At 47.9% G+C, this 128,205-nt stretch overlaps 8 protein-coding genes and 2 long non-coding RNA genes across 17 annotated transcripts; 6 read left to right on the top strand and 4 right to left on the bottom strand.

Moving 5' to 3' along the window:
• The first annotated feature begins 4,429 nt into the window (after positions 1-4,429).
• GIMAP7 (GTPase, IMAP family member 7) lies at positions 4,430-9,959 on the top strand. Its single transcript, XM_047763629.1, is given in 3 exon segments — positions 4,430-4,574; positions 8,284-9,170; positions 9,173-9,959. Coding segments are annotated over 2 exon segments (879 nt in total). The 5' UTR covers positions 4,430-4,574; positions 8,284-8,317; the 3' UTR covers positions 9,199-9,959.
• An 8,388-nt stretch (positions 9,960-18,347) lies between these two features.
• Positions 18,348-27,305, top strand: GIMAP4 (GTPase, IMAP family member 4). Of its 2 annotated transcripts, XM_047763548.1 has the most exons (4): positions 18,348-18,528; positions 18,609-18,714; positions 22,514-22,567; positions 25,165-27,305. In XM_047763548.1, exons 2-4 carry the CDS (start codon positions 18,621-18,623, stop codon positions 26,085-26,087), a joined length of 1,071 nt encoding a protein of 356 aa, XP_047619504.1. In that variant the 5' UTR covers positions 18,348-18,528; positions 18,609-18,620; the 3' UTR covers positions 26,088-27,305. The 2 variants fall into 2 exon arrangements, with proteins under 2 accessions (XP_047619504.1, XP_047619505.1); XM_047763549.1 differs by lacking the exons at positions 18,348-18,528; positions 18,609-18,714 and adding an exon at positions 19,735-19,838.
• A 9,365-nt stretch (positions 27,306-36,670) lies between these two features.
• GIMAP6 (GTPase, IMAP family member 6) lies at positions 36,671-42,607 on the bottom strand. Of its 2 annotated transcripts, none has more exons than XM_047763522.1 (3): positions 42,253-42,607; positions 40,778-40,862; positions 36,671-38,170 (listed from the first exon to the last, which is right to left on the bottom strand). In XM_047763522.1, the coding sequence occupies exons 1-3, from the start codon at positions 42,418-42,420 to the stop codon at positions 37,485-37,487; spliced, it is 939 nt and encodes a 312-aa protein (XP_047619478.1). In that variant the 5' UTR covers positions 42,421-42,607; the 3' UTR covers positions 36,671-37,484. The 2 variants fall into 2 exon arrangements, with proteins under 2 accessions (XP_047619478.1, XP_047619479.1); XM_047763523.1 differs by lacking the exon at positions 42,253-42,607 and adding an exon at positions 41,521-41,694.
• LOC125117564 (uncharacterized) lies at positions 42,589-43,112 on the top strand. 2 transcript variants are annotated; one of them, XR_007132653.1, is made up of 2 exons: positions 42,589-42,655; positions 42,884-43,112. It is a non-coding gene; the product is annotated as an uncharacterized LOC125117564 (long non-coding RNA). The 2 variants fall into 2 exon arrangements; XR_007132652.1 differs by having other exon boundaries at positions 42,875-43,112.
• Positions 43,113-43,244: 132 nt separating this feature from the next.
• LOC125117445 (uncharacterized) lies at positions 43,245-71,057 on the bottom strand. Its single transcript, XR_007132629.1, has 3 exons — positions 70,610-71,057; positions 51,711-51,848; positions 43,245-43,888 (listed from the first exon to the last, which is right to left on the bottom strand). It is a non-coding gene; the product is annotated as an uncharacterized LOC125117445 (long non-coding RNA).
• Positions 55,348-60,072, top strand: GIMAP2 (GTPase, IMAP family member 2). The gene is made up of 3 exons (XM_047763335.1): positions 55,348-55,503; positions 55,882-55,933; positions 58,775-60,072. The coding sequence occupies exons 2-3, from the start codon at positions 55,882-55,884 to the stop codon at positions 59,767-59,769; spliced, it is 1,047 nt and encodes a 348-aa protein (XP_047619291.1). The 5' UTR covers positions 55,348-55,503; the 3' UTR covers positions 59,770-60,072.
• Positions 69,075-74,290, top strand: GIMAP1 (GTPase, IMAP family member 1). Its single transcript, XM_047763336.1, has 3 exons — positions 69,075-69,243; positions 71,901-71,949; positions 72,793-74,290. The coding sequence occupies exons 1-3, from the start codon at positions 69,238-69,240 to the stop codon at positions 73,626-73,628; spliced, it is 891 nt and encodes a 296-aa protein (XP_047619292.1). The 5' UTR covers positions 69,075-69,237; the 3' UTR covers positions 73,629-74,290.
• Positions 74,291-85,378: 11,088 nt separating this feature from the next.
• Positions 85,379-92,150, bottom strand: GIMAP5 (GTPase, IMAP family member 5). Of its 2 annotated transcripts, XR_007132661.1 has the most exons (6): positions 91,905-92,150; positions 91,405-91,500; positions 89,858-89,941; positions 87,881-87,929; positions 85,642-86,808; positions 85,379-85,532 (listed from the first exon to the last, which is right to left on the bottom strand). XR_007132661.1 is itself a non-coding variant. In XM_047763596.1 (5 exons), exons 3-5 carry the CDS (start codon positions 89,891-89,893, stop codon positions 85,928-85,930), a joined length of 966 nt encoding a protein of 321 aa, XP_047619552.1. In that variant the 5' UTR covers positions 89,894-89,941; positions 91,405-91,500; positions 91,905-92,150; the 3' UTR covers positions 85,379-85,927. The 2 variants fall into 2 exon arrangements, 1 of the variants encoding a protein (XP_047619552.1); XM_047763596.1 differs by having other exon boundaries at positions 85,379-86,808.
• Positions 92,151-106,873: 14,723 nt separating this feature from the next.
• Positions 106,874-113,165, bottom strand: TMEM176B (transmembrane protein 176B). 3 transcript variants are annotated; one of them, XM_047763456.1, is made up of 7 exons: positions 113,117-113,165; positions 110,909-111,105; positions 109,836-109,946; positions 109,484-109,540; positions 109,041-109,253; positions 107,809-107,928; positions 106,874-107,154 (listed from the first exon to the last, which is right to left on the bottom strand). In XM_047763456.1, the coding sequence occupies exons 1-7, from the start codon at positions 113,139-113,141 to the stop codon at positions 107,065-107,067; spliced, it is 813 nt and encodes a 270-aa protein (XP_047619412.1). In that variant the 5' UTR covers positions 113,142-113,165; the 3' UTR covers positions 106,874-107,064. The 3 variants fall into 3 exon arrangements, with proteins under 3 accessions (XP_047619412.1, XP_047619411.1, XP_047619413.1); XM_047763455.1 differs by lacking the exon at positions 113,117-113,165 and adding an exon at positions 112,733-112,841 and having other exon boundaries at positions 110,909-111,101; XM_047763457.1 differs by lacking the exon at positions 113,117-113,165 and adding an exon at positions 112,733-112,815.
• A 64-nt stretch (positions 113,166-113,229) lies between these two features.
• Positions 113,230-118,007, top strand: TMEM176A (transmembrane protein 176A). Of its 2 annotated transcripts, none has more exons than XM_047763459.1 (7): positions 113,230-113,341; positions 114,087-114,294; positions 114,764-114,874; positions 115,895-115,951; positions 116,120-116,332; positions 117,088-117,198; positions 117,707-118,007. In XM_047763459.1, the coding sequence occupies exons 2-7, from the start codon at positions 114,103-114,105 to the stop codon at positions 117,752-117,754; spliced, it is 732 nt and encodes a 243-aa protein (XP_047619415.1). In that variant the 5' UTR covers positions 113,230-113,341; positions 114,087-114,102; the 3' UTR covers positions 117,755-118,007. The 2 variants fall into 2 exon arrangements, with proteins under 2 accessions (XP_047619415.1, XP_047619414.1); XM_047763458.1 differs by lacking the exon at positions 117,707-118,007 and adding an exon at positions 117,386-117,556.
• Positions 118,008-128,205: the final 10,198 nt, after the last annotated feature.

The raw sequence follows: 128,205 nt of genomic DNA, 5'->3' as shown, positions 1-128,205 counted from the left end.
GGTTGCTTCCATACCTGGGCTATTGTGAATAACGCTGCTGTAAACACAGGAGTGCAGATATCGTTTGGAGATCCTGTTTTCACTTCCCTGGGGTAGGTACCTCCAAGTGGAAGTGCTGGATCACATCGTAGCTCTCGGTTTAATTTTTGGAGGAAACGCCATGCGGTGTTCCATAGTGACTGCACCAGTTTACATTCCACTAACAGCACCCAAATGGTCCCTTTTCTCCACGTCCTTGCCAACACTCGTTACCTCTTGTCTTTTTGATGATGACCGTTCTAACAGGTATAAGGCAATTTTTCATGGTGGTTTTGATTTATATTTTCTTGATGATTCATGTTGAGAAGTTTTTCACTTACCTGTTGGCCATTTGTATGTCTATTCAGGTCATCTGCCCATTTAAATTGGATTTTTTTGGTTTGTTTTTGTGTGTGTGTGTGGTTTTTTGGCTACAAAGTTGTATGGATTCCCTGTATACGTTGAAATGTTACCCCTTGTTAGATATATGATTTACAAATATTTTCTCTCATTCTATGAATTGCCTTTTCATTTTGCTGAATGTTCTTTTTGCTGTGCAGAAACTTTTTAGTTTTATGTAGTCTCATTTCTTCTTCTTTTTTTTTTTTTTTTTTTTTTTTAAGTAATTTTAGAGACACACCCTCGGCATATAGCGGTTCCCAGGCTAGGGGTTGAATTGGAGCTGTAGCCACCAGCCTACACCACAGCCACAGCCACTCCAGATCTCAGCCACATCTGCAGCTTACACCACAGCTCACAGCAATGCTGGATCTTTAACCCACTGAGCAAGGCCAGGGATTGAACCTGTGTCCTCATGGATGCTAGTCAGATTTGTTTCTGCTGAGCCACGATGCGAAGTCCTCTCACTTATTGACTTTTGCTTTTGTTTCTTGTGCTTTTGGTGTCAAAAAAAGGAAAAAGAAAAATTGTTGCCAAAACTGATGTCGAGGAGCCTACCCCCTGTGTTTTCTTCTACGAGTTTAATGGTTTTAAGTCATAAATTCCCGTCTTAGTCTGTTTTGAGTTGATTTTTGTGTATGGTGTGTGACAAGAGTCCAGTTTGATCGTTTTGCACGTGGCTATCCAATTTTCCCAACACCATTTATTGAAGAGACTCTTCTTTCCTCATTATGTATTCTTGACTTATTTATAGTAAATTAACTGACCACATATACATGGACTTATTTCTGGGGTCTGTGTTCTATTCTTTAAATATATTTACAATTGTTATTTGGAAGCCTTGTCTTCAAATCCAGCATCCGGGCACTCTGACAGGCAGTATATGTTACCTGTCGGGTTGGGGCGGGGCGGGGTCGTAGATTCCTGTTTCTTTGTATGTTTTGTAGCACTAAAAACTGGGCAATTTAGGTTATATAGTGTAGCCACTCTGGATTATGCTTTTCTGGGGCCTGATCTCCTATTGTTGCATATTTGTTTTGCAAATAGTCTAGCTCTCCTGCCGTGTGGCATGTCTGATGTTGCGCCTCAGAGTCTGCAACCTTGGGCAGGCACACCGTCACCTGCATGACGTCACCTGCATGACAATAGTTCTAGAAGTGTCCTCTTTGAATGTCTCTTTCTCTAATCTCTCCTTTAATCTGTGTGTCCCGGGGGTATTACACCCAGTTGTCAGGCTTACTAAGTGCCAGTTGATGGCCTTCTAGTTTTGACAAGGGGGGGGGGGGGAATGAGGTTTCCCAGTTGTTTATTAGCCCCTTTGAGAACGGCCATTGTTAGGGTTTTGAAAGATTGCAACCTCCATACTCCCCGATTCCCTGTTTAGAGTTTATTTTGTTCCATTCATGTTGAAGTCAGACGTGCTGACTATTGCGCCTAATCCGAAGAAGGCCCTGATGTGTTTGGAGACTCACGGGACAGCCTCCGATCCTCAGGCAAGGCCAGCTTGGGGAGGGATCTGAGCAGGATCCTAAGGACAGCTCGGGGCCACTTCCATTGGGAGTGAAAAATGCTGCCCGTATCTGTAAACAAAGGTGTTGCCGCCCTCATGCCCTCACATTACATCCTCCCTGAAGGTGAGCCCTGAGGACACTCAGAAAGAGAAAGCATAGATCCTGGGCCCAGAGAGCTGAGGTGTGAATCACAGGAAGGATCGCAGTGTGCCCAGACTCTTGCCTCTCCCCCTACATAGAAAAGCACTACATTCCTTAACATGAGATGTCTGGTTTTCTGATCATATAAGAAAGGGAATGCCTACATGGGTGTGACTGGGTCCCTTTACTGTACAGCAGAAATTGGCACAGCATTATCCATCCACTGCACTTTAATTAAAAAGAAAAAGTACAAGAGATATCCGGTTGTCTTTAATTAACAGTCATCAGTGGATGTTCCAACTACACAGAGTCTTTGTTGCAAAAACCCCTGTGTCCTGGCCCCGCTCCTCGCCTCTTTGGAGCCTCCTCTCAAAGTTAACCGAGACGCTGTGTCCCGCCCGGGCTTCCATCTTCAGGTTTGTCCGCTAAATAAACCAGAACTCTCAACTTTAAGGTTGTGCTTTTTTTTTTTTTTAGACGGCACCACAGTGAGCTTTCTTCTTGGCCCAGCCTTTCTCTTCTCCTTCTTTCGGAACACTTCAGCAAGTACAAGCACGGGAACACGGGCCCTGAGGTCTGGCCTTTCTAGCCTGTGCTGTGACCACAACGTCGAGCAATGAGTAAGAGAGGGCAGGGAGGAGGGGAGGCAGGAAGTGGCCCCAGCTGAGGCGGGATGCATGTTTTTCTCTACACAAGTGAACTGACAGTAAATCATCCCGTTGCCCATTTCTTGAGAATACAGGGGTTTATGGGAAACAAAACCAAGTTTGTACTATGCTATGCTGAGACGGACATTACAGATGTTCCGTTATCCACTGGTAAAGTTTTATTGATAGGATTCATCCTTACTCAGGAAGCACGGAAATCCTCTCTACGGGAAGACTCAAGTGTCAACTGAAAAATACGCACAACCTAAACACTGAGCGTTATATTTTACTTGGTGGAAAAAAAAACTGAGGACTTGAGCCTGTGCTTAGAAAGGCCCTGCTCTTGGTGTAATGCTCTGTTGACGTCAACTAGAAATTCTTAGTGCGTTCTGAACGAAGTGCCTGGCATTTTCATTTTGTGCCAGCCTTCACAAATGACACAGCTGGCCCCGATCTGTGCCTTTTTTGGAAGTCAGGAAATATTACCTAGGGCCCTTCCAGGTGACCCAAGTCATTGATACCCAACAATCTGACCAATGATAGGGGCCAATCGCATGGCCACTCACATCAAATCTCCACATCTAGCTGCTTACTTCCCTGGGTAGCCGCCCAATGGTCCACCACTTCCTACCACATCTGGTCCTCTTGGTACCTTCCCTTGTGCTTAAGCATGGACAAATCCAATTTCTCAGGGTAGTGAACCAAAATATACAATCAAAACCAAAATATTTTTACGAAGATGCAACAGACAGCTGGACCAGCTGGTCAACCTGCGGGCTTTGACAACCTGTTCCTCACCTCAAAAAAAAACTTTCAGGAGTTCCCGTCGTGGCGCAGTGGTTAACGAATCCGACTAGGAACCATGAGGTTGCGGGTTCGGTCCCTGCCCTTGCTCAGTGGGTTGACGATCCGGTTGCCGTGAGCCGTGGTGTAGGTTGCAGACGTGGCTCGGATCCCACGTTGCTGTGGCTCTGGCGTAGGCCGGTGGCTGCAGCTCCGATTCGACCCCTAGCCTGGGAACCTCCATATGCTGCGGGAGCGGCCCAAAGAAATAGCAAAAAGACAAAAAAAAAAAAAACCTTTCAGAGCAGGTTGGCATCATCCACTGGGTAAATCTAGGATAATCTAGCTCTACCTAGGCTGAAGATAGGAAGAGGTGGGAGAGTTGGGAGGGAAAGCTGAGTCCCTTTCCTGAGTGGATCTTTATTAATATGCATAATTTCCAGTTTGAAAGAAAAGGAAAAAAACTGCGTAAGCAGTGTGGTCCCTGAAAGATATTTTTCCAGGCCTCATCCCCCTCATTTTCTCTTGGTTCCCAGGGGTGTAGAGCCTCTTGGCTTTGTATGTGAGTGCTGTTATTTGAAAGAGTAAAGAAAGCCCCAGAGGACTCTAATAAAGACCCCTGTTATCCAATCAGTGGGCAGTCTCTCCAGGACACACCAATGTCTGACTTCCTCATTTCCTGAAGCAGTCTGCAGCCTCCCACTGCACCCAGGGGAGGTGGTCACACGCTGTGTCTGGCTCTCTGGGCAAGATTTAGGTCATTTAATCAGGGCTTTTTAGATCCATCGCTGTAATCCCAAACAACCAGCACAACTTTGGAAATTTTGGGGACGATGGCAGGCATGTGGAGAAAAAGGGTTCAACCTGACACAACGGAAGCACCCACCCAATGATGGGGCAGTATTTCCGTCTCTTAAAAGGCAACGCATTCCTGCACTGGCTCCACCCAATCAGCTTCCTGGTTCTGACTTTTCAGAGGGTGCACACAATTTCCTCTCACAGTTCGAGCAAAAGCACTGGCTCAAGCAGCTTCTTCGGCGAAAGCCTGACAACTCATCAACTCATTCAAAATAAGGTGAGCTTGGCTGAGGAGAGACCCCTAGGAGAGGGATAGAGCTGTGAGGGGTAGTAGGATACAGGGAGTCTGTGCAGGGGGTGGATTCTGGCCTGAGAAGGGACCAGGTGCTGCGTAAACAACACGGCAAGGAGGAGTGGCAGTGGAGGAGGGTAGGGCTCTGTGAGCATAATGTCCACACATCTCTTATTTAACATCGACAAACTTGTGCTGAGCAGGCATCTTCCATCCAGCGGCTGTTGTGATAGACAGTGAGTGCTGATTGATAACCCAGCCTTTTCCCTTCATAGGAAATGCGTGTCCCCAAGGCAGATCTTTAGAGCTTGAAGGCAATTCAGAGACCCTCAGACTTAATCCCTCTTCTTACTGAAAACGAATCAGAATCCCTGAGTGTGGTGACCTCCACAGGGGACCCAGGTCAATCCCTCATGGTGGAAGAAATCGAGAATTCAGTTTGAATTCTTTCTTTTCTTTTTTCTCTTTCTTTCTTTTTCTTTTTGCTTTTTAGAGTCGCACCCACATCACATGGACGTTCCAAGGCGAGGGGTCAAATCAAAGCTGCAGCCGCCAGCCTACACCACAGCCACAGCAATGCCAGATCCGAGCCGCACCTGTGACCTACACCACAGCTCACGGCAACACCGGATCCTTAACCTACTGAGTGAGGCCAGGGATCAAACCCTCATCCTCATGGATCCTCGTAGGATTCATTAACTGCTGAGCCACAAAGGGAATTCCCCAGTTTGAATTCTTTCTAACATCTAACACAGAGGATCTGTGTCCCTAATAGTCTATCATATGAGCCGAGGAGCAGGTGCTAAGGGGAGAGGATTAGCTATTCTAAAGAAACAATATGTGCGAAACCCTCCTCCTGCTGTCTCTAATTACAGGCTTGCTACAGTTCCTTTGGGAAAGAGTGGACTATCTCCCCAGATCTACCTCTAAGCTAATGTAAAGTGAAACTAGAGAATGATGGGCCTGAGAAGGAAGAAGAGGCTGTAGTGTGCAGTGGTTAAGAGTGAGTGTGTAGGAGTTCCTGTCGTGGCTCAGTGGTTAACGAATCCGACTAGGAACCATGAGGTTGCGGGTTCGATCCCTGGCCTTGCTCAGTGGGTTAAGGATCTGGCGTTGCTGTGAGCTGTGGTGTAGACTGCAGACGCGGCTTGGATCCCGTGTTGCTGTGGCTCTGGCATAGGCCAGTGGGTACGGGTCCGATGAGACCCCTAGCCTGGGAACCTCCATATGCCGCGGGAGCGGCCCTAGAAAAGACAAAAAGACCAAAAAAAAAAAATCAAGGAGTGAACGTGTAATCGGACTGACTGAACTGATCCCCCTCTGCTCGAGCCCTCTGAGCGCAGTGACCTTGGGCAGGTGCCTCAGAATTCTTGAGCCACATCGGTTTCCTCATTTAAAAAATTCAGATAATACAGTCAGCTTCCTTGCAGGTTAGTTCTGGGAGTAGGTGAGACACAACTAACCCTCGAACAGCATCAGCTTGAACTGCTCAGGTCGGTGTTAACACAGGGATTTTTTTCAACAGATGCATGTTCGGCCCTCCACACCCTGATTTCACACTGGCAGATTCAACTAACCAGGATTCGTCCAAGGTGGGTTGAATCTGCCCATGCGAACCCCCTGATCTGGAGAGCCAACTGTAGGAGCCAATTTATATAAGGGACTTGAGCATCTCTGGACTTTGGAATATTCAGGGGAATCAATCAGTCCTTCCACAGATACCGAGGGGTGACTGTGACATAGGAAACATTTTTTAGGGTGCTTGGGGTACAGTGTACATTCAGTAGTGTTTACACTACACCCAGGTTAAATTTTTTTATTGGGGAAATTCTTTTAATTTATTCAGAGATAAAGGGAACACTATGAGGAAATTCCATGTACCTGTACCAAACTTCAACTGAATTATCAATGTATGGGTCTTGTTTCTTTTATATTGCTACCACTTGGCAGCCACCCCAGATTACTTTGAAGCTTGTGTCAGACCTTGTGTCACTTTATGAGTAAATACATATTCAAGGATTTATGAATATGTGTGTCTGAAAGATAAAAACCATCTGAAAGATATTACTGTTATCAGACTTCCAAAAGCAACTAGAGGAGTTCCCTGGTGGCTTAGCAGGTTAAGGATCTGGTTCACTGCCTGGCCCAGGAACTTCCACACGCTGGTAGTGGAGCCTAAAAAAGAAGAAACAAAGCAGCTAGAATTTTTTTAAAATACTAGTTACGTTCATATTTCCCTGATTGTCTCATGATTTTGAAGACAATGTTTGAAGCTGGATCCAAATAAGTATTAAAAATTGCCACTTCAACCTTCCTTGTTTCTTGCTGAGAAATTTCTTTAAGAAAGAGGAAGTCTTTTGTCCAAAAGAAGTGGACAGTGTCCATTTTGTTGATTACATCTCCAAAATGTCATTTAACGTGTTTTGTGTGAATTTATATTTAGGGAGAATCTTGGTCAGATTAAAGTTTGGCTGGTTTTTCGGTGGGAGCGCTTCACAGGTTCACTTGTAAACATCTGTCAGAAGACACATGTTGTTTAGTTGTCTCAGATATTAATGATCACCTAGAGTCAAATGATTTCATCAAGGGTCACAAATTATGATATTCCAATTCTATCATTCTTTCTTCATTTATTAGATGCAATAATCTTATAGAAAGAAATGTCCCCTCAACCATTTTTCATTTCCATGAGGCATAGGGATATAAGAAAAGCAAGACAAATGCTGGCTTCTTTCCCTTTATCTGTCACTGTTCAGAACGACGTAGTCCCAGCATACACCAAAGGGAACAACTGACTTCTTTTAAAAAGACAGTGTTGTCATGAACACATAGATTTTAACATATTTGATATGTTTCAATCCGTTAGCAGTATTCTTCTTAGTGATGCTCAGATTGTCTCATCTTTGTCCAGCTTGGGCCTCTTCAAGTTGGCTCTTAAATCCTTGGGATAAGATCCTAGCAATTTTTTTTTCTTTTTTTTTTTTTTGTCTTTTAGGGCCGCACCTGTGTCATATGGCAGTTCCCAGGCTAGGGGTCTAATCGGAGCTGTGGCTGCCAGCCTATGTCAGAGCCACAGCAACGCGGGATCTGAGTTGCATCTATGACCTACACCACAGCTCAGGGCAACACCAGATCCTTAACCCACTGAGTGAGGCCAGGGATCGAACCCGCGACCTCATGGATGCTAGTTGGATTTGTTAACCGCTGAACCAGGATGGGAACTCCTCTGATGCTAGTAATTTTTGTATAGCATCCTTGTTGTCTAGTATGACAAGATGGTTCAGGTTCAACTCGTACATTGCCTGACACAGACCTGGAATCCGTACTTTCTCCTAAAAGCCCTAATTTTTTGCTGGGAAATGGCATTTAACGACTACCATCTTGCACTAAGAATGCTCATTTCTATGGGGCTAGTCTTTGTTTTTATGTCTTTTCAAGGGACTTCAAAACTATACAAACACACGCACAACTAAGACTATGATTCCCAGCGCTCTTTCGTGGGGATAGGCTTTAACGACTTTGCTATTGCTTCCAAGCAATTGAACTGTTTAATTTTCCTGTCTCTACTGGGCTCAATAAGGATGACAGACGCTTCGAAGTTTTCAGAGAGGAGAAGAAAGAAAAGAAGAGATTTGGGAATGGTTCCTCCTTACCTGAATTAAGACCCCTTTCCCCTCTCCTTCCTTTTCTTAAGGTTTTGTGGGTACCTGAGCCCCCCTGAGAGAAGCATGGCTGACTCCAAGGACAGCGCGCTGCGGATCGTGCTGGTGGGGAAGACGGGGAGTGGGAAAAGCGCGACAGCCAACACCATCTTAGGGGAAAAACGATTCGAATCTAAGATTTCTCCCCATGCCGTCACCAAGACCTGTCAGCAAGCCTCCCGGAAGTGGAAGGGGAGAGAGCTTCTTGTCGTCGACACCCCTGGGCTCTTTGACACGGAGGAGAAGCTGGACAGCACCTGCAGGGAGATCAGCAGGTGCATCTTTTACTCCTGCCCCGGGCCTCATGCCATCGTCTTGGTCCTGCAGCTGAACCGCCACACGGATGAAGAGCAGAAAACCGTGAAGCTGATCAAGGCTGTGTTTGGGGAAACAGCCCTGAAGCACATGATGCTCTTGTTCACACGCAAAGACGACCTGGAGGACAGCAGCCTGAGCGACTTCGTCGGGGATGCGGATGCAAACCTTCAAAGCATCATCAGGGAGTGTGGAAACCGCTACTGCGCCTTCAGTAACTGCAGCAGAACAGACCAGGCTGAGAAGGAAGCCCAGGTGCAGGAGCTGGTGGAGCTGATCGAGCAGATGGTGCAGGACAACAACGGGGCTTACTACACCGACAGCATCTATAAGGACGTAGAGGAAAGGCTGAGAAAACACAAGGAAGCCTTGAAAATTCTCAATGAAGAGTTACAAATGGAATGTGAAAATATAGAAAAGAAATATGCCCATGAACCGCTGCCAGAAAAAGAGCAGGAAAAAGAAGTGGTGCGGAGGAGGCACAATGAACGCGTAAGAACTGTAACGGAAGAAGCTGAGAAGAGTATCCTTGAGGCTGTTTTCAGTAAGATTAAGAATCTGCTTTCAATGTGTGGAAAACATTTTGGGAATGATGTACATTGCACTGTTTCTTAATTCACTAGAACTTGTCCATATGGTAGTTTGAGTTTCCCAAAGATGGCGAAAACTCTATCTTCTTTCTGACTTAGTCTTACAACTGTTACTCCTGTCATTGAGTCATGGGTCTGCGTCCCTCACCTTGAAATTGGGTGGACTTTGTGTCCTCTTTGAGAAAGAGGGGCTGGTTGAAGGGATACCATTTGACGTCTAAGGTTAGGTAGGGAAAATGCCTCCTTGCTCTCTACGGATGCTGGCCCTGGACATTTGGCCACCATACGGTGAGGACGTCCAAACTGCCCATCAGGAGGCCCACCGGAAGAAGACTGGAAGTCACCGGCCCACAACTCTGGCTACTGTTGCATCTGCCAGCCAGAACCAACTTACCAGCCATGCCAGTCAGGCAGCATGGAAGTGAATGCTCCAGCTGCCAGGTGACAGAGTGGCCAAGAGCAAAGATGAGGCATCCTTACCAAGTCCTGCCCAAAGTGCAGATTACATGAGAAAAATAAATGATTGTTGCTGTTTTAAACCATTTGGATTTTTGTTATGCTGTGCTGGCTAAGCAGAAGTAACTATCTTCCCAGCTCATTTCCCACAACCCTCTGCTCCCTCCTGTCCTTCCACACAATGCCACGGAATTTGAGAGTTTATGAAATTGACATAAGAGGGCAATGATCTCTTATATAGCATTCAAAGACTCAATTTAGAAAAATAAATAAAATAAAATTCAAATAAATCCTGCATACATTAACGGTTAGCACCATGGGTGATGTGTGTTATTTCAACCCACATCTATGAGTACTTTGTTGGCAAAGCACCAGGCTCTTCTGGCACCATTAATTATTCTGTGGTTCATGGAGGTATGGAAGCTGACAAAGTCGCTTCTCGTGTGTGTGCTTTTTTTCCCCCTTCTCTCTGTCTCTTTTTAAGGTATGAGTCTACCTTAAACTGTCCCTGACTCTAACTTAGAAATCTCTTCTGTGCCAAATGTTTTTCATTTGCCTCTGCAGATGACACGGCCCACTTCTTCCCTCCTGCGTCCTGTCCAGGAGGCTGGTCTCCGTGGACTGCACTGTGGGGTCCTTGCTCTCTGACTTCTGTTTAGTTTCTGCCAGTGGGAAATCCCGGGAGATCTCTCGAGGTGTAGAAGCGTAAGATCAGGCTATTTGTTCTCTCCTGCTTCTTTCGCTGCAGGGTCATCTCTGACTTGCTGCAACCCTAAGCTAGAGGTCATAGCTTCTGCCCTGGTGGCCTCTCTACCCAACTCTCCTGCTTGGCTCCAGCTTTGGTTCACCGCTTGGGGCAAGGATGTAATTCCCTCACTGTCCCCAGTGCTCTCCCTTGTCTTTTCCAAACCCTGTGCCCATAGCTTGTAGGAAGCCCCTTCTCTTGATGCCCCTCCAAGTACCTAATTATAGCAGAGGCCATTTCTTTGCTGCTAGAATCCTGACTGATACTGATTTCCCCCAGGTATATCTTATCTTTCAGAGTAGAATATAAGATAGACCTTATGCTATCTACTTTTTTCTCTCTTAGAGCACTCCCTAAGTTTTATTGTCTCCCCCCCCCCCACCCCGATTCCCTCTAGTGTTTTCTGCCAGCAGAAAATCTCTCCCGACAGCTGAAATCTCTGGGACAAGTTTCGCCACACATACTGACCTTGGCGGTGAGCAGATGAAAGGTTCTGTCTTGCTAAAATACTTGTGAAACTTTGGCGTCAGAGGGATGACTTCATATCATGTATAACTCAAATCGTTGGAAGTTTTACACTTGCCCTTGGTTTTATCTATAAACATGACTGAGAGTCTTTCGTGCCTTGGTGAATTTGGGGGAGACAGGGATTAGAGATTAAGTCTGGAGAAAATAAGATCCCACACACTCGCTCGTTCTAAAATTCATCACAAATATTAGGAATAGAGTAAAGACAACATGGAAGAAATGCCAGGAAAATATTCATTATATACGTGAGATAACAGGGTTAACCCAAACTGCTCTTCGCCGTGAGGCAGTTCTTACATTTAGAGGTAGTTCCTTATGCGTGACTGCAATATTATCTCTAGAGAGCAAATTATTCATGCATCTTCCTGACATCTTTCATCGAAGGACCATTTAAAAGACGGAGACTTGCAGAAGCATCATGCTTTCAATTACCTTGTGTATGTCTCGGCACTTGTTAGGGCCTCCTGAAGATGCCACTGAAGTGAATTGATTTCTTTTCTCTTGAGATCATATTCTACTTTGAAAGGTCAGACATCCCCAGGGGGGAATCAGTAAATCAAATGGACATTATCTTCTCCCTTTGCAACTGACGGTACTAATGGCCTGAACCCAGATGGGAACTTGAACCTGCATTTTAAATGAGCACTCACCTGAGGTCTGGACTCACTGAGGTTCAGGTTCTTTATGCCTCTGCGCAGAAGGAATTCAGCGAGAGACACAGTGACAGGCAAGAAATAGATTTATTAGGATAGGACGCTTGTGAGAGATGCAAGCAGGCAGCCACGGACACTCTGCCCCAAGGATCCGGTGGGCTATGGTTTTATCATCTGGGGGGGAGTGGGGGTGGGAGAAGCCCACCTCTTCCTTTCTGGGAGTAGCAGCTCCTCCTTGGTATCCAGTAAGTTGTGCAAATCAGCAGAAGGGTGGCCCTCAAACTCCTGCCCTTGGTCTGAATCTGAACACAGCCCTCACCCCATTCCCCACCCAAGGACCTGAGGCAATTCTCGCACTTCCACTAGTCAAGCAAGCCTGCCTTGTGCTGATGGCTTTCTTTCTTTTTTTTTTTTTTTTTGTCTTTTTGCTGCTTCTTTGGGCTGTTCCCGCGGCATATGGAGGTTCCCAGGCTAGGGGTCGAATCCGAGCTGTAGCCCCTGGCCTACGCCAGAGCCACAGCAACGCAGGATCCGAGCCGCGTCTGGAACCTACACCACAGCTCACGGCAACGCCGGATCGTCAACCCACTGAGCAAGGGCAGGGACCGAACCCGCAACCTCATGGTTCCTAGTCGGATTCGTTAACCACTGCGCCACGACGGGAACTCCCTGATGGCTTTCTTGAGCAGTTGTTAACTTACAGGGATCTCCCAATGTCCCCTACGTTTCCCTCTTTAAGGTCCTTTATCGGACTTCTACAACTCTCTGTGCCCGCTCCATCCCTATCACCTTGACAAACAAATGCTTGCCCACTGAGTTATCTTCACATTCCTTAGATCCCAGTGTTCTCTGAAGGTGCGCCTGAGTCCTGAGATCTCTGGCAATTCCAGCATTTACTGTGTGCATGATTCCCAGTGTTGAAATACCTGAGAGCCGTGACCCATAATTGGGCAATCGAAGTAGCATTTATAGGAGAAGACTTGTGTAAGAACTCGGGGCTTGAGGTCCACTGTGAAGGGTAGGTCAGGTTTGACCTTGCCAGTGATTGGAATGATAATCCCACTTCTTCTCAGAAACAGGAACATTAGGGCCTGCAGCTGAAACTGTCAGGGTGAACTCGCTTCGGCTGGTGTCCAGTTGAGCATCAGACGTCACAGGAGGATGGGCTGTAAAGGTCCCGCATTAACCTGAAATTTTGGACGGAAGATTATGGGAGCTGCCTGGGGTGAACGTGGCATGACAGTAGCAAAAACACTGATTTCAACAGAGTCTTCAGTGTTGCCAACACCCAAAGCTCTGTCCTAGAAGATCTGTGCAGCACTTGCAAAGGAAGGAGCTGGAAAGCAGTTATGGGAGGTTTCCTTCTTCGGCTAATTCAACAGCTATTTGAAGAGGTCGCGAGAGTAACTGAGCTAGTGCCCTGTGGGGCTCCTGGGCACACACACTTTCTGTGTCCTCCATTTCTTGTTTTTAGGGAATAAGCCTCAGCTTCCAGGACCTTCCCTGAGTTCCAAAGGGCACTTGCTAATCAGGGAAGGGCGGGGATGCAGAGAGCAGGGAGGAGCCGTCCAGAGACCACACTGCAGCCTTGGGGCAGGTCCTGGTTCCTTCTGATGAGACTGTTACTGTGTCGTCCGTATTAAGTCGCCAGAGGACACAACTGACCACCCTGCATGATCCGAACCCCTGCCTACGAGATTTAGTAAATCAGTGGTTCAGATCGTGGGGCTCTTGGTAGAAAAGGTTGCTGTTGACTTGAGCAATCATCGTCTTAACCTGTGTTTTCTCTTGCATGTGACAGTATTGCTGCTGTGGCATCTGCCTCCAGTGCAGCCACATGCCGCCAAAAGAGCCACCTCCATGCCGGCGAAAGCCCTCACTGACCACTAGGGGGCACTGCGGCAGCGGGGAGCGCCGGAGAGCGGGCGAGTGAGTGATGGGGGGGGGAGAGTTGGGCCCCAGAGCTGGACCCACGCCACTGAGGGCTCCCCACCCCCTCCCCTGCCCTTGGGATGTGCGTTCTGCCTGGGCCCCCCACTCCCAGAAGCCACCCCAAGGATACAGCCTTGAACAGGAAAGTGATGTTGAGACTATCTGAATGGTACATGCGATGGAACCCACTTAAAGCCTCGAGATGCACTTAAATGTTTTGAAGTCCAGTTGATTTGCAGTGTTGTGCCAGTTTCTGCTGTTCAGCGTGGCGACCCAGTCACGTGTGTATATACACCACGTCCTCGTGTGTTCTTCCATCATGTTCGCTCACAAGCGACTGGATAGAGTTCCCTGTGCTGTTCAGCAGGCCCTCGTTGCTTCTCCATTCTTCTTCTTCTGCTTCTTTCATCTTTATTTATGTATTTATTTATTACTTATTTACTTAGTTACTTTGTCTTTTTAGGGCCACAGCCATGGCATGTGGAAGTTCCCAGGCTAGGGGTCCAATAGGAGCTGCAGCTGCCAGCCTACCCCACAGCCACCAGCCTACGCCGCAGCCACAGCAAGGCCAGATCCGAGCCACATCTGCGACCTACACCACAGCTCCTGGCAATGCTGGATCCTTAACCCACCGAGTGAGGCCAGGGATCGGACCCACATCTTCATGGATCCTAGTTGGATTTGTTACCGCTGGCCACGACAGAACTCCCTTCCCTTACTTTTGAGAGCTATGTTCCCTGAGTGTAGAATTTTAGGTTGGCTGTTATCTCCTTTCAGCATTTTGCAAATCCGTTTCAACTGTTTTTTGGCTTCCTTTGTTATTACTAAGGAATCAGCATAGTTCCAACCATCTCTGGGTCAAAGGTCATCTGTCTGTTCTTTCTGATTACTTTTTAAGACATTCTCTTTGTTTTGATGCCCACAGTTTTACTATTATGGGTTAGGCTGTGAATTCTTTCTTTTTCCGTTCTTTTGGCGGAGGGGGGGCGGGGAGAACATGCCTGCAGCATATGGAAGCTCCCAGGCTAGGGGTCGAATCACACAGAGCTACAGCTGCTGGCCTACACCACAGCCACAGCAACACAGGATCCAAGCCACATCTGCAACCCATACCACAAAAAAAAAGATTGAGTGTTCTCTGGTGGTGCTGTGGGTTAAGGATCAGGCATTGTCACTGCTGTAGCATAGGTTTGATTCCTGGCCTCAGGACTTCCACATGCCACAGGCATGGCCAAAAATAAAAATAATTTTTAAAAATAATCGACTCGTCAAGTTTCTACAAGCAGTTTTGGACTTTATTTATTTATTTACTTATTTATTTATTTTGGTTTTTTTAGGGCCGCTCCCACAGCATATGGAGGTTCCCAGGCTAGGGGTCTAATCGCAGCTGTAGCCGCTGGCCTACACCACAGCCACAGCAACCCAGGATCTGAGCCGAGTCTGCGACCTACACCACAGCTCATGGCAACGTGGGATCCTTAACCCACTGAGCGAGGCCAGGGATCGAACCCGCAACCTCACGGTTCCTAGTCAGATTTTTTAACCACTGCGCCACGATGGGAACTGCAGTTTGGGATCTTAAACCTCCATTGTCAGGATTCTAAAAGGCATAGAAACAGGATTCTAAAAGGCAGAACAACATCCATCCACTGATGACCCTAGTTGTTTTACTCTGTTCAAGACAGAGCAGTGGCGACTGTCCGTAATGAGGCTTCCTCTCCAGGGTTGAGTCCATTTTGAGCATCACCCCATGGAAACGGGGGATGTTGACCTTGCGTCTTAACACTTCTAGCCTGTGAAGGGACCACAGCTGCGCGGGACAGGTGAGAGCAAAGGGGAAAGAGTTTGAAGCAGGAACTGGGTATGGCTGAGACAGGGAGGAAGCGCTGTGCACAGGTAAATTCAACAGCCATTCTTGTTATTGCTGCAAGATTCTGAGAAATGGGCTAACCTCCATTGTAGACCACAGACTTCCTGGGGACTGTGTGCTGTGATGTGTGTAAAAATAATCCTCTGGTCTCTTTACCATGTTACTTCTAGAAAAGTGGTACAGGTATATTTTTACATGCATAAGTAAGTAGCACCTGGGTTAAAAAAGGATGTCAAATTATGAAGCGGAACCAGAAAATACGTAAAAGAGCCAATATTGTTGAAAAAAAATAACCTGCAAAGCCTTTGAGGCTTTGAGCTTCAGGAGGTGCGAAAATGGGGTCCAGCTGTGCATAGGAAGAGACAATAAACTCACGTTGTAGAAGGGCCTGGAAACAAGGTAGTGTGATAACTTGTGGCCACTTTTTTTTTTCCTTTGTCATATATATTTTTTAATATTTTCACCCAGTCTCTGCTTTGCCTTTTTTTTAATTTTAATTTTTATTTCTGTATATATATATTTTTTCTACTGCACAGCATGGTGACTCAGTTATACATACATGTATACATTCTTTTTTCTCACATCATCATGCTCCATCATAAGTGACTAGACAGAGTTCCCAGGGCTACACAGCAGGATCCCATTGCTCATCCATCCCGAAGGCAACATTCTGCATCTATTGACCCCCAGCTCCCAGTCCCTCCCACTCCCTCCCCTTCCCCCTTGGCCACCACAAGTCTCTTCTCCAAGTCCATGATTTTCTTTTCTTTGGAAAGGTTCCTTTGTGCCATATATTAGATTCTGGATATAAGCAATATCATATAGTATTTGTCTTTCTCTTTCTGACTCACTTCACTCAGTATGAGTCTCTAGTTCTTTTCATGTTGCTGCAACTGGCATTATTTTGTTCTTTTTTATGACCAAGTAGTATTCCATTGTGTATGTATACCACATCTTCCTAGTCCAATCATCTATCAGTGGACATTTGGGTTGATTCCATGTCTTGGCTATTGTGAATAGTGCTACAGTGAACATGCGGGTACATGTGTCTTCTTGAAGTAGAGTTTTGTCCAGATACATGTATGGCCACGTTTACAGTCAGTCCACCACAAGTGAGTGGCCTGGTTATGTTCAACTATACCAGAATGGCTGCAATTTTTCAGCTTTATTGAATTTTAATTGGCATAAAATAAAATTCATTCACCTTTTTTAGTAGATTCAATAATCAATTTAAAAATATTTCCAAGTCTTGGTATTTTCCATTAGCTGATATATGTGCATGCATGTTGCAATGTATCTCCCTTTTATTTTATTCTGCTATTTTTACATTTGTTCCCTTTCACCCATTTCTCCCACTCCCACCCTCAGTGCCTGTCTCTGGCAACCACCAATCTCTTCTCTGTATCCATGACCTTGGCGTTTGTTTTGTTTTGTTTAGATTCCATATTTAAGTGAGTTTATAGAGTATTTGCCTTTCTCCGTCCAATTGATTTTATTTAGTGTGCTGCCCTCCAGTCTATCCATGTTATCACAAATGGCAAGTTTAATGGGTGAATAGTATTCCGGGGTGTGTGTGTGTGTGTGTGTGTGTGTGTGAGAGAGAGAGAGAGAGAGAGAGAGAGAATGTCCTTAGCCATCCATCAGTGGACTTTTAGACTGTCTCTGTATCTCGACTATTGCAAATAATACTGCAAGGAGGAGTTCCCGTCGTGGCGCAGTGGTTAACGAATCCGACTAGGAACCATGAGGTTGCGGGTTCGGTCCCTGCCCTTGCTCAGTGGGTTAACGATCCGGCGTTGCTATGAGCTGTGGTGTAGGTTGCAGACGCGGCTCGGATCCCCCGTTGCTGTGGCTCTGGCGTAGGCCGGTGGCTATAGCTCCGATTCGACCCCTGGCCTGGGAACCTCCATATGCCGCGGGAGCAGCCCAAGAAATAGCAACAACAACAACAAAAATAATAATAATAATAATACTGCAAGGAACATGGCGGTGCAGATATCTTTACTAGTTAGTGTTCTCATGGTCTTTGGATAAATACCCAGAAGTGACATTGCTAAACCCTATGGAGTTCTAGTTTTAATATTTTGAGGGGAGTTCCCGTTGTGGCACAGTGGTTAACAAATCCAACCAGGAACTATGAGGTTGCAGGTTCGATCCCTGGCCTTGCTCAGTGGGTTGAGGATCCGACGTTGCCATGAGCTGTGGTGTAGGTCACAGACGCGGCTCGGATCCCGAGTTGCTGTGGCTGTGGTGTAGGCCGGTGGCTACAGCTCCGATTGGACCCCTAGCCTGGGAACCTCCATGTACCACGGGAAAAGGCAAAAAGACAAAAAAAAAAATTTCTTTTTGAGGAAACTTCATACTATTTTCTGCAGTGGCTGCACCAGGTTTCACTCCTACCAACAATCCATGAGATTGAGGTTCCCTTTTCTTCACAGCCTCACCAACACTCTTTATTTCTTGACTTTTTGATGATAGTTATCCCAACAGGTGTGAGGTGATATCGTCATTTCTCTCTCTTCTTTTTTTCCTTTTAGGGCCACACGCATGATGTACAGAAGTGCCCAGGCTCGGGGTCCAATTGGAGCTGTAGCCATCACAGCCACGGCCACACAGGATCCAAGTCGAGTCTGAGACCTACCACAGCTCACGGCAACGCCAGACCCTTAACCCACTGAACAAGGCCAGAGATTGAACCGGCGACCTCCCGGATACTAGTTGGGTTCATTACCACTGAGCCATGATAAGAACTCCTTCATTTCTCTTTTCGATAGTTTGTTAGTGGATAGAAACGCAGCTGGTTTTTGTATATTAGTTTTACATCCTGCAATTTTACTGAATTCTTTGATGAGCGCTCGTGGTTTTCTAACGGCATTTTTAGGATTTTCTATATAGGGTATCACGTCATCTGCAAATAGCGACAGTTCTAGTTCTCTCTTTCCAATTTGGACTCTTTTTAGTTCTCTTTAAAATGACTGTGGCAAGGACTTCCAAAACGATGCTGAATAGAAGGGGTGAGAGAGAGCCTCCTTGTCTTGATCTTGGAGGGCATGCTTTCAGCATTTCACCGTTGAGTATGTTGGCACCTGTGTTTTCCACTGTACCATCTAATCTACAGATGATTCCTCCTGCTGTATGTTTTATTCCAGGTATTGTATTCTTCAGCTCTGTTTGGTTTTTCTCTACATTTTCAACCTCTTGTTAAATCTTTACTGTGTTTATCCATCAGTGTCCTCATAGAATGAGCTTCCCAGAGTGGCTGCTGCCCAGGTCTCTGTCCACAGGGGAGTCCCGGTTGCCTCCTGCCTCTCTGGGAGGCTCTCCAGGATCAGCAGGTGGGTCTGCCCCAGGCTCCTTTCCCGTTACTGCTCTGGGTCTCAGAGCCTGTGAGATTTTGTTTGTGCCCTTTAAGAGTGGCATCTTTGGAGTTCCTGTCATAGCTCAGTGGTTAACGAACCCGAATAGGAACCATGAGGTTGCGGGTTCGGTCCCTGCCCTTGCTCAGTGGGTTAAGGATCCGGCGTTGCCCTGAGCTGCGGTGTAGGTTGCAGACGCGACTCAGATCCTGCATTACTGTGGCTGTGGCATAGGCCGGTGGCTGCAGCTCCGATTCGACCCCTAGCCTGGGAACCTCCATATGCTATGGGACCAGCCCCAGAAAAGGCAAAAAGACAAAAAAAAAAAGTGGGATCTCTGTCTCTGGCCTTGAGTGTCAGATGTTTGGGGAGGCTCATCTTTCTGGTACAGGATTCCTGCTCCCCTCCCCAGGCCCCTTGCTCCTTGGGGAGCACCTCTGCAGTTATGATTTTCTTCCCATTTGTGGGTTGCCTATCTCAGCGTGTGGGTTTTGAGTGTGTCCCCTCTTATCTGCCTTATTGTGGTTCCTTCTTTATATTTTTAGTAGAGGAAAATCTTTTCTGCTAGTTTTCCGGTCACAGTTGCTTTCTAAACAGTTGGCATTTTGGTGTTCCCATAGAAGGCAGTGAGCTCAGGGACTTCCTCCTCTGCCATCGTGGCCACGCTCTGAAGGGCACCTCTCTGGGGTTTGACCCAGGAGTTTGTGCTCGAATTTCAGCGCCTGACCCATATGTCTTCCCTCCCTATAGAGTCTTTGCATGGTTTTCTCATAGGATAGCAACTAGTCTGATGTGGCTATTGAACTGTCAATTAAGCAAAAAGAAATAAAATTAGCCATTCAATTCTTCAATCACACTCTTCACATTCAAGGACTCAAGAACTTGTGTGGCTAGCGCCTACCACGGTCAACTAGACAAAACAGTCCCATCCTTGCAGAAAGGTCCAGCACCACTAGGTAATCATGTGGGCAGGTCTCTTGCAACCAAGTTTGGATAGCTCCTCCCCCACTTCCTCTCTCCACCTCTTTCCCAATAGTTTAGTAGCACCTCTGGTTAGCAAGGCCTTCAAAGCTAGCCAAAGGAGCAGGACCCACATTTTTTAGGTAAGGAATAGGGGAGTTGGTGGGAAGGCAGGGAGGGAAATGTGTGCTTTAGGGGAGAGGGCACTTCTGCCCTGGATCTATATGTTAAACCGCCCTGTGAACCTGCTCACAGAATGTCGTTCTCATTTGTTTCTGTTTCCTGCTTTTGCTGCTTTTAGGCTGTAATCTGTTTCATAGGCAGCGCCCTCCAGATTGATGCCTCTTTCAGGGGTCACTGCCTGGAGGATCCTTGTACCAGTAAATGATTGCTTTTACCATCAAGAGCATTTATAAGTAAACGTGAAGCTGTTAGGAATAGGGTTAGCTGAGCAGACAGGATTAGCTCTGTGGGGAGCTAGTGGCATAGAGAGCACTGGGAGATGGAAGAAGCACAGCTCAGCCTGCCTCCGTCTCGAAGCCAGCACACAGTTCAGGATGAGAGATGCTGTTACCTCGTTAACTATCTGCTCAGAGTTGCCCCTTTGGACCCTGTCTCCTCAGGAACAGTCCCTTAGTGGCCTTTGCCCAGAGTTAGGGAAGGAGGTAGGAGATCGGAGGCGAGAGGGATGCCTTGTTACTGTCCGCAGCTCCGGAGAAGCTGGGGGCCAATGGGTGCTTGTTCCTTAGGCAGTAGGAGGAGAACTCAGCCCTCCGACGTCAGTAGGGAGAAAAGTTCCGTCCTCTGGTTTTACATCTGAATCAGGAGAAACAGAGCAGCTTTAAAGAAGGTTGAAGCGACAAACCACATGGTGGATGGAGGCTTTAAGAAACACCCGACATCTATTTTGTCTTCCTATCTATGGTGTCTCACTCCTTCTACTCACACCAATCCCCCACATCAACTTTGTGACCAAAGCTGAGTTTTCAATAGTCTCTGACTTCTCCCCAGTTTCCAAGAAGCGGTTTTCTACTCCTTATCCCTCGGCCACCTTCAAAAGAAGTGCCCTTCTTTCTGACAGTGTTTCAAATTTACATTTAATGACTTCCTGTCAGATGAGCCTGTCTTTGACAACTAGCATTTCCAGCCTATTCTAGTTAAAATCTGCTCTAATAAGGGGTCTTCAAATGGCTTTCTTCATTGTCAAACATTAGTAGGCAGCAATGAAAGAAAATATCTAAAACCTAATACTATGTTTCAATAATATGAAGAGTTTCTTTAACAAGGAAAGGATAGTCTTTTTCACAAATCAGATGTGGGCTGGACATAAAGATCAATCAGAGAGGAGGCAAGAATCAGGGGGATTTTTTAAAAATTAATTTTTTTTCAGCCACACCCATGGCATATGGGAGTTCCCAGGCCAGGGGTCCAATCAGAGCTGCAGTTGCCAGCCTACACCACGGACGACACCAGATCTGAGCTGCACCTGTGACCTATGCTGCAGCTTGCAGCAATACCAGATCCTCAACCCACTAAGCAAGGCCAGGGATCGAACCCTCATCCTCACAGAGACGACACTGGGTCCTTAACCCACTGAGCCACAACTGAAACTCCAGGGGGATGTTTTAAAATCAATGCGCTTACTTAAAAAATATGTATTGAGAGTCACTCTTTGTCCAATATCACCCTTGCCCCCAGGGAGTAAAGGGCCATATAAGACACAGACGATTCACCATCACAGACGTTACAGTCTATGAAGAGACAGTTAAAATGAGGACAAATAATTTTCTCTTGTAATGTGGATTCTGTGGACATGCTTGGAGCGCACCAACTCCATTGCAAAGCTATCTCGTTGGTTGGTGATGGTGGTAGAGACGCCAGTTCTAGAGAAGTGACAGGATGCTGAGGCCTGAGAACTGAACAGGAATGAGCTGAGCATGAGGCTGGTCGGGGGAATGGTCCAGGGAGAGCTTAGAGGATTGAGCGAGCATGGATGAGACCAGTATGGCTAAAGCCTGTTGAGAGAAAGAGACAGCAATTGACAGTGCAAGGCCTTCTGGACTTTTCCAAGGGCCTTCAACTATTTGAAAAATAAAAAGCAAAAGGACGTCATTAGGGAATTTAAACAAGAGCCCCCCCCCCAAATCAAATTTCCGTTTCAGAAAGGCATCTGATTATTAGGTAGAGAAGGTATGGAAGACAAATACCACTTGGGAGGCTGCTGTGGTCCCACCAAGTGGCGGTGGTTTGGATCAACATGACGATGGGGAGCCATGGATACTTTTGTGTTTAGGGGAAGTAAAATCAATAGGACTTGGTGATGGACTGATGCTCAAGTTAGGAAAGAGGCGTTGTAGATGAACCCCAAGATTTTTCATGAGCCTCAGGGAGGCCATTTACTGAAATGGGGGCCAGCTGGGGATGGAGGTCCAGGGGTCTGTTTTGTCCGCGTTCTGTTTCACATGCCCATAAAATTGCCAGGTGGAGAAGTTGAATGGGATCTAAAAGTCTGGAACCCTGAGGAGGGTCCAGGCTGCAGACTGCCTGTAACCAGCATTCCAAACAGTCACTCGCTGACCGGAGTGGGGAGTGGTACCTAGAACCAGTGCCGAGGAAGCCCTGGAAGCACTTCCATCTGTGTAAAGCAAAGTGCACAGTCTGCAGGGAGACTCATAAAGAGAATTGAGATGTATTGGGAAACAGAGGAGAGGAAATCGAGGAGGAAGTTCATGGAAGAAGAGAAACTATTGGTAATGAAGTCGACACATTTCCAGTTACTCTCTGTCTCCCTAAAATGACCTGTCGTGTTTATTTCCAGGTGTTCAAACTACGATGGCAGCCCAGGACCCCAGTAAACCCAAGACCAGCCATGGTGAGAGACTGGGAAGGCCAGGCTGGAGGGAGGAGGGCTGGCGGGGGGTGGGGTGGGGGGGCTCTCTCCTGTCCAGCCAGCCAGTCACTGTCTGCGCGAGAGCAAACCATTTTCAATCCCATTTCTTATTTTCCCTTCTTTCACTCTGCTCTTTCCTTTCTCTCCACCGTCTCTCTTTTCTCCTCAGGATGTAGCTTTTTTTGAAGTTCCTGGGCTAGGGGTCTAATCCAAGCTGCAGCTGCCAGCCCACTCCACAGCCACAGCAGCATGGGATCCAGATGCGTCTGTAATCTCCACCACAGCTCACAGCAGCGCTGGATCCTTTAACCCACTGAGCGAGGCCAGGGATCAAACCCCTATCCTCATGGATACCAGTCAGGTTCTTAACCCACTGAGCCACAACAGGAACTCCCTCACAATAGAGTTTAACCACTTAGAGGAAGAGAATTAAAAACACCCTGACTCAACAACAACAACAACAATAATGACAAAAAAAGACAAAAGACAAAAAACAAACAAACAAAAAAAACAAAACACCCTGACTGATCCCAGGCTTGATCATTTTTCTGCTTTGAAAAATCTTGCTGCTTCCTGCAGTGGGGACACACCAGAACAGTGGCTTATAGCTTTTCTGGTTGCTTTCCTGCTCCTCTCTTTAGCCTGAGAGAGGACTGGGAAGGGGGATCGTGGGCATAATTAATTGCTCATTTAGGTCCCAAATTTCCCTGCTCCTCGTGGCTTCACTATGTCCGATAAATTCAATAGACTTATCTCTCAGCTTTCGCTTTACTTCCTTATCCATAGAAATAGATTATATCATTTGAATTTCTGCTGTTTGGCAAACCACCCCGCAATTTAGGAGCTTACAACAACAATGATTTCATGGGCTCTCCATTTTGCGGGTCTGTTGGGCAGTCTTTGGGGCTAGGCCAACTTGGCTTAATCTCAGCCAGGCTGACTCGTGCACGTGCAGAGGCTGGTGGTTCGGGATGCACAGGGATACCTTGGGAAGCCTCACAGGCATGTCTGGTCATCAGCAGGCTCTTGGGCAGGCCGGGGGGCGGGGGGGGGGGGGACAGAAGTCACAGGGCCTTGAGTCCCTCATCAAGTAGACTAGTCCAGACCTCTTCATAGGGCAGATGTTATGGTTCCCAAAAGCAGAAAGAAAAGTCAAACCGCAGTCTGTCAGCATTTTTGGAGTCTCTGCTGGATCGTGTTTTCACGATCCGATTGTCCAGAGTCAGTCACATGGCCCAGTCAGAGTCAAGGATGCCGAAACAGACTCAGACTCTTGATGAGAGGAGCTGCAAATCCACATCCCCTGGAAGGACGGAGATGGACTGATCCAGGGCGCAGTGGGTGACGAATCGGACCACAGTGGCTCGGGTCGCAGCTGTAGCTGGGATGCGATCCCGGGCGCCAGAACTTCCATATCCTGTGGGTGCAGCTGTAAGAAGAAGGGGGAAACATCCTGAAGACGTTACCTGTATACATGTATTAACGAGCCATGTCTCTCTACCACATACAAATACAGAAGGAGCTGTTAGAGGATTGGGTGTTTAACTGAACACACGGTTATTTTAAAAACATAGTTTCAGTTGCTGTGTGCTGCTGCCCCGATATTAACTTTTAACTCCCCTAGGAAGTCAAATATGCTCCAACAGGAAAAATTAAGAAGGCATAATTATACAGATGTTAAGCTGTATCCCCCACCCCCATTTATCAGGTATCAGGGATTTGTATAATCACTCCAGAGAACTGTCAATATGGTTTGTCTCTAACTCTTCAACCTATTAATTTAAAAATATCAAAACTTCAGAGTTCCCGTCGTGGCACAGTGGTTCACGAATCCGACTAGGAACTATGAGGTTGCGGGTTCGATCCCCGGCCTTGCTCAGTGGGTTAAGGATCTGGCGTTGCCGTGAGCTGGTCGCAGGCGAGGCTTGGATCCCACGTTGCTGTGGCTATGGTGTAGGCTGGCAGCTACAGCTCGGATTCGACCCCTAGCCTGGGAACCTCCACATGGCACGGGAGCAGCCCTAGAAAAGGAAAAAAAAAAAAATATATATATATATATATCAAAACTTCACTAGATTTCTAGGCTAAGGTGATTAACTTTAAACCTAAAGTTTTGTCCTTCCCAGGATCACCATCCCTAACTGGACTATTGTATGTGTGAAGGATGGAAGGTTACTTCGGCTTCCTACAGGGGTAGCCCTTTTCTCCCCTGCAAGACTGTGATGGATGGTGTAACCCAACTACTTGGCTTCTTAATGGGAAAAATAAAAGTTTCATCTTGAATATAAGTGGCGCGCGGTGGGGGGGGGAGAGATATTTCCCAGCCTCTTACCTACGCAAGGTCAGAGTAAGAAGCTCAAGGGGGGACCCTGAAACGTACCTAGGCAGTCCCCAAATACTGCAAGAAAGAACAGCAGGTCCAGAGGGCTTTCTATAGATGTCCCATGAGTGCAGAGGGCACTCGTGGGTGAGGAGCCTAACAGGGCATAGAGAAAGGCACCAGTGGGCAGAATCCTTGCAGGGAAGACCGTTGGAAGGTCATCCTAACACCGTTTGCCTTTTGTTTCCTGATGTTCCAGGGCTTAGAAAACAAAACCTCAGAGATTCACAGCTGAGACTTGTCTTAGTGGGTAAGACCGGGGCAGGAAAAAGTGCCACAGGGAACAGCATCCTGGGAAAGAAAGTGTTTCCTTCCGGCATTTCGGCAAGATCCATCACCAAGCACTGTGAGAAGGGAAAAAGCACCTGGAAGGAGAGAGAGGTGGTCGTCGTGGATACGCCTGGCATTTTTGACCCCGAGGTACAGGAGGAAGACACTATGAAGGAGATTTGTCGCTGCATGATCCTCACCTCTCCGGGGCCGCATGCCCTGCTCCTGGTCATCCCCCTGGGCCGTTACACGCCAGAAGAGCACAAGGCCAGCAGCAAGATCCTGACCATGTTTGGAGAGAGAGCCTTGCAGCACATGATTCTCTTGTTCACCCGGAAAGATGACTTGGAAGGCACTGATTTCCATGAGTACTTAAAGGAAGCTTCGGAAAGCGTTCAAGAGCTGATGGGCAAGTTCAGAAATCGCTACTGTGTGGTTAACAACAGGGCCACGGGAGAGGAGCGGAAGCGCCAGAGGGATCAGCTGCTGTCCCTGGTCGTGCGTGTGGTCAAGGAGCGCGGAGGAAGATACTACACCAATGACTTGTATGAAAAGACCGAGGAGGTGATCCAGAAACACATCCAAGCAATAGAAGAAAATCACAGGGCAGAGCTAGAGAGAGAGAAGGCGAAGATAAGACAGGAGTGTGAAGAGAAACTCAAAAGCCAGCAAGATGAACTGGAGCGCAAAAACCAAAGGACGCAGGTGGAGAGGCAGGTGGAGGAAAGGCAGGCTTTCTGGGATCAATGGCAGGAAGACGCCAGAGATAAAATTGATCTGAACAAGATTCTTGAAACCATCTTAAATGTATTGAGGGTAGCTTCCACCCTTTTCTCACTGTTCAAGCGTTAAACACTCAGATGCACCTTCATGAAACTCTGGCTCTCTTTCCTGCATATTTCCAGGCCGTCCTGCCCTGTGTAGGTCAGGCCAATCTCGTTTTCCTGTTTCTCAGGCTCTCCAGACTAAGAAGCAGAGTGAAGGTCACTGCTGGCAGTGGGTAGGTGCTTGATTGATTGAACAGGGGAGGGACAAATTCTCAATCTGTGAAACTCCAAAGCAGAAAGTATTGACACGCCCTACCCGTGGAGCCATTCTCAGAAGCACAGAGGCCAGATATGCAGGAGGCCAATGATGACCCCCTCTACTTCCCCCTAGTAAAATTTCTCCTCTGGATTTTCTCTAGATTGGTAGGTAATCTCCCCCACTGTGGCTTCTTCTCACTTAATTTTGCCCTTAAGACCCCAGCAATCATGTCACCCGGAGAAGTTATTAGTAAGTTCTGTTCTTCGCATTCGTTTTTTTAAATGATTTTTATTTTTTCCATTATAATTGGTTTGCAGTGTTCTGTCAATTTCAACTGTACAGCCAAGTGGCCCAGTCACACATACGTGTATATTCTTTTTCTCACATTATCCTCCATCACGTTCCGTCGCAAGTGACTAGATATAGTTCCCTGTGCCACACGGCAGGATCTTATTGCTTATCCACTCCAGATGCAATAGTTTGCATCTAGGAACCCAGACTCCCAGTCCATTCCACTCCCTCCCCCTCCCCCTTGCAACCACAAGTCTGTTCTCCAAGTCCATGCGTTTCTTTTCTGCGGCAAGGCTTGTTTGTGCCATATATTAGATTCCAGATATATTTGTTCTTTGCATTAGTTAAGCTTATAGATGGAGGCAGTTATAGAATGTTTCTAGATGAAGAGAAATTTGTTTACTTAGAATCTGACGGAAAGACTCGTTCCTTCTCCTATGGCCATTGAAGAACAAAGAGTTGTCTGGAAAATAGATCCTTTGGAACTGAACTAAGTGAAATGTCAGAAAAAATAAAAGACAGAGATTCCACAGATAGGAGGAAAAGATGTGATATATTCAGATGTACGTGTGGAAACTCTTTGACCAACATCAACCAGTTTGCAGAATAACCAGTTCTCTCCTTTTCCTGTGAAACCAACAGCTGCCACCTCACCTCCATCACCCCACCCCTTGGCAGCATACTGCTTCCTCCTCGCCCTGCTCCCCCACCCAACTACTTACTGTTATGATAATAAAACTTTTCTGTTCTCTATTTGTGCAAATGGGCATTTGTTCCTCCCACACACCCCCCCCTTGGAAAACACCACTACCACATCTTTCTTTCTTTTTTTTTTTTTTTGTCTTTTGTTGTTGTTGTTGTTGTTGTTGTTGTTGCTATTTCTTGGGCCGCTCCCGCGGCATATGGAGGTTCCCAGGCTAGGGGTTGAATCGGAGCTGTAGCCACCGGCCTACGCCAGAGCCACAGCAACGCGGGATCCAAGTCGCGTCTGCAACCTACACCACAGCTCACGGCAATGCCGGATCGTTAACCCACTGAGCAAGGGCAGGGACCGAACCCGCAACCTCATGGTTCCTAGTGGGATTCGTTAACCACTGCGCCACGACGGGAACTCCCACATCTTTCTTAACACAGAGCTGGGAGTTCCATTGTGGCTTAGCTGGTTAAGAATGCAACACAGTGTCCGAGAAGACGTGGGTTCAATCCCTGGCCCTGGTCAGTGGGTTAAGGATCCGGCATTGCCGCAAGCTTCGGCATAGGTCACAGATGCAGCTCGGATTTGGCATGGCTGTGGCTGTGGTGTAGACCTGCAGCTGCCACTCCAATTCAACCTCTAGCCCAGGAACAGCCGTATGCACTGCCATGTGCCGTAGGTGTGGCCATAAAAAGAACAAAGAAGAAGAAGACGGTGATGCTTTTGTTTGGTTTACTTTGTGATTTTTTTTTCTAGTTTTTCTGAAGTGAGAATTAATTTTCAATTTAAAAGGCTTTGGTGCAATGCATTTTCCTATGGTCACTTCTTTACATCCTATAGCTTCTGATATTTAGTATTTTCATGTGTATGAACTTTAAGAAATTCTAAAGTCTCAGTTTGTATTTTTCTTTTCAACAAGAGTTGATTAAGAGACGGTTTTAAAATTTCCAGATGGGAGGATTTTTTTGTTAAGTAATTTCTGGTTTTATCACATTGTGATGGGAAAGTGTTGTCTGTAAAACTTCTACATGATGGAACTCACTGAGGTTTGCTAATGTTATTTATATACAATCGATTTTTGTAAATGTTCTATATGCATCCACAAAAAGCATATTTTCCCTTATCATGCAGGGAGGGTATTCTCTACATATCCATGAGAGTTCCTGCTTCATTACATTTATTTATTTATTTATTTATTTATTTATTCATTTATTCATTTATTTATTTTAGGGCTGCACCCATGGCATATGGAGGTTCCCAGGCTAGGGGTCGAATCTGAGCTACAGCTGCCAGCCTATGCCACAGCCACAGCAACGCAGGATCCAAGCCATGTCTGTGACCTACGCCACAGCTCAGGGCAACAATGGATCCCTAACCCACTGGGTGAGGCCAGGGATCGAACCCACATCCTCATGGATACTAATCAGATTCGTTTCTGCTGCACCATGATGGGAACTCCTTAACCCTATTTTTAATTCCTCTGGAAGTAATAGTTGCCTCTGAAGAAAAAAATGCTTTGAAGAAGCTTGTAGAAATGAGTCCCCTGGGAGTATATGTCAGTTGCTTCTTGCGGAACAATTCAGAATTCGCTGGAGACAACTTACACGCTAAAATTAAACCTACACTACCTTTTAGGACATAAAAAGAAAACGTAGGAGTTCCTATTGTGGCTCAGAGAGTTAAGAAGCTGACTAGTATCCATGAGGATGCAGGCTCGATTCCTGGTCTCAATCACTGGGTTAAGGATCCAGGTTGCTGCAAGCTGCCGCATAAGTTGCAGTTGTGGCTCTGATCTGGTGTTGCTGTAGCTGTAGTGTAGGCCGGCAGCTGCAGCTCCAATTCGACCCCTAGCCCAGGAACTTCCATATGCCGCAGGTGCAGCCTCAAAAAGAGAAAAAAAGAGAGAGAGACAAAATGTAGATGTGTAATTTGTTTATAATTTTATAATCTTTCCTAATCCCACTTGTACTTCTAGGGGAATTATATAGCGAAATGTTGACTCTTGTTTAAAAATTAGTCTGTTAAGGAGTCCCTTTAGGGAGTTCCCATTGTGGCTCAGCGGGTTATAACTTCAACTAGCATCCATGAGGATGAGGGTTCAATCCCTGGCCTAGCTCAGTGGGTTAAAGATCCAGTGTTGCTGTGAGCTGTGGGTTAAACCGGCAGCTGTACCTCCAATTCAATCCCTAGCCTGGTAACTTCTATATGCCACAAGTGCAGCCCTAAAAAGCAAAAAAAAAACCCAAAAAAACAAAAAAGCCCCTTTAGATGGTGTTCAGTCACTCCATTCTGTTGACCTGGGGACTCTCCAAAACCATCGTGCTTCAGGGAGGAGACAGACACTTTATGTGACATTGTGGTTTGTGAGAAAGATGGGGTCTCCAGGCCTCAGCCTCTGACTCCTCTACTTGTGGGGTGCTGTTCCATAGGTACCAGGCCTCTGAAGTTCCTGCCGGCCTCAACAGGAACGTCCACAAGCTGGTATAATCCCATGAAGTGAGTTAATTTCTCACTCCAGGCAGTGCCCGTTGACGGCCTCCTTGGCCGACTTCACCACAGCTCCCCCCGGTCTAAATTCTCCATGGCTGGCCCAGCAGCGACTGTCATTCAGTCCTGGAATAGCAGCTAGAGGGTAGGTCTGGCTGCATGTAGGAGAAACATCACCAAGGCAGCTTCACAAAGGGTTCACGTTTGGTACAAGTGTACAGCTGCAAAGTCCCAGAGCAATGTAACTATCCCAAGACCTTGGGTTTCTTTTCCTCTCCGGACTTGCTCCACCATTCTTTACAATAACTTTTGTCCTCAAAGGGGCATGATGGCTGCTTCACCTTCAGCCACACGTCCGAATTGCAGGTGGAAAGAAGATAGACACAGGAAAGAAGGCAGAACGGCGCCTCCGCTAGGAAAGCAAAGCCAACCCTTAAGGTCCGCGGGGCTTCTCGGTCAAATGGTTCCCCTCGATGCAAGAGACACTGTGCAGTTCAGTGGTTCACACCTGTGCCCCGCTGCTAGAAGCAAAATTGTAGTTTTATCGCTAAGGAAAGGGGTCAAATGCTAGCAGCAGGTGCGGGACGCCTGCGAAATTGCTGTACCCTCACTCTCGAGCCACTTCACACTCACCCCCGTGGCGAGTTCCTTTGATAATCTATCGACCAAACGTTCCTATAATTCTACACTCTTGTTCATAGTCTACATGGGAACCAGTAAAAGGACGAGAAAAAGACGACCTCGGAGTTTGAGTCTGGCTCCAAAAATAACAAAGGCGTGTTAACATATGAAATACCCTCCAGATAAACACTGAATGAACTATGAAGAATCTGGAAATACTGGAAAGTACTGAGGAGCCATCCAAACCAGACAGAAATGGGAGGTGTTTCAATCCTTGAAATAAGGATGACATAGGGTGACATCCATGTTTTAAAGGCTTTTCCCAGAGGGCGCGCCCCAGCTCACAGCATAAGCAACCCGAATTTAATTATCTACTATAGCTCCTCTTTCCTGAACCTGGAGAGACAAATTTTGGGACACACATCTGTTTCCTTTCCCCTGTAGGAGGAGGGAGTGTTCCCATCTCTTAAGAGCTGGACTTCTGCTGTATAAAACATTATTATTACCTAGCGACTAAACCTGGGTCTTTTTAAGCACATGAGAGAAGGGGTAGAATAGAGACCACCCATCCTACAGAAAACACCCAGATCGACAGGGCTGTCCTCTATTGACAAAATTCTATTAATATTTTTTTAAATGCGAGAATTTGATTATTCAGGTTTTGTCTATATGCATGACTGAATCAGGTTTTTCTTTCGGAATCTTTTCCCACATAGATGATCACAGAATATTGGGTAGAGTTTCCTGTGCCATACAGCAGGTTCCCACTGACCCAATCATTCCATACAGCTCAGGATGCATGTGCCAATCCCAAACCCTCAGTCCATCCCCCAACCTGTTCCCTTGGTAACCATACGTTTTTCAAGGTCCAGTTTGTTTCTGTTCTGCAAATGATAACATGTTTCCCCTTTTTGCAAAGTAAAAATAGTAGCAGGAAGTGGTCTAGGGGCTGTCATATGCTCCTAAGAGTCAACATCCCGAAACTGATCAATCCCTCTGGCTTTCATGAGAGGGAGATAATTTAAGAAGTGTCTCCCTCAAGCTTCTCCCTCTGGGGTTGTGGGATGACAAACTCTTCTTTCCAAGCCAGAGGGGGGCAGTCAACTTGTTGCAGTGCTGCCTGCGGGACCCCTCTCTGTGACTTTCAGAATCTCTAATAAAGATGCTAAAGCCTACGAGATGCATAGTGTATGTTGCTAATGTGGAAACCAGCTTGAGAACTGAATTTCGAGTCTTCATGAAACAGGTCAAGTAGAGAAGAGTAGTAGCACATGATTGAGAAAGTAGAAGGAAACACAAGGAGCTCAGGAAATTCTCCAAAAGAACAAGATGTGGAGCGCTCCATGCTGTGGAAATGGAGCTTGAGCAAGTTTGGCCAACTCGCCAGGGGGTAGGGTGCAAAAATATTAGTGAGTGCGTCATGTATGCCAGGAACTTGGTACACAACAGGAACAAGGAAGAATTCGCTGGCACCCACTCCTGTGGCAGTAAACGTTAGCAATACTGAGGCAACAAGCAATGAAAATTCAAAATAATGAATCCCGTGTGATGTCTTGGATGGGACAGGAAAGGTTTCCATAAGAAGATCAGGTATAAGGTGGATGGTTCCATCTGAATTATTCAGGGGCACTGAATCCTCTGCTGACAACGTGACACCACCGGCCCCTCCTCCTGCATCACAGATGAGGAGCCTGGACCAACATTCTCTCCCATCCCTTTCCCAGCAGGTCCAGGTTACAATGGGCCAATGAGAAGCACTCCCGCGAGATGTGAACGAGGTCGAGGAGGAGTCCCATGGCAATTATTGTAAACAGACTAAGAGGAACTTAGCCGTCTGTTTCACCGGCTGACTGATGGCTCCTGGAAGTCCTCCAGGTCAGCAGACCCCCTAGCATTCCAGGCCTGGGCAAGCCTCTCATTCCCTGGATGCAAAGTACACCTTACTTTTAATACCTGGATTTGGCTTCACTTTTCCTAATCGAATACTCTGTATAAGTGGAGAGAGAGAAAATGTTTCTGGAAACGATTAAGGCAAAATAAAGGCAGGATCCAGAAGTGGAGAAGAACAGGATCCAGTTATTCTGGGGCAGAGAGTCTGAGCTTGAAGCTGGAGGTTCCTGCATGTGTTTCCATCAGCAGGGATTTGTGCCAAATATCTAGTAAAATTCTAGACAGGCTTAACAGATTTAACTTGGGCAGCTAAACAACTTGGATTATTGCCAAATATCTGACAGGCTTAACAGATTTAAAAATATCTAGACCACAAATTTGATCTTTCTGCCCTGGGTTTCTAATATCTTTTCATAGATTTGGGAACTCTTTGAGTTTATATGGATCATCTTAAACCACACTTCTCTTATAGCTCTAAAGAAAACTGCAATGTTTCAAACTTTAAATCAATTAACTTTTGATATGATTTCAAAAGTCTTCTCTGGGCAATTTTTTGGTGCCTTGATAGCAGGTCTTTCCTGGTTTGTACACTTTAGAATTCGTAGTCTTTTCTTTAAAATTTGCAACAAAACTTTCCATGACCAAAGTGATCATTTGTCTTCACCATTTCTCCCACTAAACGTGGTTTTTCTTTTTCATGCAATAATCCAAGTTGTTTAGCTGCCCAAGTTACAAGCTCAGAGCCTGTTAAAATTTTTCTAGAAGTTTTTTTTTTAATTGGACATTTAATTCCGGCTTCGGGTACTAGTTTTGTCAATTCTGTGTTTGATGGTTGAGGGGAAGTATTTTATCCAACTCCCTGGGTATTTGCTGAAGATGTCTCTAATCGATTTTTTGTTTTGTTTTCCTGCACTGCTGCACATTGCAGTTGCCATTCATTCTAAGAGTGGACTGAAGCGAGTGTGATAACCACTCAACTGTGGAAATATCTCTTTGTGAGAGTTGTACATATATTTTTCTTTTTTTTTGTCTTTTTGCCTTTTCTAGGGCCGCTCCCTCGGCATATGGAGATCCCCAGGCTGGGGGTCTGATTGGAGCCGTAGCCACTGGCCTACGCCAGAGCCACAGCCACGCGGGATCCGAGCCATGTCTGCAACCTACACCACAGCTCACGGCAATGCCAGATCCTTAACCCACTGAGCAAGGCCAGGGCTCGAACCCGCAACCTCATGGTTCCTAGTCGGGGTCATTAACCACTGAGCCATGACGGGAACTCCTAACATACCTTTTTCAAATCTCTCCTTCTCCCTTGTTCCAGTTTTGGTACCTGCTTTGTCATCTCCATTCATGCTACATCAATATTATGATTTAGTTTTAAAGTTTCCATTTTGTCCATACGTAAACTGAAAATTAATTTAATTATATTATAAATAAAATAATACCAGTATTTCAATTTCATGACCAACTGCAATGTAGACAGGTGTCACTGCAACTCATGCTGTTTACACAATGTGTTCAAATAAAAGTATTACACCCACTGCATTAGGAAGATTATTCAAATGGAGTCAATCTACTGACACGGACTAGGTCAATTGTATGCTTAGGTTCTGCTAGAAAGATAAATGTGGCCAAAATTTACATTGAATTACAGCGATACTATGTGATACAACAGAGTGAAGTGTATTTCCATCCAAACAACAAAGCTGTGCTTCATGGTAAACTCTTTTATGGTGCTTCACTTTTTAAATTTAAACTAATTCTCATTAAATAAAAATTTTATTTATCTTTTTATTTTTTCAGGGCCGCTCCCATGGCATATGGAATTTCCCAGGCTGAGGGTCGAATCAGAGTTACAGCTCTAGGCTTACACCATAGCCACAGCGACTCTGGATCCGAGCCACATCTGTTACGTCCACCATGGCTCACAGCAACGCTGGATCCTTAACCCACTGGGCGAGGCCAGGGATTGAACCAGCATCCTCATGGATACTAGTTGGGCTTGTTACTGTCGCTGAGCCATGACAGGAACTCCTCATTAAATAAAATTGAAAATTCAGTTTCTCAGGTGCACCAGCTACATTTCAAGTGCTCAAGAACCACATGTGACAAGGGGCCACCATATTGGACTGGGTATTGCGATTTCTGAAAAATACTCAACTATCTGGAAATGAAACACATACTTCTAAATAATCCATGAGTTTAAAAAGACGTCACAAAGAATATGGAAAAATACTGTAAACTGAATGATTGTGAGAACAGAATATACAAAAATGTATGAGCTGCTCCCCACTAGCAGGGGTGTGTCCACACACCTCGCTGAATGTGTTGTTTTGCTTCTAAACTGTTTTGCTGTGTGCTCTCCCACATGTGCTGTGCTTATAATAATAAACTCCTGTGTCTGTTTTCTTTTTTTTTTTTTTTAAGTGAGATGTAGAGGGAAATTTATAGAGTTCTATCCTTACATTAGAAAAGAAGAACTTTGTAATAGTTTATAGGATATTGTAGATAATATGTTGTGGCGATACTGGATATGATTATGCTTTTCTGAAGCTGAGTTTGTTCTAACAGGCACTTAAATTACTGGCAGACACCTTTGAACTTAGGAAGGCTTGGTTTTAGATGTCATTAGCAAGGGGCTATTCCAATTTTGCAAGTCCCTTAGTTCTGATGTGGTTTTTGCTGTTTGGGGTTTTGTTTTGTTTTGTTTTGTTTTGTTTTTTCCTGAACCCACAGCCTGCAGAAGTTCCCGGACCAGGGATCAAACCCATGCCATAGTAGTAACCAGAGCCACAGAAGTGACAACACCAGATCCTTAACCTGCTGAGCCACAAGGGAACTCCCCAATGTGATTTTTTTTTTTTTTTTTTACTCTGGTTCGTAGTTCAGTGGAATACTTGGTGGGCTGGAATCTCAAAATCTGTCTCTGCTGCTTTGAGCAATTGCTAACATCTCTAATCTAATGCTAATCAGCTCTTTCAGCCTTCTAGAAAAGGTGTCCCCTGTACTCTTTGGAGATTTAGCTGGTGGGTTGGCCAAAGATTTGAAAGGAGTTTGTAGGGAGAATTTCTAGTGCCCCCACTCCCTCTGTGCCTCTTTTTGGGAGTTCCCCAGCAATTCTTTCCCTCTCTGGCTGGCCCCAAACTCTCACCCTCAAGTCACTTGGGTTTCTGCTCACGTACGGTCCCCCAGGTCAGCAGGATGGGGAGGTGCCCTTCTGGCGGGGAGAAGCCACATAAATAGTGCAGCATTGTGGTCCCCTCATGTTAAGGATCAAGTTTCCTATAGTGTCTGCCTGTATTTGGTCACTTCTCAGTGTCTTCCAGGCATTGTTCAAAAATTCTCCTTATTTCATATTTTCCACTTAGTATATGGATGTCATTACAGGAAGATTGGGAGCTGGAAACCTTCCCTGAGATTTTTTTTAGCAGCTGCTTTGACCTTCTAAGGAAGAAGCAGCTGTGTATCCACTGGGCACTTCTGATGGTCCAAATTCCTGCTTTTCGTGTTTTGCTCCAGTGTAGAGATCTTCGAATGATAAGTTCCAGAGTTCACTGTTTTCACGGCTTTGGCCAAGACAACCCAGTCTCCCCCTGCCCCCACCCTCACCCACACCACTTCTTTCTTACTAGACACAGACCATGGAAGTTCCAGAACCAATCTACACATGTCTTCCTTCCCGGTTCTGATGCTGAGGGAGCGACGGCATGAAGCAACAGCCGTCCCTCCTCCTGAAATGTCATGGGAGGCATCTGCCCTAACCCTAACCCCAACCCCTAACCCGTACCCTAACCCTAACCCCTAACCCCTAACCCGTACCCTAACCCTAACCCGAACCCGAACCCTAACCCTCTAACCCTAACCCTAACCCTAACCCTGTCCAGCTCTGCTCGGCATCCCCAGCAGGAGGTTCCCACGGGGCTGCTGCAATTTGGGGTGGCCTCTTTCTAGAATGAATGAAAAGGCTGCTCCTTCCACCCTCCCCTGTTTCTACTTGCTTTCTTTCTTTTTCTTTTTTTAAAGTTTTATTGAGGTAGGGAGTTCCCATTGTGGTGCAGCAAATATGAATGCAACTAGTATCCATGAGGATGCAGTTTGATCCCTGGCCTCACTCAGTGGCATTGCCATGAGCTGTGGTGTAGGCTGCAGATGCAGCTCAGATCCCGAATTGCTGTGGCTGTGGTGTAGGCCGGCAGCTACAGCTCCAATTCTACTCCTAGGCTGGGAACTTCCATATGCCGTGGGTATAGCCCTCAAGAAAAGCAGTTTCTTTTGCAGCCATAGAAAGAAAGAAAAGAAAAGAAAGAAAGAAAGAAAGAAAGAGAGAAAGAAAGAAGGAAGGAAGGAAGGAAGGAAGGAAGGAAGGAAGGAAGGAAGGAAGGAAGGAAGGAAAGGGAAAGGAAGGAAGGAAAGAAAAAAGCAAAATAAATAAATAAAAACGTTTTATTGAAGTATAGTTCATCTGTAATGTTGTGATAATTTCTGCTGTACAATGAAGTGATTCAGTTATCCATGCACACAAATCCATTCTTTTTCAGATTCTTTCCCCACATAGATGATCACAGAATTTTGGGTAGAGTTCCCTGTGCTTTACAGCAGGTTCCCATTGGCCAATGAGTCCATCTACCGCAGTGTACACATGCCAAGCCCAAACTCCCAGTCTATCCTTCCCCCCTCCACCTGTCCGCTCTGGTAACCATAAGTTTGTTTCAAACTGTCCTTCCCCACATGTCACAGAACCACTGCTGCGTTCAGACCCACCACACCCAGCACGTACCTGAAAAGTCACCATGCCTGCTTCCTTTATGGGCGAGGACACAGCCCAGGAGATGCAGAGCTGCCTGGTCGACATCCCAAACTGATTTGCTACCCCGGCTTTTCACCAGTGAGCCCAATGGCCCGGATGCTGCGGGGGTTACATGGGAGAATGAGGCACAGGCCTGCCCTCAGGAAGCTTTTGCTCTACGTGTGTTCTACTAGAGGACTGGAAAGCCTGAGGATGGCGAGGCACAGAGGGAGGGAGGGTGTTCTGGAAGAGGGGATGATGGGCATGGGTAGTGGCCCATGGGATGGCCAGAGCAGGTGAGGGCTTGGAAGTGGAACTCAGTTGGAGGGAGGCTGGTGGGAAGCACTGAAAGCCAGCGCATCTCAAATGGGTGCCTCTTAGGAGCTGTGTGTGAGCTCCCTCAAGTCTCCTGGATCTGCAGAGTGTCTACAGCCAGGACTCCTGGCTGAGCCCTGCCTCACCCCTGGTGGAGCTGCCCCTCGCCCACTTGCTGGAGCAGCACGTTCCACGGGGAGTAATGGCGAGCCTGGTTGCTGTAATAATGGCCCTCGTTTTCCCACAGGATGCTTTCAATTTGCTGCATGAGCTCCTCCAGCTGGGCTTCCTGCTCCGCCCCCTCCACCTTGTTGTTGAAGCCGCAGTGGCGCCGCTCGCAGATCACGTCCAGCTGGGCCAGCTCCCGGTTGTCCGTCTCTCGCAGGTACTCTTCCAGGGAGCCGCCCCCCAGGTCTTCCTTCCGTGTGAACACCAGGATGGTGTGGGCCAGGACGCCCACCCCAAACACCTCCTGGAGGCGCCTGACCACCTCTTGATCCTCCTTCGTGAAGCGGCCCAGCTGTGTCACCAGGAGGACGGCATGGGGCCCGGGGAAGGAGAAGGCAATGGCTCGGCTGAAGCCCTGGGCGGCCACGCCCGGCGCCACCCGAGGGGACAGGATGTCGGGGGTGTCTATGACCTCGAGCTCCCTCCCAGCCCACACCCGACACCCCCGCTGGAAGTCCTGGGTCACCGGTCTGGAACTGAGCTTGCACTTGAACAGCTTCCGGCCGAGGATGCTGTTTCCGGTTGCGCTTTTCCCACTTCCGGGTTTTCCCACCAGCAGGAGCCTCAGCTTCCGTGGGGTCCGTTCATCCGCCCTCAGACCTGGAAGCATCAAGAGAAGCGGGGGGCGGAGTCAGAGCCCGTCCACCGGCTTCAGCCTCACCAGGAAGAGAGGGTCCTGGTGGGGCAAGAGAGACGAAGACCACATCTGCACCTGAGACCTGCCCTGGGTTCCCATTCTTTCTTTTTTCCTGCTGAATCGTTTTTCTCATCATGGCAGAACCTACTTAACATAACATGGACAATTTTAACCATGCAATCCACGTGGTTGTGCCATCACCACGATGCATCTCAAGAATTTTTCATCTTCCCAAGTTGAAACCCTGCCCCTGTGAAACACTACCTCCCCATTCCTCCCTCCCCCGAACAGCTCACAACCCCTCTTCTACTGTCTGCGTCTTTGGGTTTGACCATTCCTGGGACCTCATATAGGTGGCGTCAGGTCATATTTGTCCCTTTGCGGCTGGCTTCCTTCACTTAGCATAATATTTTCAATATTTTCATGTTGGATCTTGAAGCAGGTCGGGTGTCAGAATTTCCTTTCTTTTTAAAGCTGAATGGTATTGCATTGTAGGTATGGCCCACACTGTGCTTTTTCACACAGACCTGGACATTTGGGTTGCTATTGTGAATAACGCTCCTGTGACCCTTGGTGTCCATGTGTTCAATCTCTGTCTCAATTCCCGGAAGTGGGATTGCTGGGTCGTACAGTCGAACACACCAACTTATGTTTAGGTTTTGAAACTTCGTCTCAGGGTCACCTGTTCTTACCAGTATGGGAATCAGCCCATCATGAGATGAACCCTGAGCTTCCCTAGGGACCCTGATTGGAGGCCCTTCCCAGGAAGAGTGGTGAGAGTGAAGGGACGCAGCCTCTCCCTAATGTGAACCTGACCTTCAGTTTTCCCAACAGGGAGTGTCATGAGGGGAGAGCCTTTTCAGCCAGACACCCAGCTCCACAGCACAAAAGCACACTGGGGTCACATCTTTTTTTTTTTTTATGGCCACACCCCATGACATATGGAAGTTCCTGGGCCAGGGATCAAATCTGTGTCCTAGTGGCGACTTCTGCCACAGCTGATGCAACACTGGGTCCTTAACCCACAGCGCTGGGCTGGGGATCAAACTCACACCTCCACCGCAACCCCAGCCGCTGCCATCAGACTCTTAATCCACTGCACCACAGTTGGAACTCCGGGGGGGGGGGGTCACATTCTTAAGCTACACCCTTGAGGTTTGGGATGGACAACCTCACCCAGCAAAAGATCAGAACCATCAGCTGAGAGAAAATCTGGCCAAGCCGCTCGTCCTCAGCAACCCAAGGTCCAGATTTTTAGCCAGGACCAGGGCTGGAGGGCAGGAAGGGAATTCCCTTCTCCTGGCTGCCTTGCAGGCCCCAGGACCCAGAGCGCCTAGAGATGTGTCAGATCCTGGCTGGTTTCTGAGTCTGTGGCACCTTGAAGACTCTGATGTGCCCCAGTGACAGAGCCCTTGGCCTCCTGGAGGCAGGGCCAGCACATGACTCCTTCCCAACCTCCCCAGCAATGACCTTGCCCTTCTCCCTCGCTGGCTGAGCCACCAGCCACTTCTCACTGCAGGGTAATGGCTCCCTCCAGCCTCCCCCTGGGGCTTGAATGGAATTTTTGTGAGTGGGTGGGAGTTTCACAGAAGCAGGAAAGGTGGTGTCTTCACCACCACCCTCCAGGGCAAAGCAGGACGAAGACAGTGGTCCCAGGCTGGGCAAACCTGGTTCTTGCCCCCCCCCCGCCCCCGCCGCCCCTGCTTACGCTACTGGCCTTTAAAAGCAAATACATCGCCTGAGCTCTGAAAAGGATTTTTAAAGTAAACTTAACCTCCATGGCTGAAAAAAAAGGAGCGGGTAGATCAGGCGTCTACACCTGTGATTTTCCTAGGCTGCTTATGAATATGGCTTTTGTCCAATGGCTCAAGCCATTAAAGTTCATGGAGTTACAAATCATTTGTGTGGAAAAACATAATGAATTGCAAATGAATTCTTCTGGCCAGGAGGGTGGCTGGATTTCCACTGTTTCTGAATTCCTAAATTCTGTCTCTCCAGGCTAGATGGCGAAGTTGAGCTCTTGAATGTTAAATTCATGACTCTTGTTGGGGTGGGGAGATCCCCTTGGGAAGATGGGGGTGGGGAGATCCCCTTGGGGAGATGGGGTGGGGACAGTCCCTTGGGGAGATGGGGGTGGGGGGCCCTTGGAGAGATGAGGGTGGGGGAGCCCCTTGGGAATTCAGGGAGGGGGGAGCCCCTTGGGGAGATGGAGCCAGGTGCTGTGGGTACCTGAGCACATCCTGCTGGCTCTGCAGTGTCTTGCAGTCCTCTTCAGCCTGAGCCAGCCTGACTCCCACAAAGGGGCCTGCTTGTCTTCCAGCCTAGGGCTGGGGTGAGCCACTTGTCACAGCCACTCAGCACATCTCTCTGAGGCTCGGTGAAGGGCCCCTTTCGCCCTTGCACCTGTCAGCACTCTTTCCCCTCTCATCTGGCCCACCCTGAACACCCTCTGACGGCCGCCTAGGTGGGCACCCCCCGCGCCCCCCAACACGGCTTGACCACCCCCTGCGCCTCACACATCCCCCGACCATGCCCCTCTCATATTCACATCTGCTAGAAAGTTCTTTTACCTCCTGATCTGTCTTGGGTGGGCTCCTGAGACAGCCCTTCTTTGAAATTCTCCTGGACAATCAGTTCGCATTCTTCTTCCTCTGTCTAGAAAAAAATTAAAATAGGATTTACCAGGTTTTAAGAGGCAGCTAACTTTTGCCTTTTTCTTGTCAAAAGAACGTTGTTTGCATTGGTTCAGGGAGGGGAGGTGTCTGGGGGACGGGGGACTGAGCCACCCTCTGCCTCCTTGAGGGACCCTCTTCCCACTGCCCCCCGCCCCCCGACTCTGGTTTCCGTGGGGGGGAGGCGACTCTGTGAGGGGGAGAAAGGAGCATTGTGACAGATACTGGCCACTGGTGAGAGGCTCTTGGGGACACAATGACCTGTGGACAGAGCCTGGCAGTGGGGGCTGTGGAGGCCGAGAGCCAGGAGGACCACAGCCAGGCACAGGCCGCCTCTGGGTCCCGGCCCTGCTGGGAGCCCTGAGGTCTCAGTGTCATCCCCTTGGCTGCCGATGATGGGGGGTGGGGGGGTCACACTGCCTGGGCCTCCGTGCCCGCAGAGCTGCAAATGCTGGACCCAGACTGGATGCTCCTGAGATCTTTTCCCTCTAGACGATTCCAGCACATTTTATGACACTCTCTAGAGCAAGTCCTAGTCCTCTTGCAAAGGAGCCATGTCAACCCCCCGCTCCCGGACTCCCATCATCCTGAGGCGAGAGCAGCGTATCCTGGCCTCACGCCGAACCGCCTGGTGGACTCACACAGTTCCCTGTTTCAGGAGCCCCTTGTGTTACAGTTGCTCGGGTCTCTGCGGGATGGGGAGGGCACCGCACGGCCCCATGGCTGTTTTTCTGGAATGTGAGGGTGCACAGAGACAGTCCCAGGCAGGTGACCATCTCCAGATGGAGGCTCTGATTGAAGGGAAACCTAAATACTGGGGGTGGGGGTGGAGGGACGCTGCATACAGAGTTTGCTCGTCACCACAGCATCCTTGGGGTGAGGGGCGGGGACAGCTGTCGCTCTCTGTTATGCTGGCAAACTGCAGAGGGCAGGCAGTGCGTTCCAGGCAGGGCACAAAGGGCACAAGTTTCTCTCTCTCACACACACACACACACAGCGCACATACGCACACCCATACACTCACAAACACAGAACATACACATGCATACACAGCACACACATAAGACAAACATAAGACTCACACCGTCCACACACATACACTCAAACACACACAGAAACACAGCTCACACACACAACACACACCACGCATACACATCCACTCACAAACACCCAAATACACCTATAAACACACAGACAGCACACATCAAAGGCAACAACACAGAAAATACATGCTCCCACGCACACACCCCTACACAACATACACAAACCACAATACACCCAGACATCACACACACACACACACACACACACACACGAACCCAGTACACATACACAACGCACACAGACACAGGCACCCTCACACTTGGACTTACCCCTCCTGTTGGGCAGAAGAAAAGGCTGCGTTTTGCGTCTCCTGGGGCCAGGTGGTCTCGTGAATTCTTTGTTTCTCCTTTCAGAGCGGACACCTTGCAGGCCTGGGGGGGCCTTGAGTGGAAGGGGTAGAATAAAATGTCCCAGAAGTTTGAATAGATATAGGACATCGTTTATATTTTTTTCAGCAAAATGTGATCCCAAAGCTCAGCTCAAGAACTGCCCTTGAAAGCCCAGCCGTGCACGCGGGGCGGGTGCAGGAAGGGGCGGGAACAAGCAGGCCAGGCCCGGCTGGGAGGCACACGGCTCTGCCCTCTGCATTTTGTTGGCTGCTGCCTTGGGAACCCCAACAGGAAAAACACCCGCGAAACTTCGCAAGGGGGACAGATCTGCTCTGTGTTCCAGGTGGGGGACAGAAACCATGGCTCGTGGCGCATGTGCGAGGCCCTATCAGGGTCTAGGGCGATGCTGGAGGGCATTCTCGTGTTTGGTATATTGTTATTATTTTTATCCTGAACGAAGACAGCTAGAACTCAGAGGCTTAAAACCAAGCAGCAGATCTAAGAAAGTGTTGTGCCAGGGGAATGAATGCTTTTTTTTAATTGATTTTCTCTCTTTTTTGAGAATCGCCAGCTTCCTGCAGATGTCCTGTGCCTCCCCGGCCCCGACAGACATGCATTGTCTCTCCCCCTCCCCCAACTCCTCTGCTGGCTTTCCAGGGTCTCCAGTTTGCTGACGGCGGACCTTGGGACTTGTCAGCTGCATCATCTCATGAGCCAATTCCTTGTAATAAATCACATGAGCCAATTCTTTATAAGTCTCTCTCTATAGATGTGTATACACACACACACACACACATTCTGTGTCTGAAAGTTCCAAGCGATATCATACAATATTTGTCTTTCTCTGTCTGGCTGACTTCATTTAGTATGATAATCTCTAGGTCCATCCATGTTGCTGCAAATGGCCATATTTCATTCTCTGTTATGGCTGAATAATATTCCATTTAGTGTACACACACACACACACACACACATAATTATCCGTTGATGGTATTTGGGCTTTTTCCCAGGTCTTGGCTATTGTAAATAAAGCTGCTGTGAGCATTGGGGTGCATGCATCTCTTGAATTAGAATTTTCATCTTTTCTGGATAAACGCCCAGGAGGGAAATTCTTGGATCATATGGTAGCTAATTGTTCCACATGAGATGTATTGTGGATGCATTTGTGGCGGAAGGCGAGTTCCATACCCTCCTCCTCCGCCATCTTGATCCCTTTCCCCAGATGTCATTCTTGATTTGGGGGAGAAGATTGCTCACTGGGGTCTCTATGGTGAGATCAGACCTCTTCTCCAGGGTGAGGGCTCTCCTCATCCTAGCCCTTGCCTCTCTCTCTCATCCTGGGAACCATCTCATGCAAAGGGCAAGGCATATGGACCAACATTCGAACTCTGTCCTGTGAAGAGACCAGGTGAAGGGGAAGGCAGATGGTGGAGGAGGCGAGAGAGGTAACAGCCGTGGTGGAGACAGGAGGCAGTGTGGTTGCAGATCAGCAGAATGATCTTTTTTTCTGAAGTGTCGAGACAGTTACAGGAAATGGTCTACCCTCCGTGGTACATGTAGACTTCCTGGGAACATGCTGAAATGCACACAAACAAAAGCCCATATCACCCTGTTCAAGTGAAAAAGCAGAGCTGAGGCTTGGAAATTCCCCAAGCAGACAAAACCAATGTAGTCATTCAAACAAAGCTCAATTTAGCTTATTTTGCAAGATGCAAACTGGGCCGTTTCTTGCTTAGGCCTCTGGAAACCATAAGCAAAACTGAAGCTTCCCCAAACCTGAGATGAGATTATCGCTAAGCAATTATCTGCCATTGGAGAGAATCCTAATATTATAAACAATCGCTATGATGAATAAACAGTCCCTGGCTTCTCACTGCATAAGCTGCTGTATAACCACATACCCTGGAGCCTCTTTCACCGTCTGGTTTGAGTGCTCCCGGCCTGCTTGTCTTTTTGGTGTGTGCCAGACAATCCTTTACCAGTGACGGCCTCAGCCATTCACTGGGTTTAGGTTCTGTTCCTTCTGAGTTTTTGACAGCAGCTAATAAAGGGGTCCACATGTCAGTGAGCGATGGAGAACTCGTGTCAACAAAGAGGTTCAATTGCCAAGGAGGGAACTGGAGAGAGACAGCGGGAGACGTTGTCCAAAGATAGTGTCGCGCCCTGGGGGGTAGAGCGTCACCAACAATTGATCTTTTTATTGCAGTCCAGCCTCTTCTAGACAGAGTTTGCTCCCACTCCTGACTTCAAGGAATTGGTAAGAATTCAGGGGCTAGAAAGCACTTAGTCTGTTTTGTGGGGAGGTGAGAAAGGGAGTTGGACCCCAAGGAAGGGGCCACATACATCCTCCCTCTTCGGTTATTTTGCGCCGCAAGGTGGATAAAGCTGACTTTTACCCTTAAATGTCGCCACCTCAACACTTCTCTGAACCTAGGAGTTAAAACCCCAGGACCAGGAGTTCCCGCGGTGGCTCAAAGGGATCGGTGACATTTCTGGAACATGGAGGCATAGGTTCGATCCCCAGCCTGGCACAGTGGGCTAGAGATCCAGTGCTGCTGCAGCTGCGGCATAGGCCACACCTGCAGCTTGGATCTGATCCCTGGCCCAGGAACTCCATAAGCCACAGGAGGGCAAAAAAGACAAAGAAAGAAAGAAAACAAAGAAAGAAGAAAGAGCAAACCTAGGCCCTACCAGGGCTCTTTACTCCAAGCCTCCCAGACTTGTCACTGCCCCCCACATCCCCACCTATCCCCAACCCAGTCTGGTCACCAAATAGGATCTCCCATGGGGATCAGTAATCCTCAGAACCAGCCCTGCAGTTACAACCACATTCCAACCAGCAATCTGAGGACCACGTCGGCTTGATGATTCATGGGCTACAGTCACGCTCCTGGGTGAGCAGGACCGTCATGCTCACTAGGTTTGGTCAGAATTTGGGGGAACTTCAATGTCACTGAAGGAAGAGACCTCAGCTCATCTGCCACAACCCTCATTTTTGGGGGCCACACCCATAGCATATGGAGGTTCCCAGGCTAGGGGTCCAATAGGAGACATGGCTGCCAGCCTACACCACAGCCACAGCAGCGCAGGATCCAAGCTGCATCTGCGACCTACACCACAGCTCATGACAATGCTGGATCTTTAACCCACTGAGCGAGGCCAGGGATCGAGGCCAGGGGTTGAACCTGCATCAATCATCATGGATACTAGCTGGGTTCCTTTCCACTGAGCCACACCGGGAATTGCCACCACAACCCTCACTTTAACCATAAACAAGTGAGGCTCAGAGGCTGTATGAGTCTTGCTCATACAACGCGGTGGCAGCCTGACACCCACAACCTTTATCTTCTTATCTCTGCCTGTGTTCTTTGCACTCTGCTTGTGCATTAATGGAAGGCACACAGGCTGAGGTGACAGTGGAAAAGGTCAAGGCTGAGGGGGCTCGCAGGGGAAAACCAGCCACGCGGAGCAGATGGAAAGGTCCTCGAGTCCCTCACAGTCATAGCGAGCCCTGCAATGATGCTCTGAGGGTGAATGGACCCAAGGGAAGAGGCAGAGATGATTTTAGGGGAAGCCTAGGGAAAAAAATCCCTGTATTTTTTAATGCAGCAGGTCAAGGGCTTTAGGATTTTTTTTCAACAAAAGGCAGGAAGGAGGAACAAAAGATTACAGAAAACCAAATATCTCACATTAGGGACTTTAGCTTGGTTCTATGGGAAAATGCAAAGATATGAGCTCCCTGGACTCGATCCTTTGCTATGCACCTCAGCTATCCCCTTTGGTAACGCCGAGACAATTCTCTAGGCAGAAATTCACATTTTTGTCATTACGTTAACATGTCTCATAAGGTTCTGAAGCAAATTCCTCCACAGAAGGGCTCATCTTCAGAAAGGATAAGACCTAAAAACAGGAGAGGCTGGGACTGGGTGGGAGGCTGAGCACCAGAGGGGTGTGTGTGTGTGTGTGTGTGTGTGTGTGTGTGTGTGTGTGTGTGGTTGAGCAGTTGCTAAAGAGCAGCCTGGGCGGAGTATAGAATCACTGTCCCAGAAAACCTAGTGCCTCTGCTGTCCTCTTTGTGACCTTCAGACGCATCACTACTGGAATCTGTCAGGACCCCAATCCGAGACTGAGGAAAGGTTGTTCTCATAAGCGTGGGTACTTCAGACTCCCTGATGTAGTGGAGGAAGGAACAGGGATCCGGAATGTTAAAAGACATTGTATGAACCTCAGTGTCCATCGACAGAGGAATGGGTTAAGAAGATGTGGTACACATATACAGTGGAATATTACTCAGTCATGAAAAAGAATGAGCTCATGCCATTTTCAGCAACACAGATGCACCTAGAGATGATCATATTAAGTGAAGCAAGACAGAGACAAATACCATATGATATCACTTATATGCGGAATCTAAAATATGATACAAATGGACTTATTTACAAAACAGAAACAGACTCGCAGATATAGAAAACAAATTTATGGTTACCCAAGGGAAAGGGCTGGGGGGGAGGGATAAACTGAGAATGTGGGATTAACTGTATACAAGGATCTATTGTATAGCACAGGGAACTGTACTCAAGGTCTTGTAATAACCTATAATGAAAAAGAATCTGAAGAAAGTATATACTATGTATATATTTATATATATATAAACGGAATCACTTCACTGTACATCTGAAACTAACACAGTATTATAAATTAACTATACTTCAATTTAAAAAACATGCAAAAAAATGAGAATGGAAAGGAAGTGGAAGTGAAAGGCACAGACTAGTATTGGGTAACAGAGTTTGGGCGTTAGAAAAAAAGAGAAGGGAGAGAAAAATGGAAGTTTTTCTGGTTTTTTTTTTAGGTGGATGTAGTAACTTCCCTCTTGTCCCAGCATCACTTCTTTAATTTAATCTGCATTTACCAAATCAGGGTTCTGCAATGCAACTTTATCATGTGTCTGTTGCTCAAGAGACCCTTGCTAAAGGTCATAGTTCATACCCCTTAGCCTGGAATGGACAGACACACATCAGATTGCAAACTTTTTTTTTTTTATCTTTTTAAGCAAAAAAATTCTTCTAGTTGATTTACAATGTTCTGTCAACTTCTGCTATACAGCAAAGTGACCCAGTCTCATATATATATGTATGTATGTATGTGTATTCCCTGTGCTATACAGCAGGACCTCATGGCTTATCCAGTAACAATGCATCTACGAACCCAAACCCCCAGTCCATCCCACTCCCTCCCCGTCCCCCTTAGGCCTCAAACTTTCTTTGCAGCCGCATATCCTTCTATTTGGCTACATTATAAGAGACACAGCAATAGGCATGAGGTCCTGAAAGTTGCCTTCAAGGCTCTTGCCCCATGTTTGTTCTCTGAGCACCATGAGGTGTCAGTTACACACCGTTTACCTGTCTGCTTTTTCCCACCCACATCATGCTTCTCCCTTCAAGCCATCATTCACGCTATTTCCTCCCATCTCTCTGTCTGTCTGTCCCCAAAGCTCTCCACATATCCCATGCTTCCATCCTTTAGGGAAACCCTCCTCTGTGACCTTCTCTGCGGCAGCTTGAGTCACCGATCAAGCCTCCTCGTCTGTCCCCAGGACGCTGCCTCTTGGACTCGGCTTCTCACAGGCGTAGGTTTTGTCTTCTCATCAATATATGAGGATACTTGTAGAAATGAAGCCACACTGGTTTCTTCTGTGTGAACTAGAGTTTGGCCCTTGCCATCTGCCTCTACGTGGATGAAATCGTGAGCCACTGTAGCTGCCAACCCACAACACCCTTTGAGCAGGAGTGGGGCACCCTGTGCTCGGGAAAGCTGGAAGAACAGGTCTTCGGAGAGTTAGATGTTTTTAGGAGAAGATTTTATGGGCCCCATCTTGCATCTCCTCATATCTGGAAAAACACTAAAATCCTTCATGGGGATGTCTATCTGCTCATTGCGACAAGTAGCAACCTTCACAAGATCAGCAGCAAACTTTGGTAAAATGCGTGCATGGCTGCATCACCTCCTCCTTCACTTCATCACGTATATCCTGATATGGGCCCTTTTCTGCCTGGGACAGTGTTTCAGAGCTGTCCTGGGCTATGGTTAAGTTCACAAAACAAAAAGATGTTGAAGTCATCTGTGCGTGCAGCCCAAGGATGAGCTGGGGCGCCCAGAAGGAACGTAGGAAGGAAACAAAGAATCCTGGCCAGGGTAGCTGAGCTGCAGAGCAAAGGACTGATTCCAGGAAGCCCAGACCGTTGCATTTTCCCAGAGAACCGTGCTAAAGTCCTTCACCTGAATTATCTGGTTTTCGGGAATCTTTTGTACCTATTACCTGCCTTTTGTTGAAAAAACTCCTATGCATTCTAAGTTCCCCCTTGCCTCCTCAGAGTGGGTTTTCTCAGGGCTGCCTGAGATGCTGTCTCCCAGGCTTAAGTCCTAAGTTTGCCCCAAATAAAACTTAACTCTCAACTTTTGGGTTGCGCTTTTTTTTTTTTAAGCCGACATCTTTTTTCCCATATATCATCCTCTCTGGCATATGACCAGCACATCAGAGCCATCAGATTCCACTTAAAGGAAGTTCGTGTAAATGACTACCTACTCAGATGTTCCCCAGAGTCATGGAAACACACCCTCTTAACTATTTTGCAAGCTTCCTGTGTACGAAACCAGTGGTTCTCAAAGTGTGGGCCATGGACCAGCAAGCATCAGCATGACCTGGAAACTTGTTAGACATGCAGAGTCCTGGGCTCCAGCCCAAACTTACTGAACCAGAAACTCTGGGAGGAGAGCCCCGCAATCTCTGTTTTCACAAACCCTCCAAGTGAGCCTGAGGCATGTTCACATGTGAGAACCACTGGGCTAAGGCATTTTCAGTAGAAGGTCTTTTGCCTCTCATTAAAGCAGCTAATGGGAGATCTTCAAGGAGACAGACAAAGCACGTCGGAAACAGAAATGTTTTCGGTGAGAAAGTCAGCGGTGGACCCTTCCATCTAAGATGGACCTAAAAAATAAAATATAGAAGAGCTTTGGGCAACCAGGAAATGGCCTAAATGTTCTGTGTAGGGAAAAAGCCAGAAAGCGAAGGTGCCTCAAGAGATAAACCCACCTCTGTTTAGAGTTGAGTAACTCAACTTGAACCAGGCAAAGGATGCCAGGGCCCTAGGGCAGGGGTTCTCCAAGGGCGGTCCTTGGGCCAGCTGCATTAGCATCCGCTGGGAACTTGTTAGAAAGCTCACTTTCCAGGTTCCACGCAAATCCTACTCATTCAGAAACTTTGGGAATGGGGTCTAGCCATAGGTGATTGGCCCCCTCTTCAGGCGATCCCGAGGCAGGTGAAGGCCTGACAACTACCGTGCTCAGCACTGGGCATGAGATTTACATGCGATTTTTTTCCCTTTTTATTCTGACCATCCTATACGTAGTCTAAAATTTTCCCATTTTAAGATGAAGGCAAGCAGGGTCAGATTTGCCTCAGGACACAGGGCTGGTCAGGGGCTGAAAAGGAAGGGAAACTGATTCCGAAACCCCCCTGAGTAGGAGGAGGCGGTGTTTCAGCCGTCTGTAGTCACTGGTAGCTCTGGGTAACTGAAAATGGGAGCAGGGGCAGGAGGAAGAGAGATGCTAGCGCTAGAGCATATAGAGCAGTCTCTACCCATTCAGTGGGTGATATTTAAACCCAGGATTTCAGAGTTCCCGTCGTGGCTCAGTGGGTAAAGAACCCAGCTAGTATCCATGAGGATGTGGGTTCAATCCCTGCCCTCGCTCAGCGGGTTAAGGATTTGGCATTGCCATGAGCTGAGGTGTAGGTCACAGAGGCAGCTCAGACCTGTCATTGCTGTCTGTGGCTGTATCATAGGCCAGCAGCTAAAGCTCCAATTTGATCCCTAGCCTGGGAATTTCCCTATGCTGCTGGTGCAGTGCCCCCCCCCCCAAAAAAAACCCAGGATCTCCTAGCGAATTGGACCTGAAGTGCCTGTCTCTTTAAAAAGATCCTGAATGGAGTTCCCATCGTGGCGCAGTGGTTAGCGAATCCGATTGGGAACCATGAGGTTGCGGGTTCGATCCCTGCCCTTGCTCAGTGGGTTAAGGATCCGGCGAGGCCATGAGCTGTGGTGTAGGTTGCAGACTCAGCTCAGATCCCACGTTGCTGTGGCTCTGGTGTAGGCTGGCAGTTACAGCTCGGATTAGACCCCTAGCCTGGGAACCTCCATATGCTGCGAGAGCAGCCCAAGAAATGGCAAAAAGACAAAATAAATAAATAAATAATAAAAATAAAAAATAAAAAGATCCTGAGTGTCACACCAATGGAGCATGCACGACACCAAACAAAGCTTCCAGCCCATCCTGAGTTTTGAGGGCTTGAACCCTTCACTCTGCTTAACCACTTCCATCTGTAATCTGCCCACTTGGACCTCCTTCTCAGTCCTTCCCTGTATTTTGTTTTCTTTGCCTAACCTCCCTCCTAGTGGAAGAACATTACTTGAAAGAGGGGACAGCGCAGGGATAGCGGAGCTCAAGGACAGTGGGCTGGAGGTGCCGGGGGCGGGGGGAGCGGGGGGTATCTGTCCCTTCGGGTCACACAAGGTACTTTGATTTCCCCTCCTTTTGAGGACAGCGCTGGCATCAGCAGCTCTCCCTCTTACGGTTTCTCCTTCACAGACAGAAGAGAAAGAGTTGTTTTGGAATCTTGGTTAAAAATTTTTCTTTAAAAATTTTTTAAAAACAACCCCTCCCAGAAACCATGCTAGTTCAATTTAGAACGAGAAATGAAAACGAAAGAGGCTTCTGCAGGAAGTGGTTAGAAACAAGAGGCTAACAGGGTCCTGAGCACAGGGGAGGGTTTTTGAAAATAGATGGGGGCAGAGACCTCAGCAGTCTCACCTCAAAGCTCACAGCCAGGGCCTCTTCTCTGCCTCCCCGGACCCACAATGGTTCAGTTTCCAGGCACTGAGGGTGTGGGTGGGCGGGCGGGGAGGCAGGGAGGTGGGAGGGAGGACATTGAGGAGGACCCCCCAAAAGATGCCAAAAGGCAGATCGTGTAAAGCAGGATGAAAAACATGCTCTGAATCCATTTTCAAGCGACTCGCAATTGGGGTCAACCACCCCAGGTCAATCTCGAGTGAGTTTCCATTTTTGTGTTAAAAAAAAAAAAAAAAACACTCAGGAGCCACGTCTGACAAATCCCTGCCTCAACCCCCAGGCTCACGTCTACACAATCTGACTTTCTGCCTCTAAGTTCTAGCCCTCCTTGGCTTCTTTTAAATACTGGAAAGCTCCATGCTGTCGTTTGCCTTGGAACATGCGGCTTCTTTTTTCCTGGGAACACCTCCAATGCCTTTCCTCACTCACTTTCAAAACGATGTTCCTTTTGCTCAGAAGTCGTTTCTGACCACCCTCTCCCATTAGCTTACCTTCTCTCTTACACACACACAGTGCCCTCTGGCATTTTCCTTGGTCATCCTCGCTGCGTACTAGTCTTCACTCAGCGTCAGGCTCGCCGGAGAAAAGAAGAGGCGACAGGGAAGATGAGATCCCCCAAGCAGATACAGCTAGAACCAGGGCAATCAAAGAGAGAAGAATTTGTTTTAGAAATGGGTAAGATCACGCAGGAAGAAATGCAAAAAGTCTGAATTAGCTATTAACAAAGAGAAGCCAGCAATACCTTGAATGATAAAGATGTGTCCCAAGGAGGCAAAGAAGGTTTGAGAGTGGGAAATATGTTCATATAATTGAATGTATTATAAAGCTATGGAGCAACATAATCTTATTATCTCCTTAGCTGTTGGAAATTAATTTGGTCAAATTCAGCGTCTAATAAATGGTTACTTTTTTATTGTAATAAATTTTTCCATCTCAGTCTCAAAGCCTGAACCGTGTTTAACTGAAAACATTGAAGGATTGCCAGGAAGTTTCCACTGTAGCTCAGTAGGTTAAGAACCTGACTAGTACCCATGTAGATGTGAGTTTGATCCCTGGCCTCACTCATTGGGTTAAGGATCCAGCATTGCAGCAAGCTGCAGCGTACGTCACAGATGAGGCTCAGATTTCTGTGGCTGTGGTACAGGCCAGGGGCTACAGCTCCGATTGGACCCCTATCCTGGGAACCTCCATATGCTGCAGGAGCGGCCCTAGAAAAGGCAAAAAGACAAAAAAGGAAAGAAAAAAGAAAAAAAAAAAACAGTTCTTTGGCAGCAATTGTTTGTTTGTTTGTTTGATTGTTTTTGGCTGCACCTGCAGCACGTGAACATTCCCAGGCCAGGGTTCAACCCCCTGCCACAGCAGCAACCCGAGCCACAGCAGTGACAGTGCCAGATCCTTAACCAATTGAGCCACCAGGGAACTCTGGCAGCAAGTTTTTTTGATGTAAAACTAACAGTTCCTCACACTTTTCAGTGGACAAGTCACTAAATCCAGCCTCTTTAAAAAGATCCAGGTTGGGAGTTCCTGTTGTGGCTCAGTGGCTAATGAATCTGACTAGGAACCATGAGGTTGCGGGTTCGATCCCTGCCCTTGCTCAGTGGGTTAAGGATCCAGAGTTGCTTGAGATGTGGCGTAGGTCGCAGACGCGGCTCGGATCCCGCATTGATGTGGCTCTGGCGTAGGCCGGTGGCTACGGCTCTGATTCGATCCCTAGCCTGGGAACCTCCATATGCCGCAGGAACGGCCCTAGAAAAAGGCAAAATAAATAAATTAATTAATTAAATTAAATTAAATTTTTAAAAGATCCAGATTGGGTTTTTTGGGTTTTTTTTGTTGAGGCTTATTTGTTTGTTCGTTGAGTTTTTACTTTGTTGGCTTTGTACCCATCACTTCCAGGAAACTTCGGAAGTCAAGGGTCCATCACTCCTTCCCTCCTTCAGAAGCTCACCCCCCACATGTCAGCCCCCACGGAACAGCCACTGTGACTGGTCTTTGATTTCCCTGCCCCCTCCACTAAACCTCTTTTCTTTTTCTTTCCTTCTTTTTTATCGAGGTACAGTTGATTTAACAACATTATATTAATTTCAGGTTTACAATATAGTGATTCAAAATTTTTACAGATTCTATTCTATTAAAAATTATTACAAAATAGTGGTTATATTTTCTGTGCTGTACATTACATCCTTGTACTTTTTATTTTATTTTATTTTATTTTTTAAGGGCTGCGCCTGTGGCATATGAAAGTTCCCAGGCTAGGGGTCAAATTGGAGCTACAGCTGCCAGCCTACACCACAGCAATACCAGGGTCTGAGCTGTGTCTGCGACCTACACCACAGCTCAGAGCAATGACTGATCCTTAACCCATCAAGCAGAGCTGCGATTGAACCCGTGTCCTCACAGATACTAGTCGGGTTCATTACTGCTGAGCCACAATGGGAACTCCTCTTTTTTATTTTATACCAAGTAGTTTGTGCCTCTTAATCTCCTTCCCCTTATCTTGCCCCTCCCCCCAACCTTCTTCCTTCTGGTAACTACTTGTTTCTTCTTTGTATCTATGAGTCTGTTTCTGTTTTGTTATATTCATTCATTCATTTCATTTTTTATGTACCACATCATCTTAATCCATTCATCTGTCAATTGTTTCCATGTCTTGGCTATTGTGCATAGTGCTGTGATGAACATAGGGGGTGCATGTATCTTTTTGTTTGTTTGTTTTTGTTTTTGTTTTTTGTCTTTTTGTCTTTCTAGGGCCATACCCATGGCATATGGAGGTTCCCAGGCTAGGGGTCTAATCGGAGGTGTTGCTGCCGGCCTACGCCAGAGCCACAGCAATGCAGTAGCTCTGTTTTTACTTTTTAAAAGAACCTCCATACTGTCTTCCAAAGTAGTGATACCAGTTTACATTCCCCCCACCCTGCGAATCCATCACATCCTCGTCAGTACCTCCCTCTTGTCTTTGCGAGAATGGCCGCCCGAACAGGCGTGAGGTGGTATCTCCCTGTGATTTTGATTGGTAGTCTCCTGATGATTAGCGATGGTAAGCGCCTTTTCATGCACCTGTTGGTGATTTGTATGTCTTCTTTGAAACAATATCTATTTGGGTCTTTTGCCTTTTTTTTTTTTTTTTTTTTTTGCCACACCTGTGGCACATGGAAGTTCCCAGGCCGGGGACTGAATCCGAGCTGCAGCTGTGACCTAGGCCACAACTGTGGCAACGATGGATCCTTAACCTGCTGTGCCACAGCAGCAACTCCTTCTTTGCCCATTTTTTAATTGCACTCTTTGTCAGGATAAACTCACGTTACCCAATAACTCTTTTTTTTTTTTTTTAATTTTTAAGGTGGCACTCGAGGCATAGGGACTTCCCAGACTAGGGGTCCAATCAGAGCTGCAGTTACTGGCCCATGCCACAGCTCATGGCAATGCCAGATCCTTAACCCACTGAGGGAGGCCAGGGATCCCACCTGCGTCCTTATGGATACTAGTCGGGTTCATTACTGCTGAGCCACAACAGGAACACCTCCAATAACTTTTTATAAACCAAAAATACTTTGGGTATTCTAAAGAGCCATGTTTTAAGCATTTTTATTCTTGAAAAATGTTTTTATATAGGTGCTTTATGGAATTTTATGTGTGATTTAGAAAACTGATGGGCTCGAGTTTGACAGTGCATTCTATTTGTTTTCAAATAAAACAGCAGCAGAAGGTTCCCCCTCAGTGGATTGACAGCCTGTTTTGTTTTTGGAAGCATTGCGGATATGAAGCAGGAGACCGCACTGCAAAGGATCTGGAAGAATTCAAAACAGTGATAAGAGTGTGTAACCAACACAGCGCCGGTCCCCCGTGTCCCCGGCGCCACTGCATTTCCCAGCCTCCCTTATAACGAGATGGGGGCCTGTGATTGGGAGACAAAGCAAAGCGCACATGGCTACTAAGCAGGGATATTGAAGGTCCCATATTCTCTCTCCGCTGCTGTGGTGGACGTCCTATAAATAAGAGAAAAGGGCATCTGAATGATTTTAACACTGACTCAGTGCGTGTTCTAGACGCCTCCCCTTATGGCAGAGCTGGACAGAAAGAAAAAACGCAAGGTAAGCGGGAGCAAGTGGTTTCAAAATGCGTCCTCGGCCATGACTGTTGCAATCAGACACACACGGGCCTTCTCAGCTTCCCCTTCGGCACCCTCCCCACTCTGCACACTGCCCGGTCCTGGGGCCCGCACTCGAGCCTCTTTCTGCCCAGGCAGCAGTACCTGCTCATAGGACAGTCGCAGCTACTGCGCGGGTGAGGTATCCTTCCTCCTTGGGGCTGGGAGTGCGGGTGGTTTGTCTTCCGGCACACCTGCAAGCGAGGATGCAGCCCCGGTGGGAGGAGATGCAATCCACCAGCATCCTGGCCTTCCTCTCTTTCCTGTCCAGTTTAAATAAGTCACACTGTGGGGTTGGTTTGGTTGGTTCATTATCCAGGACAGTTCACACGACAGCAACTCACTACCCACTAAACGTTCCCATTTTAACTAATCATTTTTGAAAGGAGAGTTTCAGACACAAGCATGGTGGTGGGGGGGGGGGTGCTTTTGCAGTGGGGAAGCTGAGTGGAGATTCAAGAGGACAGACCAGGGTTGTCACTGGTTTTTTGTTTTTTCTTCCTCTTCTTATCCAGATGGCATGTCACAGGTTTGAAAGGGGAGACATGTGTTTCAGCAGTCACTCAGGTAAGCCCCCACTCAGGGAAAGGTCTGCAGTGTTGATGTCTAGTTCCCAGTCTAGGCTCAGAAAAGGGAAAAAAAAAATTTAAACAAACGTGCCCTGTTTTAAGGGAAACAATAGAGTGATGGCCTTTGCCTTCAGTGAAGCCAGTTTGCAGGACCTGTAACCTTCGTGTAAGTTAGTTTACATGCTCCTGGCAAAGAGTTTCCTTAGCAAAGAGCCAGTCAAAAAATGCTAAATGGGGAGTTCCTGTTGTGGCTCAGTGGGTTAAGAACCCAACGAGTAGCTATGAGAATGTGGATTTGATCCCAGGCCTCCCTCGGTGGGTTAAGGATCCAGTGTTGTTGCAGCAAGCTGCAGTGTTGCAGCTGCAGCTCCTATGCGTCAGCTCCTAGCCTAAGAACTTCCATATGCCAAGGAAGTGGCCCTAAAACGACCAAAACAAAGAAACAAACAAAAAAAGGAGCCGTGGAAAAAACCAAAACAACCGAGAAACAAAACAAAACAAAACAAAAAAAAACAAAACAAAAAAACGCTATTTGGGCAGAATTTCGTCATTAACATGGGCATAGACCTAAAAAGACAGAAAAAAAAAAGCGAGAGCTAGAGAAACAAAACAACGGGGAAAAAAAAACCCTGCTATCTGGGCAGAATTTAGTCATTAACGTGTGATCGTGAGTTTTCTGTGCCTTGTCACCTTCACATAAGCTTTCAGTTTTAAGACACTTCCCTCTGTACGGGAAAGGGAGCCACGTGGCACGGCTCCTTCCTGGGATGAGGAAAATTCAAGTAGTGAATGAAGCGAATGACGTGTGTTTCTGGCTTAGAGGGAGGCGTCCTTTTTCAGAGGTGTGCTCCTCTTGGCCGAGTCTCTGGGCAAAGACTCCCAGTGGATGGAGAGGGTTTGGTGAGCGGAGAAGGAAGGAAGGCGGCGGGGTGGGCAAGGAGCGAAGAAAGAGGGACGCTGAGCCTTGGACCCGGGCGGTCCTAGAAAGCATGAGGAGGGAGGGGAAGGTGTGTGAGCAAGGAAAGCAAGAGAAAGGCGGCGGGCCTGGAGGGGGGGGCAGGAAGGAACCCAGCACCGATGGCGAGGAGATAAGCAGAAGCCGGCAGCGTGGCAAACCCACATTCCGACTCTTTGGGTGGACTCTGAGCACATCACTAAATTTCTCCGTAAAAGAGAGGTTGTGCTTCTTCCCACCCACCTCGTCGGCTAAATGATAAGGTTTTTTGTTCTGCTTTTTAGGGTGCACCTGCGGCATAGGGAGGTTCCCAGGCTAGAGGTCCAATCAGAGCTGTAGCCGCAGGCCTACACCACAGCCACAACAACGCCCAATCCGGGCCACATCTGTGACCTACACGACAGCTCACGGCAAGGCCAGATCCTTAATCCACTGACTGAGGCCAGGGATCGAACCCGCAACCTCATGGTTCCTAGTCAGATTCGTTAACCACTGCGCCACGACGGGAACTCCTAAATGCTGGTTCCTTAACTGAGTTCTGGCCTCTGTCTCAGGAAAACAATGGGCCAAAATGAATGCAGTCACTGCTAAGAAAGGGGCTTCCTGTGTACACCTGTTTTACTGTATTTTGCACCTGTTTTGTATGGAAATCATGCTGTCCTTTCGAAGGAAAGAATAAGCTCTCAGCTGTTTCTTCATGAGAGAGAATCCTCTCACACTGCTCATGCCAGTTTCTCCCGGGTCCGTCCATGTCACCGATGGTCATGGCCACACCTCTGCCCAGTCCGAGGAGCCATCTCTGGCCTTGGAACAGAGCCAGGTTACCGCACCTGAGGATGGACCCCAAAGTCTTGGCTACGCATCTCCGATCTTCAGAAAATAGGCCTTTTTGGAGGTTTAGAACTGGGTGATAGAGGCAAGCATTGAATGACAAGATATGTTTCTAATTCTGTCTCACCCCCCTCCAGGATGTTTTTCTAGGATCCAACAGGGCAATGCCCTGCGGACCTAGAGGAAATCCAGAGGTTTTAACCATCATCATTTTATTGGATAACGTAGTTAGCTTCTGTTTCATGAATACAATATATTGCATGAGTGTCTTTTTCCAGGCATTTCCTGATCATTAAAAATATTCCATTGGCATGATCAGTATAACAAGTAAGCTTTCTCTCTTTTTTTTTTTTTCTCTTTTATTTTTATTTATTTATTTATTTATTTCGGCCAAGGCCTCGGCATGTGGAAGTTCTGGGCTGGTAATCAAACCTTCACCACATCAGTGGCCTGAGCTATAGCAGTGAAAAATCCAACTCCTTAACCCCCTAGGCCAACAGGGAGCTTGCACCTTTAATTTGTTTTTAATTGCAATAGAGTTGATTTATGATGTTGTGTTAGTTGCAAATGGACAGCCAGGTGATTCAGTTATACATATAAATATATCTATCCATTCAATTTTTAGATTCTTCCCCAGTATAGTTTAGTACGAGATACTGAGTGAAGTTCCCTATGCTCTACAGTAGATCCTTGTTGATTATTTATTTTATGTAGAGTAGGGTGTATATTTTAATCCCAAACTCCTAATTGATCCCCCCCTTCTCCCCTTTGCTCAACATAAATTTGTTTTCTATGTATGTGAGTTTATTTTTGGTTTGGTTTTTCTTTTTTGCTGCACCAGCAGCACGTGGAAGTTCCTGGGCCAAGGATGGAACCTGTGCCACCGCAGCGACCCAAGCCACAGCAGGGCCAACAGCGAATCCTTAATCCACCACGCCACAGAGGAATTCCTCTGTTTTGTAAATAAGTTCATTTGGATCATTTTTGAAGATTCCACGTATAAGCAATATCATACGATACTTGTCTTTCTCTAAGTAAGCTTGCTCTTAATAGGACCATACGCAGAGAATCAAGAAGCTCAGCGAGCCACAGGATCCGAACTGAGAATCATCCTTGTGGGCAAGACAGGAACTGGCAAAAGTGCTACAGGGAACAGCCTACTCGGGAAGCAAGCATTCGAGTCCAGGCTGAGTGCCCAGTCCTTGACGAAGACTTGCAGCGTGAGTCGGGGGAGCTGGAGCGGGAGAGAGATGGTCGTAATTGACACACCGGATATGTTTTCTGGGAGGGACCCCTCTGAGTCCCTGTACGAAGAGGTGCAGCGGTGCTTCTTGCTTTCGGCACCAGGACCGCATGTGCTGCTCCTGGTGACACAGCTGGGCCGATTCACCACCAAGGATGAGCAGGCGGTGCGGCGGCTGAAGGAGCTCTTCGGAGCAGATGTCCTGAGACACACAATCGTCCTCTTCACCCGCAAGGAGGACCTCGAGGGAGGCTCCCTGATGCATTTCATCCACGGCTCAGATAACAAAGCCCTGAGCAAGCTGGTGGCGGCGTGTGGGGGGCGAGTGTGTGCCTTTAATAATCGTGCTAAAGGGAGCAACCGGGATGCCCAGGTGAAGGAGCTAATGGACTTGATTGAGAGCCTAGTGAGGGCGAAAAAGGGTGACTGCTATACCAATCGGCTGTGCAGCCTCCTAACCGGGTCAGAATGTGGACCAGGGCAATCGGAGGAAAGATTAAAGGACCTCAAAGGGAGCTTCATAAAGTACATGGCGATCCAGAGATGTTGCACGTCTGTGGCCAAAGCAAACTGCCTAAGAAAAGCCCTAGTCAAAACAGGAATGCGTATTTTATGGGGTATGCAGGTGTTTGCCACATGGCTAATTCTGGTATTTTGTGTATTGCACAGAACATGCAGTTTATTTTACCACTTACCCTTTAGGATATGCGATTTGCTCTATAGCTTCTTGTTAATAATACTCCAAAAATTAATGGTAATTTTTAGACGGACCATTGGAATGGCATCCAAGACTCCTAGGTCATAGTTCTAGATCAGTGATTCTTAACTCACTGTCACACAGTGGGTGAATCTCAGTGCCTCCCCTGTAAAATCTCATCACTGCATTTTTGAGATTCTGCAAAGTGTTTAATCGTAACATCATTGTTATTTTAAAAGTTACTGTTTGTTTTGAAAGAGCATACCAAAACCTTTTCGAAAGCTGTAAACATAAAACTCCTCTCATTTGCAAATCTCTAAATTCAGTCTTATGTTCCCAAAAACACCTTTTCTTCTTTATACTGTTACTATTTCTAATACAAAAATGACAATAAACAACATACAATAACAATAAAGTTCTACTGGCATAGAATTGGCATAAAATAACAGCAGTATCTAGGCTGTAAAGTTCCTGAGATCACGTCTTTAATTCTGTGCTACGGTTTTATCCTCAGAAGATGGTAATTGACACATGGCTCATTTCCGCAACGTGACAAGTTCATGCACAACAATCACACACAGACACATTCACACATCAATAACCCATCTTCTGTGTATCAGATTTGCTTAACATTGAAAGAGGCTCAGCCAGATCCCTGGCCCCCTCATCCCAGTTAGCGCTGAAACGTACATAGAGGCTCCGTGCTTCAGATAAGAGGGTGGACCGGATGGATATTCTGAAGCATCGTTCTGTGAAATGCAACTAGAAGCTGAATTTGTTCAAATAAACAGAATCTCTGTGACGGACAACTCATTAGAAAGTTAGGAAAAGTCCAAGGATGAAGCAAACAATACTCATAAAAAGGATATGGAGCTGAAGCGGGAGTTGAGAGCCATGGGACCAGACAAGCATGGATGGGAGGGCTGACCCAGAGACAAATGATCAATTCCGAGATCAAGAAACTCAGACTTTGGGAGTTCCCGTCGTGGCTCAGTGGTTAATGAACCCGACTAGGATCCATGAGGATGCAGGTTCGATCCCTGGCCTGGCTCAGTGGGTTAACGATCCGGCGTTGCCGTGAGCTTCGGTGTACGTTGCAGACATGGCTCGGATCCTGCGTTGTTGTGGCTGTGGTGTAGGCCGACAGCTGTAGCTCTGATTCAACCCCTAGCTTGGGAACCTCCATATGCATGGGTGAGACCCTAAAAAGCAAAAAAAAAAAAAAAAAAAAGAAAGAAAGAAACTCAGATTTGGGTTGTTGGTAAAGTTAAAGAGCTGAGTCTGGGCTCTCCGATTCCCAAACCCAAACTTATATTAAATTAGGCCCTTCCCAGGGAACTAATATTACAAATTCTTTTTTTAATGTAATGTATGTATAAGGCTGTCCTGATGTTTTATTTCTTCTTAGGCTCCTTTTGGTAAGTTGTGCTTTTCAAGACATTTTTCCATTATGTTTCAGTTGTTGAATTCATCTTCAGAAACAAAATACTTTTATGCCCCTTTAATACAAACAAGAACTACAATATTTGTACCTCTTTGAATTCTCATGTTGGTTCTTTATGATGGTCACTTTTGGTTGATTAGCCTGCCCAGAGGTTTCCTTTTATTACACTTTACAAAAATCTAACTTTGATTTTCTCCATTATATTTTCTCTGTTCCATTTTATTGCATGGTTTTAACAGTGTCTTTTACACCATGTACATTTTTCATTTTAAAAAAGTTCAACTTATCAATTGTTTCTTCATAACCCATGCTCTTGGTGTTGTATCTAAAAAGCCATCACCAAACCCGAGGTCACCTCGATTTTCTGCAATGTGATCTTCTAGGATTTTTAGAGTTTTGCATTTTACCTTTGTATCCGTGACCTATTTTGAATTGAGTCTTTTGAAAGGTGTAAGTTCTGTGACTAGATTTTTTTTTTTTTTGCATGTGACTATCCAACATCATGTTCTGGCATCATTTGTTGAAAAGTCTCTGCTGTTGGTAAACAAATTAGTGGATACAAGTGGAGGATGGGGAAGGGCAAGATAGGGACATAAGATAAAAGATAAAAACTACTATGTAGCAAATAAATAAGCAACGAGGATATATTGTACAGCACAGACAATTATAGCCATTATTTTAGATGGAGTATAATTTATAAAAACCCTATGCCGTACACCTGAAACTGATGCAATTTTGTAAATCAACTATGCTTCAGTTTAAAAAAATAAAAATAAATTTAAAATGTTAAAAGACTCTTCTTTCTCCATTAAATTATCTTTGCTCCTCCTTGGCCAAAGATCAGTTACATTGAAAATAGCTATATCAGGAGTTCCTGTCCTGGTTCAGCAGTTAGCAAACCGACTAGTATCCATGAGGACACGGGTTCCATCCCTGGCCTTGCTCAGTAGGTTAAGAATCCGGTGTTGCCGTGAGCTGTGGTGTAGGTCGCACATGGGCTCACGTTCAGAAATTGGTTGCATTTCTGTACACTAACAATGAGATATTAGAAAGGAATATAAAAATGCAATCTTAAAATCACACCCCACAAAATTAAATAAGCTAGGGCTAAATCTGACTAAGGACGTGAAAGACTTATATGCTGAGAACTGTAAAACATTCGTCAAGGAAATTAAAGAGGATGCAAAGAAATGGAAAGATATTCCAGGCTCCTGGATTAGAAGATTAATATCGTCGAAATGGCCATGCTATCCAAAGCAATCTATAGATTCAATGCCATCCCTGTCATTTTTCACAGAAATAGAATAAACAATCCAAAAATTTATATGGAACCATAAAAGGCCCAGAATTGCCAAAGCAAAGCAATCCTGAGGAACAAAAACCAAGCAGGAAGCATCACTCTCCCAGACTTCAGACAATGTTACAAAGCTACAGTCATCAAGACAGTGTGGTACTGGTACCAAAACAGACAGACAGAACAATGGAACTGAATAGAGAATCAGAAATAAACCCAGACACCTATGGTCAATTAATCTTCATCAAAGGAGACAAGAGTATAAAGTGGGGAAAAGTCTCTTCAGCAAGTGGTGCTGTGAAAACGGGACAGATGCATGTCAATCAATGAAACTGGAACACACCCTCACACCACGCACAAAAATAAACTCAAAATGGCTTAAAGACTTAAACATAAGACAAGACACCATCAGACTCCTAGAAGAGAACATAGGCAAAACATTCTCTGACGTCAACCTTACAAACGTTTTCTTAGGTCAGTCTCCTAAGGCAACAGAAATAAAAGCAAAAATAAACCAATGGGACCTAATCAAACTTATAAACTTTCGCAGAGAAAAGAAACCATTAAAAAAAAAAAAAAGACAACCTACAGGATGGGAGAAAACAGTTTCAAATGATGCAACTGACTAGGGCTTAATCTCTAAGATATACAAACAACTTATCCAACTCAACAGCAACAAAGCCAACAACCCAACTGAAAAATGGGCAAAAGACCTGAATGGACGTTTCTCCAAAGATATACAGATGGCCAGCAGGTGCATGAACAAATGCCCAACATCATTAATTATTAGAGAAATGCAAGTCAAAACTATAATGAGGTATCACCACACACCTGTCAGAATGGTCATCATTAACAAGTCAACAAATAACAAATGCTGGAGAGGGTGTGGAGAAAAGGGAACCCTCCTACACTGTTGGTGGGAAGGTAAATTTGTACAACCACTGTGGAAAACAGTATGGAAGTACCTCAGAAAACAAACAGAGAACTACCATGTGACCCAGCAATCCCACTCCTGGGCATATATTCAGACAAGGCTTTCACTGAGAAAGATAACATGCACTCCTATGTTCATGGCAGCACTATTCACAATAGCCAAGACATGGAAACAACTGAAATGTCCATTTGACAGATGAATGGATTAAGAAGATATGGTACATATACATAATGGAATACTACTTAGCCATAAAAAAGAACAAAATAATGCCATTTGCAACAACATGCATGGAACTAGAGACTCTCATACTAAGTGAAGTGAGTCAGAAAGAGAAAGAGAAATATCATATGATATCACTTATGTCTGGAATCTAATATTAGGCACAAATGAACCTATCTACAAAAAGCAACAAACTCATGGAGAACAGACTTGTTGCCAAGGGGGAGGGGGAGGGAGTGGGATGGACTGGGAGTTAGAGGTTAGTGGATACAAACTATTGCACTTGGAGTGGATAAGCAATGATATCCTGCTGTATAGCACAGGGAGTTATATCTAATCACTTATGATGGAGCATGATGGAGGATAATGTGAAATTAAGAAAGTATATATATGTATAACTGAGTCACTTTGCTGTATAGCAGAAATTGACAGACACTGTAAATCCAATATTTAAAAAATTTTTTAAAAGAGGGATGAAGATTAGGAAACAGCATGTCCTTCGACAGACGAATGGATTAAGAGGATGTGGTACACCTCACACCGGTCAGAATGGCTGTCATTATAAGTCTATAAATAACAAATGCTGGAGAGGGAGTGGAGAAAAGGGAACCTCCTACCCTGTTGGTGGGAATGTAAATTGGCACAACCACTGTGGAGACCAGTATGGAGGTAACTCAGAAAACTAACTATAGAACTACCATGTGAAAAAAAAAAAAAGAAAGAAAGAAATGGAGTTCCCGTCGTGGCGCAGTGGTTAACGAATCCGACTAGGAACCATGAGGTTGCGGGTTCGGTCCCTGGCCTTGCTCAGTGGGTTAAGGATCCGGCGTTGCCGTGAGCTGTGGTGTAGGTTGCAGATGTGGCTCGGATCCCGCGTTGCCGTGGCTCTGGCGTAGGCCGGTGGCTACAGCTCCGATTCAACCCCTAGCCTGGGAACCTCCATATGCCGTGGGGGTGGCCCAAGAAATAGCAACAACAATAACAACAACAAAAGACCAAAAAAAAAAAGAACTACCATGTGACCCAGCAATCTCACTCCTGGGTATATATCTAGACAAAACTTTCATTCAACATGCACTATTCATTGTAGCACTATTCACAATAGCCAAGACATGGAACAACTGAAATGTCCATTGACAGATGAATGGATTAAGACGATGTGGTACATATACGTAATGGAACACTACTGAGACATAAAGAGAACAAAATAAGGCCATTTGCAGCAACATGGTTTGAACTAGAGATTCTCGTAGTAAGTGGAGTAAGTCAGAAAGAGAAAGACAAACACCGTATGATTTCATTGATACGTGGAAACTGAAATATGGTGCAGGGAGTGCCCATTGGGGTGCAGCGGAAATGAATCCAACTAGTATCCAGGAGGATGTGTGTTCAATCCCTGGCCTCTCTCAGTGGGTCGGGGATCTGGCATTGCCATGAACTGTGGTGTAGGTCGCAGATGCAGCTCAGATCCTGCATCGCTGGGGCTGTGGCGTAGGCTAACGACTTACAGCTCTGATTTGACCCCTAGCCTGTAAACTTCCATATCCTATGGGTGCAGCCCTAAAAAGCAATAAAATAAAATATGGTATGGATGAGCCTATCTACAGAATAGAAATAGACTCAAAGATATGGAGAGCAGACTTGTGGTTGCCAAGGAGGAGGGGGAGGGACTGGAAGTTTGGGGTTAGTAGGTACAAATTATGACATTTACAATGGTTAAGCAATAGGTCCTGCTATATAGCACAGGGAACCATATCCAACATGGTAGAACATGATAGAAAATAGTATGAGAAAAAAAATATATATCTGAGTTGCTTTGCTGTACAGCAGAAATTGACAGAAGATTGTAAATCAATTGTAATAAAAATTCTAAGTTGCAGTACGTATGCACAATGGAATACTACTCAGCCATAAAAAAGAATGAAATAATGCCGTTTGCAGCAACATGGATGCAACTAGAGATTCTCATACTAACTGGAATAAGTCAGAAAGAGATAGATAAATACCACATGATATCACTTATATGTAGAATCTAAAATATGACACAAAAGGAGTTCCCATTGTGGCTCAGTAGTAATGAACCTGACTAGTATCCATGAGGATGCAGGTTTGACCCCTGGTCCTGCTCAATGGGTTAAGGATCCACCATTGCCATGAGCTGTGGTGTAAGTTGCAGAGGCAGCTCGGATCTAGTGTTGCTGTGGCTGTAACAGAGGTCAGCAGCTGCAGCTGTGATTTGACCCCTAGCCTGGGAACTTCCAAATGCCATGGGTATAGCCCTAAAAAGACAAAAACAAATAAATAAACAGAGTGATAAAGGGGGAAAACCTGCTCAAGAATACTCTTCCCAGAAAGGTTCTCATTCAGATTCAATGGAGAAATTGAAAGTTTTACAGACAAGCAAAAGCTAAGGGAATTCAATGCCACCAAACCAGCTTAACAACAAATGCTAAATGAACTTCTCTAGGTGGAAAACAAAGGCCACAATTAGAAATAAGAAAATTACAAATGAGAAGGCTCATTGGTAAAGGCAAACATATAGTAAAGGTAGGACACTATCCACAAACAAATATGATATCAAAACCTGCAATCGCGAGAAGACGAGAGTACGAGAGTACGAACGTAGGATGTTGGAATTGGAAATTTGAAATTAAGAGACCAGAAACAAAACAATCTGTGTGTGTGCGTGTGTGTATCATAGTGTGTGTGCGTGTGTGTATCATAGTTTATGTGTGTGTGTGTGTGTGTGTGTATCTTACTATATCAGGTCCTCATGGTAAGTGCAAACCAAAAATCTATGACAGACCAACAGACGTAGACTAAATGAATATGGATACAAAATAAGACCTATAAATATGCTGTCTACAAGAGACCCACTTCAGGTCTAGGGACACATACAGACTATACCCAAACCAGGAAAATGTACCACAGGAAATGCAAAAATCCTCAACAAAATAAAACCAAATCCAACAATATTTTAAAAGGATTATACACTACAATCAAGTAGGATTTACCCAGGGATGCAAGGATTTTTCAATATCTGCAAATCAATTATTGCGATATACCACATTAACAAATTGAAGAATAAAAGCCATATGATCATCTCAAGAGATGCATAAAAAGCTTTTGAAAAAATTGAACACAAAAGCAAATAACATACAAGGGAACCCCCATAAGATTATCCGCTGATTTTTTAGCAGAAACTCTGCAGGCCAGAAGGGAGAATGATGGAAAAATGGAAAAGCCATCCAGAAAGTGGACACAGAGGGAACTTACCTCAACATAATAAAGGTCACATGTGACAAACCCACAGCACTCAATGATGAAAAGCTGAAAGCATTTCCTCTAAGATTGGGAACAAGATGGTGATGTCCATTCTTAGTTCTAGAAGTCCTAGCCATGGTGATCAGAGGATAAGAAATAAAAGGAATCCAGGTTGGAAAAGAAGAAGTAAAAGTTTCACTCATTGCAGATGACATGATACTATACGTAAAAATTCTAAAGATGCTATCAGAAAACTACTGGGGCTCATCAATGAATTGGGTAAAGGTTCAGGATAAAACAGTAATCTCTTGCATTTCCGTACACTAACAACAAAAGGTCAGAGAGAGAGAAATTAAGGAAACAATGCCATTTACCATCACACCGAGAAGAATAAAATACCGGAGTTCCCGTCGTGGCGTGGCGCAGTGGTTAATGAATCTGACCAGGAACCATGAGGTTGCGGGTTCGATCCCTGCCCTTGCTCAGTGAGTTAACAATCTGGCATTGCTGTGAGCTGTGGTGTAGGTCACAGATGCGGCTCGAATCCTGCATTGCTGTGGCTCTGGTGTAAGCTGGCAGCTACAGCTCCGATTAGACCCCTAGCCTGGGAACCTCCATATGCCTCGGGAGTGGCCCAAGAAATGGCAAAAAGACAAAAAAAAAAGAAAGAAAAGAAAAGAATAAAATACCTAGGAGTAAACCTACTTAAGGAAGCAAAACACTTGTACTCTGAAAATTATAAGATGCTCATAAAAGAAATAGAAGATGATGACACAAACAAATATACTGTGTTCTTGGATTGGAAAAATCAGTTTTGTCAAAATGACTCTAGGACCCCAGGCAATCTATAGATTCAATGCAATCCCTATGAAATTACCAATGGAAGTTTTCACAGAACTAGAAGGAAAAAAAAATTTTTAACTTGTATGGAAACACAAAAGACCCTGAATAGCTAACGCCATCCTGAGAAAGAAAAATGGAGCTGGAGGAAATAGGCGCTCTGACCTCAGACTATACTACAAAGCTAGAGTCATCAAAACAGTATGGTACTGGCACACAAAAAAAACAGAAACCTAGATCAATGGAACAGGATAGGAAGCCCAGGAAAAAACCCACCCACCTATGCTCAACTAGTCTACTACAGAGGAGGCAAGAATATACAATGAAGAAAAGACAGTACCTTCAATAAGTGGTGATTGGAAAACCGGACAGCTGCATATGAAAGAATGGTCAGAGGGGAGAAATGGACCGGGGGGGGGGGGGTTAGGACTGTCATATGCACACTACTGCCTATGGAATGGATGGCTCTCAGGAACCTCTACTCAATATTCTGTGATCACCTTTATGGGAAAAGAGTCTGAAAAAGAACGGATATGCATGTATGTATAACTGAACCACTTTGTTGTGCAGCAGAAATTAGTACAACCTTGTAAATCAACTATACTCAAATAAAACTTTTAAAAATGAAAAAAAAAAAAGAGAGAGAGAGATGAAACAATAGGTCCCAGCCCAGGTCCCAAGAAGATGAGGGCTCAAGACAGCCCTCCTTTGCACATGGAGGGGCTGTCAACTCCAAAAAATTAAAGTGAGTTGGGTCGGGGACCTGACCAGTTCTCGGGTCAGTCCTTTTGCCGCCTCATCACCACATCATTGGCTCCTTTGCTGCCTTTGCTCTCAGGACCCTCTTGAGAGAAGACAGAATAACTAGAATTGAGATCCCAGCACAGATGACCGGACCAAGCCTCTTCATAAGGCTAATCTAGGAATCGTGTAAAGGAATTTATCTTCAGCAGAGCGACTAGCTCCAAGTCCTTCAATAGCTAGAATTCTTTCTTTCTCAGATGAGACTTTCCTTCCGAATTTTTTTTTTTTTTGACAGATTACACCCCAGGGAAGCACGGACCACACACATGTCCAGCCAATGGACAGCTGTTAAGAAAAACTATCAAGTTCTTTGTTCTGGGGCAGGAGACTCTCCGGACCCACTTTATATGGGGAGGAAAAATCCTACAAGATAAAAAGTCATCGAAGAGGTCACTACGCAAGTTTAGAAGTTGAGTCAGGCCTCGGGGCCCCACGACACCTACTCCTTTCTCAATATGATGAGATTTCTGGTGGAGGGGGGGCGTGTGAGTCACCGCAGGAGAGAGATCTGTACGGGAAAATGCATCAAAGCTTAGGAGTATTACTGTCTCTTTAAGGAGTCACACGTTGCCGAAACCTCCCTCTGGGCTTTCCGGAGTTCTGAGGTTTAAAAGAACTAGAGACTTCCTCAGTGCCCCAGGACAAAACAGCATCCCCACTCACACTTGTGAAGAGAAAGCAGAACTCAGATCCTTCTCAGGGAGGAGGGCACCCTGGCAGAGGACAGGCACCACAGCCACCTGGAGGTGGCTGAGCCCCTGTGTCCCAGCAGGCACCATGAAGGTGAGTAAGAGCTGGAGCCAGGAGGATGGGGCTTCCAGAGTTGCCAGGACAGGGAGTTCAAGAGAGGCTTTATGAGCATCTTCTCCAGTCTGGGAGGCACTCGTTTCTGTCCACCTCTGCATCCCCTTCACACATGGAGAGACGTGTGTGCTAGGACTCCTTGGAGGCACAAGATGCTTCTTCTTTTTTTTTTTTTTTCCGTCTTTTTGCCTTCTCTAGGGCCGCTCCCACAGCATATGGAGGTTCCCAGGCTAGGGGTCTAATCAGAGCTGTAGCCACAGACCTACGCCAGAGCCACAGCCACGTGGGATCCGAGCCGCGTCTGCGACCTACACCACAGCTCACGGCATCGCCGGATCCTTAACCCACTGAGCGAGACCGGGGATCGAACCCGCCACCACGTGGTTCCTAGTCGGATTCGTGAACCACTGCGCCACGATAGGAACTCCACAAAATGCATTTTAACAGGCGTTAAGACATTGCCCCAACAGCCTTGTCAGCAAAGGCAAAAGAGATTTCTGTGGACCCAAAAGCAAATTAACCTCGTGTGGCCAGTCGTGAGACCACCGGAATGTCTTCTCGGCCTTCTCTCTGTCCCCCCAGTGGGAGCCCCTCAGGGGACTGAAGAGGTTAGAAACTAGGTCTTCACCCCCCTCTCTCTGCATGACCCCTTCCAGGTCTGCTCTCCCATTCAAGTTTCTCCCACCCCAGCTGCAGGGGCGCCCCCATTTCCTTCTCTGCACAATGAAGGGGTTGGAATCAATAGGTGATTTCCAAACTCTGATTTGTGGACTAATGACATCAGATACAGCTGATCCATAAATCAGAAGCTCTGAGCACAGTACCCTTCAAAATGAACTTTTTTTTTGTCTTTTTTTTTTTGCCATTTTCTTGGGCCGCTCTCACAGCATATGGAGGTTCCCAGGCTAGGGGTTGAATCGGAGCTGTAGCCACCGGCCTACGCCAGAGCCACAGCAACGCTGGATGCTGGATCCAAGCCGCGTCTGCAACCTACACCACAGCTCACAGCAACACCGGATCGTTAACCCACTGAGCAAGGGCAAGGATCGAACCCGCAACCTCATGGTTCCTAGTCAGGTTCGTTAACCACTGCGTCACGACGGGAACTCCCAAAATGAACATTTTTAAAGAAGACTCTAGGAATTCCGAAAAACAGTCAGTTTGAGAGGCTCTGAACTACATGAACTCAGACTTTTCAGAGCAGTCAGCAGAGACATTTGAAGAGCTCCAGAATTAAGAATCATTGGTCAACCCAGATTTCAGTGTGAGCGTACATCCTTCTTAAAAATTAGTTTAAATGATTTTAAGCCTCATTTCAAACCATATGGAAACTCCAGTGACTCACCCGAGAGTTCCGTAGAATCCCCCTAGCTGACTTCTGCTTCACTTGCTTCTTTCCCCCAGCTGACTTCTTCATTTTCTTCTTTCGAAAGGACGAGTTGCATTAGCTACATTCTTGTTCTTTGCTTTGAATCTTGCAGCTGCTTCTTTGTTTCTGCTTGGGGGTCAGTTAAGGGAGTTTGTTGGTTTCTATTTACAAAATAACGCCTCACACGATGTGATTTGCCCATGGGGTGAACTTCGCTGAAGACTTGGTGGGATGAAGGGGGGTTACTACAGAAACACAAAGACCTTCGGATTGAGTTCTAGGCACACCTGTCACTAGACCTCTGGCCAAGCTCTGCCTCTGATTTCCTTTGTGTGTGCTGCCAACGGGGGATGATGAGAAGAGGTGGGATTGGAAGTGGATGGGGACGCACAGACAGGACTCTGGAGAAATGGGGGGGGGGGGTGAATGGTCACGGGAGTGACACCACAGTGGGGGGGTGGGAAGGACCCTGAAACCTGCTGTTTGTGGAGCAGCCGAGGGGGGAGAGGATTAGTTGGGAATGAGGCTGGAGAAGCAGACGGAGGAGAGAGAGGAGGCGCTTGTGTTCGGGTGCTCCTGTGGTCAGGCCACCTTGCCCACAGAGTGGGGGCCTGTATTCGGTAATGTTTGATTGGTTGCAATCCATTCCGTTTGAAAAGCCTTCGATCATCAGGGGTTGGAGGGGAGCTTCCCAGTCTCCCCCTCTTTAGACATATTAGGACCAGCCAAACGCTGGGCTTCTCTGAGAAGCCATTTGGGAAATATGTCTGTTTTCCAATGTCCAAAACCAAAATGCCCATTTTCTTTTTGTTAGTTCCCAGGCCAACAAGCTTAAGCTGGGTCCCTGACACGCTGAGCAAGTAAGTGTTCTTGTTCTCAGGGTTTTGCAAAGTCTCCCCAGCTGCTGACTCTCCTGGGAAAATGCAATGGCTCAGCCAATGTCACTGGCATAGAATTCCCCAGAAAAAACTTCTCTCTAGAGCTTTCTCATTGACACAGAGCAAGTGTTATATCCTCCCATCTGCTCTTTGCACTCGGAGGTCCTGAAGGCAAAACCAGGCTCAGTGAATATTCTCACAGGGTCATTCCAACCCTGACCTGGCTCCTCCAATGTCTTCCCCAAATTCTGATGCTCGGGGGAGGGCAGGAACTATGACTTTGTCACTGTGGTGTCCCCAGCTCTTTGGAATTAGATTGAAGCATTGTAGGTAGTTATACCTATTTGATGAACGAGTGAATGAACAAATTGTGTTTGGGACTCTTTCAGTTAACCCTAGGAAGACAGAAGAAGCCAAGAGATGAAGAAAATCCCCATGGTAAGAACATATCTCATAATGCGTATCTGCCCCCAGCTGTGAGCTCTGGGTAACAAGGAAGGGGGCTAAGTCAAGACTCAAGAACAGAGAGAAGCCCCAGAGGTTTCTCGATGCCGGGATAAATCAGCAAGGGCCTTGGGGGTGGCATTAGACCGAGATCTCTGTCCCTGCCCTGCTGTGAGATATTAAGTTATTTGTGTCACCCACACCTCCGTTCCTAACGTAAGACGAAGAAAGTACACCTGCTGTGATCTCCACAGAAGGGGACGTGGATGGCATCGAAGCATGTGCTAGAGGACACAGGGCTCCCCAGGTCGAAGGTGTCAGGGAACAAGGATGGAGGGTTGAGCAGGTTTCTCCTTCGGCAGCAGGTTTAAGAGAGAGGAGACAGAGGAGGAGGAGAAGGAGGAGGGAGGGGCGTGGGACTCCAGAGAGCCCTGGCTGCCAGGCCCACTGCCCCTCCTGCCTTGCTGCGGTGGGAGGGTGTCTGGGAAGGCATGGCCGAGGCCACTGAGGCTGTCGCCTGGGGACCAGCTCTGCGCAGTGTGGCGGATGACCTATGAGGTCAGAGGGCGGGGCGCCTGTGTGACAGAGGGGCGTCCTCCCGAGGAAGCCTCACCGGCTGGGGGCGCCCCTGCAGGGGCAGGTGTGGCGCCAGACAGGGGAGCAATGTGCGAGGAACGCTGTCCCGCTCCCGAGTTGAGGGCTCCTAAAGGTTCGGTCCGAAAAGCCAAAGGCGGGGGGGCCCCTGTTCCCCTTTGTTCCAAAGGAGTCCAGGCGACCCACGTGCCGGGCGGCGCGCGCTGCTTTAAGGCCCGGACTGACAGATCGTTGGTCTCGCAGGTTCTGAGGACCTCCAGGCGGCCCTGCAGGAGCCCAGGCTGCGGCTCCTCCTGGCCGGGAGGACGGGGGCGGGGAAGAGCTCCACGGGAAACAGCATCCTGGGCCGGAAGCACTTTGACTCCAGGCTCAGGGCCACGTCGGTGACCCGAAGCTGTGCCGTGGCGAGCGGCAGGTGGGCGGAGTGGGACGTGGACGTCCTTGACACCCCGGACCTTTTCAGCTCCGAAGTCGCCCGGACAGACCCCGACTGCAAGGAGAGAGGCCGCTGCTACCTGCTCGCAGCCCCCGGGCCCCACGCCCTGCTCCTGGTGACGCAGCTGGGCCGCTTCACGGCCCAGGACCAGCAGGCCTGGAGGGGGGTGAAGGCGCTGTTCGGGGCCGGGGTCTCGGCGCACACGATCGTGGTCTTCACCCGCAAGGAGGACCTGGCGGAGGGCTCCCTGCAGGATTACGTGCGCGACAGCGAGAACCCGGCGCTCAGGCAGCTGGTGGCCGAGTGTGGGGGCCGGGTCTGCGCCTTGAACAACCGCGCCACGGGTCCCGAGCAGGAGGCGCAGGTGACGGAGCTGATGAGGCTGGTGGAGGATCTGGTGAGGGACCGCGGCGGCGCCCCCTACACCAACGACGTGTACCGCCTGGCGCAGGCCCTGGGCGGCGTGAGCCCGGAGGAGAGGCTCCGCAAGGTGGCCGAGCGAGTGGCACAGAAGCAGCAGGGGTGCTGCCTGCAGCGGTTCCTGTGTGAGAAGCCGAAGGCTCAGAGGATCCTGTGGGCTCTGGCCCTGGCTGTGCTGGCCATCGTGATCCTGATAGCCCTGTTCTTTTTCAAAGGTCCGTAGTCAGGGTCCTCTTAAGTCTTGCAGGTAACCTGGTCTAAACACTAAACACTACTCCCACCTAAAGTGAGATTTCAAAAGCATCTGTTTTAGAAGCTTCTCATTCACTGTAGTGAACAGCTTTTCAAATAACCGCATGGGGAGTACCTGTTGTGGCTCTTCGAGTTAAGGACCCCGCCAGTTGTCTTCTTGAGGATGGGTCTTTGATTCCTGGTCTCCTTCATGGGGTGAGAATACGGCCTTGGCAGCAACGTGCAGGTGAATGTCTCAGAGGCGGCTCACATCTGGTGTTGCCTATGGCTGTGGTGTTGGCCTCGGCTGCGGTGTTGCTTCAACCCCTGGTCCGAGAACTTCCTATGCCACAGAATGGCGGTCAAAGGAAAGAAATAGGAGTTTCTGTTGTAGCTCAGCATAAAGGAATCTGACTAGCATTCATGGACAATGCAAGTTCCAGCCCTGGCCCTGCTCAGTGGGTTAAGGATCTGGCATTGCCATGAACTGTGCTGTGGGTCACAGACCCTGCTCAGGTCCCCCTTTGCTGTGGCTGCGGCATAGGCTCCTTCTGGCCGGCTCCTCCAATACAAGCCCTAGCCTGGGAACCTCCATATGCCCCAGGTGTGGCCCTTTAAAAAAAAAAAAAAAAAGACAGAAGGGAAATAAATAAAGTCTTAAATCATGTTAATAGTCCTATGAGAAAAAAATGTAGATACATGTATGACTGGATCACTTTGGTGTATAGCAGGAAGTGACAGAACATTGTAAATCAACAGTAATAAATTTTTAAAAATATATATATATATATATATACCGCGGGTGCAGCCCTAAAAAATAAAAAAATAAAAATATATATAGAACATGTTAGTCTTGATATATTGCTCCTCTCTTGAAAAATAATGAAATGACTGCTAAGTTTTTAGTGGAAAATGGATTCGTAGCAAAGGGAAAATCGTTATTTTTCTTTTGAGATTTTGTTTGCTCCTCTAGACCCTTGCCTCTGCTATTAAACACAGACTAACAGGAGTTCCTGTTGTGGCGCAGCTGAAAGGAATCCGACTAGGAACCATGAGGTTGCAGGTTTGATCCCTGGCCTTGCTCAGTGGGTTAAGGATCCAGCGTTGAGCTACACCATGAGCTGTGGACATCCATGTGGAGAAGGGGCCTATGTAAATGTGATTTGATGCGACTTCAGGTCCAGAGCTTGTGGAGATTCGGGATGGGCTCCTGGCATAGGATGGCCAGCATGGAGGGGAGCTGTGAGCAACGGTGATGGGGCAGTGAGTTGGGCTCTGTGAAGTCTGTCTGGAAAAAAGTCCATTATCAGTCCCTGCCTTTAGCATCTTGCCGGGCCCATGTAAGGACTCAGCCAGGGAGGGCCTCCTGCCAGGACCTGAGGGGCCCAGGAGGGGGTGGTCATATGGGGACGGCCAGTGTCCACACCTTGTCCATCCAGTCCACACACGCATGAGCGTGTGCTGTGGGCCAACACTTTGCTCAGGGCTGCACCTGCAGCATATGGAGGTTCCCAGGCTAGGGTTGGAATCAAAGCTGCAGCCACAACCACTGCAGAATCCGAGCCACATCTGTGACCTACACAGCTCATGGCAACGCCGGATCCTTAACCCACTGAGCGAAGCCAGGGATCGAACCTGTGTCCTCATGGATACTAGTCAGTTTCCTTATGGCTGAGCCACAATGGGAACTCCCTCTTTCATTTTTTTCATTGTCTCACATCTAGGAATCCACAATATGTCCTCCAATTTCAGTCATTATGTATTATTGCGGTCTTGTTTGTACGTGGAAATGTGATTTTTAAAATAAATAGAGTGTTACGATTGTAAAATTCTCCTGCAGACTGTAGCATAGAGAAGTGTACAGGATCAAAGGAAGGTGTGACCTTGGTGGGTAAAATGCCCTACTTGGGGCTTCACCAGGAACATTGCTGTGTGACAAAGCCCAAAGGGCTTGTGTTTCAGAGCCAGGGCCCTGTGAACTTGCTCCAAGACCTCGGGCGCAAGGGGGTTCAGTTTTTTCTTGAGAAGAATATGTTAATATTAGTCTTTATAGCTTTATAACATGACTGGAAGCACTTCATAAGTTAAATTCCAGACGAATAGGATACAGAAACAGAATGTCTAGGGGGAAATTTTCATAATAATTATAAATGAATTTCACATTCATCAATACTCCACATTCATAATAAAAACGATGACACTATTCATAAGGAAATATGGAAGACGATGTTTTATTTTACTTCCTAAAATGTAATTTAACATTACACAGGTAACTCCAGATAGGTCATAAAACAAAATAAGGCAAGATTGATGATAAAATAGAAAACAGAAGCTGTAGAGAGAATACTGTAATATAATTTATGCTTAATATTTCATGATGAAAACTACTGAGCATCGGAGTTCCCATCGTGGTGCAATGGTTAACGAATCCAACTAGGAACCATGAGGTTGCGGGTTCGATCCCTAGCCTTGCTCAGTGGGTTAAGGATCTGGCGTTGCCGTGAGCTGTGGTGTAGGTTGCAGATGCGGCTCAGATCCAGCCTTGCTGTGGCTCTGGCGACAGCTAGTGGCTACAGCTCGGATTAGACCCCTAGCCTGGGAACCTCCATATGCTGCAGGAAGCTGCCCTAGAAGAGACAGAAAGACAAAAATGAGTAAAATAAAGTAGAGATGACAGAGAATTTGAGCACTTTTAGCAAAAGTCGGTGCGTGACTTCCCGGAGGCGAGGACAGTGTGTGGGAGACGGCGGTGAGGAGATGCTCTACTCTGGGCTTAGGAAAGGGAAGGGGCGGCGGAGGAAAAGGCGAAGGAAAGACGTTTTCTTAATCTATTCAGACGCTGGGAGAAGGTGTTCCCCAATAAGGACCATTTCTCTGCATTCCCACGGAATCAACAGAAACATGTGGACCCGGGAGAAATAACAGAATCAACCTGAATAGCAAATTACCTGTGAAAACCGTTTCAAATGCAGTGGTAATCCATCAAAGGCAAGTTTAAACCTATTGACAACCCAATTTATGCCCCAAAGCGTGACCCCCAAAATTAAAAATCTAAAATCATCAAGTGCAAGTGAAAATTGGGGAATTCTCACAGGGCTGCTGCCAGCATGACTTGGCACAGGCTTCCAGGAGTGACATTTGGCCATATCTGGTCAGGAGGAAAATGTTTATCCCAGATAAATTGTACCCGGGCACAAGGAGATTCTCCCACATCGTTGTTGTAGCAGTGAGCACATAATTTTTTTTTTTTGTCTTTTTAGGGCTGCGCCTGCATCATATGGAAGTTCCCAGGCTAGGGGTCAAATCGGCCACAGGTCATGGCAACACCAGATGCTTAACCCAGTGAGCGAAGCCAGGGATCGAACTCATGTCCTCGTGGATCCTTGTCGGGTTGGTTAATTGCTGAGCCACGAAGGGAACTCCAGTGAGCACATAATTTTGGAACACCAAGTGTTTGTTAATAGAGAGCTGGATAAAATGTTACATAAATAACAGCATCGTGCAAAAGCTTAAAATACAAAAAAGTACTATATATTATCTATAGACGCATGTGTATGCAGACGTGTAAATACACAAAGGAGAATGATCCAGGGAGTTCCCGGTGTGGCTCAGTTGGATACAAACCCAACTGGTGTTCATGAAGACACAGGTTTGATCCCTGGCCTCGCCTAGTGGGTTAAAGGATCTGGTGTTGCCGTGAGCTGTGGTGTAGCCCAGCAGCTGCAGGTTCAATTCGACCCCTGGCCTGAGAACTTCCATATGCCACAGGTTTGGCCCTAAAAAGCAACCAAACAAAAAAAGAGAGAAAGGTACATAAAAGCCTCAAGATATTGGCTGCCTCTCAAGGAAAGAGAGAGGGAGAAGGAGACTGGGGCGGGGACGAGGGTGTGACAAAAAATAAATGGAACTAACCATGTAATGATTTAACCTTTTCCATCATTCGGACTAATGGCAGTAAAAATGGCAAAATACCTACATTTGTTCAGTGCAAATGCAGGGTATTTTTTTTTTCATTATTCTGTGTATTTCTCCACTTAAAAAGCATGTTTCCTAGCTGCAAAATCTTTAAACTGGATAAGTAAAATACTATCTCGGGGTTCGTCTTCATTGAGTCGTATGTTGCTCCCTTGCCTTTTCTAAAGCCGGCCCCCTTTTTCTGACAACAAAAAGAATGACACAATAGTAGGCCTCATCTGAATGAAACATTTGTCCTCCTGCTTTTGCCAGATTCTGGTTATATATACTGGGATTTTTTTTTTTTTTCTTTTTATGGCCACATTTGTAGTGTAAGCAAGTTCCTGGGCCAGGGGTTGAATCAGAGCTGCAGCTGCAGCTGCAGCCTATGCCACCATCATGGCAACACCAGATCTGAGCCACATCTGGGAACTACTCCCCAGATCCTTAACCCACTGAGCGAGGCCAAGGATGGAAGCCTCATCCTCACAGAGACAGTCTCCTGTCCTTAACCTGCTGAGCCGCAATGGGAACTCCCGCTGCGATTTTTTTTTTTTTTAAGGTGGTTATTGGGAGACTCGTGAGGAAAGACATTTAATTGAAAACCGAGCAGGAAATGAATTTATCTTGAATTTGTCCTGAACGTTGTCTTTCCCCAGTCATGACACGACTTCTCTCCATCAGCTGCTCGGGCGGGGAGGCGGGGGGTGGCCCGGCCAGACCCTCTTCCACTACTTCCTCCAGGGACCCCTTGATCCCTGATTCCACACTCCAATGGAAGGTACACTCTACTTTCCTCTGCCACCAGAACTTCCATCTGATCCAAGGAGATTCTGGGACTGGAACCCCCAGTGCCTCCAACAAGCCAATGTCATTTACAGCAAGGAAATTTGTTTTACCGTGCCTGCGTCATGAAATTCTCAGGGAGTTCCCGCGTGGTTCAGCAATAACGAATCTGACTAACGTCCATGAGGATGTGGGTTCAATCCCTGGCCCCGCTCATTGGGTTAAGGATCTGGCATTGCTGTGAGCTGTGGTGTAGGTCACAGATGCGGCTCAGATCCTGTGCCAGTGGCTGTGGTGTAGACCTGCAGCTGTAGATCCAATTTGACCCCTAGCCTGGGAACTTCCATATGGCGCAGGTGCGGACCTAGAAAGAAAGAAAGAGAGAAAGAGAGAGAGGAAGAGAAAGAGAGAAAGAAAGAAAAGAAAGAGAGAAATTCTCAGACCAGGGATCAAACCCGAGACACAGCCGTGACAACATACAACCAGGCAATTGCTTTTTTAGCCCACTTTGATCCCAACAATAATAACAAAAATGCTGCTTCTCATTCTAGAAAATAATGCTTTTTTTTTTTTTTAATGGCAGCTCCTGAGCTGCAGCTGCCCACCTACACCACAGCCATAGCCACACCAGATCCTTAACCCACTAAGCAAGGCCAAGGATCGAACCCTCACCCTCACGGATACTTTACCAGGTCCTTAACCCACTGAGCTGCAACGGGGACTCCAAAGAACACTTTATTTCATGCCTTTTCAAAGTCGAAGGGAGAGAATGAACTGATTTGTTTTGAAACATTTCTTGCTTTCTGGTAGGATGAGAAAAAAGCAACCGTTCATCGTGTTAACATAAATTAGCATCACCGGGCTGGCCTAAAATTACATGTAGATGTTTGAAAGTGAAATACGAGTTGGACAATTAGCATTGGAAATGGCTCATCTCGGGATAATTATTCTCAGGTGTCTGAATTGGCGGTGTTCGCAGGCCTTACCGGCTCCTACATGGACACTGATTTTATTCCTTTCCTTTTTTTACTCCAGAAAAGAATGGAAAGGCTTCAGAGGCGCACATAGAGGACTATGGCTGAAGGTAAGAAAGCCTCCGATTTCTCCAGAACTCTAGGCGCCAGGGAAGAGTCACTGTTTCAGAGTTCCGGATGTGGCACAGCAGAAACAAATCCCACCGTGAACCATGAGGTTGCGGGTTCAATCCCTGGCCTCGCTCAGTGGGTTAAGGATCTGGTATTGCTGTGAGCTGCATGTAGGTCGAAGCAATGTGTTGCTGGGGCTGTGGTGTAGCCCAGCCGCTGTAGCTCTGATTAGACCCCTAGCCTGGGAACCCCTAGCAGGTGCGGCCTTAAAAAAAAAAAAGAAAAATAAACTCACTGTTTCCTCTTCTCCTATCCCTCACCTCAAATGCTGTGACAGCAAAGAAACTCAGTTATTCTTTTTCTGGATTTTATTTTTTTTTCTAGCTGATTTACAATGTTCTGTCAAATTTTGCCATACAGCAAAGTGACCCCTTCATACATATGTATACATTCTTTTTCTCACATTATTCCCCATCATGATCCATCACAGGGGACTAGTTATATTTCCCTGTGCTGTATAGCAGATCTGGCCATTCTGACTGGTGAGTGGTGATATCTCATTATAGTTTTGATGTGCATTTCTCTAATAATTAATGGTGTTGGGCATTTGTTCATGTGCTTGTTGGCCATCTGTATATCTTCTTTGGAGAAACGTCTATTCAGGTCTTTTGCCCATTTTTCAGTTGGGTGGTTGCTTTTGTTGTTGTTGAGTTGGATAAGTTGTTTGTATATTTTAGAGATTAAGCCCGAGTCAGTTGCATCATTTGAAACTATTTTCTCCCATTGTGTAGGTTGTCTTTTGGGGTTTTTTTATGGTTTCCTTTCTGTGCAAAAGTTTATAAGTTTGATTAGGTCCCACTGGTGTTTGAGTTCCTTCTCTGCTCTTCTTGGTGCATCTGGCTAGAGGTTTGTCAATTTCGTTTACCCTTTCAAAGAACCACCTCTTGGTTTTATGGATTTTTTTCTATTGCTTTTTGAATCTCTATTTTATTGATCTCACCTCTGATCTTTATGATTTCTTTCCTTCAGCTGACTTGCCTGTTTTGTTTGTTCTCCTTTTTCTAATTCTTTTAGCTGGTACATTAAGTCGTCTATTTGAGATGTTTCTTCTTTTTTTGAGGAAGGCCTGTATCGCTATGAACTTCCCTCTAAGAACTGCTTTTTCAACATGCCACAGATTTTGAATATTTCTGCCTTCATTATATTGTCTCAAGGCATTTTTTAATTTCCCTTTTGATTTTCTCCTTGACCATTGGTTTTTTTTTAATAGCATGTTGTTTAATCTCCATGTAATCAGTTTTTTGCTTATTTCCTGTGGTTGATTTCTAGTTTCATGACTTGGTGGTCATGGAAGATACTTGAAATAGTTTCTAGATTCTTAAATTTGTTGAGATTAGTTTTGTGCCCCAGTATGTGGTCAATCCTTGAGAATGTTCCATGTGCACTTGAAGAGAATGTATATTCTGATTTTTTTGCATGCAATGTCCTGAAAATGGTAATGAAGTCTAACTTTTCTATTGTGTCATTTAGGATCTCTTTTGCCTTATTGATCTTCTGTCTGGAGGATCTGTCCAATGGTGTGAGTGGGGTGTTAAAGTCTCTTACTATTATTGTATTCCCATCAATTTCTCCTTTTATGTCTGTTAGTATTTGTTTTACGCCAGTAATTTTCTTATGGCCGTACCCATGGCATATGAAATTTCCCAGGCCAGGGATCAAACCTGAGCCTCTGCAGCAAACTGAGCCACTGCAGTCGAATTCTTAACTCACTGTGCCACAGCAAGAACTCTGAAATCCGTTTATTTTAAATTGCAGAAGAAAAAGGCAATTACCATCTGTTTTTCTTCCCTACCACAGCCACATCCCACACACACCCAAGGGTGAAGTTCTCCCTTGCGCGCGAAGTGTGGGAAATGTGGAAATGAAACTTCAAGTCAGAGGTTAGGGGGATTTAGTAATCGTGATTACTAAGGAAAAAAAATCCAGAATATTTAAGGAAAGGAAGAAGCATCACAGAGTAAAGGGAATAAAATAACAGATTTTAAGAGCCTAAAAGGAACTCAATTCATTTGGGCCCCTGAGAACTACAGAAATCCTTGGATTCCCCCTCTCTTCATCCCTTGAAGATTTTAGCTCTTGGCCCATCGTCACCCTCGCCAATACCATTTTTGTTGTCTCTGTAGGGAAGTACCCAAGCCAGGGATCAAACTCCACCACACCAGCAACCTGAGCCACAGCGGTGACAACATCAGATCCTTAAGAGGCTACACCACAAGGGAGCTCCTACGTCTCTATAATTCCATCAGCCAAAGAGACAGCATTTCCAACACATATATTTCTAATGGTCTCATCATCTCTCTCTCTCTCTTTTGTTATGGGCACACCCATAGCATATGGAAGTTCCTGGGCCAGGGATTGAATCTGAGCCACAGCCGGGACAATGCCAGGTCCTTTAATCCACTGCACAGCCAGGCCAGGGTTAGAACCCAAGCCTCTGCAGTGACCCAAGCCACTACTGTCAGGTTCTTAACCCACTGAGCCACAACAGGAACTCCTCTATGTATTGAATGATCACTACTTTGGAGGAGAGAAATCCACAGTTCCCCTGAGATACTGTAAAGGGTCCGTGACCTAAAAAATCTTAAGAATCACTTACTTAGTAAGACACAAAAAATTCTTTTTTCACAGGTGGAACAGAAAAGTGGTTTGCAACAACGTCTTCTTGAGGATCATCCTGTGGGCAACCCAGGCAGCAGGAAAAGTGCCACTGGGAACAGCATCCCCTGCCAACCTGTGTTCAAGTCCAAGCTGGGGACCCAGCCTGTGACCAGGACGTGTCGGGGGCAACAGGCACGTGGCAGGGGAGGAGCATCCTGGTGGTGGACACGCCCTCCATCCTTGAGGCCAAGGCCCAGGACCAGGAGATGTACGAGGACACTGGGGACTGCTACCTGCTCTCAGCCCCGGGGAGAGGTCGCAGGCACCACCTGGCCAAGATGCTGTCGCATATTGACAAGCAAAAGCAAGATCTGCAAGAAGCCCAGAGAAACTGTGCACTCCATGGGCTCCTCCGGGTCAAAAACTGGATTGTTTCTCACATCAGAATATTGTGCTGTTCTTGTTGTTTGCATCTTGATTTTTCTTGCTATTTTAATGAGCTTGTATATCATTCAGGAATGCCGAGCCTTTCCAGATGATAGCTGCCACTGGCTATTTTTTCAGAGTTAGCATTTCTTGTGTTGAGAAGAAACTTAATTCGCTTTTTCCAGAAGTTCACTTTCAGTTTCCCCACTTGCATCAGACACACCGTCTATTTTCTTTAGGTACTTTTAGGTAAATACAATGCAAAGGAAACAAACCAAAAAAAAGTGTTCCCCTTTGTGATTTGTTAAAAAATTGTGAGGGTAAATAATTAACTGGATCTTGTCCCAAAATATTTGGGAGCTTACAGGAAGGAAGGTGAGTGGACGGATGCCTTGAGTCTCTGGCCTCCGGGACCCACTTTTTCCAGTCATGCTGTTGTGGAGGGAGACGTGTTATATTAAAAGCTGGTAGTGGAATTCCTCATTTCATTCAGAAAAGTACCCTGACTTCTTTGTAGGTTGTAATAAACAAACAACACCTCACAAGAGAGAAAGCCAAGGAGGTGGGGCGTTGGGGTGTCTCTGGGATATGGAAAGGCTGGAAAGAAAGGAGGGAGAAGGAGGTGGGGGGAAGGAGACAGAGGGTCTCCACGGCCGGACCAGGACCCAGGCCTGAAGGGAGTCGGTGGCTGGGAAATTCAGGAACTGGGGCTGGCAAGGGACAGATGATGAGCGCAGTATTTTAGGCATAGCGACTCTACAGGCTCCACCACAACGGTTCACCTCTCCCCTCCTCGTGCAAAAGCTGCCGTGGACAAGATGGAAGTGGCGTGCAAGGCTCTGTTCCCATTCAGCTTTAGGCATTTTGAATTTCATGTACTTTCTTATGTACCGATGAAACATTATGCCTCTTTTGATTTCTTCACCCTTTTAAAAAATGTAGGAGTTCCCGTTGTGGCTCAGCAGGTTAAGAACCTGATTCGTGTCCATGAGGATGTGGGTTTGATCCCTGGCCTCACTCAGTGGGTTAAGGATCTGGGATTGTTGTGAGCAGTAGTGTAGGTCAAAGACAAGGCTCAGATCCTGCGGCGTTGCTGTGGCTGTGGTGTAGGCCGGCAGCTGCAGCTCTGATTTGACCTCTAGCCTGGGAATCTCCAGATGCTGCAGGTGCAGCCATAAAAAGAAAAAACATTAAAAATGTTTTAAAAATGTAAATGTAAAAGCCCTTTCTTTCTTTGTCTTTCTTTTTTTTTTGGAAAAGCCCTTTCTGAGTTCACAGGTTATACAAAATGGGCTGGATATATAACATTTATATGTGGAATCTAAACTATGACACAAATAAACATGTCTAGGAAAAAACAGACTCACAAATAGAGAACAGACTTGTGCTTGGGGGGCAGGGAACACACGTCTTGGGGGGAGTTTGGGATTAACAGAGGCAAACTCTTACATACACGATGGACAAACAAGACCCCGAGGCACAGCACAAGAACCATACCCAGCATCCTGTGATAAACCATAATGCAAAAGAATATATCTGTGTAACTGAGTCACGTCGCTGTACAGCAGAAACGAATACAACATTGTGAATCAACCAGTCTTCAATAAAATTTTTTTAATGCATGTGAGAGAAATCTATCCGGCAGTGATGTGTCCCCCAGGAGCGTTGGGGCTCAGGGTCAGCGGGGGTGGGGCTGCGGCTTCTAGGAACTTGCAGACCCCTCTGGGGAGTCATTTTGGGTGGAGGGAGCCCAGGGTCAAGGAGAAGAGTGAGAATCACAGAATGAGGCGCACAGAGGGAGCGGAGGCTGGGGGAGGCCCTGGGCGTGACCTTCGGGGTTCAATTTTAGGAAGATGATGCTGCAGCCATGTGGCAGTTGGAGAAAAATAAGTGTGAGCCTGGGAGCAAGGGATATAACACCGAGGAGAGAAGAGGATGGACTTCTCAGACGTCAGGGGCCATTACACGAGGAGTGGGATGGAGGGGGAATGGGTCCCGGGTACCAGAGACGCGGAGGAGGTGGAACTGGCAGCGAGCGGTCACCACCAGGGAGCTCGGGGAGGAAGTCGGGCCCTGGGGAGGCTGCCCTGTGACAGTGGCTCCCTTTGCTGCCGGGGACCCGCAGAGGAAAGGTGGGCTGCGCAGAGAAAGGCAGCCTTTGGGCGGGGCTGGGCGGTCTCATCCTTCATCCCGGGAGGCATCCGCACCAGGCAGGAAGTCAGCCCAGGAACGTACTGGGGACCAGGGCTGCGGGAGGGCTCCGTGTAGACGGACCAGGCCCAGGTCTCCCCGCAACAGCAGGAGCAGCGCTCCCCAGTTAAGCCAGCAGACCTTCCGCCTCGGTTGATTTCCAAGGGGCCTAAGGGGAGGGTTAACCCGAGGAAGGAACAAGGGTTTTGCTAAACCTCCACTCACACGTGACTGCTGGCCAAAATAACCCCTTGGAGCTGATATGAGCTCTCTTCCCCCCTCAAAGGGTAAAGGAAGCAGGGGCAGCCTGCCTAGGAGCTGTCTGGTTTCCTCCCGCCCCCGCTTTGTCCTTCTCCAAAATGATGACGCTACGGGGATTTTTCACGTTCTTTGGGATTCACTGAATGTCTACACTGTAGCAGGAACTTTAGTTGTAGAAGGAGGCCTTTCCTGTTTCTAGAAACAAGAAAAGAGAAATCCGTTTATTTCTTCTCGATGCCACTTCCTCACAGGAAGCAGGAGAACAGGGAAGTTCTGAGAGATTTAGGGCTTTTTTTTTTTTTTTTTTCAAAATGGATATGAGGAACTCTTTATTAGCTCAAACGTTTTCAAATGCAGTAAAAGAGACACAAACTCCAACAGCTTAGGCAATAAGGAAATTTATTGGCTGACTTCCCTGGAAGTCCAGAGATCGAGTGGGCTTCAGGGCTGGTTGGTTCAGGGGTCCGCATGGATCTCATCACTCTGCTCTGAGTGTTGCCTTCAACCTCAGGTTGGGAGCCACGTGGCTGCTGGACCTGCAAGCATCACACTCAGATCCAACCATGCCCAGAGGAAGAAGAGAGACCTCTCCATGCAGGGTCCCTCCTGGGAAAGAAGAAAGCTTCTGGCCCCAGTTCTGCTCACCTCCCCTTGGCCCGAACCAGACCAGAGCTGGCTCCTGCCAAGAAAGCGGGGTTGTGTATATACCAGCCAGGCAAGCCTGGACCTGAGCCACTGTCATCCTCTACTGAGGCTCAAGGCTTCACGGAGGCAGCAGTGGAGGCTGAACCAAAGCAGAGGTCCAAGGAAGAGGGGCCGTGACCCCGCAGAGATGACATGTCCTCTGTAGACCAAGAATATTTATTTCTGAACTGAGCAATGAATCTGCGAGGCGATTCATTAGAAACTGACAAACAGGCAACCTGCAGAATTAAAGATGATACCAGATGATCAGCAGAATAAGAAGGAAAAGGAAGCTGCACCAAACAAGACAGAAACAAAGCTCATCATGCGAAACGATCCAGTTTTTGACACGGAGAAGCCCTCTGAGCACACGGTGTCTCCGGGCCTCTCGCAGATCTTGCTTTTGCTTTTCAATGTGCGACAGCACCTTGGCCAGGTAGTGCCTGCGACCCTCTCCGGGGGCCTCAGCCTCACCTCGCTGGAGCATCTGCGCCTCAAAGAAGAGGTCGTTGCTGAGGAAGGCGCCCTGGTGCTCGCTCTCCAGCCCCTCGAGCATGGCCATGAGCTCGGCCAGCTGGTCCCTCTGCTCCTGGGCGGAGGCCCGGTTGTTGAAGGCACAGTACCTGCTCCCGCACTCCTGGACCAGGCTCCTCAGCCTGAGGTTGTCTGTGTTTGCCACGTAGTCATGCAAGGACTCACCCGCTAAGTCCTCCCTGTGGGTGAAAAGGATGACCGTGTGCCTCAGGGCTCCTGCCCCAAACACCTCCTTGACCCTCATCACGGCCAGGGCGTCCTGATCTGTGAAGCGCCCCAGCTGGGTCACCAGCAGCAGCACGTGGGGCCCCGGCGCCGAGAGCAGGTAGCAGTCCCCGATGTCCTCGTACATCTCCTGGTCCTGGGCCTTGGCCTCAAGGATGGAGGGCGTGTCCACCACCAGGATGCTCCTCCCCTGCCACGTGCCTGTTGCCCCCTGACACGTCCTGGTCACAGGCTGGGTCCCCAGCTTGGACTTGAACACAGGTTGGCAGAGGATGCTGTTCCCAGTGGCACTTTTCCCGCTGCCTGATTTGCCCACCAGGACGATCCTCAATGGAGATGACCCTGGATTTAAGCTCCCTTCTCCTCCAGCTGTCAGGGCACAGGAAAAGGTAATGTGTCATTGCTGCGGACTGAATGTGTCCCCCCCCCCCCCAATTTATATCCTGAAACCCTAGTCCCCAGTGTGACGGTATCTGGGCTTGGGGTCTTTGAGAGGTGATGAGGTCTAGACCAGGGTTGAGGATGGGGCCCCATGCTGGGATTAGTGGCCTTCTAAGAAGAGGGAGGGACCAGAGCTCTCTCTATGGCATGAGGACACAGCAACCAGGAAGCGAGTTCTCCCCAGACACCAGATCTACCACACCTTGACCTTGAACTCCCCCCCCCTCCAAACAGTAGAACCAGTGAGAAATAAATAGTTGTTGGTTACACAGTCTATGGCATTTGTTTCAACAGCCTGAACTGACTCAAAGAGTCATGTCTTTTGAGGAAGAAGACAACAAAAGATAGAAAGACAAAGACCCAGAAGAAATAGCACCACTCTCAATCAGTTAGGCTCCCCACTCTCTGTTCCCATCACAGGGCTGGTCAAAGTAAATTTTTTTTTTAATTTTATAGCTGTAATAATAGGATATGGAAGTTCCCAGGCCAGGGATTGAATCTGAGCAGCTGCAGCAACACAGGATCCTTTAACCCACTGCACTGGGCTGGGGATCAAACCTGCACTTCCACAGAGGCTCCATCTGCTGCAGCTGGATTTTTAACCCACTGCACCAGTGGAAACTCCCAGAGTGAATATTCTTACACAGAGGATAAAGGGAGCTCACACAGGGTTAGTGGAATAAATCACCCCAGCTGACCAAAGGCTTAGGGGTCGTTCCTTTTGGGTTGCTGAGTTTTTGCACACTTTCCAGAAACTTCTCCCTATTCAGTTCTCACCCTGAAGGCTTTCTGATGCTCAGAGCTTTCTATGACCCCCTTACCCTCACTAAGGAGAGTATGACAGCAAATAGCCCAATAAGTTCTATTTCCTGGGGGAAATGCATTTTCTTTTTCTTGGGGTGAATCTAGTCTTGTACCTCTCACTGCAGGTGGGAAGTCTGCTGCCCCAGTGCTGAGTTCATGGCCCCCAAACATCATGACAGGCTCCACTAGACCTTACCTGTGGCACATGCGTCTTCCCCAGCCTTCTGAAGCCCTTCCATTTTGTTCTAGAGGGAAAACAGGCAGAGGGTTCACACTGGAGCTGAACGCAACATCTAACACAAAACATCACAGTTTATAGATGAGGCTATTGAGGAGAGAAAAAACAGCTACCAAAGGTCACACGAAATTCAGTGGATGAGCTGAGACTAGAACCCAGGTTCTTCTGACCCTCAGCCACTCTTGGCGCTAGACTGAGCTTCCTTACGAAGCGTATGCAGACAAGCCCAACACCAGAGCACCTGCACGTGAATTCCCACCACTTACAATTAGCTAACAGGACGCACAAAAATCACACTGTCTGCCCAGAAGACCAAACAGGGGAGTGGTCATTTCCACTGAGCATCCTGGCTCTCGGCCTTGAGGGTCTCAGTCCTGGCACCCAAACTCAAGATGGCCAGGCAAAATGCCCCCCTTTGGTAAACTCACAAAAGAAATTCTTCCCTAAGTTTCCATGGTGATGGTTGTATTGGGGGCGGGGTGGGGGGGCATCACTCATCATCCCAGTTTGCCCAAGGCTGAGAGAATCCCCTGATCAAAGGACCTGCATACCAGGGTGAGCTGGTCATGCCAGGAGCAGGAGACTGTCATTGGTCCAGGTGGACAGGGGGCGGAGTGCACGTCCAGTAAACAGAGCGGAGATCAGATTGGTTGGGCTCAGACCAGCTGTTACGTTACTAAAATTCTGTGCTTCCGTGTTGCTCAAACAGTCCTAGACCCGTAGCTTCCTCAGGGCATCCCTCTCCTGCCCACCTTTCTTTCATTGTCTCCCATGCGCCTTTTCCTTGGTCCTTCTTTTTTCCTCCTACTTCCTGTGCTCAGCAAGTGGGGGGGAACCACTCAGCCTCCACCCAAGGACGCCACTCAAGCCTCCTCCTGGGAACAACCTTCACATCCTTTCCAAATTTACAGCAGGACCTTGCTGTGCGCAAAGTCTCAGAGTATTTTCCTTATAATGGGCTCAAGGAGTAACTGTGGCGTTTCAGCCTCGAGGACAGGTGCACTGAAAAAGATACTTTGAGGAATAAGCAGATTTCCTTGGGATCACACCACAGAGGGTGTTATTTAGCCCTCCACACGTGAAACTGGCCGTGGTGATTACCTTTGAAGGAGAGCTAATTTCATAAATAAATGACTTGGGAATTATTTTACTTTGAATGTCAAAACCCAGCTTCGATCAGACGGCCCCCATAACTGCGTGAGCCACTACCTTCAAATAAATGTCTTCATACGTGTATCCTATGGGTCCTGTTTTTCTGAAGAAACCATACATCTCCAGCTAATTGTCGCTGTTGAAACTCGGAGAAGGAGCACACCTGAAAATAATTCTCATCTTTGGCTGGACCTTTTCAAGGACAAAATCTATAGGGAGGATTTTTTAATGTGGTTACACAGAGGATGCCCAGTGGAGAAATCGATGTTTTGTTTTGTTTTGTTTTTGTCTCTTAAGGGCCACATCTGAGGCATATGTGAGTTCCCAGAATCGGGGCCAAATCAAAGCTGCTGCCACCGTCCTACACCACAGCCACAGCAACACAGGATGCAAGCTGCATCTGCAACATACACCACAGCTCACGGCAACGCCAGATCCTTAACCCATTGAGTGAGGCCAGGGATTGAACCTGCATCCTCATGGATATCAGTCAGGTTCTTTACCTGCTGAGTCGCAATGGGAACTCCAGGTCTAGGCTTTTTAAATATGAAGAAACTGAGGCTTCAGGCGGGTATGGAATAGCAAGGACATGAAGCCACTTGCATCCAGAAAGGATGTAGAAAGGATATCAGAGGGAGGTGGCAACCCCTTCACGGCATCTCCCGACACACTGGGAGGGCTGGCAGGTGCAGAATGTGCCACCTACCCCTTGTGCTGGGAGGGACAGGTCCCCTCTGGCTGTCCCTCAGTCCCCCGGGGAACAGGTAAAGCAGCGCTACTCACATGATGGGTTTGGCCAAGCGACTGGTAGCAGGCCATCTCCTCCAAGAATGAGAAGCTGAAACTGCTGCTCCCTCTGAGTCCAGCCTGAGTAGAAAGAGAAGTGAAAAGGGGGCCCCGTCTCCAGAACCATCTTTCTCAATTATTTCTTGAGGCTTTCCTTCCTCTCCAGTCCAAAGAGCCCCGTGCTGGCCAGAAGGTGGCCACCATGTCCTAGCTGCCCCCCGCCCCCCCCCAACCACACCCTGCTCTGTCCCCTGCAGACCCCTGGGCCCGGTTGCCCCATCAGTCCCCTCCTGATGCCACCATCATCATGCTTCCTCCTGGCCAACCACCCAGCTCCCTCATGTCAGAGCCATCTCATTAACATTCCTTTAAAATGTTATCGGAGACCAGGCTTTGCCAGGCGTGCCTCTCCCTGCACGTGGAGGCTGGCTGGACCAGTTTAGAGAGCAGCTCCTGCTGAAGGCTGGAAAGGAAGGTGATTCCTTCTCCCATCCTCGGGCAGCCCCACATCCCACACCATCTCCGCTGGGCAGGTAGAGGCACCCTTGGGAACATTGGGAAAGGCAGCTAAAACGCATCTGCAGTGGGCTACAACCTGGGCAGGTTATCTTGCTCTCATTTGCCAAAAGGATTCCTGACAGCCTCCCCCGCTTTCCCGACTGGAGTGTGATGGAGTGGCTGGCACGCCCACGCATTGTCACCAACAAGGTGCCGCCATGAGACCCTGTCACTGTCAAGGGGGGGTGGGGCAGGATAATCCTCTAGGAATCACAGCCGTGTAACTCCATTCTGGCGAATGGGGGGGGGGGGTAAAATCTTTTTTTAAATAATAAATTGTATTTCTCAGAAATAAAGCAAATGGAGTTCCCTGGTGGACCTAAAGGTTAAGGGCCTAGTGTCATCACTGCTGTGGCTCAGGTCACTGGCCCAGGAATTTCTGCATGCTGTGGGCGTGGCCAAAAAAAAAAATAGGAAAGCAAATATTCTGCCTGACTAGATCATCATGAGTCCTGTTCCTGAAATCTTTCTGCTCTCTTTAAAATTACAACTTTCCCAGGGGTCATGAATGCAACAGACCTCCCGTCAGATTCAAATCACCAGGCCAACTTTTCAGCCGGCTCCACAAAGGGCACCGGATGGCTTCTGGGAGCAGATCGAGGGAAGGAGGGTCAGGTCATCTTCTCTTGCCCCGAGACGTGTCAAAAACTCAATACTTACACCCAGACGCGGTGCAACAGCCACTGGCTGCATATGTGCACAGCTTTTGCACAAACACGAGAAATAAACAAGCCAGTCAGCACCAAAGGGCTGCTGTCTGAGCTCATTCTGTTCAAAAGTTTAGGTTCTAAAAAAGACACCATCAGCAATATTTTCTGCTTGCACTTATTTGGGGCTTTAGGCTCTAGAACTCCTGACCTTAATTATTTAGGAACAGTGACACTGAGGCTTAGAAAAATCATGTGCAAACTGACTCAGATTATTACCGAGGGAGCTGGGGTGAGTGGGAGAGGGGCGGCGGGGAGAGAGGAGCCAAGCCCTGTTACCTGGTCGGTCCTGGAAAAGTCTCGCAAGTCCTACGCGCAGTCTTGAAACTATCCTCCCTCCGCTCCTTGGCAGCCTCTCTCATTGGCTTCTAGTCTCTTCAAACAAACACAAGAGCAGTGAGAAGTGAAAAAAAAGCGGGCCACACATTCTACCCACGAGAGAGAGAGAGGGACTGCGTCCTCCCGGGGCCACAAAAGACCAGCGTGTGCTGTTCTTGCCAAGACAGCCTCAGAGTGAGTCAAAAGCCCTCAGAGGGTGCCATCAGAGGAAGAGGAGTATTTTTTGGTTTTTTTTCTGATTTCTTTTTAATAACAGCTCCATTTCCTTCTCCCCACCACAGCTCTGTAAAGCTTTTGTGCCATTTCCCTGTCTGAATCAGTCGGGAGACCCAGAGAAGCTGGTGAACATCAGGGGCACAGGTGCATCCCAAAGCAGGCATCCTCAGCCTTTCACTGGCCCCACCTGGACCAACGCGCATCTCGCCCGGCCCACCGTTTACCTCTTCTGCATAAAGACAGCTTCGTGTATGTAATTCTAGAGACAGCAGCCAAAGCTGAACTCAGGGCGGGCATCTTGCATGAGACTTTCTACGGCTCTGGCCGCCTCTTATTTCTCTGTCCATTGGCCTGTCCTCAGGTCGCCCTTGCTTGGACGTGAGGGGAAAATAAAGTTGGGTAGGTTTCTGCACCTAGGCAAACTTGCACGGCCGCAGAACCCAAGGACACATCCGCCCCTACCCAGGGTGCGATGTGGGCAAAATGCTGAGCATTTGCAGGAAGGGTGTGCTCTGGTTTCCTCCCACCGCCCTAGTTAACCTCGTCCTTGCAAAGGCCCTGCTGGGGGCCCTGGGTCATGGGGGCTGAGCACCCCTCTGGAGCCATGCTGAGGGTCAAGGGGGCAGAGCTTGAGCCACTACTTGCATCTTTGGGTTCAGATGAACTCTAGAAAAGCAACTCTAAGTAGGAAATGGAAACGCAGGAAACCCTTGATTCTTGCTTGGTTTGGAGGGGAGAGCGTTTATACTGCAGAAAACAGCCACACTTCACATCGCAATGAAAGCCGCTCTTGACTTACCAAAATATTCTCCCATATTAATACTGCAATTTTCACACTTCAAATAATAATACTTTTTACACTGATTGAACTGGATAAATGCCCTCCTGCTGTAGAGGACAGAAAGGCATACTTTTTCTTTTCTTTTTCTGTCTTTTTGCCTTTTCTAGGGCCACTCCCACAGCATATGGAGGTTCCCAGGATAGGGGTCTAATCGGAGCTGTAGCTACCGGCCTACGCCACAGCCACAGCAACACCAGATCTGAGCCACTTCTGCAACCTACACCATAGCTCACGGCAAGCCAGATCCTTAGCCCACTGAGCAAGGCCAGGGATCAAACCCGCAACCTCATGGTTCCTAGTCGGATTCGTTAACCACTAAGCCACAATGGGAATTCCCAGAAAGGCATACTTTTAACATACAGAAGATAATGTTTTTTCTCTGCTAGCTAGAAATGCCTCTAAGGTTGCATTTTTGCGGTTGGGGGGGGCGGTTAAATATCGACTCCTTCAAAATAAAAATAATTATCTTTGCCAGGTATTTAGCCACTCTAAAATCATGAATAGCTTCATGCCTGAAGCCAATTTATCCAATCATCTCAGTACATATTTTGTAAATATTGGATACACAAGAAAGGGACATTGCTCAAAGGTAGCAAAACATTCATGGTTAAGGTAAACCATTGAGTCATCCACCTCACCTGCCTGGCAAGGCTACTACTCACGTGCCCACAACATAGAGCCATGCGTGTTGATCAGCTACTTTCTGTGCATTAGGAAAACTGCGAATTAATCACTGAAGAAAACCTTCAGGCATTTCCTTAACCACTACGTAGGCTGAAATGGGATAACCTTCTACTGGGAACACTTATACCCTTTTTCCTCTAAACAGCCTGTACATATACTAAGCTGATGATTCTGTTAAATTAGGTGCATCTTTTTTTTTCTTTCTGGGGCTGCACCTGCAGCATATGGAAGTTCCCAGGCTAGGGGTCCAGTCAGAGCTGCAGCTGCTGGCCTACACCACAGCCGCAGCAATGCCAGATCTGAGCTGGATCTGTGACCCACACCATGGCTGATGGCAACTCCAGATGCTTAACCCAGTGAGTGAGGCCAGGGATCGAACCTGCCTCCTCATGGACACTATGTCCAGTTCTTAACCCACTGAGCCACAATGGGAACTCCTGCATTTTTCTTATTAATTCAAAAAGGGCCTGTATTTATGACTCAAGAAAGCAAAACATTACCTCCTCAGCACAACACCAGTTAACACTTCTTTTCTGCCCCTTTCCATGTTTAGAGTTTAGTGGCTATTCGGGAATCCTCTTTTCCCTTCACAGCTAACTTGTGGAATTCCAGGGATGGCTCTTCAAACCACAGGTACCTCTAATTGCTGATGAAAGAAATACCCAAAATAAAGAAGGAGGGAAATTGTTCCTTTGCCCATGCAGTAGCAGTGAAGAACAGCAAATATTATTCCTACAGAGGAGCCTGCAAGATAGCCAGTCCTCAAAAAATTCTGCCTCCACGGAGTTCCCGTCGTGGCTCAGTGGTAACAAACCCGCCTAGTATCCATCCATGAGGATGCGGGTTCCATCCCTGGCCTCGTGGGTTAAGGATGCAGCATGGCCATGAGCTGTGGTGTAAGTCGCAGACCTGGCTCGGATCCAGCATTGCTGCAGCTGTGGTGTAGGCTGGCAGCTGCAGCTCAGATTCGACCCCTAGCCTGGGAATTTCCATGTGTCACCTGTGCAGCCCTAAGGAGACAAAAAAAAAAAAAAAAAACCTGTACCTCCACCCTGTGAAAATAACCATTCATCTCTCGAAGTTTGTAGAATTATGGTTGTCTAATAATGCGTTTCCCTCCTGTGAGACATAAATTAAAATCGAATCATTCCTAACAGGTCTAAATACTTATGTTTTGGACAAATCCGAAAGAGATCCCTGATATTTCCTCCTGCCATGGGTATGCAGGTAATAAAAACAAAGCAAAATAAAATATTCAAAATATTGTGTGAGAATCGTGTCTCATTTAAGTTCACAATATATGCTCAGTAAAATGCAATTGTCAACTGTCTTGCAAATACCACCCCCTGCTGTTCATCTTTTAATTCAGCTGAAGAGATTAAACAGTTAAGTTTTAGTTAAGCTTTTTGCTCAGTCCGGAAATCTTAACAAATGTTTTCTTTATGGCTTCTATCATTCTCAGAAAGCCCTCCATTTTCATCCTTTTATTTAAAAACATACTCTTCAGGTACACGCAAAAATCTGCACATGAATATTTATGAATAGCTTGTTCATAAGCACCAAAATTTGGAAGCAACCAAGATATACACCGGCAGGTAACTGGGTAAATAAACTGTGGTGCATCCAGACAATGGCCTGTCGCTCAGCATTGAAAAGAAATGCGCTCTCAAGCCATGAGAAGCCATGGAAGAAACTTAAATGCATATTCTTAAGTGAAAGGCGCCATCTGAAAAGGCTGCATACTGTATGATTCCCACTCTGACATTTTGGAAAAGACAAAATTATGGAGACAGTAAAAGATCAGAGGCTCCCAGAGTTCCCTTCAACGAACCCGACTAGGATCCATGAGGATGCAGGTTTCATCCCTGGCCCTGCTCAGTGGGTTAAGGATCCAGCATTGCCCAGAGCTGTGGTCTAGGTCGCCGATGAGGCTTGGATCTGGCATGGCTGTGGCTGTGGTGTAGGCCGGCAGCAACAGCTCCGATTAGACTCCTTGCCTGGGAACCTCCATATGCCTCGGGTGTGGCCCAAAAAGGCCAAAACAAACAAGCAAACAAACAAAAAACCTCATAGAAAAAGAGATCAGATTTGGGGTGACCAGAGACAGAGCATAGAGGAGGGGAATTGGATAATGGCACGAACTTCCAGTTTAAGTGAGTACCAAGCATGCAATTACAACATGAGAAATATACTTAGCACGGCTGTGCACTACATATGAAAGGGAAGAGAGTAAACTCCAAGTTCTCATCACAAGAAAAAAAATATTTTCTATTTCTTTACTTTTGTATCTCTATGAGATGATGGCTGACACGAAACCTCCTGTGATAACCATTCCAGTCTTTATGCTCTATGCCTTAAATTTACGTGGTGCGGCATGTCAATTATATTGCAATAAAACTTGAAGAAAAAACAAATATAGACAAAGGTTTATCAAAGTTTACAATATTTCTGTTTTTTCCAAATATTTTAGATATACTGGGCTAAGTAGATGCCTTTTGGCCTCTCGATGAAAGAGTAAGAGATAAAAGAGTCATTTGCTAGGTCTTTCTTGGTAAAGATTTTTGGGATACTTCCCAGATATTGCAAAATCTAACATCTCTAATGACTGGCTAATAACCTTTTGCAAGCCCAGCAGTTTACATGACTTTGTTTTCTACAAAAAGGAAGGCAGATCTATCCATTAATATGAAATTAAAAATTAATGAGAGATCATTACTGGTTTGGGGGCATTCAACTTGGAAGGGGTTCAGAGAACTGAGTGGCATTGCCATTAAAAACTCGTTTTTATTCCTTATTATTTATTTATGTGAACAGGATTTCTCAGTGCCCGCATAGATTAGAACAAAGGAGTAGAATTGATCTGAACATTGTCTCATTTTAGCAGAGAACAATAGGCAATCATGCATATACGAAATAAATGGAAAAATGTCTAATTCATCTAACGGAGTTCCCGCTGTGAAGGATCACCGCACAGGATCAGCGGTGTCTTGGGAGTGCTGGGACACAGGTTCCATCCCCGGCTCAGCACAGTAGGTTAAGGATCTAGCCTTGCTGCAGCTGGGGCTTAAGTCACACCTTCGGCTTGGATCTGATCCCTGGCCTGGGATCTCCATAAGCCTCAGGGCAGCCAAAAAAAAAAAAAAAAAAAAAGTCTAAGTGTTCCCGTCATGGCTCAACAGAAAAGAACCCAACTCGTATCCATGAGGATGCCAGTTTGATCCCTGGCCTTGCTCAGTGGGTTAAGGATTGCTCATTGCCATGAGCTGTGGTATAGGTTAAAGATGAAACTCAGATCTGGCGTTGCTGTGGCTGGGGTGTAGGCCAGCAGCTGTAGATCTGATTAGACCCCTAGCCTGGGAACCTCCATATGCTGTGGGTGTGGCCCTAAAAAGCCCTTAACCCATTAAGCCACTGGGGAACTCCAACAAATACACATTATCAACACGACATTTAAAATCAACTATACTTCAATTTTAAAAAATGTTTTTGTCTTTTTGGGCTGCACCACAGCATATGGAAGTTCCCAGGCTAGGAGTGGAATGGGAGCCATAGCCACCGGCCTATGCCACAGCCACAGCAACTCAGGATCCAAGCTGCGCCTGCGACCTACACCACAGCTCACGGCAACACCGGATCCTTTAACACACTGAGTGGGGCCAGGAATTGAACCTGCATATTTATAGATACTAGTTGGGTTCATTATGGCTGAGCCACAAGGGGAACTCCAAAATTTTTTTTAAAATATGCCAATACTCAACCAGCCATTGAGAAAAATATGCATTCTTCCAAAATTAATATAAATATAATTTAATTCCAATTGAAATCCCAATTTTTGTATGTAGAATTAGAAAATACATTAAGTCTCCCATGGGATGAAAAACGCCTGGTGTAATCAAATGAGTCTGATATTAACATAAGAAAATCAATAGAACAGTATACAAAGTACATAGGGAATTCCAATTAATAATGAAATTTAACATACGATGAAGGCAGGGAAATAATGGTTTATTTAGTAAGCAGTGTTTATTCAAATGGTTTTCCACCAGAAGACGATAAAGCTGAGCTCCTACTTCACACTGTATAAAATCAAGGAGGGATTAAATTCTTATCTGTGAAAAAAAAAGCACCAAAAATATTATAAAATACATAATTTTAATTTCATAAAATTGTATGAATAATTCAAGAACTGAGTGTATTTTATTAACCAAGACATGAAGCCAGAAGTTATCAAAGAAAAGATATTGTTTCAATATTTTATTATGGCATCAAAGTTAAAGACAAAAAAAAAGATTTGAAAAAAAATCTTAAAATATGCTATGTTTAAAAGCTCACAAAAATCAAGGAAAATGTGCCAAATATGCATAGATTGTTCAAAGAGAACGAGTAGCCAATATATAAATACATAAAAGAAAATATACTCAACTTCGTGAATAATCAAGCAAGTGAAAATTAAAATTACTTGCAAAAATTAAAATGAGTTCTGAGATCTACTACTGGCAAAAGCTGGTGGTGAGATTAGGGAGAAGGGCAGAGGACACTTTAATGCACCCCTGGTAAAATGTAGGTGATTACAGACATTTTTGAAAGCTCTCTGATAATATTTATTGCATTTTAAAATATTTATGCCCTTCCGCGATCTAGCCTGTTTCAAAGATTCCATCTCACAGCAATAAACATTCCAGTTAGTGCAGCCAAATAGCACAGCTTTGCTTCTAGAGGCAAAAATACAGGAAGCAATCACCCGCAATAGAGAAAGAGCTAAAATCCGTTTTTCTGCAGTGAATATGAGTATGTACAAGAAGAGGGGGGGGACCCACATGCAGGTTTTATTTCTCACCAACAACATTTATTGACCACTTTTACAAAGGGGAACCAAGCACTGGCCTGGCCTCGAGAGAGCTGAAGTCTTTCTCCTTGACCATTCTAGAATAGTGCCGATGAAAGACAAAGAAATATATGATAATGCTGTCAAACACATTTTCATTCTGTATTAAGCAGAGTTATTAGGAATTGAGCATCGTTGGTAGAAATGTCTCACTTTCTTTTTCTTTTTTTTCTTTTTTCTTTTTTTTTTTTTGGTAGATAGATGGAATTGAGTACTTTGTCTTTTCTGTTTTGTCTTCAAATTTTATGTTGAATTTATTTTTAATTTAATCCCAGTTATTTAATTGTTACATTGGCATTAACTGCTGTATTTGATGAGCTGGTTCAGTAATTTTGTTCTTTCGGGGATAGAAATAAACTTTTTTATGTTCAAAAAAACAAAATACAAGAAGCAAAGTAAAAGTTCATCAGTAAAGATATTGTGGAAATATTGTGCAGCCATTAAAAAGGACTATTGACCTGCCTGAAATTAAATACAACGACCTCACTACGTGTTGGTGGGCAGGTGGAGGAAGTGGTTGGGATAGACAGCGGTGTTGTGGCTTTGGAAAACAGTTGGCCACTTTCTTAAAAGGTAAACACATCCCCATATGTCCAGCCATTCCAACCCTAGGAATCTCCCAAGAGAAAAGAAAGCATACGTCCATAAAGATTTGTACCTGATTGTTCATAGAAGCTTTACTCCTAACAGACCAAAAAAAAAAAAAAAAAAAAACGGGAACAACTGAAATATCCATCAACAGGTGAGTGGGTAAACTTTGCTATATCCACACAGTGGAATATTACTTCTAAATAAAAGGAATGAACTAATACTTCTCAATAAAAAGGAATGAACGCCTGGAGTTCCTGTTGTGGCACAGCAGAAATGAATCTGGCCAGGATCCCTGAGGATGAAGGTTTGATCCTTGGCCTCGCTGAGTGGGTTAAGGATCCAGCATGGCCATGTGTTGTGGTGTAGGTCACAGACAAGGCTTGGAGCATAGGCCGGTGGCTGTAGCTGCAATTGACCCCTAGCAGCCTGGGAACTTCCACACGCCTCGAGCATGGCTCTAAAAACCAAAAAAAAAAAAAAAAAAAAAGGAATGAACTCCTGGAATTCCCATTGTGGTGCAGCAGAAATGAATCCGCCTAGTATCCATGAGGATGAGGGTTTGATCCCTGGCTGTGCTCAGCCGGTCCGGGATCCAGCGTTGTCCTGAGCTATGGTGTAGGTCACGGACAGCTACAGCTCCAATTCGCCCCCTAGCCTGGGAATGTCCATATGCCACAGGTGCAGGCCTAAAAAGCAAAAAAAAAAAAAAAGAGAGAGAGAGAGAGAGAGGAATAAACTACTGATACACAACGGCATGGATGGACCTCAGAATCATCATGCCAAGTGAAAGAAGACAAACAGACAAAATGAATACACTACGTCAGGTTCTTAACTTGCTGAGCCACACCAGGAACTCCCAAACTCACCTACTTTTAAGCAATTACGTCCAGGGCAAGAATCAAGAATAGACATCTCCGGATAACTTTCTTTTTTTTTTGTCTTTTTTTTTGTCTTTTGTCTTTTTTTTTGTTGTTGTTGTTGTTGCTATTTCTTGGGCCGCTCCCGCGGCATATGGAGGTTCCCAGGCTAGGGGTTGAATCGGAGCTGTAGCCACCGGCCTACGCCAGAGCCACAGCAACGCGGGATCCCAGCCGCGTCTGCAACCTACACCACAGCTCACGGCAACGCCGGATCGTTAACCCACTGAGCAAGGGCAGGGACCGAACCCACAACCTCATGGTTCCTAGTCGGATTCGTTAACCACTGCGCCACCACGGGAACTCCCGGATAACTTTCTAAGATGCTTTCGCCAGGTTGGGTGTGTTCGCTCACCTTTTGGTCCGTTCGCAGCAGTTGCAGTCAGCCTGGCCCCTTCCTCATCATTGACAACGTCTGTAGTTCTAAGTAAGTGGCCCAATAAGACGAAGTTCAACTCACGCCACCGCTTAAGTGGCGGGGCGGGGGACCCATTATGTAGATTTAGTCATTGCTAGATTCTCTCTCTCCTTCCCTCTTCATCAAAATCCCAGGACTGAGTTTTGTGGGACAGCCTGGGATCCCGAGCCCACCCCTACACCCACCCCTTAGGGCTGGGATGCCCTGATCAATCGGCAGTGTGTGGAAGAATCAGTTGTATTCAATAAAACTTTTTAAAAATGGAGAGGGGGTGTAAAAGAGGCAAAACTTCTGAATTCCAGGTGGTGTGGGGTTTTTTTGTGCCCCTTCACTCAAGAACTGGATTGAGTGCACTTTAAAAATCCCATTCAGGGAGTTCTCCTTCCACACAGCAGGTTAAGGATCTGGCGTTGTCACTGCAGCAGCTTTGGTCCCTGCTGTGACTCCGGTTCGGTCCCTGGCTGGGGAAGGCACACATGCCGTGAGCGAGGCCAAAAAAAATTCCCAGTTCAAAATCATTTCCGAGGACACTTGCGCATTCGCCCCCAGCTTAGATGGACTGAGCCGACATTCTCTCCTTCCTCTACCTTTGGAAGCACCCTAATGCCTAGGGTTGTTTTTTGTTGTTTCACTTTGGGCATCGCTCCTCATCCTGGGTGCCCTGAAATTCCATGAAGATGGGGCTACATGTGAAAGAGTCTATTTTTTTTCCTATTTCGTGCGCTGGCCACTGAGGGGGCCTTCTCATTCTGCAAATTAAAGCCTTTCCTAAGGCGGCAGCTTTCTTTATTTTGGCTCCCCAGCCCCTTCTCCAGCCTCTCTGCAGAGATTCCTGTTAGTGGACGTTTCTCTAACAGAACTGCAGCCATCGGGAGGGTCTTTTGCTCTTCTGCTCTCTCGTGTTTCATACCTCTTCCTCTTTTTTCATTCTTCCATTTTCTAGATATTCTTGGGACTTTCCTTAACCTCAGCAACTATATTTTTCATCTCTAAGTAACTGTTGTCTGCTTATCGTGCCTGTCTGTAGCCTGGTGGCACGGCTGATCGATGCGCTATTTCACGCAATCCCTCCTCTTGCTACCGATGCTATTTGGATGGTTTTAATTTCCCTTCTCCCGGGGTCTGCTTCTCCATCAGCTCGCTGGGCCTTCTGCCTCTGTCTCCAGCCTTACAGATGAACGTGCCACCTCCGGCAGGAACTTTCCTGGGGCCCCACCCCCACCCCAGACAGCCTGTCCTTCAGGCGAGGAACCCCCAGCATCACGGCCCCACTTGAAACCTCCGTTCTCTGCCCAAAGAGATGGCGCAGTCCTTTCAGAGGAGGGCTCTTGGCAGCCCGCGGTTTTGCGCTCGTCCAGCCTGACTCTGCTTTGCGTTTTCTGCGCATGCGAACCATCCCTGGATCCTAGGGCGTCAGGTGGTCACCCCATTTAGAGCAGCACAGTGACTAAACAGAGAGGCTTGGTGATAAACCCGGAGGAGCACGGGGTTATCGTGGACAGAAAGGACCTAGGGGAAGTCTTCAATTTTTTAACAACTTTTTAAACAAAGTTTTCAATTTGTTTTAATGATTTCATTTAAATTACTTTTCTGATTAGGAAATAATCAACCTGTAGGAATGAATGAGTATACATTGAAAAGTTCTTGTATTTCTTTTCCAGATGCCCAATTTCCCTCCTTTGAGTGTTACTAGTTTTAGCGTTTCCTTCAAAAAAAAAAAAATTCCTATGCATATATAACTAGATATACAGAGTTCCCATGGTGGCTCAGCGGAAACAAATCTGATTAGTATCCATGAGGATGCAGGTTCAATCCCTGGCCTCGTTCAGTGGGCTAAGGATCCGGTGTTGCCGTGAGCTGTGGTGTAGACCGACGGCCCACAGCCGGTCACAGATGCCACTCAGATCTGGCGTTGCTGTGGCTCTGGCATAGGCCGGTGGCTACAGCTCTGATTGGACCCCTAGCCTGGGAACCTCCACATGTGGTGGGTATGGCCCTAAAAAGACCAAAAAAAAAAAAGCATAAATAAACATATATATATTTATTTGTATATGCATGTGTATATTTGCATTCATTGCAAAGAATATATAATATACAATTGTTTGTGCCACATGTGTTCTTATAAGCCAGATTCACTCACGAGGTCAAGGTGAATGAGAAGGGTGGCAGTGGAACGTGGGAATCACACCGGAGCTTGTGTGATTTTCCTCCATACGACAATGTTTTATTCCCCCAGGTAGCAGCAATCAAGCAGGTATCCCTGGGTTCACCCCCAGAAACAGCATCCCGTTCAGGAGGATTTGAGGGCAGCATCCTAGGATCTAGGGCCTGAAGACCTTTTATTTATTTATTTATTTTTATTATTTTATTTTATTTTTTATTATTTTATTTATTTATTTATTTATTTATTTATTTGTCTTTTTGCTATTTCTTGGGCTGCTCCTGTGGCATATAGAGGTTCCCAGGCTAGGGGTCTAATCGGAGCTGTAGCCACCGGCCTACGCCAGAGCCACAGCAACGCGGGATCCGAGCCGCGTCTGCGACCTACACCACAGCTCACAGCAACGCCAGATCCTTAACCCACTGAGCAAGGGCAGGGTTCCTAGTCGGATTCGTTAACCACTGCGCCACGACAGGAACTCCCTGAAGACCTTTTAAAGGCCAGTTACAGTAGTCCAGGCTCTCAGCCTACTACTGAGAATTCTTTCAACTGCACGTGGCTTAAGCCAAACTTATACGTTGGGCACGTATGGAAAGGGTCAAGGCTCAATCTGGCTTCAGGCACTGCTGAAGTCACAGCTCAAGCAATACCATCAGGAGTGGGGTTTTTTTCCCCACCTCTTAGCTCCGTCTTCCACTGTCTTCACTGTCAAGCCGGTGACATGGGATCTTTGGCAGCTCCAGAAGGTTCTCTCTTGGGGGCAAGGTGGCTGCTACAGCTCCAACTTTATATCTTTGCAGGTTCAAGATCAGGATAACATACAGGAGCCTTTTCTGGTGGCCCTGAGATTTACTCTACTGTGACACTCCTGCAATAATCACCACGTCTGCTTCATAGACGTCTGGATCACATGTCTTATGCCCGGAACGGAGGATCAAGCCCCACCATGAACACACAACCGGACAATGAAAAGAAGTCAAGTCCCAGTTGCTTGCCCTGCACCTGTTGTTATTTCTGTCTTGGAGTATAGACAGGTGGCTGGTGGTAAAGGCGTATCCTGGAGCCCAGCTGTCTCCTGCCTCAGGATGTGTTAACAAGAGGCTAGTTGTACATGTCTGTCCTGAAACCCGTCTATCTCCTGCCTCAACTAGACTAGTCAAAGTCACAGAGATGGAAAGTAGAAGGCAGTTATCCTGGGCTGCAGAAGGGGAAATGGAGAAGTTAGGATTTCACGGGTACAGAGTTTTCATTTGGAACAATGAAAATTTCTGGAGGTGGGTAGAGGTAATCGTTGCACAAGAATGTGAATGAACTTAATGCCACCAAAGTAGATGCTTTAAAATGGTCCAAAAATTAATAAAATAAATAAATCAATAAAATACATAAATAAAACATTATCAGTGAGAGTTGGAGAGTTGAGGGAAAAAACAGCATAGACTTCAAATTTGGTATTTGGGTGGTGGTGGTGGGTTTTGTATTTTTTGGTTTGGGGGTTTTTTTTATTTGTTTTGTTTGTTTTTTTGTTTGTTTGTTTGTTTTGCTTTTTAGGGCTGCACCCGAGGCATATGGAGGGTCCCAGGCTAGGGGTCTAATCGGAGTTATAGCTGCTGGCCTACACCACAGCCACAGCAACCCAGGATCTGAGCCGAGTCTGCAACCTACACCACAGCTCACGGCAACACCGGATCCTTAACCCACTGAGCGAGGCCAGGGATCGAACCTGCAACCTCATGGTTCCTAGTCGGATTCGTTTCCCCTGGCCACGATGGGAACTCCGGTACTTATGTTAAAGAAAATAAAACAAGTACTGTAGTGAGTTTAGAGAAATAAAAAGATCATCAGCAGCATAACTTAGGAACAAAAGAATATCAAAAGGAAATAGGAATATTTGAAAAAGAAGTAAATACAATATCTAGAAAAAAATTAAACTTGGAATTTAATAGAATGGTTAAAAGCAGATTACACATAACTGAGGCAGAAATTAGGTAACTTGGTAAATAATTGTGAAGAATTTAGCCAGAATGCAGCGAGTAGAAATAAAGAGATGAAAGATGAAAAATACAAAAAGGGCTAGGAGATAAAGAAGCTAGTGTAAGAGGATCTAACATGTGCCGCATTGAAATTTCAGAAATAAATTTTACAGAGAATTAGGAAAAGGAATTATTCAAAGGCATAATTCAGAGTTTCCTGGGCTTTAAAAAGAAAAGTGTGAACTCTAAGACTCAGAATTTTCAAAAATAATTCCACAGGAAGAACATTGAAGGGAAAATAAATTCATACACACCTACACATTTTGAAGTAATCTTCAAATCACCAAAAACAAGATAAAGATTGTAAAAGCAGCCAGAATTAGATGCAATTAACTAAAGCTAGAACTCTATATCCAGTGAGCCAGGTATAATAAAGAATATTCTGATAGATAAGAACTGAGAGGGTTTACCACCAAGAGACCTTTAATTTTAAAGAAACTTTTAAAGGTACATGATATCAAAAATGATATCAAACGATATCAAAAAGAAGTCCTGAACTAGAGGAAGAAGAGGAATTTTTTTTCTTAATAAAAACATAAGTAAATTTAAACAAACACTGAGGATACAAAATAAAATAAAATATCTAATTTGTGGGGCTAAAATAAATCAAGATAAAACTAAAATTCAAGATAAGAATATCATATAACTGGGAGTTCCTCCTTGTGTCTCAGTGAGTTAAGAACCTGATGAGTGTCCATGAGGATGCAGGTGTGATCCCTGGCCTCTCTCAGCAGGTTAAGGATCTGGCATTGCCACAAGCTGCAGCATAGGTCACAGATGTAGCTTGGATCCAGTGTTGCTGTGCCTGTGGTGTAGGCCAGCAGCTGCAGCTCCAATTCAACCCCTAGGCTGGGAACTTCCATTTGCCGCAGGTGGGACATAAAAAAAAATAAATTTTAAATAAATTTTAAAAAAATATATATATATGTATATATCATATAACAAGGAGCATTCTAATGGCATCGTTTCAGGTTTTGGATAAGGATATTAATTACCTTTAGAATTTGTTTAATTGTGTGCATATGCTTAAAAATAATGAGTTCAGGGAGTTCCCATTATGGCTCAGCAGAAACAAATCTGACTAGCATCCATGAGGACACTGGTTCCATCAGTAGGTTAAGGATCCACCGTTGCCATGAGCTGTGGTGTAGGTTGCAGACGCAGCTTGGATCCTGGGTTGCTGTGGCTGTGACATAGGCCAGCGGCTACAGCTCAGATTTGACCTCTGGCCTGGGAACTTCCATATGCTGCAAGTGGGGCCGTAAAAAGCAAAATAATTATAATAAGTTCAAAGGAAATCACTAAACAAGCAGAAATCCTCCTGCATGAGGAGTGGGTGGGAGTTGAAGATGGGGAGAGGAAGAAAGAAACTAACTAATAAATGCTGCGGAAATCCAGAGCAGCATCTACTGGTGACAACGAACACTGTATTATAACGTCTCCTTCCTACTTCAGAAAGGATTTTTTTAAAAAACGTGATTGTTGGAGTTCCCGTCATGGAGCAGTGGTTAACGAATCTGACTAGGAACCATGAGGTTTCGGGTTCGATCCCTGGCCTCGCTCAGTGGGTTAAGGATCCAGCGTTGCCATGAGCTGTGATGTAGGTCACAGACACGGCTCAGATCCCGCGTTGCTGTGGCTCTGGCGTGGGCCGGTGGCTGCAGCTCCGATTGGACCCCTAGCCTGGGAACCTCCATATGCCGAGGGAGCAGCCCTAGAAAAGGCAAAAAGACAAAAAAAAATAAAAAATAAATAAAAATAAATAATAAAACGCTAAGGTGAAGAAGTTCATAAAGTGAATTAAAGAGGAGTTCCCTGGTAGCCTCGTGGGTTAAGGACCCAGCAGTTGTCACTGCTCTGACACAGGTTTAATCCCTGGTGGGAGAACTTCTGCTTGCCTCTGAGTGGTGGCCAAAAAAAAAAAAAAAAATTAAAGCGATCAAATTCAAGGGAGTTTGTTCTATATCCGAACCTGTTTACAAACAAACCTTTTATTAGATTGTTCTATATCCGAACAAGCCTCCTAGGTGTGAATACCCCCGTGCTTCTCAAAACGTGGGAGCCCCCCCAACCCCTATCTAAGGGCAGAGTCATGCTTGGGGAAGCAAGAATATCTAGGCTCCCCGGGGCTCCTGTCAATCACCCAGCAGAACTAGCCGCTCCCTCCACTGGGGTCTAAGACCAGGGGACGGCAAACCCTGTTTCAGACAATCCTAGGAGGTAAAAAGATTCTAAGTTTAGAGAGCTCTTTTCCCTTTACCTGGAACAGAAGGAACTCATAAAAGGGAGTTTTCACACTTGGCATGTAGAGCGGGACGCAAATTTAAATTTAATCTTATTGGGACTTTGTAATAAATAACTCCTTTGGTTTTTTGTTTGTTTTGTCTTTCTGCCTTTTCTAGGGCCGCTCCCGCGGCATATGGAGTTCCCAGGGTAGGGGATCTAATTGGAGCTGTAGCTGCCAGCCTACACCAGAGCCACAGCAACACGGGATCCTTAACCCACTGAGCAAGGCCAGGGATCCAACCTGCAACCTCATGGTTCCTAGTCAGCTTCGTTAACCACTGCGCCAGGACGGGAACTCCAAATAACTCTTTTAATTCCATGTATATCAACACTCCACGTCTATCAACAAAGGGAGACCACATCCTTTCTGCACGAACGTATTTGTTGTGGTTGTTTCTGTTTAATCAGCATTGGGGGACATGCGACAATACCTGTTCATTGAACTGAGGACCTGGAGAGGGAACTTCAGGTGAGGGGTGGAGGGGAAGGGAGGGTGTCACCACAGGAAGCAATGGGGGGACAGGGCAGTGGCCCTGGGAGTGTAGACTGTCCCGGTAGGGTCTTTGGCTGCTCACAGGACAATGACAGCCGTGGTGGTCTCCTTGGAGGGGGAGGGAGGCACTGAATTCTCCCCTAGGAGCTTCTCTGACCCTTCCTCATCCTGGGGGGGAATAAAAACAGAGGAAAATCAATTCTCGGGAGGAAAAGGATTGGGGCAGAGTTAGCGCCTTAGACCTGGAAATCCGGCAAAAGAAAGAAGGAGGGTGGAGTTCCCACCGTGGCGCAGTGGAAACGAATCCGACTAGGAACCATGAGGTTGCCGGTTCAATTCCTGGCCTCGCTCAGTGCGTTAAGGATCTGGGGTTGCCGTGAGCTGTGGTGTGGTTTGCAGATGCGGCTCGGATCCTGTGTTGCGGTGGCTGTGGTGTAGGCCGGCAGCTATGGGTCTTGTTCAACCCCTAGCCTGGGAACCTCCATATGCCGCAAGTGCAGCCCTAAAAAGCAAAATTAATAATAATGCAGGAAAGAAGGAGGGAAGGCAAAGGTGAAGGCGGAAGGGAAGCTGGACAAGACCAAGAACAGAAAAGAGCAGAGAGCAGGCAATGAGAGCAAAAGAGGACAGGGGCAGGCAGAGGCAGACGTCCGCCCAGAACACAGTGTTGAGGTCACATCATCCGAGAGGGAAGCCAAGCACAGGAGAAAAGCTGAGTGAGGTGGGGCACGACCACTGCTGAGTGGGGTCCCGGCCCCGATGTCCCACCCCGCCCCAATCCCCACCAGCCCCCGTTTCCCTAGTGCCTTCCTAACAGCTCACCAGGGCTTGAGGAGCTGGGCTGCACAAGCTCTGAAGACCCAGGCCCAGGGAAGCCAAGGCCACAAGGCTCTGCAGGACAGAGACAGCCAGGAGCAGAACACGGATTCCTAGGAACAAGTCCTGAAGATAAAGGAAGAAAAAAGTTAGATCAGGTGCCCCTCCTCTGATTCTGCTCTTACTGTCACCTTGCCACCCCAGAGGGCGTCAGACTAACCACTTCCCACCAAGTGGACTGCATTTTCCAACTGTGGTGGCAGCCACCAATTCCACCCCATTTGCTTGTCTGCAGCATGACCTTACCACCCCCTCTGAAAAGGTGGGGTCTATTGCTCCATCCTCTAGAATCTGGAAGGGCCTGGGGATGCTTTGATCAATACAAGGCAGTGGAGGAGTTCCCGTGGTGGCGCAGCAGCAGTGAACCCAACTAGGATCCATGAGGACACGGGTTCGATCACTGGCCTCACTCAGTGGGTTAAGGATCCAGTGTTGCCGTGAGCTGTGGTGTAGGTCACAGAGACAGCTCGGATCCTGGGTGGCTGTGGCTGTGGTGTAGGCCGGCAGCTGCAGCTCTGACTCAGCCCCTAGCCTGGGAACTTCCACATGCTGCGGGTGTGGCCCTACAAAGACAAAAATTAAATTAAATTAAATTAAATTAAATTAAATTAAAATAAAAGGCAGTGGAGGTGGTAGTATGCTAGCTCTGCGGCAGCAGCCCTTAATTGGCCTGGCTGCTTGCATTTCGTCCCTCTTGAAATGCTCACAATGGGATAGTCCCTGTTGGAACCTAGTATCTGGGCTACGAGAAGCCCAAGCCACATGGAGAAGCCACTGGAGACTCCCTGGCTGATGGCAGCTCCGGGATGACTTCACTCCCAACTGACATCTGATCGCGAGCCTGGTCAACCCACAGAATGTGACAAGTAATAAGAATTGGTAGCATGAAGCCACTCTGTCGTGCAGTGCTGTATTAGGCAGCAAGAGACAACTGATGACAACCACATGCCAGAAAAGACGGAGGGAGCTTCCTGAGCTTGTCTCCTGAATGTCTCCTCTTTGCTCCTCAGCCCCTTTGATTCAGGGAATTCTCACGCATTGAGGATCTGAACAATGTCTTCAGCTTAAGTTAAAACCAAAGACCTAGGATGCGGTCCAAGCTCAGTGAGCCTCTGCCCGCCAGTGCCCCAGTTCATAGCTGCGTTGCATCCCTAGAAGGCTGGACTCTCCTTTCTCACCACCACCATCTTCATGTGGGCTCTGCAGCGATCCTCCTCCCATGATGAATAGGAGTCCCCATGTGGGGACCCAGTGGTGGGGACTAAGGAATCACACATGGAGCCGATGTTGAAGAAGCGGTCAGGTTCCCGGGTTAAGCTATTCACATAAAGGACAACGGCAGCCACGGCCGTGGCAGCGCCCGCCAGCGTGAGCAGACCTGACATGAAGCCCTGGAAGAAAGAAGTTGTGGATGCAGCCTTCCTCTGTGGATGGCAGAGCTGTGGGGTCCCAGGCCCCTCTTTCCCAGTTTCCTGGCCCAGGAAACCCCCCGTATCCCTCCAGGAAAGATCCCAGGATATTGGAAGCCAAAGGGGAGAAGGCAGAAAATAAAGGGCAGAAAAATGCAGACAGAAGAGGCAGCAGAGGTCAAGGTGAGGCACAGAGGATGCCCAAGACGCACTGAAAGTTTGCCCTGGTGCTTCTCGTGGACGATGGCCCCGGCTCCCGCCACAATGGCCTAGGAAGAGAAGAAACCAGCAAAGTCCTCCAAATGACTCTCTTGAAATGACCTCCCATCACCCTTCTCCCAACAATCCCCAGAACAGCCGATTCAAATTCCCCTTACACCTGCCGCGCGCCCCAGCCAGGCCTTGAAAAGGAGAATGGAGGGTGGCTTTCTCCAGGTGTGGGGCGTTTGGACTCTGGGTCTTTGGTCTCTTCCCCAATCCCTGAGCCAGACCCAAAGGAAATTTCTTTCCCCTGGTCCATCACCCCTGGCCTCCCACGGAGCTCACAATCCCCTCCTTACTTACCGCAAAGCCTGCCCAGAAGGCACAGCCAGAGGCACGCAGATCAGTCCAGAAGCCCAAGTAGAGCAGGGCTCCAATGGCACAGCTGGTAGCCCCCAGCAGCACCTGCGTCACCTGCCAGAGACGGGAAAGCCAGACCCCTTCCCATGAGCCCTCGCGCCTAGGAGCTTCCACCTAAGTGGCTTCCCCCTCCTCCTCCTCTGCCTTGACTCCTCCCAGCTCTGAGTCTGGAAGTTCTACCCCCTTAACCTCCAGGAAGCAGCCCGTCCTGATTCACTCTCATCCCTCTGACTTATCTTTCATTTTTTCCTAAATCTCACTTTTCCTAAATACCGCCTGATGACGCCTGCTTTTTCCTCCTCATTTTCCCTTGGGAAGCCCAACATCCTGTCCAGGATGGGTCACAAAGACACCCTGCAAGGAAGGAGGGTGGTTAGCGGACAGCACAGGGTGGGCGGCGCCTTGAGGGGCCCTTCATCTTTCCAGCAGAGGGCACACGCTTGGGTGGCCGCCCAGCCACCGGCTAAGCAAGGCGCTGGCACGGGGGCATGTCCCGCTGATGTGAGGCTCCTGTACTGGGCAGGCTTTGCTCCCGCGCTTCCCCCCCCCCCCCCCCCCCACCCCCTGGGCTGGCACGGACCATGTCAGGCCTGTGTCAGGACCTTCCGCCATGAGTCCCACTCTCTTTACTCTGGTTCGGTTACTCCGAATTGACAGCCGCCAGGATGCCCGTGCTGTGGCGCGGACTCGATCCCTAGCCCGGGAACTTCCAGGTGCCCCGGGCACAGCCCAAAGAAACAAACAAACAGAAAACACCAGCCTGCAGGGATTCTTCACTCATTCCCCCGCCTCTGGCTGGGACTGCTCACGCTGCAGCCTAGAAGCCCATCATTCCCTTCCATCCAAATCTCTGTGGCAAAACGTCCCAAACCTTCTTTTTCCCAAACAAGACAGGATACCCATAGTGACTTTTCATGAGGATTCCACCCCCTTCCTTTTCTGGCCTCCTTCTGAAGGCGTGCCACCCTCCCCCGTGTCCCCTCGCTAACCCGCCTCTCCAGCCAGCCCACTCTTACCCCGAGTGTCAACTGTCCATAGTTCGTGCTGGCCTTGGGAGGACGGTGAGAAAGGCGCTCCACCAGGGAGCCCCCGGCTTTTAGCAGCAGTGCCAAGGCGGATTCCTGGTGGATGTGGATGTCGATGTGGGTGGGCTGGGTCATCGAGGGGGCCACCTCGATGCCGCGCACCGCCAACGTGTCCTGGACCATCCTGCCTGCCGGGGAGGGGGATGTACAGATGAGAGGTCTGGAAAGTAGGTAACATGCAAAGGAACACATCGCATGAAGCAGGGAGAGAAAAGGGTTTCCCGGTCAAGATCCAGAGGGTGGCCCCAGAGCAGGTATCGACGTCACAGTGACCTCCGTCCGGGATGCAAATCGGCATCACCTCTAGAGTTTTCATCCTGTGACCTGAAGTTCAGCCCTTGCCATCAGCCTTTACGGCAGCTGCCAACAGGTTCCCAGGCTGGGGGTTGAATCGGAGCCACAGCAACGTGGGATCCACGCCACGTCTGAAAGCTACACTCCAGCTCACAGCAACGCCAGACCCTTAACCCACTGAGCGAGGCCAGGGATCGAACCTGCGTCCTCATGGATGCTAGTTAGATTCATTTCTGCTGAGCCAGGACGAGAACTCCCAGACAATGACCTTCTGAAGTGTATGTTCTGTTTAGTCTTTAGTCTGCCCATTGGTAGGTCTGATCACCGTAATTTTAATGATGAATATAGAGTTTAATATTTAGCTGAGCTTTTGCCTGACCCCACCCCCTGATACTTTTTTTCTTTCAAGGGCATTTTTGCTAGATTATTTTTCCTTACACACTTTAGAATCACCTTGCCTAGCTCCAAAAGAGACCCTCTACATGTAATCATAAAGTTTGAGGGGGAGGGGGGCTGCATTGGCAGCATGCCCAAGTTCCTGGGCCAGGCCGCAGCAACAAACCAAGCCGTTGGAATAACAACACCAGGTTCTTAACCCGCTGTGCCACAAGGGAACTCCTACATCATATTATTAACACCAATTCTCATAACACCAGCAACAACAGTAAGCCTTAAATCATTTTGTTTGTATTTATGTACTTTTCAGAGCAGTTTCCCTCTTCACCTACCTGGCCTTTTTTGAGGGGTGAAGGACAAGTGTTTAACAATTCTGCAGAGGCACGAGGAGGTTCAGACTTGTTCCCAGACCCACACAAGGAAGCCCAGCCCAGATTCTAACCAAGTCTTCCTTGGCGCCCAGGAGTCGGCATCATGATACAGCCTTGACTGTGCCTTGACTATGCTCCCTCTGAACCCTCTGGGTACCACCGCTGCCCCCCCTCATCACCACCACCTCCAGTCCCAGATCAGCCTAGCTTCCTGATCTTCCTCTGAGCCAGGCCAGCCCCCTGAAGAGTCCCTCCCATGCCACCCTGACTCCAGGCTGGACATTCTCCTCTGCCCGGCTCTTCCCCATGCCCCAGAAGCTAGGGAGAGAGAGCCAGGACCCCTGCTACGCCCTAGGCCTTCCACGTTTGGCCTTTGCTATCGAAGGACCTCTCACCGAAAAATCACCTGAACCTCAGCCTCCCCGCCCAGAGTAAAGATAACAGAGAGCTGGGCTGACGTGGCCAGGCATGGGCCCCCGCCCTCCCCAGCCATCTTTCTGGGCCACATCCTCCATCTACTGCATCCCTTCTCCCGAGAGCTCCTATGGGAACCAGGAACGGGAGGGGAAAGACACCCTGGGAGACAGGCCAGGGGGCACTGGGGACTGATCTTGGAGGCTCCTAGAGAGAAAGTGAGAGGAAACCCAGCCGCGAGTCTCCTGGGAGGGGGACCCCGGGGGCTGTGAAGGCTCACCTGCTGTCTGATGGGAGCCAGCACTGAGCAGAGCAGAGCAGAGGCACAGGCCAGCGGGTAGGAGCCGCAGAGGAAAGGGGTGGAGGAAGGAGGGCCTGACCTTCGGCATGTTCATTTCCCAGAAAACAGCTGGGCCAAAGGGGCCCCTCGAGGGGGTGTTCGGTCTTGAGCAGATCATCAGGCAGCCGGAGGAGGCAGAGCACACGCACACGCACACATGGGCCCATTCATACCTCTTCAGTGGACACACACCCTGGGGCGCACACGTTCACGACACAGGCGCATCCTTTTCGGAAAGCACCTGCCCAGGTGGGGGAGGGGAGAGGACAGCCTCATAGGTTTTCCCCAAGGCTGGTGAGCCCTGAGGTCTCCCAGGCCACCCACCTGGTTCCTGTGCTTTCCAGGGCATCGGAGCCCAGCGAACCTGGAAGCCGGAAAAACCCTGGAGGGACCCCGTGATGGGGAGGGGCCTCACCCTTCCCTTTCTGGCTCTCCACCAACTCCCGCCCCTTTCTGCCCAGTTCTCTGCCCTAGTGGCTCTCCCCAGCCCTGCATCACATCCAGACTGCTGGCCTCCGGTCCCCAGTCCCCGGTCCCCGAGGAGAACAGGTGAGGCAGGCCTACAGCCCAGGCGGCCCTTCCCCAGAGTCCCTTCTCATAAGACCCCTCCCCACCCTGTCCCTCAATAGTCCCCCAAGAATGTGCTGTGGACAGGGAAGGAGGGAGGGACCAACCACGGCGTAGAAGAGGTAACTCCAGGAAGGAGGCAGGATTGGAGGCCAGATACCCACCCCTGCCCCCGCCTCCCCATTGATGCTGAGTCATTCTGACCTTTGACTTCCAACTCAACCCAGGACATGGTCCCTCATGCAGGGGCTCGGGGCAGGGGCTGGGGGACAGGGCAGTTTGAACTGCCGTGTCGGGCTGAGTAGCCATTGGTGGAGAGAGAGAGATTTAGCAGCTGGCAGGGGTGGGGAGGGTCCTGGGCTCAGCTGGGAAGCAGCTGCCTCAATAGAAGTTCCACCATCAGCCAGGACTCAGGTCTGCCCCGCAGCCTGAGGGCGCTGGAGGAGAGGGTGGGCGCCAAGGTCTCCAGTGGGCTGGGAGCAGGACAGGGCGAGATGAGGGCTCCGGGGACTGCCTGGTCCAGCCCCTGGAGACAGGGAGGCACAGCAGCTCTGGGGCGAAGAAGAGGCTTGGGTGGGCTCTGCGGTGACAGCACAGGCATCTCTTCGGCGACACCCCTCGAGACAGTCCCAGGTGTCAGGGTCTCTGCCAGTCCCCCAGCTTCCGTGAAACCTGTGGAAACCCCCTGCCAACCTTTCCTCCCCGACGCCCCCTTCCTTCCTCCTAGGAGCGTGTCTGCAGGCATGGGAACCTCAGACGGTGGGGAGGCGGGGTCTGGGGCTCCCCAGCCCAACCGCATCGAGGTGCACGTCCACCAGGAGTCAGGTCTGGCCAAGCTCCTGCTGAGCGGGTGCTCCCTGCTGCAGCCCCTGGTCCTGCAGCCCCCCACTGCGTCCCAGACCCTGGGCAGCAGCCGGCTGCTGGTGGCCTCCTGGGTGAGTAGGGCTGCCTGCCTCGTGGGGTGTGGACGGGGCCCAGGCTCCCTAGACGGGGAAGGGGAAGCCCCCTCCTCTTGGCTCAGGATGCGGAGCCAGTTTTATCTTCTTCCCAGACCGTAAGGTCTGGCTCTTCCCTCGCTTACTGGCCTTCCTCATAAAACCTGTCGGCAGGATAGGCTGTGGGCTACAGGGGGACAGAGGAGATGCTGACCCCTTCGAATCCCAGCTGGTGGAGCCCTGAGCCATCCCCCCGCCCTCCTCTCCCCCACATCCTCTCCCCTCCTCTTTGTGGGTTCTAACCACTCATACCTGGAGTGGCAGATCCTCAGACTTAGGTGCAGAGGGTTGCTCCTGGGCCTGGGATAGCATCTGAGCCGCAGCCACGACCTCTGCCACACCTGCAGCAACACTGGATCCTTAACCCACCGGGACTCAGCAGGAACTCCCTGGGTTTTTCATCTTTCAGGTGGTGCAGATCGTGCTGGGGGTGTTGAGTGGGGTCCTGGGAGGCTTCCTCTACATCTCCGGCTCCACCACCCTGCGGGAATCGGGAGCTCCCATCTGGACCGGGGCTGTGGTGAGTGGGGCGGGAAGAGGGCGGGCAGATGGACCTCCTGTCGGAGGTGAGAGACCACCACCATGGACCCCATCAGAAGGTAGACTTGGCCACTAAAAGGACTCCAAGCCCTCCAGGCCGAGGCCCTGCTTCAACAGATGGGAGACTAGCCGAGCTAAGGGCTGGGAGGGCCAGTCACTGGTCAGCTCTCCCGGGTCCCCGCCCCAGGCTTCCCCACCTTCAACAGCAAACCAGCTAAAGATCTAGGACCCGGCTCGGCTCCAGAGGCTTGCATTTGGATGGGGGAGGCGCCCCCCTGCACCCAGTGGGCCTCAGGCAATGGGTGTCAGAGAACAGCAGTGCCCACATCAGCAGATGGGTGGGTGCTGACTGCAGGAGGAGCCTGGTGGCTGGGTTAGGGTAGGGCAGAGATGCCCTCTGGCAGGCCCATGCTCACAGGACAACTGTAAAACATATTTATTGAGAGAGAAATCAAAAGGAATCACACACACACACACACACACACACACACAGAACACCCACCCCACCCCCAGGTGGCAAAACACTGAGATTAGCTATAGAATTGTCAAACAGGGTTCTGATCCACCAGACTTCCTGTCCTCCAGGGCCTGCCGGGTGGGTGGCGGAGCACCTTAGAACAGGCCCCTACCTCAGGACACTCATCCTGAGCTGAGAGCTTCTCCAACAACCTGGAGCTCCCACCTGCCACCCTGGTGTTTTGCTTAAAAAGAGTGCTTCTGGAGAAGGCGAGGAGGGCTCAGGCCTGGCTTCCCCAGACACATTTTTCCTTGTCATGAAACCAGAGGGTCCTGACGTCTCTCGAGTTTAAGTCAGGCCTCGGTACCCTCACTGTTATCTCACAGACACAGCAGAGCTTAGCTCAAAACCTCGGGGCCGCATGGAGGGCTCGGGAGAAGGGCCAGCCAGAGGGTTGGCTTTCGCGGCGGGGGTTGGGGAGAGCAAGGGAAGCGGGCAGCTGGCACGCTCCGTGCTAACCCAGCTGCTTGCCTCTCTCCCCAGGCTGTGCTGGCTGGAGTTGTCGCCTTCGTGTATGAGAAACGCGGTGGCATCTACTGGGTGAGCTCAGGGAAGGGCAGGGCTTGACGCCAGGTCCAGAGCTGGAGGCCACCCCAAGCCTCCTGCCCCGTCACAGGCCAGCTCCACTGGGCTTCCCCCTCTCAGCCCTGGGCTGGGCTCTAGAAGAGACTGAGTCCCCAAGGTCTGTCTGTGTCCTGACCCCTCCAGGCCCTGCTAAGGACCGCGCTCACGCTGACAGCTTTCTCAACGGCCACTGCCGCCATCGTCATTGCAGCTGCAAATTTCAACCAGTACCACTATTCTTTTTATGACGATATCTGTGATGTCTCTCCGTCCTGGGGTCCCACCTGGCCCCCTGGCACCCCAAATCCAGATGTTAGCAGACAACAGCTATGCATCTTGTACCTGGACAAGCTGAAGGTAGCTGGGCCGCCAAAAGCACGGCAGTGGGTGGTAGACGGGGAGGGCCACACCATGGCTGAGGGTGAGGCGGTCCATCCAAAAGAGCGTGAGCTTGGAGTTGCCATGGTGACACAACATCTTGGGAGCGCTAGGACGCGGGTTCGATCCCCAGCCTGGCGCAGTGGGGTAAGGATCCAGCATTGCCGCAGCTGAGGCTTAGGTCACAACTACGGCTCGGATCTGACCCCTGGCCCAGAAACTCCAGTGCCATGTAGCGGCCAAAAAAAAAAAAAAAAAAAAAGAGTGTGCACTGTTCTGCCCCAAGTGTGATGGCGGTCACCATAGCCGTGACCCTGAACAAAAGAGAAGCCATTCCTGCGGTTGAGGGTGTTACAGCAGGTTTGAGGGAAATAGACACATTGAAACCACAAACAATGAGCTAATGCTGCAAAGGGGGGAAGGGTGCGAAGCTGCTAAACACATGTTCTCCCTGGACTCTGTCAAGTCTCAGGGTTGTCAGGGAACCAGATCCCGGCCCAAGCCCGAGGCTGTTCAGATGAGGACACTGAGGCCCGAGAAGAGGGGTTCTAGCTGCTCTCTTCATGCTATTCCCACGGACACCCCACCCCCACCCCCTTGGGCTCTTTCTTCAGCCCCCCACTCCCTGGAAGCCACAGACTCAGGGACGAATCGGGTGGAGGGTGACCCCATGCCCCGATACGCATGGAGACAGAGCCCAGAGGGCAACAGCCCCTCTCGTGCCTCTGTCCTAGGCCATGTTCACAGGCCTTCAAGTCATACTATTAGGTGTCTGGGTTCTGCTGCTCCTGGCGTCTCTGGTCCCCCTGTGTCTGTGCTGCTGGAGGAGGTACCAACAGAAGGAGGTGAGCCCTTCCAGCACGTGACTGTGTGTTGGGGGCAGGGGGCTGTCCAGGGAGATGGGCGTGGACAGCAGGTGGTTTGGGGAGGAGAAAAGGGTCAGTAGTACAGTGAGTCTCAAGGGCGCGTCATTCCTCTCTCTCCCTTTTTTTTTCTTTCCTTTTTTTTTTTTGTTGCCGCGCCCAAGCCCAGCATGTGGAAGTACCCGAGTCGCAGCTGCGACCTAGGGCAGCTGGGGCAACACCAGACCCTTAACCCACTGCCCCACCGCAGGAACTCACATTCCTGTCTTTCTACCCCAGTGGTGGCCCAGCCCAGGGAGCCCCTGTCCCTGAGCAAGTGGCACCCCATCCAAAGACCCCAGGAAGCCAGGGAAGTCTTCGTCCATAGCGGAACCTCAGGGCTCTGCCGCATCAGGTACCGAGAGGCTGATGCTGGATCTGACAGGCTCCAGAACAAAGCCTGCGCCCTCTCTCTGTCCCCCCGGCTGACTCATCCTGCCTTTGCCCTTAGAAAGGAGACCTTCTCCTGGAAGATACTGCCGGGGGTGGTGAAATCTAGCCCCACCCCTCCGGAGGACTCAGACCTGGAGCTCCACCTGGATGGGTCCCACCTCTGCCTCCTGGGAGAAAACTCGGGGCAGAGGGAGGGCCCCCCCCCCAGCCCCACCTACCCTTCCCCTACAGCCTGGCCACCGCCCCATTCCACCAGCCGTCTGAGCTGCTCTTGCCCGTTTCCTGCTCAGCTTCACCGTCCTGCCTGCTTCGTGTCTCCTCCTGAGCAATGTTAATAAATTCTCCTGACGCTGCTCCCAGCTCCTGGCATGGAGTTTCTCTCGGCTGGGGGGGGGGGGGCCGCGGCGGAGGAGAAGGTGCCAACAGCAAAACTACGAAGCCGCTCCCACTCCCCGTTGCCTGGTGGGTCTAGAGTTGCCAGCCCTGAAAACAGACTCTGTTTGAGGCTGGTTCTGAGACTGTAGGTCCAAAGGTCTGCAGATGAAGGATAAAAGGAACAGAGACTCTGAGGCTTGCTCCCTACAATTCAGATTGAAGAGGGCGAATACTTGATTTGAGAGTTGGATTTTTTTTTTTTTGTCTTTTTGCTATTTATTGGGCCACTCCCGAGGCACATGGAGTTTCCCAAGCTAGGGGTCAAATCGGAGCTGTAGCTGCCGGCCCACGCCAGAGCCACAGCAACGCTGGATCCAAGCCGCGTCTGCAACCTACACCACAGCTCACGGCAACGCTGGATCGTCAACCCACTGAGCAAGGGCAGGGACCGAAACCGCAACCTCATGGTTCCTAGTCAGATTCGTTAACCACTGCAGCACGACGGGAACTCCGAGAGTTGGATTTTTTATTTTGACTGTTTGGAAAGAGTAAGTAGATAAGATAATACCCAAATGCAGTCCTTTCAAGGAGTTCCTGTCATCACGGCTCAGCGGGTAAAGAACCCAACTAGTATCCATGAGGATGAGGGTTCTATCCCTGGCCTCACTCAGTGGGTTAAGGATCCGGCATTGCCATAAGCTGTGGTGTAGCCTGCAAGTGTAGCTTGGATCCCATGTTGCTGTGGCTGTGATTTAGGTGGCAGCTGTAGCTCTGCTTTGACCCCTAGCCAGGGAACTTTTATATGCCACAGGTGCAGCCCTAAAATGTTTAAAAAAAAAATGCAATCATTTCAGAAATCTTTTAGTCTTTTTTTTTTTTTTTGTCTTTTTGCCATTTCTCGGGCCACTCCCTCGGCATATGGAGGTTCCCAGGCTAGGGGTCTAATCGGAACCGCAGCCACTGGCCTACACCAGAGCCACAGTAAGTTGGGATCCGAGCTGCATCTGCAACCTACACCCACAACTCAGGGCAAAGCCAGATCCTCAGCCCACTGAGTGGGGCCAGGGATCGAACCCGCAACCTCATGGTTCCTAGTCGGATTCATTAACCACTGCGCCACGACGGGAACTCCAGAAATCTTTTAGTCTTTTAAAGCTAGGACATCCTTGAGTTCCCTCATGGCTCAGAGGGTTAAGGACCCAGCATTGTCCCTGATGAGACTCTGGTAACAGCTGTGGCTTCAGCCCCAGAACTTCCACATGCAACAGGCATGACCAAAAACAAATAAATAAATAAGCCATCCAACAATATGATGAAGTACAAAGTCTAAGTAATCGTCCCAGGAAAAATTACCTGGGGAATTCCCGGGTGGCTCAGTGAGTTAACGATCCGGCATTGTCACTGCTGCAGCTCAGGTCACTGCTGTGCCATGGGTTTGATCCCTGTCCCAGGAACTTCCGAATGCTCCAGGAGTGGCCAAAAAAAAAAAAAAAAAGAGAGAGAGAGAAAAGGAAAAAATACCTAAAACTTCTGGACAAAACATGAATCATTTATTTTGACTACGTGTATAGTTAATCTGAATAGGCTATGATGGAAGTAGGAGCATGGATTCAGAGAGCCCAGAATTGAAACCAGCATCTGGGAGTTCCCACTGTGGCGCAGCAGAAATGAACCCAACTAGGATCCATGAGGATGTTGTTTCAATCCCTGGCCTCCCTCAGTGGGTTAAGGATCCGACGTTGCCATGAGCTGTGGTGTAGGTGACAGATGCGGCTCAGATCTGGTGTTGCTGTGGCTGTGGTGTAGGCCGGCAGCTGTAGTTCCAATTTGACCCCTAGCCTGGGAACCTCCATATGCCGCGGGTGCAGCCGTAAAAAGAAAAAATAAATAAAAAACAAAAAACAAAAAACAAAACCTCACTGACCTGTACACAGAAAAACAAAGGTCAGTTTTACTATCATGATACTTCATAATGATAATGAGATAAATTGGGGATTATTTATCAATCCCTATCTCAATACGCCCAAGTCATTTCCAGATAGGTACATTCATCTTTTCCTTTAAAACAGGAACCTGTTTGAGGTAAGCCTGTGATTTTGGCAGTATTTTCAAATAAAAAATTGCTTTAAAAAAAAAAAAAAAAAAACAGAAGCAGGGCTGGCAAGACGTCTGATTTGCTACAGAAGAAAAACCGAAGATCTAGGACCCTCCGGAGCAGAAGGAGGGAGGGTAACTAGGGAGACGGAAGCCAAGGGGAACAGAAGCTCTGGGGAGGATTTATGCCAGGATCAGTCTCAGAGACTTAGATCTGCCAGAGGCAATAAACAGAGGGCTGCCGCATTCTGACAGTCAAGGCCCCTTCTGAGCAGAAGGGCAAACCGAGTTGACATTTATTTATCTGAATGAAGAACAGAAAGAATTTTCATCCAGTCAAGCCTTAAAAGGACTGATTTAGAAACACTGCAGAAGAGAAATTCATACCATCTCTTAGCTTGAGGAAGCAAGAAACCCACTAGGATCGTTCAGTTTTACCTTCCAAATATTTCTTATGATATTATGGGGGTTTTTTTCCCTTTTTTTTTTTTTTTTTTTTTTGGCCTCACCTGCAGCATGTAACATGTGGAAGTTTCAAGGCCAGGGTTCAAACCTGAGCCACAGCAATGACTGGAGCCACAGCAGTAACAATACCAGATCCTTAACCCATTTAACTACCAGGAAACTCCACAATACGTTTTTTGGGCCGTTTGTTTGTTTTTAATGGCTGGACCTGCTGCATATGGAAGTTGCCAGCTAGGGGTCAAATTGGAGCTCCAGCTGAAGCCTATACCACAGTCACAGCAACGCCAGATCCTTAATCAAGTGAGGCCCGGGGTCAAAACCCCATCCTATGTTGGGTTCTTAACCCACCAAGCCACAATGGGAACTCCCCACAATATATTTTTTTAAACTTACTGATTAATAAGTTCAAAAACAATTAAAACAAGATTTTTTTTTGGTCTTTTTAGCTATTTCTTGGGCCACTCCCGAGGCATATGGAGGTTCCCATGCTAGGGGTCGAATCGGAGCCGTAGCCACTGGCCTACGCCAGAGCCACAGCAACGTGGGATCCGAGCCACGTCTGCAACCTACACCACAGCTCACGGCAACGCCGGATCCTTAACCCACTGAGCAAGGGCAGGGACCGAACCCGCAACCTCATGGTTCCTAGTCGGATTCGTTAACCACTGCGCCACGATGGGAACTCCTAAAACAAGATTAAATTTAAATTCCATTGCCTGGTTCCACACCGGAATTCCCTCAACAAACCCAACTGATGTGATTAACCCTGCCATCTAGTGGCTACAAAAGGTGTTCTTCAGGAGAAACCAGGAGGGAAAAAGTTAATTTTTTCACACAGTTCTGTGAAAACAAATTTTTTTTTGGCCACATCCACAGCATGTGGAAGTTCTCATACCAGGGGTCAAACTCAGGGCCACAGTAGCAACCTGAGCTGCTGCAGTGACAATGCCAGATCCTTAACCTGCTGCACCGCCAGGGAACTCCTGGAATTTCTTCATGCATTATTGAACAAATATCTTCTAATACCTGCCCCGTGGCAGACACTGTGGGTCCTGGAAAGGGAACTACTCACAATGGGATGGTCCTCTGCCTTGCTGACCCAGGTGACCTTGAAGTGTAAGGGCCAAGATGTCGTGACTTTTTTTATCCCCTCCTCCAACATGGGTGCCCCTGCCACCGGCTGTTTGAGGCAATTGGTTAGACTCATGCCATCATGGGAGTCGCCACTGTGGCACAGTGGGTTAAAGATCCACCGTCGCCAAAGCTGTGGCACAGCTCGCAGCTGTGCCTTGGATTCAATCCGTGGCCTGGGCACTTCCATAGGCTGAAGGTGCAGCCCTAAAAAAAGGGGGGGGGAATCAAGTTATTAATAAATAAGTCATGAGATGTACCGAATGGGACCACAGTCAATACCACTGTATGGCAAACTTGAAAAGTCACTAAGAAAGTAAATCTGAAGAGTTTTCATCACAAGAAGATTTTTTTTTTTTTTTTTTGCCCTCTCCGTCTGACTGAGCAATGCTCTTTCCCTTTGCCCGTTCAGAATAGAATGAGCTTCCCCATAACTCCATTCCCTGGGGAAGAAAAATGCTGGGTCGAGGTGGCACAGAATTCCTCTGGGACTCCCAATTCTTTAAATTAGTCTCGCCCATGATTCTGGGCATGAGGTTTTCTGCCCGAAGGCACCTGGGTGGAATTTGGATGCCCAGAATAGAAGATATGGAGACCAATTAGGTTCTGCCCTAAGGACCGGATTTATGAGCCTTCCCCCTCCTCCCAGAGCACGCGGTCCGACCTGAAGACCAAAATAAGAGAGAAGTACCTACAGTTTACTCTTGAGTTGGCAGCGGAACCTGTGCCCACTCTTGACCACCGTGAGCAACAGAAACTCGTCCCCGCTCTCAGATGCTTTCCTAAGGGAGTCCTGGCTCACCGCGGGAAGGTCTCGGTGGAAGGAGCGAGCCGATCACGGAGAGTGCGAATCTGGTGTTGCTCATGCCAGGCCCGGAAGAGGGTCCGGACTTGCTTAGGTGCCTCTGTGGCTGTTCTGGTTGAAAAAGATGAAGCCCGAAGAAAGGACATGATGTTCCCTTGGGCGTGAGAACTTATCTCCCTTCCTCGATCTTCCGATTCCGGGGCCTGGGCCTGGTCTGTGCACAGGAACGCAGGATGCCCACCGGTGCTGGACGGGGTCCCCCCCGGGCCTCTAGAGGGTCTCTCCACCCTTCTCACCCCGCCCTGTGGCCTGGCAGGATGGTCTCTCTGGACCACATTCACAGGCTCCCTTGTGTCATGGGCTGGGCTGGGTTGAGCCAATATGTGGCCCTGGCAGGTGAATGAGATCAAGGTATTTGGTGCCCTGGCTCCCTCGGTGCCAGACCCCAGCTTGGCATGGCAGCGTCCCACTAAGGGCCACAGATCTTGTCAGGTGGCCCTGTCCTACAAGTCTCCCCATGTTCTCGGGGCCACGCCCTCCCCTTGCCCCTTCAGATGCAGTGATGAAGGTGGCTTCCAAGTGCAGCTGGCCTCGCCATCGAAGGCTTCACCTCCCCTGGCCAGTCCCCCAACCCCTGCCCCACCTTGGTGAATGGTCCCTTCTTTAAACTCTCTCCACCGCCCCCCCCCCATGAGAACGCCATCTGTTTCCCAACAAGACCCTAATTGACACGCTGAGTTTTCCTTCTCTTCTTCTTCTTCATTCTCCTTTGACCCTGGCATCCATGTCATTTGTGATCCAAACAATATCTACAATATGCCAGTTGTGAGCGCAGCACTGAGGAAGCGGGGACAGAAGGCAGAGGTCCCAGCTACGAATATCCAACGCCAGGTGGGGCCATAGCCTGGGGAGTGTCAAGGGCAACAATGTTTGTCAAAGGCAGGGAAGCCCAGATGGGAGGGCCGGGTGGAATATTCCAGGCAGAAGGGTGATGGGAGTTCACAGGCAATGCTGCGGTGGCTGCTAACAGGAGCCGACCATAGAAGCCCTCGGACCCCAGCCATGGGCCCCTGGAGGATCTGTGTTGCTGAAACTCAGCCTCTGTCCACTGGGGATGAATGGAAACACAGATGCAGGGATTGGGGTGGGGAAAAAATAGCTTTATTGCCTTGCCAGGCAAAGGAGGCCACAGCAGACTAATGCCCTAGAGATGGTGCCCTCCTTTGGGTGGGAATCGGAAAGGCTCTTGGAGTCTGGCAGTGGAAAATAGGGCCACAGATCAGGGTCAGGGTAGATGCAGGCTTAGACTCTTCCAGAATCTGGTGTTAGTGGCCCAGGGACTGGCTCTGGTGGTCCTTGAGAGTATTTCACCACAACCTTCTTTCTGGAAGGAAGAAGGCTTCATCACATGGTTAATAGCTTCCATTTGTTAAGGGGTTTTGTTCTGCAGAAGAGCTCAAAGATAATGTTATGAGCCCTTAAGGGGAACCAGGACCTGCTCCCAGGCTCTCGTCTTCACATCCGCTCCCCTCCTGGCAACTGTTTGAACCTGCCCTTGGGAACACAAGGAAGGTCACAGAGGCTGAATGAGGCCTAGATCCTACACGCAAGAAAGGTGGGGCGTTCCCCTGTGGCTCAGTGGGTTAAGGATCCGGCATTGTCAGTGCTGTGGCTCAGGTCGCTGTTGTGGCTCTAGTTCAATCCCTGGCCTGGGAACTTCCACATGCCACGAGTAAAGCCCAAAAACAAAGAAAAAAAAGAAAGGAAAAGAAATGGAGACACAGAAAGGCTTTTTGTGCCCAGAAGCCCCACTGGCTCGTGCTCAGTTTCAGGCAGACAGGAGGGCATTCCTGTGATGAGGTGCTAGACAGAGGTCTGAGACTCCAAAGAGTCTGGACTCAAGATAGACACTTAACATTCATTTTAAAGAACTTTGGAGGGGAGTTCCCGTTGTGGCTCAGTGGGTTAAGAACATGACTAGTGACTTGAGGACACATGTTCCACCCCTGGCCTCACTCAGTGGGCTAAGGATCCGGCGTTGCCATGAGCTACAGCAAGGTTGTACATGCAGCTTGAATTCTGAGTTGCTATGGCTGTGGTGTAGGCCGGCAGCTGCAGCTCAAATTTGACCCCTAGCCTGGAAACCTCCATGTACCACAGGTATGGCCCTGAAAAGAAAAAGAGAGAAGAGAGGGAAGGAAGGAGGACTGACAGACAGACAGACATTGGAGGGATGGCACACGCCGTGAGTACAGATAAGCAGTGTATTGAGAAGTAGGCCAGTGAGCAACAACTTTGAAACTGACAGCACTTGGGACTTGAACCCACAGGTTTTAAATCAGAATCACTCACCTGCTGTCTGGACTTTGTACCTTAGCACAGAAAGAATTCAGCTGGAGACAAAGTGATAGGCAACAAATAGACTTATTAAGGTAGGAGTCTTAGCAATGGGATCCTGCTGTGTAGCCCTGGGAACTCTGTCTAGTCATGGAGCAGGATAATGGGAGAAAAAAGAGTGTATACATGTCTGTGTGACTGGGTCACCCTGCTGTGCAGTAGAAAATGACAGAATACTGTAAACCAGCTGTAATGGAAAAAAATAAAAATCATTATATATTAAAAAAAAAAAAATAGGAGTCTTGTGAGAGATGCAAGCAGTCAGAGAAGGAGGCTCTGGCCCAGGATCCAGTGGGCTACCTTTTTACCATCCAAGGGGAGTGGGGGCGGAGAGAGACCTCCTCTTCCTCAAGTAGTAGCTCCTCCTGGGGAGCTGGTGAGTGAGTACGTGACCCTATAAGGTCAAACTAGGACTGTGCCTATTCAAATCAGCAGAAGGGTGGTTCTTAAACTCCTGCCCTTGGTCTGAACCAGAATGCAGGCCTCACCCCACCCAAGGGGCTGAGGCATAGCTTATGCCTCCACTAGCCAAGAAAGCCTGCCTCATTAGGATGGCCCTCTTTTTTTTTTTTTTTTTGTAGGGCCTCACCCACAGCATGTGGATGTTCCCAGGCTAAGGGTTGAATCGGAGCTGTAGCTGCCATCCTACACCACAGCCATAGCAATGCCAGATCCGAACCGTGTCTGTCAACCTACACCACAGCTCACAGCAACGCTGGATCCTTAACCCGCTGAGTGAGGCCAGGGATCGAACCTGCAACCTCATGGTTCCTAGTCGGATTCGTTTCTGCTGCGCCATGATAGGAACTCCCTGATGGCCCTCTTGAGCAGTTACTAACTTACAGTGATCTCCCAAAGTTCCCTAGGTTTCCCTGTCTGTCTATGGTCCCCTCCTGGGACTCCTGCAACTCCCTGGGTAACTCTCCTACTCCGGGAGGATGCTATGCATTTCTTCAGCATCAGCCGCTTGCCAGGCACTGTACCAGGTACTGTACGGTGACCCAATACCTTTACCTCATTTATTATAATCCTCACAGCAACCCCATGAAGCGCCGACTAGCATTATCCTCATTTTACAAACAGGAAACTAGGGCTCAGAGAAGTTAAGTAACTTGCCAGAGGCCACACAGCTAGGAAACATCCCAACGGGTAGGGGAAGCCCTAGAGTCCCCTAGAGTCTGTTAATCATTTCGCTGAATTTCACCTCCGTTGCTCAATCTATACCAGTACCAGGGTTTTATATTTTTTTCTTCATATTGTTTACCTCCAAGGACAGATAGTCTTAAAGATAATGCTAGAATGAACTGCCCTTTGTCTGGTTTTGTTTGTTTGCTTGCTTGCTTTTTAGGGCCGCATTTATGGCATATGGAAGATCGCCACATACTCAGTGTCTTAAAACTAAATTTATTCTCGGGAGCTCCCATTGAGACACAGTGGAAATGAATCCAACTAGTATCCCTGGCCTCACTCAGTAGGTTACGGATCCGGCGTTGCCATGAGCTGTATTGTAGGTCGCAGATGCAGCTCAGATCCTGCGTTGCTGTGGCTGTGGTGTCGGTTGGCAGCTGTAGCTCCAATTCGACCCCTAGCCTTGGAACTTCCATCTGCCATGAGTGTGGCCCTAAAAAGACAAAAAAAAAAAAAAAATTACTCTCTTGCAAGTCTGGGGGTTGGAGGCCCAACATGAGGCTGACTGAGCTAAGGGCAAGGAGAGAGCCACTTGTTCCTTCCAGGGACAATCTATTTCCTTGTTTTTTCATTTTCTAGAATATTCCTTGGCTCATGATCCCTTCCTTGAATCTCTCCAACCTGCCGATTGAGAGGTCCCTCAAGATTCTAGGCTGGATGTGTCGGTCTCCTTGGCCCTCTGCCAATCCCAGCATCGCATGGCTTTTCCTTCCTAGGCAAGCAGAAGAGTCCCCAACCTCGGTGTGTGCCCCGAACCCCACAGATGGTGCCTTGTGACTCAAGGCAGAGGCCCCGGCCTGGCCTGTGTGCTGAGAATGCGGGATGGAGGTCAGGGTGGGGTCTGCCTCTCTGAGGTCCCTCTCCCAGGTTCCCAGCCAGGCCGTCTTCAGGCCTCCTCTCCTTGTGAAGGTGCCCACCGGCTGTCTGGCTGGCTCTCCTGGGCACTCACCAGCACTTCTGCATCACAGGAAGTACCAAGGGAAAGTTTCAGTCCCTTAGAATCAAGAATTTTAAAAAATGGAGTTCCCGCTGTGGCCCAATGGGATCAGCAGCATCTCTGTGGCACCAAGGACACAGGTTTGATCCTCCAGTCGTCACAGTGGGGTCCCGAGTTACCACAGCTGCAGTGGATCTGATCCCTGGCCTGGGAACTCCATATGCCTCGGGGCAGCCAAAAAAGAAAACAAAACAAAAAAAGAGGACCCGGAGTTCCCTGGTGGCTCGGTGGGTTAAGGGCCCAGGGTTGTCACTATTGTAGTTTCCATCAATGCTGTGCTGTGGGTTCAATCCCTGGCCTGGGAACTTCCACATGCCACAGGCACTGCAGAAAAAAAACAAAACAAACAAATAAAAAACAACCAGAGGCTTCAACTTAGGATAAACTGCTGTTTGACTTAAAAAAAAAACAATTTCTCCAAAACAATCAGAGTACTTGTGTACAAGCACCCATATATCCATGGAGCCACTACGTGAATGATGCTCATTCTTGTCTGCCCCTTAGAATCTCCCTGCAGAGCTTTTGAAAACCTGGAAGCCAAGGCCCTACTCCCAATGCAGCAAATCTGAAGCAGGGGTGAGACCCCAGGGCACGAGTAGTACAGACCTCTGCCCAGGTCATTCGCGTGGGAAGCCGCAGACCAGAACTACCCACTGTGCCTACGTCTGGGGCTTGAAGCTCCAGGGGCTCCATGGGTCCTCCGCCGACAACATCATTAAGATCTGAGTGACATCCTTCAGCCACCGTTTTCCCCGTCAATGAAATCGAAAGAGAGACCTGCATGCTGTGGCTGCCTCACTTGGAAACCAAAACTCTGGGGGTTTCCTGGTGGCTTAGTGGGTTAAGGATTCAGGGTTTTCACTGCTGTGGCACAATGTCGATTCCTGTCTTCATGCTGGGGCTCTGGCCAAAAAACAAAAAGAAAAAGGAACCAAAACTCTGAAAAACAAGGGCCCAGAGAAGGACCCTCAAGGACAAACGAGCAGCTGGACATCCCTGGAGAGACCAGGGAGCATTGTGGGGCTCCCACCGCTGGAACAGGCAGATGCCCTGAGCATCTGGTGTCCGTGTCAGTGACAGCCTGAGGGGCCGACCCAAGAAAGAG

The sequence above is a fragment of the Phacochoerus africanus genome, chromosome 16 (assembly GCF_016906955.1).
Source record: "Phacochoerus africanus isolate WHEZ1 chromosome 16, ROS_Pafr_v1, whole genome shotgun sequence".
Lineage (NCBI taxonomy): Eukaryota > Metazoa > Chordata > Mammalia > Artiodactyla > Suidae > Phacochoerus > Phacochoerus africanus.
This window is presented reverse-complemented; position numbering and strand designations above follow the sequence as displayed.

Bases quoted from the DNA above. Each gene is read 5' to 3' on its own strand.
- GIMAP4 (XM_047763548.1), top strand. From the start codon at position 18,621: ATGAGCTTCCCAGAGTGGCTGCTGCCCAGGTCTCTGTCCACAGGGGAG. The intron at 18,715-22,513 runs GTGGGTCTGCCC...GTTTATTTCCAG, and splicing joins AGGCTCTCCAGGATCAGCAG to GTGTTCAAACTACGATGGCA. The intron at 22,568-25,164 runs GTGAGAGACTGG...CTGATGTTCCAG, and splicing joins TAAACCCAAGACCAGCCATG to GGCTTAGAAAACAAAACCTC.
- GIMAP6 (XM_047763522.1), bottom strand. From the start codon at position 42,420: ATGTCCTATATCTATTCAAACTTCTGGGACATTTTATTCTACCCCTTC. The intron at 40,863-42,252 runs GTAAGTCCAAGT...ATTTTTTTCTAG, and splicing joins TCTTCTGCCCAACAGGAGGG to ACAGAGGAAGAAGAATGCGA. The intron at 38,171-40,777 runs GTAAAAGAACTT...TGATGCTTCCAG, and splicing joins CACCCAAGACAGATCAGGAG to GTCTGAGGGCGGATGAACGG.
- GIMAP2 (XM_047763335.1), top strand. From the start codon at position 55,882: ATGGCATGTCACAGGTTTGAAAGGGGAGACATGTGTTTCAGCAGTCAC. The intron at 55,934-58,774 runs GTAAGCCCCCAC...TGCTCTTAATAG, and splicing joins GTGTTTCAGCAGTCACTCAG to GACCATACGCAGAGAATCAA.
- GIMAP1 (XM_047763336.1), top strand. The intron at 71,950-72,792 runs GTAAGAACATAT...TTGGTCTCGCAG, and splicing joins AGATGAAGAAAATCCCCATG to GTTCTGAGGACCTCCAGGCG.
- GIMAP5 (XM_047763596.1), bottom strand. From the start codon at position 89,893: ATGGCCTGCTACCAGTCGCTTGGCCAAACCCATCAT. The intron at 87,930-89,857 runs GTGAGTAGCGCT...TTTTCCCTCTAG, and splicing joins CGCTTGGCCAAACCCATCAT to AACAAAATGGAAGGGCTTCA. The intron at 86,809-87,880 runs GTAAGGTCTAGT...GTGCCCTGACAG, and splicing joins GGAAGACGCATGTGCCACAG to CTGGAGGAGAAGGGAGCTTA.
- TMEM176B (XM_047763456.1), bottom strand. From the start codon at position 113,141: ATGCCCTGGAAAGCACAGGAACCAG. The intron at 107,929-109,040 runs GTGAGAAAGGAG...CTTTATCTTCAG, and splicing joins CCCACATGAAGATGGTGGTG to GACTTGTTCCTAGGAATCCG. The intron at 107,155-107,808 runs GTGAGCTGTTAG...ATTCCCCCCCAG, and splicing joins GCCCAGCTCCTCAAGCCCTG to GATGAGGAAGGGTCAGAGAA.
- TMEM176A (XM_047763458.1), top strand. From the start codon at position 114,103: ATGGGAACCTCAGACGGTGGGGAGGCGGGGTCTGGGGCTCCCCAGCCC. The intron at 116,333-117,087 runs GTAGCTGGGCCG...CCTCTGTCCTAG, and splicing joins TGTACCTGGACAAGCTGAAG to GCCATGTTCACAGGCCTTCA. The intron at 117,199-117,385 runs GTGAGCCCTTCC...GCCCAAGCCCAG, and splicing joins GGAGGTACCAACAGAAGGAG to CATGTGGAAGTACCCGAGTC.